We start from the raw sequence: 144179 nt of genomic DNA, 5'->3' as shown, positions 1-144179 counted from the left end.
CTTGAGTGCACAGAAAAAAAAAACCATAGCCACTTCCTTCTGCTCAAGTTTCTTTTGTTCTTTTGCTTTTTTTCTCTTTTCTTCTATAGGGCTTCTATGGAGCTAACTGTCATTTTTGGTTCTTGGTTCTTTGCAAATTTCGGAGACATCTGGCACACAGTTTACTGCATTTGCCAGCTCTGGTGTTTGTAGACATGTACACAGTCTCTGCTGCATGTGCATGTGGACACACCACGTGCATAACTTACGCGTGCATAACTTGGAGCTTGAGTGCCTTGGTGTATTTTGAGGTGTAAGGGTGAACCGCAATACTGATCATAAGTAATTGCTCAGTAAATATTTATTAAATGAATGAATGAATGCACCAAGAAGGCAAATGCCATTCATTCATTCATCAGATATTTGAACGCCTCGTATGTGCCAGGCTCTGGGCAAGATGCTGGGTGTTCAGTGATGCATACTCAGTCCCTGCCCTCAGGGAGCTCACAGTTGAAGGGTGGGAGGCAGGCACATAAACAGGCAATTATAAGACATCTAAGAGACACAGGGATACAGGCTTGTGTAGGGTAGCGCAGAACTCCAAGGAGGGAGACGTGAGTCCATCTAGGGGAGGGGCTGAGGCCAAGGGGTCTCCTGAAGTTGGTGAGGCTTACACTGGGACCATAAAGGGCTCTGGACAAAGAAGACAGCACAATCCATGCCAAGACACGAGAAACAACAGGGTCTGAGCAGAGAACTGGAAGCCAGAAGATGCTGTGGGAAAGCATGGAGGCAGGGAGTTGGCAGCAATGAAGAGGGGGCTCAGGCAGGGACTGGATCTGGGGGAATGGTTCTGGGAAGAGTCAAGGAAAGTAGCTTCAACTATCTCAGTTAGGGACCGGATTTTTCTGGATTCTGCCAGAATGTATATATACACACACACCTGAAAGCAGAATTTGGACCGGCTTTGGAAGCTTTGCTGGGGTGCAGTAAGGAGATCTGGTGGCGCTCTGAGCCCGACATTGACGAGCTGTGTGAACCTGAGAAAGGGCCGGCCCCTGGATCGGTAAACTGAGGGGGTGGACTTCGTGGGCTCTGAGATTCCTCCCAGCTTTTATCCTCTGAGTTGCCTAGATTCTCTGATGTTTACAGAGAGATCACACCTGGGCCTGTTCCATGTACACACTGTGGAGCTCTAAAGGAATGAGTCTACTTCCAAGCAGCACGCAGTATCACAAAATCACTGTCTTACGGTATGGAGCCAGTCAGGCACATTGAGTGCAATTTCATAGAAATCCCTATAAGAAGCATTCACAGGAATGTACTGCATGATGGAGATATCCTACTGTCCCCAGCCTGGGTCATGGTCTCATTATCTCAATTCTGAAGACCCCCAATTAAATTCATAGTGTGGATCTCTGTTTGATTTAATTTCTGTAAAGCATTACTTAGCTCACATCCTTTCTGCTCCAAAATTCTCAATGATTCCACTTTACTTCTAGAATCAAGCCCCACAATCTTAGAGTGGCATTCAAGGCCACCCCCAATCTAGCCCCTACCTTAGCTGCTACAACCTTCACCTCAGCCGGTGGGACCCCTAGCAATGGCATCCAGGAATGTTCCTACCACTTTGCCCTTTCTCACTGCAGTCCCCCACTAAAGGTCCAAGTCAAATTCAAGTCCATCTCCTCTAGGAACACCATCTGGTTACCACTGTCCTCTTCTCAATCCTGTGTAGCACTTACTGACCATGTAGTTCATTAGTAACTATTAATTTCACTTTGTGGTTTCTGTCTTACTGCCCCAGCTAATTTGTAAGCCCCAGGGGATAGGAACCTTGCCTCGCTCCTCTTTGCAGTGTACGGACCTAGCACAGTATCCAGCTCATGGAAAAGATTTGCTGCTGCTGCTGAGTTTCCTACCTTGTAGCCTCTAGGAGGCTACTGAGTAACATCCATGGGAAGTGTGATTGCTATTACTGTTATCTTAGTGCTATGCGTTGAAGTTTTTTTCCTTCTTGGAAAATAAGGAGCCTCGGAGAGAGTGGTTTGGAGCAACCGTGTTGGAGTGATGAGGATGTGAAACATTTCTCCCACGATTCATAAGACAGTATTTTACATGCATCATTTGGGAGCTTAAAGTTTATCCGGGAATGAATTATTTCACAGATCAAAAGGAGCATATGTGCAATCCACCAGGAGGAATAATCTCTCTGCTAAATTTAAAGGGGAAAACAATTGAACACCCTAGCCTGAAAGTAGAAATGGTTTAACATCACCTCACCAGAGAGGAACATGAGAGACTTAATTTCTGGCCCCCAGTGTTCGGGTTTTCTTGTACGTGTTCCACTGAACAGCACACGGGAATTTTCACAAAAGAGGAACTGGCGTGAAATCAATAAGGAAAATCACCATTTCCTTCCTGATCCAACAGATTTAAGGAAGCTGAGCTCTGCCAATGTGTACAACTGTGCAGAATTTGTAACTGGGCAGTTAAAACCACCATCTAAGCTGGCAGCTGTGATTTTCCCAGAAGTAGAGCTTCAGGAAGAAAAATAGCTTTTAAACGTCAGTTCCATTTTTGCAAATTGGATCTGCTCATGAAAAATTGTTTTAAGTCCAGGTTTTTTTTCTTTTCTTTCCTCATTAGTAAAGGATATGATGATTTCTTTTCACCCGTATGGAAATTCATTCATTTACTCAACAAATATTTATTGAACAACTACGGTGAGGCAAACACTGTTTTAGGGGCTGGGGATGCAGATGTGAACAAAAGAGGCAAAGTCCTTGACCTCATGGAGCTTGTCTTACTTAATAAATAAGTAAACAGATAAGTAGATATCTTAGTGGTTATCAGGCACAGACAACTGAAATAATGCTAACATCTCACTGTATCTGGAAAATTAATTTCCAGAAAGTTAAAAATTAACTTAATTTTTAATTAACTCCTAAATGAATATTATCTTAGCTCATGTAAGCCACATATATTAAGGGGTCTTTCAAAAAGAATAACTAGTAGGGAATATATATACTGCCCTCTGCATACAACATTGACATTCCCTACTGACCTTCAACAAGACTTATGTCTTTGAGGAGCATTTCTAGGAGAAGGATTTGTGCCAACTTGTATTCGCTCCATTGTGGTGCAATATGGCACCGAGGCTCTCACAGGGGTCCACAATGGAAACCTCGAACTCCTTCTGGACTCTTCCTTCTCTTTTCCTCCTATTTCTCAACTCTGGCACCCCTCTCTGCTGGGTCTTTAAACCCTGTCTTTTAAATATGCCTAAAACAACTCCCTTCTTTCCTTCACCCTCCCCTTAGTGAGGCTTTACAGTCTCTCTCCATGACCCCAGCATCCTGCTTTTCCTCTCTGACTCCAGACTCAAATGCCTCCAGTCTCCCCTCTTCACTGCTTCCAGAGTGATTTGTGTAAAACACACCCTCCCCACTCTCCCTGGACCTGCAGGATGGAGCTCAAGCTTCTTGGGCTGGTCACTGTGGGCCCAGCCCCAGCCAACCTGGGCAGCTTTGTGTTTCTGCATCCTCCTTAGATCCTGGCCCCAGATATACCAGCACCACGGAAGCTAATGCTTTCTTCTTCCTTGAATACTCTCCTCCTTTTCTCCCCTGCCTCTTGTTTTTTTTTTTTTTTTTTTTTTGGCTGCACCGGGTCTCAGTTGTGGAATGAAGGATCTTCGTTGCGGCATGCGGGATCTAGTTCCCTGACCAGATATCGAACCCGGGCCGCCTGCATCAGGAGCTCGGAGTCTTAACCACTGGACCACCAGGGAAGTCCCTCCCTGCCATTTTTTAATATGGCTCAAAAGTCACCTTCTCTGTGTAGCCTTCCTAGACCCACCAAGCAGGGCTGAATTCTCCCTCCCTTCTGCCCCAAGGTTATCCTGCCACCTTCTCACTTCAAGTACAGCATCTAATGAAAGACTATGACAATGCTTTGTTTACTTCCATGTCTTCCCTCCCAAGCTCTAAGCTCCTCTAAGCAGGGCATGTCTCATTTGTAATCTTAGAGGCTAGCACAGTGCCTGGCACATCATAGGCCCTCAACAAATATTTGGTAAATGAATGAATGACTTCTGGTCTTGTCTGGTTTGGCTTGTGCTGAATTATGCATTTGAGAATTAGTTGACTATGGCAATATGACAGAATAAAACCAACTGACAAATATGGTAAAGAACTTAACTTTGATCTTATGAACAATAGTTTTAAATATTTGAGCTAATGGACTGTAGATGATAAAGGATTCCAAAACCAAATTTTCCTAGACAATGTTTCTGCGTGTAGTAAATCTAGAGATGGTTGAGAAGTTCAAATACATGATTACAGCATGTAAAACAGAACGATTAAGTAACCTGGATCATTTCCGCAGAAAAGAAGCTTGAAGACACTTAATAATGGTTTTTAATGAAAGGAAAGATTGTACTCCAAGGATGACTAAACACCTTCCTTCTGCACATACATAAAAGAAGAAGAAATAAGAAACTAAGTGCTACAAAGATTAAAGTGATGGGAATTCCCTGGCAGTCCAGTGGTTAGGACTCCACGCTTCCACTGCTGGGGGCCCAGTTTTGATCTCCAGTCGGGGAACTAAGATCCTGCACGCTGCGTGGTGCGGCCAAAAAGAAAAAAAAAAAAAGAAAAGAAAGAAGATTAAAGTTAAAAACAAAAGAGAACTCAAGAGTTTCCTGTTGGGATATGTGAGCCCATTTGAAGTTACTGTTCCAAATAACTCCCATATCTTGGGGGCTTGCTCTGAACCAGGCATTGTTCTAAACACTTTACCACGTATTATTTCATCTGCTCTTCATAAAAAACCTACTGGGGTTAGTTTTAGTTATATTATTCCCATTTTACACGTGAGGAAATGGAGGCACAGGATGGATAAGTAACTTACCTGGGTTATACAGCTGGAAGACAGTAGAGCTGAAATTCCAGCCTGGGGTGTCTGGCTCCTGAGCCTTCTTTCTTACCTATTCTGCTTACTGCTCTACTAAGGCTGAAATCTGTGCCAGCCTTCCATCTGAGGATGGAGGCCTAAAGCCAAGCTCACTAAGCTCATGGGACCAGTTTAAATTTGAACAGGAAAATCCTGGAAAACATTAATTTTCATTCACTGCCTGGGCAACTGTCTTGTGGGTTGCATTACACAAATGTGTGGTGTGGTGTGTGTGTGTGTGTGTGTAGAAGTTAGAGTATCCATTTTTCTTTTCTTTATTCTGGTGAGTTGGCCTACCAGCTCTTGTCTTCCTAATGAGACAGTAAGTTGTTTTGTTTTCGGCAGTCAGCGTACATGGTTTAAGCATCCATGCACCAATACGTACGTGGTGCATGTATTTATCAGACCTGACATAAGTTGAATCAAATTTACATATTATGGTTTTACTTTCAGAGTGATGGAATTTACTCTTGGGGCTGAAAAGCCAGAATCTTCCTCCGTCTTATTTTTTTACAAGGCGACCTTGTTGAACTGGCCTCAGGGACATAAGCGGTGGGGTTACCGGCAGCACAGAGCAGGGGCGGCTGGCTGAGCAACCCTACCGTCTGTGCAGCAGGGAGTTAGCACTGATCTGATCTGCAGAGGAGAGCGATCAAGCCCTGAGCTGTACTCGGGCTGCAGGCGCCTGGAGGCCGGTTCAGGAGAAGCCGGGCGGCCCTCAGGAGCCCTGTGAAAAGGGTGTGAATGAGTCACTGGACTTTTCAGGTTGACTGAGATGACTTCTGTTGCTTTTCTTCGAATTTAGATGTGTTATCAGTGCTCACACGTTGGGCATAACGGGAAGACGAGCAAACACTTTCTTGATAGAGACTGACGTTTGGCAGGGTTGTGATAAGATTTGGGGTAAGATGTGACTCTGCAAGAATGCCCCGGTCAGCACGTGTGGCATGTGTCCCCGTGTGCACTGGGGCCTCATGGAGGCATGTCAGTGTGTTCTGAGCTGGGAGGAAACCCAGCGTGACAGGCGCGAGTGTTTTCTGTCATTGTGCACGGGTCGGTCTGGGTTGATATTTACCATTTTAGGGCATCAGAAGGCACTGCTAATTTGTCCCACTTTAACTTCATGGTCTGGGAAAAGCACTTGCTTTCTAACCTCGGGTCCTCCACAATAACCAGAACAATGGTTGGTGCCTTGGTCAGGTGTTTGAGTTCTAGAAGCTCACTTAACCTCTCTGGCCTCAGTTTCCTCATCTTTAAAATGGATATAATCATGGAACCTACCCACCTCGGGTAGGGTTCAATAGACCAACGTGTCAGGTGCAAGAACAGTTCCTGGTACTTAGTTTGCACTAAATTCGTACGTATGTGAATGCATGCATTGTGGCCATATGACTTCGTATTTGACAGAAGCTGTTCCACAGCTTGCACAAAATAGGCGCTTGGTAAATATTTGTTAAATGTTGAAGGGATTAGAGGAATGGATTTAGTGGAATACCTGTGTGGTAACCTGTTCTGACTGCTCAGTAATCTGTAATTCAGGGACAGACCGACAAAATTGGATGTTAAGATTTAATCTTCCATAGAGAAATAGATCAAAAAAGGCAAGAGTGTTTAGCACTCAAATATCTTTACAGAAAAGAAGGGAGACAGGAGAATTTTGCATGAAGATCACAAAGGAAATCGCCTGAAGAACTGAGTTGGGGAATATCACACTTGAAGAAGAGGTAGTAGGGTCCGTGACTCTAAATCAAATCAACAGAAATCTCCAGTATAGTAGAAAACAAAGAAACAAACAAAGAAACAAACAGAGAAACAAAAAAAAACCCTTAAAACTACAAGATATATGCTATTTTTTTGAGTCTACAAAAATAAATAAATATGAAAAACAGGAGTCAAATCCCTGACCTATATTTACCTTCTACTGATTTTCTAATAATGACAGCTTCAACTTGAATCATTTCATTTAAAAAATAGAGGGGCTTCCCTGGTGGCGCAGTGGTTGAGAGTCTGCCTGCCGATGCAGGGGACACGGGTTCGTGCCCTGGCCTGGGAGGGTCCCACATGCCGCGGAGCAACTGGGCCCGTGAGCCAAAATTGCTGAGCCTGCGCGTCTGGAGCCTATGCTCCGCAACAAGAGAGGCCGCGATAGTGAGAGGCCTGCGCACCGCGATGATGAGTGGCCCCCGCTCTCCACAACTGGAGAAAGCCCTTGCACAGAAGCGAAGACCCAACACAGCCAAAAATAAATAAATAAATAAAGCAAACTGTCAACAAGTAAAAATAAAAAACACTATTATAAAAATAAAAAAAAAATTTTTTTCAAAAAAAAAAAATAGAAAACGAACACTATAATATTTTAGGAACTGATACAATATGATAAGAGTGCCTTAATTTTGGGTTGAATCATATGAAATTGCCACTTCTTTTGGTAAAAAATGGTCAGCCATTGTCAATTTCATATGGTTCGATCTAGTATACTTAAACTAATTGACACTGAATTAAAACTCTTAATATTATCTTGCTCTTTTTTGCCTTTTAACTATGACTATAAAACTAAATTGGCCAATTTCGCCCATCTCAGCCTCTTTTGCCTCTTAGAATTTGTGCACAGTAGGTGCTAAACAAATGCCTTGTTAATTGAGTAGTGTTTTCTGTTACCTTCTCTCAAAACTTAGGCCGAAATTTCACTACACAACCTAAGGCTGAGACTGCCCTTAAGATATAATTAACAAAGTGTTAGCTTTATTTCATGTTTCATGGTTTAGATAAATCCTCTCTGTTCCTTGTTGGGACAGCACTGGGAAGCTAATTAATACATTATTCATATGCTGTAGAGGCAAACAAGACTCTGCTTGCACACCCAGCCATGACAAGAATAAATTCAGGTCAGAAATAGTTTTGCAAATAAGGAAAAATGTTATTATAAAAATGAGACATTACTGTTTATATTACACATCTCTCTGCGTTAAGACATATTATGCACTCACAAGTGAAGCAAATGGTAGAATCAGGCAGCCTTCTCCTGAAGGTACCAGTCACTCAAGGCCCGACATGGGCATCCAAATTGCCCTGCGATGAACTGGAAATGACCACCTTTGGGACCCCAGGACGGAAGAGCATCATTATTATTCATATAAGGTTTCATAACCGTTGGGATTGGTCCCAAACTTAGGAGCGTTTACTGAAATAATTGAGCAGCCAGCATGAAATGGTTTTCAATTCAGAAAGTGAAGAGCTCCTTCTATGGCGGAAGAGATGCGGAAGTTCAAGAAGGAGTGTGAATTACCTGTGAATTATTGCACCTCCTTGGGCCTCAGTTTCCCCGTATTTGTTAACTACCTCCTAGAGGACAGTCATTCTTTATAACATCTGTTGTTGCCTGGGATCATACCTTCAAATGCCATGCATTTCTTTGGGGGGAAAAGCTAGAGCTCTAAAATGTATTATTTTCGTTTTGGTGGACCCAGTGCTGTGAGAGCAGGCACATTGCATAAGCAGAGTTCTGAGAAAACAGAGTTGCTTTCATTTTTTCAAACAGTAGAACCACAATCATCTCTATGTTTGGATCCTTATACAAATTAAATATATGGGTAAGAGAAAGCTCACGAAGTCAGCAATTTTAACCTTTCCCTCAATGCTGTGGATTTTTCTTAGAGATTTTTTTTGAGCATGGAGCATGCACAGTTCTGCTCGATTTGTGCTGTCTAATGAGAGCCCAGCCCTAGGTGATGTGCTCCTACAACAATGTCTTCGTGTTAATTACATTTTAGAATGGTGAGGGCAAGAATAGTTCCAAACATACTCGAGGTAATAACTAGTCATTTATCCAGAAGGTCAACAGTTCAATCAAAGAGAGAAAAAAATTAGCATATCTTAAGAACGAGTTCAAGTGGTTTTGTACAAGAACTCTCATTTAAGTCTTCAAGAATACTTAAAATACTGATAAGCTAGGTAATTCTATATTTTCTTTTTTAACTTGTTGAAAGCCCTCGATTTCAAGGTGCAACATCTGAGAAAAAGAAGCATCTGGCGGGCTTCCCTGGTGGCGCAGTGGTTGAGAATCTGCCTGCCAATGCGGGGGACACGGGTTCGAGCCCTGGTCTGGGAAGATCCCACATGCCGCGGAGCAACTAGGTCTGTGAGCCACAACTACTGAGCCTGCATGTCTGGAGCTTGTGCTCCCCCAGCAAGAGAGGCCGCGACAGTGAGAGGCCTGAGCACCGCGATGAAGAGTGGCCCCCGCTCGCCACAACTAGAGAAAACCCTCGCATAGAAACGAAGACCCAACACAGCCAAAAATAAACAAATAAATAAATAAGTAAATAAAAATACAATAAAAAAAATAAAGCGTCTGGCAAGTGAAGGGGAGAAAGTGTGTAGTTAGGGAAATTGGCTGGAGTTTTAGGTTAGGGGTCTGTGCCAGGACTGCATCGCACAGAGTCTGAGAGTGGTGGGTGGGTGGGCAGCTGATGAAAAAACAGAGCTGATGCTAGAGGGTTTGGCATTGGATGAGGGCTCTGGGCCAATCTTTTATTATAGTAACAACGCAGCTTTAATCCACAATAACAATAAATCCCTCAAATAATTGTATATCAAATCACTATAAACAAAATTACAATCTGCTCTCATCAATGCAGTTTCCATAACAGGTCTGATATTTTCCCCAAATTCCCATTTTTCTATGATTTCTAATGAATACAAAAGAGCAGCAAATGGAAGCTATACCCATTGTTGTTTGTTTTAAGTGACTGAAGTTATCTTTCTTTTAGAAAGGCATAGTATTTTAATTTATTTTAAAAATATTTATTGAGCACCTATTATGTACTTGGCAATAGTTATATGGCTAATCATTTTAAAGATGATTCCTAAAAAAGACTTTCTGCTCTGGCAAAGGTAAAGTATTAAAATAATAAAACAGCTCAGGATTTTTTAAACATGTGCTAAAAAGTGGTACTTTTTATTCTCCAAGAGCCCCACCCTTTGCACAAGGAGTTCCTTTCAATATGGATGCAATGCAAGGTGGAATTGTGTGGATCACAGTCTATGGACTACTGATTTCATTGGGTACCATATTCAGTAGATAAAATACAGCTAAGCTGTGGCACGAAGGATGACTTTTCTACTTTAAACTACAGGAAAACTTTGAGACTGAAAATCAAGTTAGAATACAAGTTACTCAACTCACTAACTTTTAAATAGGATGGGGTCTTTTATGTTCATTTAAACATATGAAATAATTGCAAATGAAAAGTACGAAGAAGAATAAGAACGCTCCGTGTACCCACCACTCACAGGGTTTTTATGAGTCTACTTCATAGACCCTGTTCCATTTCATAGGGTACAAAAATTAGCTGTGCAAGTAAGTACATAATCATATCTGAGACCAGCCTCTGGGAATAAAGCCTTTTTGTAGGACATTTTTGGCCCGTGGAATTCTCTCCTTTATCCTCTGGCCACTTTACTTTGACTTCTTATGTCCATTTGTGGCGGGGAAGAGGGCCTGGCAGATGCTAGGATGGCCCTGCCCTTCAGCAGGTTGCAGGGAGATTGATACCCACATAAATAATTCTAAGGCTCATATGAGTGCTGGGGAGAAAAAGATGAATTCTGTCTGGGTAAGAGCTGGGGATAGAGAGTGGGTTTGGGGCTAGCCCTTGAAGATTGGCTGGGATTTCGGAAGGTGACTGTGGGAAATGGGGACACTCAGGTGAGAGTGAAGGCCTAGTTCCAGAATGGTGAGCAGACACAGTCCTTGGACCAGAGTGTATGTTCTCAATGGAATGGGTGTGCTTTGGCTGTAAAAAATGTTGAAGAGTTCTAGCTTATTGATGAAGGGGTCAATGCCCCAAATTCTCTAATTTTCACTTCCAACTGGGTTACCAAGTCTTACTGAACTTTTATATATCATCCAGCTGCTTTCTAAACCCTAAAATCATGTAATACAGTAATAATTTACTTTGAGAGAGTGTGTTACAGTTTACAAATGGCTTTTTCAGTACACATTATTACATTTGATCCATATAACAGCCCTGTGACACCACAGGCTCATCTCCACAAGCTATTTCCTTTGAAAGTAACCACTAGTTATAGAAACTACTAACTGTGGAAATCAGAAATGTTTTTCCACTGGCTGCTTTATTGGGTTAGAAGCACAAACCAGCATAAAGTCAGCAATCTGGGAGAAATGAAAGGAGGGGTCCCAAGATAGACAGAGATTGAGAGTCCTGGGAGAATTGTGAGATTGTGGTTTTGGAAATGGAGAGTGAAGCAGAGGAGACAAGTGCGCAGCAGAAATTAGAGGATGGAGTGAGGGGGTGGTGGTCCAGTACTGGGTGGGCTGTGGTCCTTAGCACAACGCTGAGCACACAGCAAGCGCATGGTCAATACCTGTTCACCCACGTATGGGCTTGTGTATACCTTGAGCAGTACCGTGTGAAACACAATTCAAAGATCTACGACGGCGGCTTTTAGAACATGGATACAGAATGAAATTAATATTTTTATAATATTTTCTCATTTTACATATCTGTGTTCTCTTTCATTCTAAAACATTCCCATCTAATCGTAACTTTGCTAAATTTTTTAATGCACATACTGAAATGGTGCACTTTTGCAACTACTTTATAGAGGCTAAAACAACCAGAGCACTGTGATTGGTGTAATCAAGCTGGAATAAATCTTACTGACGTAGGATGTATCAATATACCCTTTTAGCCTGCTGCAAATCAGTTTACTTTTCTACTTAGAGACATGATGTGAAATGAAATTAATCCAGTTGCAGCAAAGCGAGTGCATTCAGTTGAATAAATCCCTTTACGTGGAAAAGAACTTTGTTTTGCAGCTCATTTGAAAGAAAATCCACATGGCAGTATAATGCCTTCTCTGGAACTGAACAAATGCATTTATCCCACTTTCATTTACAGTTAAATTCACATCAGAGATATTTTATATGACAGCACACTCTGTTGCCCTTAGGTGATGGTCACAGTGAAAGCATTTACAGGACAACTAAAATTTGACAACGGAACTTAGCCTAAGGGCTGTTGTTCCAACTAGACTATGAACTTGGCAAAGATTGACAACTCCTTCGAGAGAAAAGAGACGAATAAAAACCAACAAAACCATGTATATCCTTTTATATTCTTTCTTCTTTGCTTTCCATGGTCAAAAGGGCAATCTACACACACTGTGTATATATATATATATATATATTTTTTTTTTTTTTTTTTTTTTTTTTGCGGTACGCGGGCCTCTCACTGTTGTGGCCTCTCCCGTTGCAGAGCACAGGCTCCGGAGGCGCAGGCTCAGTGGCCATGGCTCACGGACCCAGCCGCTCTGCGGCATGTGGGATCTTCCCAGACCTGGGCATGAACCCGTGTCCCCTGCATCGGCAGGCAGACTCTCAACCACTGCACCACCAGGGAAGCCCCACAGTGTATACTTAATAAATACTTTTTGGTGGTGACTATCGTGAGCAGGCAACACTTGGAGAGGGTCCAGAGACAAACAAAGGGATGAAGAGGTTGGGCAGAGACTCTTAGGGTGACGCGCTAATGGGCCTGAGGTTCTTTAGTCCAGAGAAGAGAAGGCTGGGTTTGGCAGCTGTGAAGGTAGTTGGTGTTATTTATCATTACTGAATGTTAGAAAGCACATCATATGCAGGGTAGGATGAAATAAAGTTGACCTACATCTGGTAAGGTGATTTAGGGTTAGGAATACGGAAGCAGTTTTGACTTAGATGGATTATAAGGCATCAGCACAGGTCCTTAAGAAATCTTACTTTGGAAATTTTACAGTTGAAGAGTAGGTCATCTTTCTGAAATGAGTTAGGTGCCGTGCAGTAGGTAAATGACTCAGAGGACCTCTCAAGTTCTATTCCAGTTCTTATCCTGTGACTTTTCAGCAGTCAGTATCAGGATCTGACTTGCTTCTTGCCCAACTTTCTCCATAGCTGGAAGCCCTTGAGCTCTTCCCGCAAGTCAACCATACGGTACACTCAGCCCTAAGCCTTTCTTGGTTGGGAGGGATTTAAGAAGCTCACTCTAGCTGAACGCTCAGCTAACTGTCATCAGGTCACCCCCTGCTGCTGGCCTGGCTCTGAAGTGTCCCAGTTCTAGCAAGTGGGAGTCTATCTTGCACCTAAGTCCACTTCTTACTGGATCTATCTGAAATCCACGTGTGTCTTCCTGTGCTAACACCCAAAATCCTTTCTTTCTTTCCAGGTTTAACGTGATTTTTTTTTTTTTTTTTTTTTTGTGGTACGCGGGCCTCTCACTGTTGTGGCCTCTCCCATTGCGGAGCACAGGCTCCGGATGCGCAGGTTCAGCGGCCATGGCTCACGGGCCCAGCCACTCCGCGGCATGTGGGATCTTCCCGGACCGGGGCATGAACCTGTGTCCCCTGCATCAGCAGGCAGACTCTCAACCACTGCGCCACCAGGGAAGCCCTCTAACATGATTTTGAGATCACACCTAACTTCCAGTCCAGGACTGAAGCTTTGTCCCTTTCCAGCCCCTCCCTCCCCCTACCCCAGCTCAGACATGGTGTCCAATCTCTGAACGCCAACCCTGTTACCTAAAGCTGGCAGTCTGCGCACAGAGCACTGGTTACAATCTCCCTGAGATCTCTCCTCTCACCTGTGGCTGGATTCTCTACTCGCTGCCCCCCAGGCCCCCACCGTCATGACTCAGGCCACTGCCAATGTGTTTGCTCTTTGCCTGGCCACGTGATGACCTGCCCCATGGCTTCATTCTCCTGCATTCTGCTGTGAACCGTTGCACATCTGAGTCCCTCTCTACAAACCACATACCTCTACAATAGGCCTCCTCAACCTCGTTGCCATTGACACGTGGGGCTGGTTCAATCTTTATTGTGTATTGGGGCAGGAGGTGTCCTGTGTATTATAAGGTCCTTAGCAGCATTGCTGGCTTCCACCCACCAGATGCCAGTGGTAGCCCCTCTCCCCCACCTCCTGATGGAGAGGGGGTTTCAAAATTATCCCCTGTTGAGAATTCTTGCTCTGCAAGAACCCAGAAAGGCAAGAGCATTTTAAAAACCAGTTATAGATACTTTGAGAAATAGCTGGATGTATCTAGAATATTTAAATGCAGATAAAAAATTTAACTAACAAATCTAAACTATTAATAAACACCAAATGGAGTTTTGTAAGTTTTGTATTATGACACAAGGGGTAAAGTGGGTAAAATGGGGTTATGGTGGATAAAGTGGGGTGAAATCCCTTCACCTTAGATCCGTTCTCCTCACATCTTATTGTGCAGAAGAATCACAAGAGGACTTTTTTAAAGTTCAGATTCTGATTCAGCAGGTTTTAGGCAGGGTCTGAGATACTCAGTCCTAACAGGCTCCCAGGTGATACCAATATCATTGGTCCCGGGACCTCACATTGAGTAGCAAGGCCCTAGATCAAAATCACTACTGAGAGGTGGGGGAGGGGCTATTTGAATCTCAATGATTACAAGGTCATAAAAGCAAGATTAAAATTTGCATTCGGAGGACAGACTATAAAAGTGTGACTGTTTCCTGCACTCTTCAATAACGAATAAAACTGTTCTCAGAGATGTGTTTTGAAATGTGACATTTCTATTAGCTTGAAATTATAAATATTATACAAGCTACCTGCAAAAACCTGTGAACTGCTAAATTAGCTTGGCAAGACTTTGCAAGGTTTCCAAAACTCTGATGGACATCTAAACTTCAAGGTCTTTGTAGTCCTTGTTTTAGGGAGGAAGAGACTAGGGGTGAGGATGGGCCTGGGGGAGGGGATGGAGAGAGGAGAATCATTTTAAATGGGGCCTTGCAAAGAAACAGATTCCTAGACCTTCAAATTACAAATAACCGTGTGCTGAAATTACACTGACACCACATGAAGTTACTGCAACCCCAAATCAGATAACTCAATTATAGCTATAAAACAGTTGCAAAAATGAATGCTATTTACTGTAACGTATAGCGATCAGGGTAATCAAATCTTCTGAAAGCTGTCAAAAGCCTGATATAAAAACTTCCTCCTCTCATATAATACTGCCTCTGAGTAACTTTGACTTGGAGTTTTGCAGACATCTGACTCACTGTTGCATACCCTCGGGAAGGAAAGGGCTATTCACATTTGTTCCTAGTTTACAGTTAGAAAGATTGGGGCTCACTAGTTTCTCTAAAGATGTAGATAATAAAGTCCTGACACTTTTGAGGTCTCTTCCAGGCCAGTGATGAGACTAGCTATGCCCTCATGCCAGCAGATAAGAATTCACCTTGGGGAGGGAGAACTAATATCCTAGCTCTGAGATGTATTGATGGATTGTTATCAATTTGATCAAGTGTAATAGAGCTAAATGTCTCTACATTTAAAACTCTGTGTTTTCTTTTCTTTTCTTTCTTTTTTTTTTTTTTAAGAAAATCAATAATGTAAGCACAGAATAAGGATGAACTGGCTTAATAGTAGTGCATGGGAACTCATGGGTATGAGTTGACCACAATTTCAGTATGTTCATAGTCAGCAGTGTGACGTGACATGAGTGCCAAAAAGGCTAATGCAATCTTGGGCCATATTAATAGAAGTATAGGGTATAGATCAAGGGAGGCAACTACCCCATGGGATTCTGCATTTGTCAGACCACTTCTGGAGAGCTCTGTCCCATTCTGAGCACCATGGTTTAGGAGGGGCCTTACACTGGAGTCCATTGGAGGTGAACACTTAAAATGATGCGAGCATGTAAAACCACGTCATAGGAGGAAGAGTTAAAAGAACAAAGGTTATTTATGCTTGAAAAAGAAGACTTAGGGGGACATGATAAGAAGTGAAGGAAAGGGCCTCCCTGGTGGCGCAGTGGTTGAGAGTCCGCCTGCCGATGCAGGGGATACGGGTTCGTGCCCCGGTCTGGGAGGATCCCATATGCCGCGGAGCGGCTGGGCCCGTGAGCCATGGCCGCTGAGCCTGCGCATCCGGAGCCTGTGCTCCGCAACGGGAGAGGCCACAACAGTGAGAGGCCCGCGTACGGAAAAAAAAAAAAAAAAAAGAAGTGAAGGAAGTGAAGGAAAAACAGGTTATCCAGGAAAAGAGCTTGAGGTACAGTTTCCAGTGGCACAAGTTTAATATCTGGATCCCCAAGGAAAAAAAATTCACAAGAGCCTTCTCTACCCTTTGTCACTTGCAAAATAAACAGATCTTCAGCAAAGAAGACTCCATTCCTCCTATGATATCCTTGAAGTACGCAAATTTGTGGATAACTTTATGCCCCTTTGCCAAGCCATCTCCATCTGCCTGCAGACGCACCTCCTTCAGGAAGCCTTCCCTACAAAGCCCGGCCTTGGGCCACTTACCCTATCTCCTGGGTGTTTGCCCTGCGGTAGCGTTTGCTTTCGTTTGTCCTAGTTTCCCTAAGAGCTTGTTAGTTCCTTAGGGAAAAGGACCCTGCTTTCTTTTTGTTTTTATTACCCTAAATGTTCTCAGTACCTCTGGGTCCTGTGAATTAGGGACTGAGGGGATGTCTGCTGACAGTAGCCAAAAGATGAATTAAAGTCACCAGACAGGTAATTTCTTTTTTATAGTGTCTACATGGGGCTTCCCTGGTGGCACAGTGGTTGAGAGTCCGCCTGCTGTTGCAGGGGACACGGGTTCGAGCCCTGGTCTGGGAAGATCCCACATGCCGCGGAGCAACTGGGCCCGTGAGCCACAGCTACTGAGCCTGCGCGTCTGGAGACTGTGCTCGGCAACAAGAGAGGCCGCGACAGTGAGAGGCCCGCGCACCGCAATGAAGAGTGGCCCCCACTTGCCACAACTGGAGAAAGCCCTTGCACAGAGATGAAGACCCAACACAGCAAAAATAAATTAATTAATTAAAATCAGTTGATGATAATCTATAAAAAAAAAATAAAATTATATAGTGTCTACATGACAGAGCATTACAGCATGCTCTCTTGATGGTAAGAGCACCTAATTGACCCTTCACTTTATGGAATAATATGAGCTGACAAAGTTGGCTGTGTAGTAAATCTTACTTTCCCCTACATCTTGCATTTTAAAATCAAAGTTGTGCGTCCATGCCACTATTTAAGAGCCCCATCTTCCTTGTGTCAGGTCTTGGGAATTACTCTCCAGCTAGGAGATTCTTTGACTTCACACATCCTCTTTCTTTGTTTATCTGGATATTTACAGGGTACCTAGTGTCAAGCCACAGCATCACACAGTATCTGGTTTGTAAAATGAATGAGTCGTCTACTGAACAATATTGGTCTAAGAAATAGAAATTCCACAAATGAGTTTAAATGAGAAAGCACCATGTTATGCATTTTAAAACTGAGAGATTGCACATTTATGTTATGTCCAAGATATAATAAACATGCTTTGGGGTAGCAATGCACGACTCTTCTTAAGTCTCCTGTGTAGTGGGTTAAAGAATGGTATCGTTTCCCTCAAGGACAGAGGCATGGATGGGGCGCTCTGAGTCATCCATGAAGCTGAGAATAGAACGCAGAACACAGGAGCTAAGTTCATGCTCTGTCACTCTCATCACTGGACAGTATTACCTCCTAAAATCCAATGACCTGACACGGTACAGAGCAAATTATACACTTCTCTCCAAGGAGTTGATAGAACTCCACTCGCCAGCCTAACGTTCAGTACAGAGTGCAGTGAGCAGAAAGACAGGGCCCCCAATTTTCTATCATCGGCTGTTAATCATAAATAGAGACCGACACCTTCCTTGTTACTGAGGTAGCTAACCTGTCTGTGCTGATAGCGCTTGGCTCGGATGATTCAAAAGGCCAACAGCAGGGTGGTTCCTGTGATGGGTAGAACACCTTCGGTTCTAAGTTTCCACCGTTTGACAGCTGATATTATAAAACCCTGGTTTACTGACATATGGAGCATGAGAATTTTCTGCTTGTTTTATCTGCCTGGAGAGACCCAAAATTAAACTGGGGCTATATCATGGATTTTGTATACTTGGCAACATGCACTGCAGACACTTTTTATAAATCTGAAACAGAGGCTAACATACAAATTTGTCCTAATTATACTGACCCAAAGATTCTACAAATACCCCTAAAGGAAAGGGCTTGGTCATGTCCTTTCTTGTCTCAGGGCGTCTGTGTTCAGTGCTGTCGGTTCTCTCACGACTCTCCGATTTCCAAGCACATTTCAGGGACGTTAAGGGAAATAACTGCTAATGACGAAAAATCGGGTGGAAGATTTGCGTCCTTCAAGAGAAATAACCTTTTTAGAAGGATAAGGTCTATCAGCCCCAAATAAGTCCATCAGCGTTCTTTATTTCCATATTATATTCTGAACTATCCAAGAGGGATCATAAAATATTATGGTACGTCTGTTGGATGCAGAGCACAGAGTTAGAGCAAAATTGCCGTGAGACAGCCAGCCCTGCAGGAAAATGAGGCAACCAGCAGAACGACACACCAGCAGCCCACAAAAGCACTGTCCATGTTGATAGTTTCTAGCAGGATCTGGACATTGAAAAGGACCCCATCTAAACTGGACGCCAGCTCTAATGACCTACAGGGCAGGGTGAAAGTTCTTGCCATCTATCACAGAGAAAAGTCATTTCCCTCTGCTCAGATTGTGGGGGGGATTAGGAAGTTTGCCACAGAGAATGGAAGGGGCTTCAGAGAACATGTGATCTAACCTCTCACTCGACCGAGAAGGAAACTGAGGCCCAGAGAGGCTATGGTGTCATGTTCAAGGTCACGCGGGTAGTTTCCAGTAGAGCCAGAATTCAGATTTCCAGAACCCCCATCAAGGGTTCCTGTGTCTCCAGAATGCTGTGCCCAGACCAGAGTAGCAGAAGGAGCCCTGGGTTACAATTTCACAGCCTAGGTACTAAGTCTTGGCAGACGTTAGCAAAATTACCTTGAGCAAGTCACTTAAACTCGCGAGCTTTGCTTTTCCCACTCTGCAGCATGAGAGGCAAAATATGTGGTCTGTCTGCCTCAAAGATCATAGGCAGATCAAATGAGATAATGTGTGAAAATGCTTTTTAAAGCTTTATAAGGCTTAGGGTAAAAAAAACCCAAAACCCTTCAGATAAAGGATGTTTTTCCTTCTGAGAATATATGGATGGACTCTTGGAGGGGGAGGAGGGAGGTGGTCCACTGGAAATTCTGTGTAAAGGTGTGTGTGGATGAACGCTAGACGTATTTTTTACCCCTGGGGAGAGTTTCTGTAGCTTTCATCAGCTTCCTAAATGTGTCTCTGAAACTCCTATTCACCTCTAGCTTCACCACCACCAGTAAGAACCTCTGTGCTATGGATATCAACACATTTATGATCAACCTAAGAGGTTGATATAATGTATTAAAATATGATTTAATGTATAGCTGAGATCTTCCTGCTGGCTTTACTAATTCACGTTTTTAGAATATAAATCCATTTGGGGGAGGGGAGCTAATCTGACCTCACACTTTGCTCTGTAAACTGCTAAAAATCTATCACTTATAAAATGATGATGAAAATTCAAATTATAAATCAACCAGGTTTTTTTCTACTAGTGTACTTCCTTAGTAATATTTCCTACTTATTTAAAGACTTTCCTTTAAAATCACATTTAACAAGAGAAGTATCTACTTATTATTTACTGAGTTCCTACTGAGTTTCCAGCAGTTCGTTTCCAGTATTTTCCCATAAAGCACTGGACAGTAGACACAAATCGTAAACCATTTGGAGACTGCCACATTAAGCTCGTGGTTCTGGAAGGCTGAGAGGTGTGGAGAAAAACAAATGAAAAAGTATTATTCATGACCAATTGATCAATTAGCCTGCTTTTCATTAAAAAACATAAAAAGGCAGAACCAATTTAGCAATGACTATGTTGGAAATGCATAAAAGCATTATTAATGTTGGACTTTTTTCTCATTTATTTTTAGTTCTCTTTAAAAATTATACTTGAGAGCTTTTTGTAACAGCAATAGAAAGAGTGAATAAGACAGCACTGGAGCCATTTTTTAATGCTAATGAAGGGGTAGGGGCCAATACCTGGTTTGTGAGGTCACTTCTGTATACAGTTATGTGTTTCCAAAGCCATAGACTGACTTATGGAATATCTGAGTGAGTGAGATAACCAACCAGGAAGGTTACCTACTAACAAGACTCATCCATCGTCCCATAAAGAAATCCAGTGTGGTCTTTTATAAATCTGACAATGGCTATACTCTTGTGTTTTAGTGGTAAAATCTTACACAGTACAGTAATGTGAAAAATGAGGGGTTTTTTTTCCCCCTTGACTATATCAAAATATCACCTTCTGCCCCAAGGCTCTGAGATCTCATAACTCCCCTCTGGTATTATTCCTTTCAGTTTTTTTTCCTTCCTCTTCCTTATAGTTTTATATTTTTCAATCCTAGCATTATCTCTGATGTTTAAAGTTTCTTATACATAGCCTTGAGCTACAGAAATGCAATAAGCGTACTCATCTGTGTTTAACAGAGTGTTATTATCAGATGAACAAAACCTAAAATACATTTTGGTAGCAATGCTTCCAGATTTTCAGTAACTTAAAATAACTTAAAACTTGGGTGGTGATAGGATGGGGTGGGGGTGGGAGGCTATAACTTATTTTCTTTCAGTTCCAATTGTGTTCCTTCTCATCCCATGTGCCAGAAATCTTCAAGAGAATGCTCTGGAATCAGACTGCCTGGGTTCAAATCCAGGCTCTACCACATACAAGTTAAGTGACCTTGTGCAAGTTACTTAACCTTTCTGTACCTCAATTTCCTCACTTACAAAAGAAGGGTGATATTAGCCCTCATTTCATTGTGCCGTTAGGAGAAGCAAATGAGTTAATACCTGTAAATACTTGGCAAGTAATAACAGACACTGTTTTAGAAAATTTACATATAACAGAGAAAGGCAAATATCATATGATATCACTCATATGTGGAATCTAATTTTTAAAAATGATGCAAGGGAACTTATTTACAAAACAGAAACAGACTCACAGATTTCAAAAACAAACTTATGGTTACCCAAGGGGAAACATGGCAGGGGGGAGGAATAAATTAGGAGTTTGGGATTAACATACACACACTACTATATATAAAATAGATAACCAACAAGGACCTAATGTACAGCACAGGAAACTCTACTTAATATTCTGTAATAACCTATATGGGAAAAGAATTTGAAAAAAAATGAATATATGTATATGTATAACTGAATCACTTTGCTGTACAACTGAAACCAACACAACATTGTAAATCAACTATACTCCAATAAAATAAAACAAAAACAAAAAACAAACAAACAAAAACCTTTACGTGTATAAATTATTTAATCTTCAACACAATATGATGAGATAGGTACTAATATCACTCTCATTTTATAGCTTAAGAAACTAAGGCACAGAAAGACTAAGTAACTTGTCCCTATTGGCCTAGTTAGTAACAGAAGCATTGGCCTCAAACTTAGACCATCTGGCTCCACAGCAACACTCAGTAAATGTTACTTATTACTATCATCATCATCAACATCATTATCATCATCATCATCACCATCATCATCATCCTTGTTATTACCTGAACTTAGACACTCAATAAATATCTGCTGTTGCTGCTGATAATGATGAATGTCTAATCCCTCTTCAAAGTGTACTAAAATGTATATGACCCCCAATGGAATAGTTGATTTAGGCAAGGATTCTAGAGACTCACTAAAGCTAGTGAGTGAGGTTTGTTAGGAAATAGGATATTACCACAATGCCTAAGTGTGATCCTGTCAGATCACTTGTTAATTGCAAAGGGATCCCTGGAGTGAGAGGACGACCTTGAGCCACAATCAAACTGAGTGTCACAAATAGAGGGACAATCTGGCATTAAGTGTCTCCTGATGAGTTGCAATATGGAGCACCCTGTAAAATATGTTCATTTGAAATCTAATCAGTGCTTTAGTTCTAACTTGGAGTTTACAGGGAAATACAGGGGATAGAAGAACAAATTAAATGACACCATGAGACAACAACAAATCCAGGATGTAGGACATTCTACAAGATAACGCCTCACCTTTTCAAAAAAATCCAATGTTGAATAAAAAGACATAAAATCCTAATGCAAAAATGTATTTTTCTCTTTAAAAATTATATCCTAGTTTTTTTAAGGTATGGACAACATTTGGGGGATAATGGTTAAGGTTAGATATGGTCTAGATATTAGGTGATATTAATGAATTGCTGTTCATCTTCTTAGGTATAATGATTGCACTGTGGTTATGTAGGAGAATGTTCTTATTCTTAGATGTTTATTGAATTATTTAGGGGTGAAGTATCATTTTGTCTGTAACTTACAAGTAGTTCAGAAAGAAATACATATAGATAGAACAAATATGCCAAAAAGTTAGCAATTGTTGAACCTAGGAGGTAAGTATAGAGGTATTCACTGTACAAATATTTCAACTTTTCTTTATGTTTGGACATTTTATTCAATTTCTTCATAAGATGTATGTCTTATATCTTCTTTGGAGGGCATGTAAGACTTTAATCTTCATGTACTTAGTAATAGTTTCTTTCAATTCTCCAAAATGTTTGCTGTGAATGCATATTTTTTTTAAAAACCTGTTTTTTTAATTTAATTTAATTTTTTTTTTTTTGCGGTACGGGGGCCTCTCACTGTTGCGGCCTCTCCCGTTGCAGAGCACAGGCTCTGGACGCGCAGGCTCAGCGGCCATGGCTCATGGGCCCAGCCGCTCCACGGCATGTGGTATCTTCCCGGACCGGGGCACGAACCCGTGTCCCTTGCATCGGCAGGCGGACTCTCAAACACTGAGCCACCAGGGAAGACCAAAAAAAAAAAAAACCTGTTTTAAAAAAATATATATTTACTGAATTCCTATTGGCTCAATCTTATTGAAACCTAATATAATATTAACATTGTTGAAGAGAACTCAGTGCCTAGCACAAGGCCTGACACATAGTAAATGCAAAATAAGTGTTAATAAATGTTCATTTGTTAAATGAGGCTATATTTTCCTAAGAATTGTAAAGAGGCAAAAAAAAAAAAAAAAGACATGCACACACACACAGAGGGCTGTGTTGTTCCTTTATAAATCGAGATATGGTGGGCAAGTACTTGAGATGGACAAATGGGGGTCAATCAACCCCATCTTTTGATTCAAATAGCTTAGACCATAAAGATTCTTGACCAAGTTTTGAGTTTGTTTTATGAAGGCACAAAAATGAAGCCTGTCCCTAGGACTAATCCAGCAGCAACTCTTGCTTGTTTAAGAAATCCTGATGGAATCACACTTAATGACACATTTTTGAACAATTGTAGACTTTTCTTGAGCCAGGAATAGAAGCAGTTTCTGCTAGAGTTCAGGCATGAGCCCTACAAATCACCAATACCCACAGGTGTTATTCTCTGAGAATCAATAACTATGTGGGAACTAGGCTCATTTTCAGCCCCTCCAGAAGGCAAGGGCTCTGAAAGAGACGGCTTTAGGCAGTAAGTGAGATATATTTCATATAAGAGGTGGGAAGAAAATGATCAAGATTCAAAGAGATAACTAATACTGATATCACCCTATATTTTCACAGCGCCTTTTTCCTAAGCCATTTCATACCTATGTTAACTCATTTATTCTTACAATATCCCTACGAGATAGACGTAGAACAATTGAAATTTTTAAAAAAGATAAGGGATTTTCATCAGGGCCCAAGATATAGAAGATATTCAAAAGGATATTATATTAGCAATGGAGATACTTCATTTTGAACAAATCGATCACCTCCTTCTCCTCTGCTTCAGTAAAGTCATTTTAAAAAGATGAAATCTATTACAATGTAGGGAGAATCAGATTACAGTTTACTACATGGGAGACACTCCAGGTTCAGTCTAAAAAGATAGTTTTATTCAATGATATAGGGCTGTCTCCCTTTACCAGAAAAATCCCCAAGTTTCTCCAAAAGGGTGCAAATCAATTTTTAAAACTTGAAATTTAAATACACTTAGATGGTTCTCAATTTACACAGTGCCCTTAATTTAATAATGGATCCTTTTGTAAAGAGGATCACTTTAAAATTATTTTAAAAATGTGCAGTTTTATAAACAATACTGGGTTGTTAAAGCAGGGTACACTTATACTAAATGTTCTTCCTGAAACCAAAAAGAAGGAAAAAAAAGAAAAAAAGAAAGAGGACCCACTAAAGAACAAGTAAGTCTATGATAAATGTAGTTGTAGAGGATGAAAGGTTTTTCACCCTGAGGTTTCCCACCCTCAGATGACAGGACATGAGCACATGTAATCTTTCCTATTGGAGTTTTAGATCCTAAACATTTTCCCTCCTCTTAATTCCTCTGGGGGTGTATATTTTCAGAATGTGCAGATGAAGTTACATATACTTTATTAACAATTCCAGGTATGTAAAAATGATATTTTTAAGTTGGCTCAAACTTTGGTGCGTGTATTCAATCCTTAGGTTCGAGGGCAGGTGGGGCAGAGAGTGTCAGAGAGCTATGTTCAGGCTCAGCGCCTGAACTGGAGACCATCTTAGGGACACAGTGTTAACTGTTAATAAAGAGACAGACAGACAACACTCTCTCAAAACCTATTTCAACGTAGTTTTCTTTTTGTAAAGGAACCCAAACTGGTGTTCTTTGTAAAGGCACCATAAATACTAACAGAAGTAGAAATGCAAGCCCCAAGAGAAATCCTGACCACACAGTACTGGTGTTCATTCATTGCTGCTCCGCCCTTCACCTGCCCCCCCCACCCCAATTTGGAATAAATGCTGACACTGGTGAAGTGGAATTTCACCTCTGTAATCCCAGGGTCCAAAGTCTTTCCCTGAGATGGCTCAGAAGCCAATTAGTGGAGTCTTTTTGTGTAACGGGCTGGGTAAGGAGCAGCCTAGTTCATTCGCTAGAAGTCGAATCCTATCACCACAAACACTGTTACAGAAAAAGATGTAGAGACCTTAAGTGATGCACCAAAAATTAAAACCAATATTTACAGAGCCCATGGGATTCATTTAATTAGATTGACTCCTAGAGAACATTCTGCAAATAATAAAACTATCCAAGTTCTTTAGAGCGTGTGGACGGATGGTGTATAATAACATACCTTTCAGAAGAGAAGAGGTTGAGTCTATGCCTTTGACACCGAGTTATTAGAATCCTTTCTTGCAACAAGGAAGATGAATTCCAACATCAAAATGTCTGCATTTCAGAGTACAGATCCACCTTGTGCTGTCTTCCAAGTACCACACTAACCCAGGGCACAGGCTCGCAGATCCATCGAGTGCCTCGTCCTCCCCGACTTCTTCTTCCCTCCCTCAAACTACCCCCAGTCGGCCCTGCAGTCGGAGTGCAAACCACACAGGAACTAGCAGATACAGGGCTCCAGAGAGTTGGGCGTGAGCCTTAGGGTATGTGGTTTTGTCTTCTTGCTGCTGGAGTAGAACTAAAATGCAGGAGGTTCACTGAAACACTTTTTCTTCCTTATGCTTGGTTTCAGTTTTAACAAGTTCGCCCTGAACGATTATGTTCACATAAGAAAATTTCTAATCCTAGAGATGGTCTGTCAGCGAGCTGCTGCGGGTCTTAAGGAAAATGCATTTTCTGAGTCTATCCAAGCATCCAGAGGAACATTAGGACTTCTTAGTGGAAATTTGTTAATACCACCCTGGATCACTCACAATGTTAAAATCCCAGAAAAAAAAAAAGCTTTCTTAGTGAACTCAGTCCATAATATTACCCTTAGCCCATAATATTACCCTTAAGAAAAGACAGAAGAAAAACTTAAGCCAGGATGAGTTCTAACCCCAGCTTTGCCATAGTCACGTGTGAGCTGGGGCTTGTTACTTAGATTTGGGCGGTTTCATTTTCTCCTGAGTAGGTTGGACTGAAATATTTCTGGGATTTTAAGATTTTTCACAACCTAACGTTTTTGTCACCTTCAACTTCCTTAGCTCTTACCTTCAAATTTATAGCCAGCTCTCTTCTTTAAGCTCCTTCCTCCCATACCAACTGTAACTTGCGAAGGCCTCTTCCTCTGTGTTTGCTCTTGCTAGAAAACGGATTGCCAACGTTGCATCTTTTGCACAAAATTAGAGACATTGCTACTTGTTAAGTGGCACCGTTCAGCGTTGGGTGACCGGACCCAAGATAAAGAGGGAAATACTGGCTGACAAGATGTTCCCAGTGTTAATCCCTTAAAGGCTAAGAAGGAGGGTATCAGATAAGACAACTTGGGAGTCTCCGATTTAAACTTATTCTCCATTGTGAAATGGTATCCTTTTCTATCTCTTTGCCCCTTTATACCTAAACCTTGCTCAAGATTTACTTTTTGGGGGGGGGGAATTTCTCCTTGGTTATGATTGTTCAACATTTTTATTGAAATAGAAAAGAAGAATCTGGTGTGGAGTCATTAGAGTACTTGGTCATAGTGGGTGCTCAGTAAATGATTGGTCAAATGACTTAAAGGAAGGAATTTGCTCCTCTTAAGTCTGTCATAAAGAACTTTCTTTTTATTAATGCAAGTTTGTCAAATGTTCTTAAATCCAAGTTGCATCTGAGTAGGGTCCCCACTACTTCCACATGTTATAAAGACAGACTTTTCAAGATAACAACGATTTTAAAACCACATCTCCATGTTGGCCTCAGTGTTCTTCAGTCTCCAGATTCTAAGGGCCTTCTTGGTGCGATCACCCGACAGCTCCATCGCTAGTTTTCGAACACTGAAATCCTCTGGCCACAGTCCTTATCCCGAGCCAGCTGCTTTGAAGTGGGAAGGAAGGGGACTGTTGACTAGGGCTGTACAGGAAGTGCCATGGTGTTCTGAGCACGGGCCCAGCGAGGAAGCTGCTTTCCCACAGGGCAATGCCCCCAGGGAGCAGAATACAACCCCTTCCCCTCCAAGTATGGCACCGAGGGCAGAACAGGAAGATCTCACAGAGAAGTTATTTTGGTAGTAATGATCTGCAGACATGCTACAGAGCATACTGGGTGGGAAGCAAGGCCCCTTCAGTGGTTAATTTCATAGCAGCTCTGTAACTGAACCGGTGCAAAGGCAGAAACTGAGAATAAAAACCTTCATGTAAGAATGCCAGCAACTCAGTCCTCACCATCACAGGACGCTCATAAAAATATAAGCAAAATCAGGAGGATTAAGACATATATGAAATCTGGACTTATCCACCATGGAGACATTTTCATTTAAAACCGTACTTGTTTAAATTTTTCCAGCAATTCCTTTTGATGGGTCATTGTTACTATCAGAACTTCTTATTTATAATTATGTTTAATTTAACTTCATGGTAAAATGTGTACTTTTCATCCAATAGTATGGATTCAGACATTCTCTTTTTATTCATTCAGTAGATAATGTTTGAACACCTACTCCTCGTTAGGCCTGTTCCAGATACTGGGAATGTATCAGTGAACAAATAAGAGTCCCTGACCTCCTGGATCTCACATTCTGATAGAGGAAGGAATAATATATACGTCAGATGGTTGTACTGCCACGGAGAATTATAAAATGGAGCAAGAGTCATAGACAGTGTGGCTGAAGCGGGGGTTGTGATTTCATTAGGAGATCAAGGATATTTGAGCAAAGTCCAGAACAAAGTGAAGGATCTGGCCTGATGGTTCTTTGGGGAAACAGCTTTTGCAGGTATTGAGACTCGCAGGGGCAAAGCCTGAAGGTGGAAGCAAGCTTGATGCAGTGAGTGAGGTGACGAGGAGTCGAGATGGAGGTCAGAGAGGGAGCAGGGGCCGGAACACGTAGGGCCTCACTGGCTGTTGCAAGGTCTTTGGATTTTATTCTGGAGTGAGATGGGAGCCAATGGAAGATTTTGAACTAGAGAATGATATGATCTGACTTGTGTTTTAAGTTTTTCAAGTCTCATGCTGATCACTGTGTTCATAATAGATTGTACAGTAAGAAAGCAAGAGAAAAAGCAGAGAGAGCAGGTGGGAGGCTACTGCAACCATCCTGGCAAGAGATGACGGTGACTTAGGACAGATGTTGGGGAGTGATTGAATTCTGTATATACAGGGTGACCATAAAGTCTGGAGCCATACATATTATTATTATTTTATGTGTATTAGTAATGTGGCATTGATAAACCATTTATTACCTATGGAGCACACATAACCCAGACTTGGTAGCCACCCTGTGGCACAGGTGCGCTCATGGACATGATGTGCAGTGTGAGAGAAAAAGAGATATGTCAGCGGTGACCCCAAGGTTCGTGGCCCGAGAGACTAGCAGCAAGGATGTGTCATTTCCTGACACAGGAGTGACTGTGGGGTAGCAGGTCTGGAAGACCAGATCAGGAGTTTGCTTTCGGACATATTAAATTTGAGATGTCTATGAGACATGCCAGTGGGGCCGACAAGGGAGTTAGACATATGAGTCTGGAGGTCGAGAGAGGTTAGGGCTGGCGATGAAACCTTGACTGTTGTTGACAGACAGAAGGATGTTGAAAACTATGAGACTGGATAAAAACACCCCGGAAATGAATACAGACAGAGAGCTGACTCCTCCAAAGTTGAGAGGTCAGAGAAATAAGAGGAGAACCGCCAAGGAGATGAGAAGAAGCGATGTCCTGGAAACCAAGTGAAGAAAGCTTTGTTCACTTTTATAAAACTCTGAGTTCAGGAAAAAAACCAAAACAAACCCACACCAAGTTATTGTGGTAAAATGATGTCTGTATTTGGTGGATGCTACAGTATTGCAACTAAATTATGGTGCCCCCAAATGGAGGAAAGCAGACAAGAAGAATCTCTTTACACAATGTTTCTTTAGCGGAGTGAAATTCATAGGTTGGTAGCACGTGAGCCCTTTGCCTGCCTGATCCACACCGTCAGTGTTACTGGCCTCTCCACCTGCACCGGGACCACCGCCTTCGAGTTTGCTCTGTTCTCTGTTTCCCATCTGCCCCTTCAATCACCTCCTATGTGCTGGTTACTCTCAAGTCTGTGAGCCAAGCCCAGAACCCTCTCCTTTATTCCAGTTATTTCTACTCTGCTGTCTCCTGGGCATCTTCCCATGGTCGCCCCCAGACACCTCACATTCAAAATGTCCAAAACAGAATTCATTATCTTTCCTGCCAAATCTGTTCCTCAGACCGTGTACATATCTAGGTGAACTAGCGACAACCATTCACCCAAAACAGAAACTTGAGAGTCACTGTAGACTCCTTCTTCTCCCTCACTCCCACATGTATTTGGAGCCAAGTCCAGTAGCTACTACGCTTTAACATCATATGCAAAAGTCTGCGTGTCAGAGAAGAATGAGCAGAGTGGAGTATGGCACCAGGCCCATGACTTCTGCTTTGGTTACGGCTTTCATCACTTATTGCCAGAACTATTATAAAATTCTATTCTATTTCCAATCCCTCTGTTCCTGCTTCCAATCTATTTTTCTGAATATACCGGGAGATTTGTTCTAAAAGGAGAAAGTGAATGTGTTTAAAAAGAAAAAATTGGGGTCTCTGACCTTCTCAAAATATAACAGGTAGACTTGTGACTGAGAAGGTCAATGAAGCTCAACATCAAGGACAAAAGATTGCTTCTCAGCATAGGGGAAAGAGCATAGGATTGCATGCAGGAAATCTGGGTTCAAGTTCCAGTTAAATCTTTGCTAGTTGAATATTACTGGGGAAGTCATATAACCTATTTGTTCCTGCAAACTCAGCTCAGGTTCACCTCCTCCAGGAAGCCTTCCTTAACTGTGTGGTTTGGACAAATTCCTTTTTGACTCCCATAGCAAGCTATACTTGCCTTTATCATGGTAATTTGTCACATTTACTGACATATTCCTGTTTATTAGACTATTAGATTATAACTTCCTTATATTCTCATGGCTCAGAATAGTGCCTGGCTCTAATGTAGAATGATGGCATGTGCCTCAAACTTAACATTATTATCTGTAAAATGAGATAATAACACCTACATTTCAGACTTCCTTTGAAATTTACGTAAGATATGCATATAGAAAGTCTTCATAAACTATAACTCTATGTAAAAAGTACTTTTGTTTTATTCCTCACTACTTTATCAAGTCCAACACCTTACCATGGCATTCAAGGTTCTGAACCACCCATTTCCAGGCCATCTTTTCAATTTCCCTCTGGCTCCTACCCCCACTACTCTATACTACAGCCAGCTAAGTTGGTTATAATGTACCAACTTCTTTCATATCTCCTATCATTTTTAAATATATTAATTTTATTTATTTATTTTTGGCTGCGCTGGGTCTTCATTGCTGTGCACGGGCTTTCTCTAGTTGTGGCGAGTGGGGGCTACTCTTCATTGTGGTGCGCGGGCTTCTCATTGTCGTGGCTTCTCTTGTTGTGGAGCACTGGCTCTAGGTGTGCAGGCTTCAGTAGTTGCAGCACGCAGGCTCAGTAGTTGTGGCTCACGGGCTCTAGAGCGCAGGCTCAGTAGTTGTGGCGCACGGGCTTAGTTGCTCCACGGCATGTGGGATCTTCCCAGACCAGGGTTCGAACCCATGTCCCCTGCATTGGCAGGCAGACTCCCAACCACTGCACCACCAAGGAAGCCCCATATCTCCTATTATTTTGTATTACACTTACCTATCTACACGTCAGTATCAATAATGCAGGCTGTTATAATAATTATGATTGAAGCAGTAACCAAAAACAAAGGTAACTTTCATTTACTAAGCATTTTCCTATTCTCTAAATCTCTTTCCTTCCATTCCAGTCAGTATTCCACTCAGCCACTACGGTTCTTTAAAACATAGGTTTGATTACATTTTCAATGCCTACTGGATAAAATCACCTGGTTGTACAGACAAGGTTCTTCATGATCTGAATTTCCTCTGGCACTTCATCTCCCTGTGCTGTTTCACTAATAGTCTGCGACAGCCATGGTAACTACAGTGCTTGTAGTTTTACCAAGATAATAGGCTCTCTCAGCTGTCAAGCCTTTATACATGATGTGCCCTTTGCCTTTAATGGCTTCCTCTACTTTGCCTATCCAGAGAACTCCTGTCATTCTTTAAGATTCAATTCAGATGTAAACTGTTCTCTGAAACCGGCCTTCAAACACTCCTTGGTAGAATTAGATGCTCTCTCCTCTCCCATTATGCTATACATATCTTGTCGCAATCTTCTGGGATGCTGCCTGTCATCTCCACTAGCCCCGAAACTCATCTAGCATTGAACTCTGTCCTATCTGAGTCCTTGCTGCTTTCGGGGGTGCCTAACACATAGTAGGTGCCCAGTGAAGGTCAGTCGAATATTTCAAGGACTACCGATCAGTGGTACCCAAGGCCCTCATCGGAGGCACTCCATCACTGTCCATCACACACACTTTTCATCTCTAGTAATCTACTACTAGAGATTACATTCTTTGTCCTTTGAGATGAAAATCAGCTGCGGACGGTGTTTCCAGTCAGTTAAAATTACACTAGTAAGACAAATTGTAAAATTTATTATTTGAATGAAGGATTAGAGCAGTGCCACAGCCCAACAGATCGTGAAATGAAGACATTTGCCTTCAAGCCGCGGGATACCCTCAAGCGGGGCTTATTTTAACCCTCGAGATCCCTCTCCTTTGAAGCCCTGGGAGCGGCGGACTTTGGCTCTGGGAAAGGCCGGAAGTTAGGGGTCAGAAGTGAGGAAGCGGAAGTGGGAACGGGCGTGGACGCTCTGGCCCGGTTGGAGGAGGCGGGGCTTGTGTTTCGGAAGGAAAAGCCCGGAAGCCGGCGGCTGGACGTTCCCCTCAGGTAGGAGCCTCTAGTGTGAGGGTGGGAAGGGAGGGGGCCTGGAGGGGCCTGGAGGGAGTGCTATCCCGCTGCCCATCCCGTGCTGCTCCCTGCTCTGGCTGGAGGCAGGCGGGAGGGCGACGAGGCCCGCAGGTCTGCGTGAGGGAAACTACATTCCTGTGTGACGCCATCACGTCACTCCCTCCTTCTAGAAGCTTCTCCAAGGCCCAGCCTCCCACTCGCAGTAAATTCTCTGAGGGCAGTCGCCGGGCTGAGTCGTCTTTGTGACCCAGTGCCCTCCGCAGGGCCTGCCTGGAACACAGTGGTCATTCTGAAAAGATTGTTGAATGAATGAAGTGAATGCCAAGGAACGACCCTGGCTACAGGCAGTTGATTCTCCCTCTGCCCTTCACGTAGGATTACACTGGTAAATAAGACAGTCATGGTCCCTGCTCTCAAGGAATTTCCAGTTTGGTGGTGAAGAAAGCCAAGAGAAAATAACAAACACATAACTATGCATCCTGATAAGTGTCATGAAGGAAATAAACTGGGTGCTGAAAAGAGCATGATGGGTAGACCTAAGTAGTAAGTGTGGTGGGTGAAGGCCTGTCAGAGGAGGCAACCCAGGTTTATGATATGAAATGTCTTACTTCTCTCCATTTCTAAATATTACAGGGATTTGGGTAGCCAGACAACCAAAATTCAGGTGTGAAAATTTACCCTCTTGGGCACTACTTTTGTCTTAGATGTCACATCACTGTATTTATTGATATAATCTCAAAATTTTGAAGGACCGAGTAAACTGAGCATTTGCATATAGTCAGGTGTCTAAAACACATAGTAAAACAACATATAATTTACAACTAACACCAATTAATTGAACTCCTTGTTAGCTTGAAAAGATTTCATTCGTAGAATGGTGTCTTACATATTCTGTGTTCATGTCACAAAGTATTGTACGTTAGTACGTTAGTAAATGATATTAATTCGCTTATCCAGACATTTTTCCTTGTGGTTTTTTGAATGGTTAGGAATATATTTAATTTTGGTATGATGTTCAGCACATCCATTTTAAACTACTCTATTGGATGGAAGCCTATTATGTAGATAGTTTTCTTGGGCAGAAAGTTCATTTATGAAAACATTTTTAAAAATTTTAAAATGCAGGTTAGAGAATAGAGGAAAACCTAAAAATTATTTTGTCCCTCCAATATATACATAGGTAGTTATCCAGAAAAGAAAAAGAGGGTTTTAAAAACTGTTGTTATTTAAAAACTGCAAGTTATGATTCTAACAGGGTTTTTTTTTTTTTTTAATAGACTTGTGAAGAAACAGATCAGTATTTGTTGCTCTAAGCCAATGTCACCGTGCATCTCTGCATTGAGTGAGCTTGGTAGAGGGGGAGAAAAGGACAATAGAAAAAGAAAACCCTCGTGATTGAAAATTTTAATAGCTTATTGAAACACATTATAAATCGAGTTTTCGCTGCAGGAGTGAGTCAGATAAAAATGTCTGTGTTTGAAGTGCAAACGAGAGAAAATCAGAAAACTGTAAAAACACACAAGTTCTCTTTTTCTTCCTAAGGTTGATGATAGTCTCTTTTGGAGAAATCTTAATTAAACAGATAGATTTTCTATCTTGTTTATTTGAGGATGTGTTGGACTTTTACCAAAAAAGATTACTTATCCCCTTCTCTTATTTTTTTAAAAAGAAGTGATAGTTTATTTAGGATGCTTCTGAAAATTTATGTCTTCCTTAAATACATACACAGAAATTAAACAAGCCTGAGCTAGGAATTGAGAAGGTCAAGGAAGAGAAACAAAACTAAAAATAACAAACACATTTGTTACGGATTTTAACATTTTTCTTTTGTATGTGTGCAGTATCTCTAGTAAAATCTGATTATAGATTGTTGAAGCTTCAGTGGGTCTGGATGCTCATCAGGGCATCTTTTTCTAAAGCTGAGTGAAGAAAGTAATTTAACCTTTTCCTTAAACTTACCAGCCTTACGAGGACTAAAATATTGGTTTAGGGTGCCATGAGTTAGCTGTGGAGTCCACTAAGGACAATCACTTGTCTTAATAGTTGATGACCCTCCCCTCTTTTAGATTAACAAGAAAACAGACCATATTTCGATCTGATTCTAATGACTTGTAAGTTCTAAAAAGGATACAACCATAGGGTCAGTTGATGATTCTAAGACTCAGTTTTCACTTAATTACTCTCAGGACATAACATTTTTATACATGACAACAAATCTTAAGCAAGAGATATCACAGTGCAAGTTCCATTTTCTTATAGTAACTTGTCCACTGTCCATGTAATGCTTTATAATAATTTTATTTCTGGCCAAAGAGGTTCAGTGATACTTTGAATGGAAACTTTTAGGTCTAGAAAGACCACCTATATTTCTTTAAATAACATAGGCCAATCCCTTGTGAGAGATTTTCCCATATCAATCCTAGGAACATGTATATGGTACCCTCAATTCTGGCTGATGTAAGTGAGGCACTGATTTGGAAACTAAAGCTAGCTTTTTCAGACTGAATTGGTCTTCTGAGGACATTTAAAAAATATTTAACTTACGTATTGTTTGTGTCTTCCTTTGCAGGAAATTGATACCTTGTCAAGGTGGAGATTAATCATTTGTATTTGGGAGCAGCAGACCTGGGGATCAACTACCTCTCAAAGGTTTTATAAACCAATCACATAAACTCCTAGTCCATTGCTCTCAACTCCCATTTCACCTTCAAATTTGTCTTACCTATGGCATTCAGGAGGCAAATAAAAAACTTTGTGAAAAATTACTCAGATGCGGAAATAAAAGTCAGGGAAGCAACTTCTAATGACCCTTGGGGTCCTTCTAGTTCTCTGATGTTAGATATCAGTGACCTGACTTACAACACAGTTTCTCTCTCAGAGATTATGCGTATGTTATGGCAGAGACTCAAAGACCATGGGAAGAACTGGCGCCATGTGTATAAATCCCTTACCCTAATGGATTATCTCATCAAGAATGGATCAAAGAAAGTTATTCAGCATTGCAGAGAGGGGTTCCGTAACCTTCAAACACTAAAAGATTTTCAACACATAGATGAAGCTGGAAAAGATCAAGGTACCAGTTGAAGAAGTTTATACATTGTGCCAGTAAAGATTAAGAGTTTGGGAGGGGATCATTTTGAAGCAGGAGCTGGGGGAAAGTTGTTCTTAAATGTACTAGCTGCCTTTCCTCTGGGACAGTTATGGTTTTCAGTTTAATCCTTTGTGTTGACTCTTGAGTGCCTTAGAGAACAATATTTTGTTTTTCAAAAGGATGTGTGAAACTAACACACTTAGGTATCTGATAAAATCATGTCTTATAGACAATGACCATATAAGAGAGATCGTATGGTATTTTGTCTTTCTCTGTCTGACTTATTTCACTTAGCATAATGCCCTGGAGGTCCATCCATGTTGTTGCACAAGGCAAGATTTCATTCTTTCGGACCTCGAGGGCATTATGCAAAGTGAAATAAGTCAGAGAAAGGCAAATACTGTATGATTTCTCTTATATGTGGAGTTAAAAAAAAAAAGCTCATAGAACAGATTAGTGGTTGTCAGAGGTGGAGGTTTGGGCGGGGAGAAATGGGTGAACTGATTTTGTTTTTGTTTTAGTCTAAATAAATTGAATTTAAAAAGTGAAAAAAAATGAATACACCAAAAACGTTAAAAAGTTGGACTTGAGGTCCTGCTTAATTTAAATATGGCAAAATGAATAATTTTCCATGAACAAACTTCATGATTGAAGTCAATATGTCCTTGGAGTTAATATGTTATTTTGGGGAGCTAATCCAACCTTTTACCCCCAGTACCATTTTGTAAAGATCAGTATATCATACTAAGATATATATCTCTTTTATAAGTTAAAAGCTTCGGAGTTTGTCATCAAATAGTGTTGTCATTCAACCTGGGGTTGAATCCTGACTCTGCTACTGCCTAGCTGTGTATCCTCAGGCAATTTACTAGATTACTTGAGGCCTCAGTTTAGCTCTCTGTAAATTGGGATAATAACAGTATCTGTCTCATAGGATGGTTGTGAGGAGTGCAAATATGTTTGTCTATTTTTCCCCAAAAGATGTCAGCTCCATGAGGGCAGGGGCTTTGTCTACCTTGCCCATTGCTGGGTCTTGGCAGGAGAGGAGCCATCGACATTTGTTGAGTGAGAGAATAAATGAAAGAAAGAGAGTGAATATACAAAATGGTCCAATTTCGTTTAAAAAATTATGTTTATGTATATAAGAGTTCACCAAGTGGTACTGGTAGTATTAGAGATGATTTTTATTTCGTTTTATATAAACGTGTATATTTTAAAACACATTTTATAATTAGACCAAATAAAACCAAGGTGGCAATGTGAAAAAAAAAGAACAAAATGAATAAAATAGGAGGCATGGTAATTTGATATAATAATGTCACTGTAATTATAATTAGACTGGAATTTAGTCATAAATGTAAGAAAGTGTTTCCAAAGACTATGGAATCTTCAAAAACTACGAAGGAAGTAGTTTTATGAATACGGAAATTTAGGTCATAAAGTAATTTTGTCGGGAGTGGAAGAGGAGAAGTAGGGAAAGGCTGTACAGGATACTGAACTGAGAAGATTCAGTAGTGCCTGATATTCTGCAATGGTAAAAGAATCAGCACTTCCTCCCCATCTAACGTAAAATTATGTTTGTTAAAGTGAATAGCCTTATGAATCATGAGAAGAGGATAAAATTCAGTGCAATCTCTGTGTTAAGTATACATTTTAAAAAAAGTCTTTTTTAGAGCAGTTTTAGGTTTACAGAAAAATTATGCAGAAAGTACAGAGTTCCTACATACCCTTCCCCACCCACACATGGTTTCTCCTATTAACATCTTGCATTAGTGTGGTACATTTGTTACAATTAAACCAGTATTGATACATTATTATTAACTAAAGTCCTTAGTTTACACAAAGCATTCACGCTTTGTGTTCTGCAGTTCTATGGGTCTTGAAAAATGCAGTGTTGTGTGTCTACCGTTCCAGTATCATGCAGAACAGTTTCACTGCCTTGAAAGTGCCCTGTGCCCCACCTATCCATCCTTTCTCCCCTGCCTTGAACCCTTGGAAACCACTGATCTTTTTATTGTTTTTATAGTTTTGCCTTTTCCAGACCGTTATATAGTTGGAATCATTCTGTACATAGCTTTTTCAGAACGGTTTCTTTCACTTAGCAATATGCATTTAAGATTCTTCCATAAGATTCTTTTTACAGCTCGAGAGCTCATTTCTTCTTTTTTTTCCTTCACTTAAAAAAAAAAAAGCTTTATTGAGATGTAATTCATATATCATACAGTTCACCCATTTAAAGTGCACAATTCTATGGGTTTTTGGTGTATTATTAATTTTAAAAATTATGATAAAATACATATAACATAAAATTTGCCATTTTAAGTGTACAGTTCAGTCACATTCATTACATTCACACTGTGGCACAACCATTACCACTGTTTATTTCCAAAACTTTTTCATCACCCCAAACAGGAGCTCTGTAACCATCAAGCAGTAACTCTGCAGCTTGATCTAATCTACTTCCTGTCTCTATAAATTTGCCTGTTCTGGGTACCGGATATAAGTGGCATCATGTAGTATTTGTCCTTTTGTGTCTGATTTATTTAACTTACCATAAAGTCCTCTAGGTTCAGCCATGTTAGAGGATGTATCAGAACTTCATTCTTTTTATAGCTGAATAACATTCCTTTGTATGTACTTACTACATTTTGTTTATCTATTCTGTTGATGGGTTCTTGGGTTGGTTTCACCTTTTGGCTATTGTGAATAATGCTGCAGTGAACGTTAGTGTACAAGTATCAGTTTGAGTCCCTGCTTTGAATTTCTTTGGGGGTATACTTAGGAGTGGAATTGCTGGGTCATATGTAAGTCAATGTTTAGCTTTTTGAGGAACCACTAAACTGTTTTCCTTAGCAGCTGTACCATTTTACATTCCCACCAGCAGTGTAGGAGGATTGCTGTTTCTCCACATCCTTGCTAATCCTGTTATTGTCCATCTTTTTTTTTTTATTATTATTATAGCCATTTTACTAGATGTGAAGTAGTATCTTATTCTGGTTTTGATTTATGGTTCCCTACAGACTAGTTATGTTGAGCATCTTTTCATGACCTTGTTTGGCCATTTATATGTCTTCTTTGGAGAAATGTCTATTCAAATCCTTTGTCCATTTTTAACTGTTTTGGTTTTTTTTTTAAATTTTAAAGTTCTTTATATATTCTGGATACAAGACCCTTATCAGATAGTTGATTTGCAGATATCTTCTCCCATTCTATATAGGTTGTCTTTTTACTTTCTTGATTAAATTTTGAAGAAGTCCATTTTATCTGTTTTTCCTTTGTTTGCTTGTGCTTTAAGTGTCATATGTAAGAACTCCTTGCCTAGTCTAAAGTCATAAGGATTTACACCTATGTTTTCTTCTAAGAGTTTTGTAGTTTTAGCTATTACATTTATCTTGGGTCCATTTTGAATTAATTTTTTCATATGGTGTAAGGTAGAGGTCCAACCTCATTCTTTTGCATGCAGATATCTAGTTGTTCCACTACTATTTGTTGAAAAATCTGTTCTTTCCCCATTGAATTATATTGGCACCTTTACAGAAATCAACCATAGATATATGGGCTTAATTCTGTACTCTTAATTCATTCCATTGATGTATATGTCTAGTCTTATGCCTGTGCCACACTATTTTTATTATTGTAGCTTTGTAGTAAGTTTTGAAATAAAGGAAAGTGACTTTATTTGCAACTTCAGCTTTGTTCTTTTTCAATATTGTTTTGGCTGTTCTGGGTGCCTTGCATTTCCATATCAAGTTTAGCATCAGCTTATCAATTTCTGCCAAAAAGGCAGCTAGAATTTTTTCGAGATTGCATTGAATCTGTAGATCAATTTCAGGAATATTGCCATCTAAATAATATTATTTCCTCAAATCCGTGAACATAAGAAATCTTTCCTTTCATTTAGGTCATCTTTCATAAGTGTTTTGTAGTATTCATTGTACAAGTTTTATACTTCTTTTGTTAAATTTATTCCTAAGTTTTTTTCTTTTTTTGGTGCTACTATAAACAAAATTGTTTTCTTAATTTCATTTTCATATTTTTCATTGCTGATGTATAGAAATTCAACTGGTCATCTGATTTTTATATATTGATCTTGTATTCTACTACTTTGCTGTAATATTTTCTATAATAATTATTAGCTGTAATAGTTTTGTTTGTTTGTTTAGATTCCTTTGGATTTCCTACATACAAGATTATGTCATCTGCAAATAGAGATACTTTTACTTCTTCCTTTCCAATCTGGATGAATATTATTTCTTTTTCTTGCTTAATTGTCCTGGCCAAAACCTCCTGTACAATGTTGAATAGAAGTGGTTAGAAGAGACATCCTTGTCTTGTTCCTGATCTTAAGAGCTTTCAGTCTTTCACCATTAAGTATGATGTCAGGGATGGGTTTTTCATAGACACCTTTTATCAGGTTGACAGAGTTGTCTCCTATTCCTAGTTTGCTGAGTGTCCTTATCACGATAGTGTGCTGACTTTTTGTCAGATGCCTTTTCTGCATCTGTTGTTGTTATGTGTTTTTCCCCATTTATTCTATTGGTGTATTACATTGATCTTCATAGGTGAACCAACCTTGCATTCTTAGCATAAATTCCACTTGGCCATGGTGTATATCCATCCTCTCTTTTTTTATGTGTTATTTTAGGTCAGGTTTGAGGCTTAATGATGAAATTGGAGAACATCTTCTTGGGTTTTGAGCTTGCTATGCTTCTTAATCCAGAAATTGTAAAGACATCAACTTCTGTTAGGGTTAAATTTATTATTAAAATTAAATACTAATTAAAATTTTCCATGCCCAAGAGTTAGGTTGTAAAAAGGCATAATTTTTTGGATAATAGTGAATGAAATATAATCATTTTTGTACTTTACAGAACAGCTATTTTATCACTGTACTGAGCAGAGCACTATTATAATTTCTTTTTAAGTAGAAAGAAAGGGTCAGCCCCTGCTTTAAAGAGTTTATGAGCTATTTTGAGCATGAAAATAGATGAGCATGCAATTATAAATATACAGAAAAACCTATTTATTCATTTATAACTTTTATATGTACAGGTATGGTATATATGGGTATGTTTGAATACACTGTCATAAAGGTCTTTCAGATCCCCTAATGGTTGAGCTTAGGATTAAAGAAGTACAACTATGCTGTGTTGGACTTTATAAATACTCTTGATAATTTGTTAGCATCAAGAGAGCAAAAAAAAAAAAAATGCAAGTTAGAACTGAATTGTCAGCAGAAGCATAGTACAGTTGACCTTTGAATAATGTCGGGATTAGGGGTACTGACACCGCCCCCTCCCCCACAACGCACAGTGGAAAATCTTCATATAACTTTACAGTCCACAGTTCCACATCCTCAGATTCACCCAGGCACAGATTGTGTAGTACCGTAGTACATATTTATTGAAAAAAATCCACATATAAGTGAACCCGTGCAGTTCAAACCCATGTTGTTCAATGGTCAACTGTATATTCATTTGTTGATTATGGAAGGTATATTAGTTATTGATTGATAACATTGGTGCACACTATTAATTTAATATTAATTAATGAAAAATGATTCCATTGGGGAAAATATTACTCATTTTATTTTTATCTTTTATACACTTCTCTTTTTATGTTTGTTCCCTAATGAGTGTAACATATTAGAATAGTAACTCTTGACATAATTTAATTTATACATAAATAAATGTATATATATATTTGGGGGTGGATGCATGCACAAAAATTTGTTACTGATGGTGTGTGCAGTTGAAATAGTTCAAAACCACCGGTTCTCAGGACTTCCCTGGTGGTGCAGTGGTTAAGAATCCACCTGCCAATGCAGGGGGCACGGGTTCAATCCCTGGTTTGGGAAGATCCCGTATGTCGCGGAGCAGCTAATCCCGTGTGCCACAACTACTGAGCCTGTGCTCTAGAGCCCATGAGCCACAACTACTGAGCCCATGCACCTAGAGCCCTGCTCCACAACAAGAGAATCCACCACTATGAGAAGCCTGCACAGCGCAAAGAAGAGTAGCCCCCGCTCACCACAACTAGAGAAAGCCCACGCACAGCAATGAAGACCCAAAGCCAAAAAATAAATTAATTAAATTAAATTTTTTAAAATTGTATAAAAAAAATCCCATTGGTTCTCGTGATAGGGTCAAGACTCTTAGTGTGTTCCCAATCTACCTTTCTACTCTTATTTCCTTAGTCTTCAATCTAGCACATTGCATCACCAAGCATTCTTAATATATTATTTGCTTATACATCGCTGTGCTTCTATTTAAGATGTTTCTCCTTCCCTGTAATATTCTTTCCTTGCTACCTGCTTTCTGAATCCTATTTAGTCTTCAAATCCTAGCTCAGAGGCCTTTTCCTTTGTACCCCCAACTCTCTTCTTTTCTTCACTGGGCAGAATTAATTGCTGCAACATTTTATTCATAATATAAGAGTGGTATTTTTTACAGTGTATCTTATCTACTATATATATCTCTCCTTAGCTAAATTCTCAGGGTGTATACCATATGTTAATCATCTTTTTACCATCAGGCCTTGGCACATAATAGATAATCAGTAAATTTTTACTAATGGAAGTCATAAAAAAATAAGAGACTTGAAGAAAGGAATGTGATCATTGAAAAACTACTCAGTATGAATGATTTTGTTCAGTCAAAGAAGAAAAAAAGCAGAGAGTGAAGTCTGTAATGGGAAATTAATCGAAGAGAAACTGTAGTGATCCAAGTAATCGACTGCTGGATCCTACCCTAGAAACAGGTTATCAAGAAGAGATACAGAAAAGATAAAAGTAGAAAATATTATAGAAGAAAGTCTTTTTTTTCTCCATTGGTCTTTACACTTGCTGTTCCCTTTGCCTGGAGTCCCCAGATACCTGCAGTGCTTTCTGCATCCTCCGGATCTCTGCTCAAAAAGTCATCTTATTAGTGCGGCCTTCTAGATGTACCTTATTTATAAAAAGGCAGCCCTACCCGTTCTTTGTACTGATATGCCCTAGCCACCTTCTCTGTTTTCTTTCTCTTCATAGTATTTCTTATCTGACGTAGGGTATGATTTATCTTATTATTTGTTTATTGTCTATCTCCTCCTACCAGAAACTAAGTTTCATGAGTGCAGGAACATTTTATGTCTGCTTCGTCCATGCTCCATCTCCAACATTATAACAGTGCCTATCATATAGAACATGATCAATAATTAATAATAGTGCTACTACAGGGGAAAAATTCAGAAAACAAGTCACAGTAGTTGGGAAACAGGAGAAATTTATTTTCAAATAGTACATTAGTTAACATTTTCAAATAATGTTCTCAATATGTTTTTCTTCAACTTCCAGACAGCTTCTCAGGTGAAGTAAATTTAAAGCAATGAATCTAGTTATTAATCTCAAAAAATTTACAATAAATACATGATTTTCCCTATGTTTTCAGACTTTTGGGACACTGTATTATACTTATTGTAGTTTTTTTAAAGGTTAACAGTTGGACACATTACTTTATATTTCGAGATATTTCACCTGAAATACTGGAGGTATATTTTGAGGTAAAGTTCTTTCTTTCCTGTATGGTATCTAGTTGTTTGAGCATTTTTAGATTTTAATAATAGAGCATTTCCATGTATGGTATCTCATTTGATCCTTACAACATCTTATAAGGAAAGTAGGATATGTCTTATCTTTCTTACAGAGATGATGAGTTAACACTCAGATTAAGTTCTTTAGGTAAGGTTGCACAGCTGGTTAATGGCTGAACATGATTAAAACATATATATCCTAATACTGTTTAGTTCTGTTCTATTATTATGCTACACAGCCTCTCCTAATTTTTAAGGAGTTCTTAAAAATATCCTAACAAAGTTTCATTGAACTACCAGAATGAACTTAATTAAAATTGTCTGAAAAATACCTGGTTGAATGTTTCATACTACTAAACAATTTATTTAAACAAATTATAGTATTCTTTTTATAAAACCAATTCAGGGCCTCCCTGGTGGCGCAGTGGTTGAGAGTCCGCCTGCCGATGCAGGGGATGCGGGTTCGTGCCCCGGTCTGGGAGGATCCCATATGCCGCGGAGCGGCTGGGCCCGTGAGCCATGGCCGCTGGGCCTGCGCGTCCGGAGCCTGTGCTCCGCAACGGGAGAGGCCACAACAGTGAGAGGCCCGCATACCGCAAAAAGAAAAAAAAAAAAAAAAAAAAAAAAACCAATTCAGATTCTCAGAAATGCATATTTATAACTTTATGTACTGTTTTATTCTCAATTAGGTAAGTCATGAAATTGAGGTTAATTTCACTTAAATGGGCCATTTTACATTTATATAAAGTAAATATATATTATACACATATATTTAAACTAAAGGTAGATTTTTAAAAGGTACATTTTAAAAAACAAATTTTCAGTGTTGTTAAAAAGTTACGTTAAGCTATTTTACTAGAAGTAGCATGCCTTGATGACATTACTGCCATTTTAGTTTTCTGCTGTCATTATCAGTCATATAGTTTAGGAAATTAGATAGTTCACATTTATGTTGATGGCTGATTTTGTATAGGCTGCTTCTCTGTGTGTCTTCCAAAACTCGAGGATGAACCCTTACCATTCACCTACACATTTGCTCATTGAAGTCGTAATGTCTTGGAGTAAGAACAAAGCCTTTTAAGCCATAGTTAAGAAATTAAAATGTGAAAGGTAAATTTTCTGGAATATGTAATACATTTGTTTATATTTACACTAGCTTATAAATGATTAAGATGAACTTTTTTTGAGAGGAAGTTTGTTTTTTGAGTTCAGGTACTCTTAGAAGGAGAGAAAAACTCAGGTATTTAGGCTTAGAGAAAGAGGAAGCCTGGGCAAGTAGGAGAAAAAAGGAATGATAGGGATTTTCTTTTCAAGGCGACTGGAATAAATTGAATAGAGACAAGATACCTGGAAAGAGAAAGTTCAAGAAAAAGAAAACATTTCAATGTAAAAAAAATTATTTTAGATCTTGGTTAGCTGTGTTAAGGCTCTAAAAGTCAAAAAACTAAAATTTGGAGGTATTACTTCTCTTACGGAAGGGACTGGATGTGGGGAGTGGGAAGCAACAGTTCCTAAGCAGTGTGATGTAGTGACTGAGCACTGTGGAAAAAACTCTAGCTTCAAAGGGCACAGACTTAATTTTAATTTTTTTCTACAGCTGTCAGACAGCAGTAGTCAGAATTCTCTAACCATTGAACTCACCTGCTAGATGTTGGTGGCTTGACTAATTAATGCAATGTAGGTGTGCTGATCTATCGAGAGGCAGGTTACTTAACACAGTGCTGCTGAGTTCATTTATAGCTTCCGTGAGCAAATGTGATTTCCTATAACAAACATTTTTGTAGTCTTGAGGAACAAATGAATTTCCTTTAACAACCATATTATAGACTTTTGGGTCATCATAAGCCTGTTCTGTTATTGTTAAAAGTTATATTACTGTGAGTTTAAACAAAACCTTTATACCTAGTTGAATATTTTGGATCATCTTTCGCTCCTTTTCAACAAATACAGTCATACTGATAATCATAGTAGCAAGAAGCAAATCATGAATTTATATAAAGTTAACTGTTCCCGTCCAGCCAGTCTTCCCACAGTGCTCTTTGTTTATTGTACTCATATGGACAGCAGACAGTAAACACAAAAGGGCCAGTAACCAGGTTAGGACTTCAGTGCTGTGTCAGCAGAATCATTCTCTTCTCAGGTTCTCATCAAATAAAATAGCTTGCATTTGTATACTAAAGTCAGTCAAAGAAAATTAAAGTCTATATTTTGTTATTTTTATAGAGCCAATCTCTATTTTCTAGTTTATCAACTTTATGACTTTGGGAAAGTTTCTTACCCCCCCTAAACTTTCTTTTCTCATCTGTAAAATGGACTTCATAAGCTCTGAGGGTGGTTGTGAGGATTAGAGATAATGTCTGAAAGTCAGGCCCATAGTAAGTCATAAGTCAATGTTAGGTAAAAATATTAGCCATTGACATATTTTTACTTTTATTATTTCCTGCATCGTATATTCACGTTCAAGTAAAGCTTCATGCAAAATGCACCAGAAGTGCTTTCCCACTGCCTGTGGAGTTCACCCATCCGTAGCACTTTGTCCACACGTCTGTGGTAGCACACATGGCTCTGCTGTAATGACTTATTTTACCTCAGTCCCTTCACTGGACTGTGGGCGTTTGGAGGGCTGAGATGGCTTTAGTTGTATCTCTGTTTCTTCACCTGGTTTGTGGAGGTGTCGAATAAATGTTTGCTGACTGAGTGGCCAGTGGGCTTTTGTAGGCCCAAAGAAGGGATTGGTAGCTCTGAGTTTCTCTTTATCTTACATGTTCTTCTGGTTTTCTACAGTGTTTCTAGATATAGTTTTATTTTTATTTTTATTTTTATTTATCCTGCTTGGTGTTTGGAGATCATTTTTGATGTGAGGATTCTATGGCTTTTCTGTAAAATTCCCAGCTCTTTCTGAATATTGCTTTTTTTGTGTGATTACTATATTCTTCTTCTTTTGAAACTTCTTCTGAGTGACTACTGGGGTCTTGCAATCTGTCCCTTATGACTTTTAGTTAATCTTTTTAATCTTGTTGCCTCTCTGTGCTGTATTTTGGAAAAATTCCTTAGTACTATTCTCTGATTACCAATTCTCTCTTCAACTGTTAGATTTTGGAGTTTACCTTGGGTATTGAGGGTTTCTTCTTTTTTTTTTTTTTTTTTTGTGGTACGTGGGCCTCTCACTGTTGTGGCCTCTCCCGTTGCGGAGCACAGGCTCCGGACGCGCAGGCTCAGCGGCCATGGCTCACGGGCCTAGCCGCTCCGCGGCATGTGGGATCTTCCCAGACCAGGGCACGAACCCGTGTCCCCTGCATCGGCAGGCGGACTCTCAACCACTGCGCCACCAGGGAAGCCCGGGTTTCTTCTTTTTAATCCCAGTGACTATAGCTTTCATTTCTAGGATTTTGAGTTGGCTCTTTTCATATCTATCTGTTCTTGTTTCATTTCTGCCTATTTTTGTTTTGTTTCATAATTTCATATTCCTTGTTGTGAATGTGATTCCTGTGTTAATCTTTATTTAGTATTTATTTAAGTTCTGTCTTAATACTTATTTAAAACCTTTGTTATTAGATTTTTAAATCTTACAATAATATAGAATATTGATTTATAGAAGATCCTATAGAATCCTATAGAACATTGATTTCTTTTGGAGTGAATTTATGTTTTAATTGCTGCATTTATTGGCCATCTTAAGATTTTTAAAAATCTATTTTGGAATTTTAGTTTTCAGGCTTATTTTGGGTGAGAGGTTCTTCCCCAGCTAACCATGTTCACTTTTCCATTTATGCTGATTTTTCAGTTTCCACCTCCAGTACAGCATTATAAAGGTAGCTCAGGGGTCATGCCCTGTGGTGATATGAGGGTGCCACAGATTCAGTTGCTGAGCCAGGGGGTGGCTTAGTTGAGTTCCAGGCCTTAGGGCTGCATTGTGTCCTTCTATTCCCACAGCTACAAATATGTTACAGCCCAGGAAGCAATTAGTGGCTGTTTTTTTTTTTTTTTTCTTTTCCTTTTTCTTTTCTTTCCAGCCTTCTCTCACAAGCATGGATACCCCCTAACATCAAAGAGTGAGACCACCTCTGGTTCCCTAACACCTGAGGGGCTGAACTCCTGGCCGCCAGATCAAGAGCCCAGCAGCCCTGTAGCTTGAGCCCTGTTCAGTGCTTTTTCATTTCTCCGATATTTCTGGTTCTTGGAGGTTTTTATCTTGTTTTTCAGAACTAGTGATGTCTATTATTGCTGTGCATTTGGAACAGAGCAGAAGGGTACTTTGAAGCATGAACTTACTGTGCCAACTTGACTGAAGGTTTTTTATAAAAATAACTTGATCAGCTATACTGTTTGGGATACTTCTCCTCTTCCTCCGCACTCCACCCCATCCCCACCCCTGAAGGCACTGTGGAGGGTAGATCGGAAAGGAGACTGCAGATAAATAAATGATTTAGAACATCACAGGCCTGAACTAAGGGAAATGGAGAGGAAAGCATGGAATTAGAAGATGGTTAGTAGGTGCAGTCAACAGACATGGATTACTGAGTCTGGGGAGGTGAATGTTCATATTTCTGGCTTAGAATGGAAGTAAAACTCACTGAGAAAGGAATATAGGAAGAAGAGTAGATCTTGGCAAGTCAGTGGGTCAGGAAAGGAGAGAGGAGTATTATGACATTTTATAACAAGAAGCCCACTATGTGTTTTTTGGTTTTAAGTCTGGTACGTGTCTCTTGCTGATGCATCTCAGTGCCCAATATCTTGGAATTTACCTCATTTCCAAATCTCATTACATGACATTCAGTTGTGAATTTATATCGACTCCTCCCCTGCATTTAGGAAATTTTTCCTCAGCATATTATTTAACAAACATTTCTTAAGTCTCTCTTAAGTGAACAAGTACACTTCTGGCATTCGTGAATGTTACACTCTAATGGAGGAAAAAGACATTTATCACATAGGCAGTTACAAACTGTGGAAGTGCTCTGAAAGACAAGTGTAGGTGCTGTGAGAGTGTGTGAAAGCAGAGCCTGACCATCGAGGCCCTGATGTACATGTAGGGCGAGGCGGAAGAGGGGTTGTTATCTCTCAGTAGAAGGCTTTCCTGAAGAAGTGGAATCTGGGCTGTTCCCTCTGCCAGGTGCTCTCTGCCTGTATGTCTGCACAGCTGGCTTTTTCTTGCTATTTAAGACTCAGCTGATATGTTACTTCCTCAGTAAGACTTTCCTTGACTGCACCCTGAATTGAAGTTAGCACGTCCCTCTGCTTTATTTCCTTTAGAGCATTAATTTTTATCTGAAATTATCTTCATTAGGGACCTTGTCTCTTTTTTCCTCACCTGTGCCCCCACTACTTAGAACATTTCCTGAAACTTAAGTGTTCAGGATATGATTAAATGACTGTAAAAGTTAACATCCTTGGAACTGGTCTCTTGCATAGTTGATCCAGTGATTTCTATGTCCTTGTCCTTTCAGTTTGGGAGGATTGCTCAAATTGGCCTTTTCCTCATTCATTTTTCTATTTTGTTCATCCTCCCCTCACTCCATTGTGTCTTTCTAATGGGGGTTGCCAATGGTAGCGTTCCACCCTCTGGCCACGGTGATGAGTATATGACTTTCAAGCTGGGCCACTCAGTGTCATTCTCCTGGATGTTTCAGATTTGAATAGACGAAGAGGGGGACTTCTCAGGTGGCAGCGTGTGAGATGTGAATCTAGAGCTATCTGTGGTAATATCCACATCCAGATTGAAAAAGTCGACCTGCGAAAGGAGAAAATTAAGGCATTACACAGGGGGAAGCAGAGGTGGGAGGCGGAGGGTCCTGGTAGTTTTCCAGTCTCGGCTTCATTTGTATCTGAGGCCCAATTGCAGCCCCTGGTTTTCCCACGGCCCGTTCAAATTGAGTTTCTGTCACTTACAACCCAAACATTCCCAGTTAAACAGTATATAGCTTTATTTTTATTTTAACCTTCACCTCAACCAACAAGCTTTTCATCTTGATGTGTTTTACATAGTGTCTTTGGATATTGATCTCTTACATAGTTTACTTTCTTATTTCAGAGAATGTTTTCTCCCTCCCTCCCTCTCCTCTCTTTGTCTGTCTCCCTCTCCTTGCCTCCTTTTCTCCCTCTCCCCCTTCCCAGTTCCCTTCCCTAGCCCCCCTTTTTTCAAACACAAAGCCGTTGTTGCCTAAGTTTATTCTATTTTCAGTACTATTCTATTTTAGTACTATGTATTCATTCTTTTTTGAAACGTATTGGTAAGAAGTAAGTAGATGCCATCTTATTGCTATTGTTATTATATATCTCATCCCTGTTATTATTTATCTCAAGCAGGTTTATTGGGCTCTTAGATTTTTTTCACTTTCAAGTTTGACGCTTTAAAACATCCAGGTTCCCGCTCTCCAGCATCTCGAGGGTGGTGGGAGGTAGCTAGGGCAGTGGGCAGCTTTGAATGGGAAGTTCACGTCTGGGTGATTTCTTCTCTGTTTTCTGTAAACTCCTGTGGCCCCACCGTCCTGATGCTGCAGGGAGGAGCCCTCCATCATTGACTGGCATTCTGCTTGACGTACCTGCTCGTCCCTTTGAACTACTGCAGCTGTCCTCAAATTCCACCAATCCATGCAGACTCCAAGTAGAATATTCCACATCTGTCCCATAATTTCTAGTTGTAACCTTTTCTAATTAGGAGTGTTGTAAGAAATTATTTCAGGCCAAGCAACTTTCTCAGGCAGCTAAGTTATAAATTGTCAATTAGTATTTTTCATCTATCTGGCTCCATTTGTATTATGTCAAGGAGAAAACTGAGACTTTTTTGGTCATTTGCTCCTTTATTGATTCATTCACTGAGTAAATGTGGGTTTTTTTTGTTTTGTTTTGTTTTTTTTTCAATACGTGGACCTCTCACTTTCGTGGCCTCTCGCGTTGCGGAGCACAGGCTCCGGATGCGCAGGCCCAGTGGTCATGGCTCATGCGGGCCCAGTCGCTCCGCGGCATGTGGGGTCTTCCCAGACCGGGGCACAAACCGTGTCCCCTGCATCAGCAGGTGGACTCTCAACCACTGTGCTACCAGGGAAGCCCACTCAGTAAATGTTCATTGAGCATTTACTATGTGCCAATCACTCTTCTAGACACTAAAGAGTCTCTGCCCTCATGGAGCTTGTATTCTAGGTGAGAAAACAATAAACAAGTAAACAGATAACTATATAGAACAGTATTAGGTAGTGATCAATGCCAACTTGAAGAGTAAAACAGGGTAAGGGAATAGAGAGTGATGGGGGTGAGGCTATTTTAGAGAGGATGGGCAGAAGGAAAGCTCTGAGGAGGTGACATGTGAGTAGAGACCTGAATGAATCAGGGGTCTAGTCATGCCAAGAGTCCCTGGCAGAAGCAACAGCCAGCACACAGCTCTAAGGAGGTAAAGAGTGTGGTGAGACTGCAGAATGAGGTGGCGAAGGTGGCTGGAGTAGAGGGAGTGAGGGGGAAAGTGGAAGGAGATGAGTTCATGAAGCAAAGAATGGGAAGGTAAGTCCCCCCACCAAATCAAGCTATGTTAATTATCCGGGAGAAGGTAGTATCTGGTGTGTTGTCCCCAAAGACTGATAGTCACAGCAGGCTTCTATCATGCAACATAGTGGTAACCCAAAACACGTGGGATTTTTAGGTTATTGACTGCAAGCCAATCATAGGAAATTAAGAGTGCTGAGAATGATGTGGTTTAAAGCAGTTATCAAAGAAGTTTGGAAGGAAGAAATGGCTAAGAAGTGAGATTAGATAAAATAATCTTGGAATAGATGGCAACTTGAGCAAAGGTTTTTGACATTGTCCATATCAATCTTAATGAAATGACTGGCACTTAGAGAACATTGATGGCCCCTGCCATCTAAATATACCCTGAATTTGACTATTTCTCACTACTTCCACTACTGGTAAATTATAGCTGGAAATATTAACACTTTAATTAATCACACTTGGAGCCCCAAATGAGCATAGTAGTGAATCTTTAGGGACTTTCAGTTTACTTCAGGAAGACATGAGATGTTAATATGAGTTGGTCCCAAGATGTGGAGAGGTGTTTCCTTTATCATTTCTCACGGGAGATGGTTGAGAATAGTACTAGTAATACTATATATTTGAATGAGTATAATCTAATATCTGTGAATTAACCTGAACAGATATGCTTATACAGTTTTCAGATAGGAAACTCAGGCTTAGACAGACCACCTAACTGGCTCAGAGTCACTCCGATGGTTAAGGACAGCATCATTATTAGAATTCTGGTCTTAGACTGTCCTCTGGCACTCTATTAATGGCATCACATTATTTTGATAGGATGTTATGTCAGAGACAAGCCAATTGCCCTCCCTTCTCTTGTCCTACCCTAATTGTATCCCTAAGTTATACACAATGTTGATTGTGTATATACACAATGTTGTGGGTACACCTGCCCATCCATCATCCATCCATCCATCCATCCATCCACCCATCTTTGTATTTCTCTGCTTCTCTCTTCTATCTACATATATAATGGTTTATTTCCCCCTGTGCTTTACAAATTTGGATCATGCTATGCATATTACTTTAAATCTTTAGGCATATGTCATGGTCATACATCTAGGTCAGTACATCTAGATCTGATTCATTCCTCTGTATGCCTGTATTGTTTGATTATTGAAGAGTATATATTGCTTTCAAAAGGAAAATCCAATACCATATTTAAGGTGAAAAATGTAATGCCAGTGTATGATATGATTCCATCATATGTTTATTTACTTCTTAAAGCATAAGAAAAGCAGTACAGTTATTGACAATTCTAATGAAACTTAAATTTCCCTCTACATTTGCTAGAGGATATTTTGCTTTGCTTACATTTTCATTTTTTCCTAATTTTCCTTAGAATAAAACTTAATTGTAGCCTTAATTAATATTTTCTTTTCTAACCCAATTAATGTATTTTTCAGGTTATTATATCCGGGAAAAGTCTAAGAAAGTTATAACGTTGCTGACGGATGAACAGTTGCTGCAGAGAGAGAGGAAAGTAGCATGTCGGACTAGACGGCGTATCTCCTACTCTATGACATTTCCTAAAAGATTACCTGGTACGGGTAACTCACCAACAGCACGTGCTTCTGCTCCAGCACCAGAAATCCCTGCTTCAGAGAAGAAGCATAAGCTTCTTAAGGGTGCAAGGCTACATAATAAAAGTGAGTATAATGGGCATTGGACTAGAGTGCAATAGGTATCATTTAAGAACAGCTAAAACATATAAAACATTAGGTTTTAGTACTGAAGCATTAATACTGTATTAGTACGACTATTACTGTATTAGACATTATACTGTAGAGAACAATGATGAAAGATACTATTCAGTAGAAAATTTTATGACTGTTTTCTGAATGTGTTTATCTGGGATTCAAATAAAATGTTTTTGAGCTTTAAAGGTATTAAACTAGTGACTACCCTATTTGGCATAGTGATTCAGTTTTAAGATGTTAATCATAACTGGAGAGTGAAGAACTGTTTTCTGAGACTAGGGGTCTGGTTGTGTGTGCATTTGCACTATTTGATCCTCCAAATGAAGAAACTGATATTTTAAAAAATGTGCCTCAAAATTTTGAAAGTGCTCTAAAACTCTTCTAGGACAATACCCTGTGTTATATAACCCTTTCCTTTGCCTAAAACTTTAAATCTGGACTACTGAACCTAAAAAAGAAGGCACTTATTTATAATGTTATAATAGAAATCAGCAGGAAAATGCAGTTATCTTTTCTACTGAATTTGCTAAAACATAAAGGAAAGTCATTTTGCTCTAACTTCTCTAGTCCAAACCCTGTTATTAAATTGTGTGTAAAGAATGGACAGTTTGAGGAAGCAAAAACATTAATGAAATGCGACTTACGTAATTGTCCCGTGAAAGGAACTACACTTTGTGCCGTAAGTGAGGGGCATAGTAGGAGTAACGTAGAGTTAAAATCATTTTCAGAGGCCTGCCTCCTAGCTTTATCATGTAATTCTATTAAGCAACATCTTGAAAGAGAGATATTCCAAGTGTCAGTTAAATATTGCAATTTAAAAATGTTAATAGTAATACTAACACAAACCCATCCTGCTAAAAATCATTAAAGTACTACTCTAAGTCAGGAGTTCTCAGATGTTCACTCAATTTGTACTTGTGTGGACTGGGGCAGTCGAAAGATAGTAAAAGAGGTGGGCATTGTAATTACAATAGTAAATACCAACCAAATGCTTCTGAAAGTCGAGGAACCTCTTTCTTTAGGGTACCCAGTACTTTGAAATAAATCTCGAAAGAGACACATTCTGAAATTTTCTCATAGAAGCCTTAAATTCAAACTGATACTAGAAAAAAGTAACAGAGTAAAATAACCAATTATGACTCATCTAGAGTCTTCACCCCTTTTGCTACTTCTCTGTTACCTTTCTTGTTCTTCCTTCCTCCATTTCTTTTCCTCTTCTTTTCTTTCATTATAAACATATTTATTAAATTTATAATTTGAAATTTGGATATCTAGCAGAAATTTGGAGCTATAGCAGTGAGTAAAACAAAGTCCCTTTCATCATGGAGCAAATATTCTAGTGACAGAGATGGATATTAAATACACATAAACAAAATAGATATAAAATATTATGTCAGATAGTGTCAAGTCCTATAAAGAGAAGGAAAGCAGTGACAGGACAGAGAGTGACAGGGATGCTTTATTTTAGGTCAGGTAAGGAGCAAAGGCCTTTTGGAGGAGGCAGATATTTAAAGAGAGACTTGTATGAAGTAAGGGAACAATCCAGGTATATCTGGGGTGTTCTGGCAGAAGAAACAGCAGGTGCAGACGCTCTGAAACGGGAGCAAGCTTGGCTCACTTCACTGTAAGCTTAGGAAATGAGTCCCTAAATTGCTACAGAAGTAGCTCAGCTCTGAGCCATTATTATAATTCATATAAGAAAATCTAGCTTATTGCTTTATAGTCACTGCTTTTAAAAAACCCAAAATGGTATTTCCCAGCTTGATAACAGCTTCTTATTCACTAGGCTGAGCTCTGAATATCTTTTGACTATTTAAAAAAAATAATAAATCTACTTGCAAATGAAGAAGTTTTGCTACAATTAATTTTTTTTCATACCATAAACATGTACTGAGTACCTACTTACTACATGCCAGACACTGTTCTAGGCCTGGTAAGCAAACTGGGTGTATTTCTGCTCTCACAGAGGTTATATCTAGTGATGGGCTTTCAGTCTGTTTCAAAAAACGGCGTTCAACAAGAGTTTTGGTGAGTGACAGCATTGTTGGAGTGCATCTGTAGTAAGATTTAAAGTGAGTAGTGAATGTTCGTATATAAAACTGTAGTAAGTTTGTTCAAAATCTGTTACATTATTTTAAAATTTCATTTATCCATTACTGTGTATAGTACACATACATAGTAGACATCTAGATGTGCGTGTTTGTGTTCAAAACAGAGAAATTAGAGTAAGTAAGCTTGGCAGTACTAACCATATCCATGTAGGCATTTGAATCTGAAACTGTATTTTAAAAGAAAAAAGAGAACTGACAGTTTGGTTGGGTGGGGGGGGAATAAGAAAATTTACTAGGGGGGCATTATTAATGGGTTAGGAGAAGTAACAAATGAAAATTTGGAGGTGGGTAGATCAGTTAAAATTAGGTGCACCCACAAGTGACAGTATTAGGCCACAAAATTGGTAGTGGTGTAAACATAATAGGAATTCCACTCTTCTAAAATAATCCAGAACTAGGTATTCTAGGATTGATATGGCTCTCCATGATGTTAGGGCTCTTTCTGTCTTGTTGCTCCACCAAACTCAGCATGTAACTTCCACTTTATGATCCAAGATGGCTGCTTGACTCCAGCCATCACATCTGCCTTCTAGCCAGTAAGAAGGAGGAGGGGTTGAAAATACGGATGCCCCTTCCCTTTAAGGACATTTATGGAAGTTGCCTGTGACATTTTGGCTCACATGCTACTGTTTAGCACTTAGTTACATGGATGCTCCTAGCTTTAAGAGAGGCTGAGAAATGTAGTCTTTACACAAACCAACATGTGCCCAGATGAAAGAAGATCTATTGTTAAGGAAGAAGGAGAGAATAAATATAGGAGACAACAAATAGTCCCTACCATAGTGGGAAAGAGTACAAGAAATGGGGCTTCCCTGGTGGCACAGTGGTTGAGAGTCTGCGTGCCGATGCAGGGGACACGGGTTCGTGCCCCGGTCCGGGAGGATCCCACATGCCGCGGAGCAGCTGGGCCCGTGAGCCATGGCTGCTGGGCCTGTGCGTCCGGAGCCTGTGCTCCGCAACGGGAGAGGCCACAGCAGTGAGAGGCCCACGTACCGCAAAAAAAAAAAAAAGAATACAAGAAATGAATTAATCGTGGTAATATATGGTTGTCAGATTAAAAGGCATAGAGAATATAAATTTTAATATGTAGAAAAATGGGGGCAGATAGTTGAGAGTACTCAGCACAGTTTATAAAGGACATAATGAACAGTATTTGGAAATTTCAATTTGATATGACTTGCAACTGGGATCCATTGTAGGCCTTGGAGAACAGAAGGGATGTTTAGCTTAGTCACAGAACTTAGCTTTCTTATTACTGAAAACAGCTGTTGGTGGGAGATAATTCTTACCGCTTTGTGTAGACATGAAGGAGATACAAATTGGAGGGAAGCTTTATAAGAGACAGTTATTTCAATCCAGGCATCCAGGACCTGATCTAGGGTTATGGAAATGAGGGAAAGGTAATGTTTAAGGACAGAATTTAGAAAGGAAATGGGTAGGTAGCTGATGTATTGGAGAAGAAAGGGAGAAATGGAAAATGACTCTAACATTTGAGTTAGAGAAAATGGAGGCAAGTGATGGTATCATACAGGTAAATTTCCATCAGAAGGAATTTAAAGACTCCTCTAAATAATTTAGTTAAAATGAAATGTAAAATTGAATGCATTGCTAGAAATCTGATACCCTGGCTTTAGGATCCAGAGCTGAAACAGCTGTGCCTCACTTCTTTGTGGTGAATTAGCAAGGGAAAAAAAGGTACTTTAGAGAAGGTGTTATACACACATCACTACTTCTACTTCTTTTTACCTGTTCCTGGATGTTTCCCCCATGTTAATTAATTCTAGTAGATAGCTTGGGTACTTTTTGTTTAAATGATTTTGTTGTTCGAAGGAAGAGATGAGCTGAAGGATAATTGCAGCTTGATTGGTAAGGCAGAAAGCTATATAAAGCACAGTGGTAACTCAGCTTCTCTGAGCTGTAAGCATCAGACTTAGGTCCTTTCCTTAGAGGTAATAATTATAAAAACTATCACCAGAGACATTGCTTACAACTAGACCAGCAAAGCATGACCTCTGGGGATCATCCAGTCTTCCATAAAGAGCTCTTTACTGGCATTATTCTTTGCAATGGAACTTTACCTGTATTAGAGAAGGATAACTCTGGCGTATGGTAAATGTAATAACATTCTACATCATGGAAATATTTCCCTAAAAATGGTATATGAGTCCTGTTGGACCAAAAGTTAAACTTCAAAGTAGTTGTCATACTTTTTAAAAAACTTTTTCATTGATTTTAATATCATATTAGTTGGAAAGGATACCTCACAGAGAGCAACATACAGAATAAACACATGGGAGAGGTTCAATAATGATATGAGATAGAAACCTGTATTTCAGTTAGTCTCTTTAATATTACTGATTGGAGGACAGGGCTGACCTCTTTTCACATCCTCTTAGCTTTCCCTTGTTTTGAACCCCGTGATGTGGCTGATCAACAGCTTCTACTGTGGCTAGAAGTGTAGACTCTGCCATTTTCTTGTTCATTGGTGTTGCATTTTGGCATTATTTTCAATCTGGCATCATTTCACTATGTGAATCTCTAAACCATTTGTCCATCGGCGAAGATTATTTCAGCTAAAACTAGATCATATAATCCATAATGTCCTTTAATCAAGCACATGTATATGATCCTCCATCTTAAAACAAAACCTTCTCTTGACCCCATTATTCCCTTCCAATTATTACCCCATTTCTCTGTGCCCCTTTACATCTCAACTCTCAAAAAAACCCTGCTATGCTCAATTTCTCTTTTTCTGTTCGTTCTTGAACCCAGTCAGGCTTGAGTTCTTACCATCCTACCAAAATAACATTTGTCAAGATCACCATCTTACTGGAGAATTATCACACAGCTGCTAATCACTTGTCATACTTTTATAAGCAAAACACCAGTGTTGATATTACTTCCCACAGTGAACTTTGTACTTAGAGAGTTGATGTAGAGTCATACTTGGTTGCCTTATCACATACAGTCTCAATGGCAGGGCTTATGGTACAAATGGTGGTTGCTACTAAAATATTTACATTGGTGACTGTTCAAGCAGTGGTTTTTTTTTTTTTTTTTTTTTTTTTTTTTTGCGGTACGCAGGCGTCTCACTGTTGTGGCCTCTCCCGTTGCGGAGCACAGGCTCCGGACGCACAGGCTCAGCGGCCATGGCTCACGGGCCCAGCTGCTCCGCGGCATGTGGGATCTTCCCGGACCGGGGCATGAACCTGCGTCCCCTGCATCGGCAGGCGGACTCTCAACCACTGCGCCACCAGGGAAACCCCTACTTGTTCATTTTTAAAAGTTAATTTTGTTAGGTAAATGACTTAGTTTACTTCTGTTACACCTAAAAGGACACTGTCAATACATAGCAGCAATGTCTATTAGATGCTAAATAATACATAGAACAATTTGGGTATTTATGGAGGGTTTCAACTCCAGAATGTGCTGTCACGTTGTTAATGTCTGATAGTTTGAACGTCAGTTTGATATCTCATCTGAGGAATATCAAAGGGTTCACCAGTTCTGCTTTGTGGTATTATCTAGTGATACAGGCTCAATGAGATCTATAGCTTCTCTCCAGATGGCTTCTGCCAAGTACCTACAGCCGTGGTATCTAAGCACTCATCTTCGAATGACTCAATAGCATCGTTTCCTGCAGCATCTTCGCTTTTTCCTTTGAGGTTTCTCATTCACATACTAGTCCTCCTTGACTGTGACTTCACAGTCTTGATTGATAAATAGCTTGTGATATACAAGGTACTTCATTTCCACTAAGGAACTAAATGTGTGAAGTGTGTTCTCCACCTCCACTTGCTTGTGAAAACCCAGAAAGCAATGTTGTGTAATCACCTAATTTAATTAAGCACACCTCACTTCCAGGGTTGTGCTGATGCTAAAAAAAAATTTCTAAATGAATTTCTGTAGACTCAGTATATTCTAACTGCCTTCCTTCTTGCTCCATAAGATAATTTATTATAGGATTATAACGTTTTAGCTACTCTAGGCTAAAATGCATCTCCAAATATGCAAGATATTTTTTTCTTTCACAATCCTTACTATTCTGCAGTGTTCCTCACACTTTACTTCACAATTGACTTCCTGAAATTTTTATTAATCTACTTCTGTGATGTCTAAAAGTTAAGTCCATATCATTTAAAGGATAATTTGTTGCTGAATGCTCAAAGAGTGATAATAAAGATAGTTCCTCATTAAATCACTTGAAAGTACATAGATGATCTAAGCCTCAAACTACTGCTGTTTGCCGGTATTACTTATAAAATCTCCAAGTCCAAAATAAGCTCATTTTAATTATTCATTTTCATGTGAAGTTGCAAGAAAGTGAAAAGTTAGAGCCATAAATGCAAAGTTCTTATTCTTCAGCATCTTTGTCTTATATCATACTTGCTCCTTTTGCCCATGTAGTTCCTTCTGCTTGGAATACTTTCTCCCTCTGTATTTATCAGGATCCTAGCCATCCTTCAAAGCCTTCTTCACATTTTACTTCCTGTTTGAGGCTCTTTCTGATTACTCTGGTACACATTGATTTTTTTTCCTCCTTAGAATTTCTATTCCTAAAGTTAGTTATTTTAAGAAAGTTTGACCTGTAATTGTTCTCTTCTAATTTTTTCCTATAAGTCTGTATGTTAGACTTATCTCACTAGTCAGGCTATAAACTTTTTGAAGGCAAAGACCAGGCTCTTTTTCTTGTATAATTCCTAAAATGATTTTGAAAAATTATATGCCTCCTGACACATTTTTAACTGACATGTGAAATTTTGTCTTAAGTATAGTAAATGCAAAGGATATAATTCAAAATATTGACATTAAAGACAAAAGAAAAGAAAACAAGCAAAACTGTTTCATGAGTCTTTTAAGAGCATCTAAAGGAATATAAATACTATTGTGATTCATATCTGTAGTCATTCATTTGAAACAATACATGGTCTTCTTTAATTATTGGACATTGTACATCATTCCCTTTTCTCCTTGAAATCATATTTCTATTCCACATCCCTCACAGAATTTTATCCTGAAAGTATGTTTATGCTTGAAAGTTGTCTCTATATAAAATATGTATATAAATGGAAATTATTTTTCTAAATTGTCTGTGACCAGAGGCTTTAAGTGGTAAAGTAGTTCTTCTAGATTGACTTACCATTACAATTATTTTTAGTACACAGTCGATCAAAACCACATAAATGGGGGCTTCCCTTGTGGTGCAGTGGTTAAGAATCCGCCTGCCAATGCAGGGGATATGGGTTCGAGCCCTGGTCCGGGAAGATCCCACATGCCACGGAGCAACTAAGCCCGTGCGCCACAACTACTGGGCCTGAGCTCTAGAGCCTGCGTGCCACAACTACTGAGCCCACGTGCCACAACTATTGAAGCCTGCTCGCCTAGAGCCTGTGCTCCGCAACAAGAGAAGCCACCGCGATGAGATGCCCATGCACCGCAACGAAGAGTAGCCCCGGCTTGACGCAACTAAAGAAAGCCCGTGTGCAGCAACGAAGACCCAATGCAGCCAAAAATAAATAAATTAATTAATTAAAAAAAAAGAAACAACCACATAAATGTGGTTAAGTACTTATTAAACATAAAGAATAAAATTTTATTGGAAAGACATTTTTATGAGCTACATGGAACTGTTCATTTACCCATATGTGAATATTACTTATTGCTTGAAATAAACAGGGTTCAGCATAAATTCTGTTTCTGTTTTACATTTTTAGAGATGTAAATGCTGAGAAGATTTGTTCACCTAAAATTGGGTGGGGAATAGAAGGTGTTTTATTATAGCAATGTCAATCAATTTTATGAATTCTTTCCAAATAATATGCCAAAAATTATATAGTGATTTATTATAAAAATGTTTTTCATCTCTTGTCAACTGTTAACTTGATTAGATCTTTCTTTAATGTTGTTGAAAGCAAAGGATTGGAAACACCCCACTTAGAAAAAGATTTGTTAAACAGTCATTGGGAGCAATTTATGTTCTCGATTTCTGGAAATAATACCAAAAACCTTTTGCTAAAATTTATCAAATGACTATTAATTATTCTGGTTACATTTTAATTTAACCCAATATATTCAGAATGTGTGGGAGAAATAAAAACACTAATTGTAGTGTACCCGTCAATACAAAATCTTTTGAGAAAATGATTTTATTGTGTCATATGCTTTAAATGAATTTTCATCAAGTCTTCAGAACTGCAGATTTGTTTCATTCAATTATTGGAGAATATTCACCATATTTACCTAGTTGTCAAAGTCGGCCCTCGTTGTGAAAACAACCAGTAGAATCAGATTTAAAGTTTCTTTCAGAAAACATCTAACTTTATTTAAATAAACATGTAACCAGACATCACTCTGGTTGTATTCACACTCCTCAGTTTTCTTAAGATAAATAGCTAAGGCATGAAGACTTGCCCTAAGTATGTTGCGTTGGTGAAATAAGGTGCCCCTGCCTCTGATGCTTTCTCTGCTCTTCTGTCATGGGACTCTTCCTCAGGAATGATGCATTCTTCGACAGTACCGAGGGATGGAAAGCACAAGGACATTAGATGAAACTTATCAACTGTCCTGCTCCTCCACACTGTGATATATCTGAGTACCACACATCCTGGTGTGGACCAAAAGAAGTGTTGCTTGTGCCATGCTTTGCGATTAAAAGAAATATATATAAGACAGGCCAAACTTTGAAGCTCTACTTTGGGTTTTTCATGCCTTGATTAAAGGAAGCTTCCCTATACCAGTCTTTTTTACTGTTGTTTGGTGCCTTAGAGACAATTATGCTTGTATCTTAAGGGAAGATGCACCATAATAATATGGGTAAAGAAAATGTCTTTCGGGCCTCCCTGGTGGCGCAGTGGTTGAGAGTCCGCCTGCCGATGCAGGGGATACGGGTTCGTGCCCCGGTCCGGGAGGATCCCATATGCCGTGGAGCGGCTGGGCCCGTGAGCCATGGCCGCTGAGCCTGCGCGTCCGGAGCCTGTGCTCCGCAACGGGAGAGGCCACAACAGTGAGAGGCCCGCGTACCGCAAAAAAAAAAAAAAAAAAGAAAATGTCTTTCTTTGTAAAGTGGGAGAAAATTGATTATGAAAGGGAAAGGGGAAAGAACCAGCCAGATGCTTCTACACAGTTACATTCTCAGGCAGATCAGTTTTTGGTAAGAATATATACAGAACTTGTGCATCTGGAAATTGAGTCCTTTAAAGCTATCTATGCCCATAAAGCTATCTATGTACTTAGACTTGGGAAGTCTTCAAGTACCCCCAGAGGTGTGCATATTACCAGTTTGAAGATAGATTTCTTATGCTTTTTGTGGTCCCCAATAATATGCTGAACTATAGTTGCTGCTAATACTTTTGTTTACATAGTAATTAACATAGGAAGGAAAGTGATATTAAGACTACAAAAACATTAATTCAGCAAAAATATATAAACAGATATATCAGCTTATCTTCATTGGCGTTTCTTTTTTGTTTAAATTTTAAAATTTTGTTTAAAAGTTTCTTTTTATAAAATAATCTATACATTTCTGACTAATTTTGCCTAGAACACATGAAATTCACACTGCAGTAATAAAGTTCTTTTAAATATTATTAGAATAATTATAATTGTCATTCCGGCTTTGCTAAAATTTCATTTGAGTAATTTTCATTTTCAAACTCTATTTTCTACACTATATTATACTTTATTTTTAAAAATGTTTCAAATAATAAAACTTAAAATTGAATCATTGATGGGAGAAAGGGCTAGAATTGAATTTGTATTTTTAAAATCTGTCTGAACTTGTCAATTATGATAAAGGGATATATTAAATGATTAATATTCATAGGTAACCATTGGCACATGATGTATATTTTGTAGACAAAATGGATCTTCAGAAGTGATTAACTTAAAAATTGTGAGCTAATGTGAAAACATTACCATTTTCTGTCAAAGTAAAATCTTAGCTTTATGTTGTTGACAGAAAACACTTCCAAGGCCAGACTGAAACAAGAGCAGTGTCAAGACATTCAGTTGCCTAACAGAACTGTGTTGTCTCAGGAAACACTACCCCTCAAGATTAATGCTTGGAAATCAACAGAGGTAAGTCATTATAGTAGTTTCCTATTGCTGCTCTAACAAATTACCACAAACTTAGTGCCTTAAATCAACACAAATGTAGTATTTTAGAGTTCTGTGTGTTAGAAGTCTGACCCAGGTCTCACTGTCCCGGAATCAAGGTGTCTGCAGGGCTGTATTCCTTTCTGGAGGCCCTATGGGAGAATTTGTTTTCTTGCTTTTTCCAGCTTCGTGTGTTCTAAAAGAAACTGTGCTTGTCTTTTAACTTTGTTTTTGATGTCTTCTGTTATACAGAATTTTAAATAAGAATAAGGTTAAATTAAAGTTTTCCTTTATAGTTCATGCTTTTTAAAATCTTATTTAAGAAATTCTTTTTTTTAATCCTAATATAATAAAGGTGTCATTTTTTCTTCCAATGTTCAAATTTTATGCCCTCTAGAATTTTACTATATAGTGTAAGATAGGGGTCTTATCTTATTTGTCCCCCTGTGGATAAGCAATATTTAATTTTTTGAACAGTCCATCTTTCTCTATGCATTTAAAAAAGGTTTTTACTGCAAAATAATTATAGACTTATAGGATGTTGCAGAAACAGTACAGAGTCCCATGTACCCTTCACCCAGCTTTCCCCTGTGTTGACTTCTATATAGCTGTAGTACAATATCAAAATCAGGAAATAAGCGTTGGCATGTTATGCTAACTAGACTACAGACCTTATTCAGTTTTCAAATTTTCAATTCGTATTCATTTTTTAACCTGCATTGTGTGTGTATGTGTGTGGGTTCTATGTAATTTCATCCTAAGTATAGATTCCTATAAACCAGCACCAAAATCAAGATACAGAACTGTTCTATCACCACAAAAGAAGTTCTTCATGCTATTCACCCCATCCCACTCCTCCCAACCCCATATATGGGCAACCACTAATCTTTTCTCCATCTCTATTGTTTTGTTATTTCTAGAATGTTGTGTAAATGGACTCAGACTATACGTAACTTTTTGAGATAAATTTTTTTTTTTCACTCAGCGTAATGCTCTTGAGATCCACTCAGGTTGTTGCATGAATAGTAATTCATGCCTTTTTATTGTTAAGTAGCATCCCATAGTATAGATGTACCAGAGTTTATTCAACCATTCACCCACTGAAGGATAGTTGAGTGTTTCCAGTTTGGGGCTGTTTATGAATAAAGCTGCTGTGAACATCTGTGTACAGGTTTTTGTATGTGAAGTTTTCATATATCTGGGATAAATGTCCAAGAGTGCGCTTGCTGGATTGCATGGTAAGTGCATACTAAGTTTTTTAAGAAACTGTCAAACGGTTTTCCAGTGTGGCTGTACCATCTTACATCCACCAGCAGTGTATGAGAGATCCAGTTTCTCTGCATCCTCACCCGCTTTTGGTATTACCACTATTTTTATTTTAGTTATTCTACTAGGTTTCTGGTGAGATCTCATTGTGGTTTTAATTTGTGTTTCCCAAATGGCTAATGATATTGAACATCTTTTTATGTGCTTATTTGTGCCATCATAACTTCTCTTTGGTTAAATATATATATTCATATTTTTTGACCATTTTCTAATTAGGTTGTTTTTTACCATTGAGTTTTGAGAATTCTTCATTTATTCTGGATTCAAGTCCTTTGTCAGAGAGGTGACCTGCATATATTTTCTTCCAGTTTGTGGCTTGTCTTTTCTTTTTAACAGTATCTTAACAGAGCAACAATTTTAAATTTTGGTGAAGTCCAGTTTATCAATTTTTAATTTTGTGGATCGTGCTTTTGGTGTCATATCTAAGAACTCTTTGTCTAACCCAAGGTTGTGTAGATTTTCTCCTAAAAGCTTTATAGTTTCATGCTTTACATTTAGGTCTGTGATTTATTTTGATTTAATTTTTGTATAAGATGTGAAGTATAGGTTGAGGTTTAAAAAAAAAAATTTCTTTTCCCTACAGATATCCAATTGTTTCAACACCATTGTTGAAAAGACTTAAATTTTACTGTAATATGCTTAAGTGTGATTTTCCTTCTCTCTCTTCTTTGTCACCCAATGAGACCTTCCAGTGGGAGGTCTTTCATCTTTATTTAATTCTGAGACAGTTATCTCTGGTTCAAATATTTCTTACTTTATTTTTATTTTCTCTCTTTCTTATCTGGGCTCTTCTTACCTGGATATTAGTAATTCTCTTTCTGATCTTCCAGTTTAATAATTTGTTCTCAGCTATCTATGTTCATTCCACTGTTTATCCCATCTGTGTTCTCTATTTCAACATTCTGTTTTTACATTTGATATTTAATATTTCTATTTCATTCTTTTCATTGTGTTTTTTTCCTGTTTCATATTGCTTATCCCTTTCCTTATTTATTTTAGTATGTATATTAAGTTTATTTTAAATTCTTGGTCCATCTTCTCTAATATCTGTGCTTCTGAAAAAACCTGTAATTCAGGTTTTTTTTAATAGTTTTGATCCCCAAATGACTGGTTACCCCTCGGGGTTATGGCTGCTCTGTCTAGGATTGCTAGCGGTCGGACCTTAGTCTGTGTCAGCCCTATCAGCTTAAGTGGAATGTAGGGGAAGTGGACTCTACAGTGGAGAGCACCTCTCTCCCCTCCCCTCTCCCTCCAAGGATACCAGAGTTAATCATTCCTCACTCTGGGGATCAATGCCTCACATTAGATCTTTATCCTTAGCACCCCAAGAAGAAGCAGCTTTAGAGGGAGACACTCCTTAAATTGTAAACCACCTGCCCTTGGGGATTGGAAAAGGAAGTGTGAAGAAACCTCTTCTCAAGCCTACCTAGTCAGTCCCCACTGAGTGTTCTTACCTCCTCAGGGCTTCTGCACTCGCCAGAAGCACCCCCTCCCAAGTTTAGCTCTCTGACTCACAGCAGGTGCGCAGGCAGATTCCAAGGCAGTGAGTGGGCAGTAATTCCACCAACTCCTTCCTTATTTTATTCAACCATTACACAGGCCACCTTCTGCCCCAGGCTAAAGCCAACTAGACACCCTCACCCCCCTCATACACAAACATACCAGTTCAGAATAGCCACGCCATCTCCCCTGCAGCCCCTCATGGTTTTCTTCTCATTAAAAAAAAAAATTTTACTGGGTTATAGTTGATTTACAATGTTGTATTAGTTTCAGGTGTACAGCAAAGTGAATCTGTTATACATGTACATGTATCCAACTCTTTTTTAGATTCTTTTCCCATATAGGCCATTACAGAGTATTGAGTAGAGCTCCCTGTGCTATACAGTAGGTCCTTATTCATTATCTATTTTATATATAGTAGTGTGTGTGTGTGTGTCAATCCCAGTCTTCCGATTTACCCTTCCCCCCTTGCTCCCCAGTTAACCATAAGTTTATTTTCTACATCTGTAACTCTATTTCTGTTTTGTAGATAAGGTCATTTGTAGCCTTTTTTTTAGATTCCACATATAAGCGATATCATATGATATTTGCCTTCCTCTGTCTGACGTCACTTAGTATGACAATCTTTAGTCCATCCATGTTGCTGCAAATGGCATTATTTTGTTCTTTTTTATGGCTGAGTAATATTCCATTGTACTGTATGTATGTACGACATCTTCTTTATCCATTCCGCTGTTGATGGACATTTAGGTTGCTTCCATGTCCTGGCTATTGTAAATAGTGCTGCAGTGAACATTGGGGTACGTGTATCTTTTCAAATTATGGTTTTCTCTGGATAAATGCCCAGGAGTGGGATTTCAGGATCATATGTTTTTAGTTTTAGTTTTCTAAGGACACTCCATACTGTTCTCCCTGGTTACTGTACCAGTGTAGGAGTACACTGTAGCGTAGGAGGGTTCCCTTTTCTCCACACCCTCTCCAGCATTTATTGTTTGTAGATTTTTGATGATTGTCATTCTGACCAGTGTGAGGTGATACCTCATTGTAGTTTTGATTTGCATTTCTCTAATAATTAGTGATGTTGAGCATCTTTTCATGTGCTTTTTAACCATCTGTATGTCTTCTTTGGAGAAATGTCTATTTAGATCTTCCTCCCATATACCTAGGAATAAACCTACCTAAGGAGGCAAAAGACCTATACTCAGAAAACTATAAGATACTGATGAAAGAAATAAAAGATGACACAAACAGATGGAGAGATATACCATGTTCTTGGATTGGAAAAATCAATATTGTGAAAATGACTATACTACCCAAAGCAATCTACAGATTCAGTGCAATCCTTATGAAATTACCAATGGCATTTTTCACAGAATTAGAACAAAAAATTCTTCTCATTTTGATGTCGTCCCTTTATAGTATCTCCAAGCTTGATCCTGAGGGAGGGGGCCACTGAATCAGAACTGGAACCTGCTCTGTTCTTCAGTGTCCTCTGACCTTCCCAGACATGCACCTACTTACTCCTATTTGTACTTTCACATAAGAACACACATCTTTAATTCTGGCATATATAGCTCCTCAAATAATATATTTTTCTCTATTTCCTTGATATTTTTTTTCTGCTTAATTTCTTTTAGGTATATATTGGGGCACTTAATCTCTCATTTTCTATGTCTTTCAACTGCTTTATTTTATTAAAATTTTTATTGAAATATAGTTAATGTGCAATATTATGTTAGTTTCAGCTATACTACATAGTGATTTGACATTTGCATACATTATGAAATAGTCACCGTGTTAAGTCTACTAACCGTCTGTCCCCAACAACTGCTTTTAAAAGTAGATTTTTGTAAAAAAAAGAAAAAAGAAAAATGGTCATGAAGAACCTAGGGGCAGGACAGGAATAAAGATGCAGACCTACTAGAGAATGGACTCGAGAATATGGGGAGGGGGAAGGGTAAGCTGGGGCAAAGTGAGAGAGTGGCATGGACATATATATACTACCAAACGTAAAACTGATAGCTAGTGGGAAGCTGCCACATAGCACAGGGAGATCAGCTCAGTGCTTTGTGACCACCTAGAGGGGTGGGATAGGGAGGGTGGGAGGGAGGGAGACGCAAGAGGGAAGAGATGGGGATACATGTATGTGTATAGCTGATTCACTTTGTTATAAAGCAGAAACTAACACACCATTGTAAAGCAATTATACTCCAATAAGGATGTTAAAAAAAAAACTTAAAAAAAAAAGTAGTTTTTTGTTTCATTATGTCTCCATGCTGTATTTTAGGTAATTAATCAGAACCATCTTCCAGTTCATTTTCTTCTCCTTTCACCTCTGTCCACTCTAGAATTTTCCCTGCCCATTAAGTGTTTTATTTTGATAGCTATTGCGTTGCTTTTTTACAGGATATTCATTTGTACTTATTTCATCTCTGCCTGTTTTGGCTTCTTGTTTTTTTTATTTCTTTAAATTAATGCTATCCTTTCCATTTTCTTTTTGAGAACTAAATATACTTAGTTTTGTATGCTTTTTAGATTTCTTAGTTTCATTTTGTCAGGAGTGGGTTCAGTTTTCTTTCTGTGTTTTGGAAAACTGGTTTGTAAGCTCTCCTTGAGTGGCTCAAGTTTTTTACCTTTCTTTTTCTCTGAGTGTCCTTAACCTTTCCTGCCTAACAGTTTTTCATTTGCCTCCTCCTGACACCTGGGACTACGTAGCACATTTAGAACCTACCCGGGCAGCTTGGGGCTCCTTTCTTTTGCTCATGTCAGAGATATTGCAGATCCGGTCCCCAGACCACAGGATGCTGTGGCTCAGTTGCTAGTGAAGTTTAGTTTGTGTCTTCTCACCTGCTTGTATACTACTTTTAGAAGCCATAGTTCCGCGCTGTGACTGATGCCAGGTTATTTCAGCTTCCTTTGTAAGTAGTGAAGCTCAATGCCTGGCATAGTTTCAAGCAGTGAGCCCATATTCAGCACTCCTATCTTGGATGGTCAGAAACTAACAGAAACTAGCACACCACAGTGGTAAATCTGTGTTTACCACTGTGGAATTGAGCTCCTGGTTTTCTCTACCTTTTTCTGGACCCAAAGTCCCAAAGGTCCACAGCTTCAACCTCCTTACCATCATGTGCTTTGTGTTCGTGCTCTCATCCATGAAGATGTTCATCTTGTCTTTTAACATGACTGTACCTTTAATTCTCACCTTTGTATTTTCTCTTTCATTACTATGTGTTTGGAGAACACACATCCCTGAAATATGAACACATAGAACCATCTTGACTAGAAACCTGTTCCACTCAAGACTGTATGAAATTATCTCATTGATTCATTCTTCTGTTTTATGTGTGTTTCTCCTACTAAAAGGAAAGCTCCTTTTCAGGCGCTTTAGAGACCCTTCTAGTCTTATTCATTATTGAATGTTCAGTTGCCAAATTCTTGTTAAAGCAAAGTGAAATGAATGAATGAGTAGACACTCAGTGTTAGCTCCCTTCCCCTCTTTTCCTGTGATACAGGCTTGTTTGGCCTCCTGCTCAGAATGCTTTGTTTAGTGTTCTGCCACAGTTCCTATGAGGGAGGGTTGAAATTATTTCTTGGCCTTCTGTTCCTGGCCCTTTGCCCCAACCAACTAGGTATTGGATTTACAAGATTTTCTAGCAGCTCAGAAAAGTACATAAAATTAAAATTTCACTGTTTCTTAATTGCATAATAGTCCACAGATTGAAAATATATAGGTTATTTTCAAAGGTATGACATTAAGTCAAAATGATTTTAAAATCTGTAATCAGTTTATTTGCTCCTGATGGCTTTTAAAGAAGAGAATAGACTTGAATAATCTTATATGCTTTAGAGGGTAACAAAGACATAAAATATCACCTAGTGATTTTTTTTTAATCAGTCTTTAAATTCTCATTATTATTGTTTTTTCTTACTTTAGAAGAACCCACCGTAATTGACTTACATCATTTCACATCTTCTATCTGTGAGCAGAAAATGGTACCCTTATCTCAAAAGAAGTTTAAAGCTAGATTTTCCTTTTTCAAAGCATTACTATATCAGGACACTATTCCATCATCCTACTGACAAGCATTACTGTTATTACTGTCATGAACATTTGATGCAATCTAATATGTCCTCTTCAGTAATCTGCTTTTGTAGCAGAAGACAAAACCTACCAAGTTGAATAGTAAATCTAATTGTTGCCAAATGTACTGCACCTACATTAAAATTCTCATGTTTTTAATACAGAATGAGAAAGAAATGATATCGTTGATTGCTTAGGCAAAATGAGGAGTGCTTAAAAAATCTTTTAAAAACTTTAAATGGAAGCTTCTTTAACTATTCTCTTTCTACAAATGTGAACATGATCTAAAAGCAGTAAATAAAATTCTTAACAGAATAAGGCTTTCAAAAGCAGAATAGTACTTGCCTCTGATACAGTCAAAACTAAGGAGAGCCTTTAAATATATGACACTTGGATGAGCTTTCTCTCTGTGTACTGTCCAGAATTTTTATTATTAAATTTGCTAATTAATAAGACTATTTGTAGCTTTTCACCAGCTCAAAAGACCTTCCTCTTTTCTTGCTTGAGGAGATTCAACGATGAGGTTATGATTTTTTTGGTCTCAGTTGTTTCCATAGCAACAGTTAGGGATGCTATAAATTGGTTCACACAAAAGTAAGTCTGACCAAAGCCTTCAGTGTAGTTGTGCGTTACTAAATCGCTAGTGACAGAAGATAACTGTTTACGTCTTACTGCCTCTGTTTATTATTTGTTAGATGAAGAGTAAACAGTTTTTATCCTTGGATCTATTAGCATATCATTTATTATATTTGCAAAAATTTGAACTCATCAAAGCTGTTCGAGAAATGGAAATTATACTTATTCTAATTATGTTAATTCATTATCCTTTTACCTCTTTTCTGCATCATTGCTTTGTGCTTAAAAGTCCTTTATTTTCATGTTTGGGCTTTTATTCTTTTTAAGTTAGAAAGTACTTGTCGAAAAAAGTTTAAACAATATAAAAGGGTGAAGAGTGAAAAACAAAGTTTCTTCTTACTTCTCTATACTCTTTCAGTTCCCTTCCTCAGAGGCAATTATTACAAAATTTTTTATGAATTTTGGGGGGGTGGATTTTCTGTGTCCATACATTTTTTACCTAAATGGATTCATTCAAGATATACTGCTCATTCATTCAAGATATACATGCTTTTAACTAAATAATATATCTTCATCTTTCTCTATAATAAATGCAATCATTCAATGCAAATTGTTCCAAAATACGCTTTTTTCACTAAACTATATATTATGGACATATTTCTATATTAGTACATATAGATGTGCTGTATTCTTTTTTCATTATCACCATTATTATTAATTTTTCAAAAAAGATTTAAACACAAGGAGAGAAAGAACAGGGGACTAACTCACACACTTAATAGAAGTCTCAATAATCAACCTTCTGTTCACAAATATTACAACTTTCCTAAGGTAGCTACTAGACACATGTGACTATTTAAATTTAAATTAATAAGATGAAATGAAAACTTTAGTTTCTCAAGCACACTAGCCACGTTTCAAATGCTCAACAGTCACATGTGGCTGGAGGCTACCATGTTGGATGGTGCAGACTAGAACATTTCTAGTATTGAAGAAAACTCTGTTGGACAGTGAGGGTACTACCCTTGCTGCTTTAAGGCCTGGAGGTAGAGAACTTGCAGAGACAGAGGCCAAGATGTCAAGGGTATGTGGTTTTCCTTTAAAATTGTAAGGGATTTCCAATGCAGCATCAAAAAATGGACATTAAAAAAAATCTCTTTATCAGCAGTAAACATAAAAATTAGTTCTTATCACAACTTCAAATAGAATGCATAGCTGCCAAGAATTTTTTTTTCTTTTCTTTTTTTTTACATTATGAAATGATTACCACAATTAAGTTTAGAAAACATCCATCATTTCACATAGACACAAAATAAAAGAAAAAGAAAAAATTGTTTTTCCTTGTGATAAGAATTCTTAGGATTTACTTTCTTAACAACTTTCATATATAATATACAGCAGTGTTAATTATATTTATCATGTTATACATTACATCCCTAGTACTTATTTATCTTGTGCTGTATTCTTGATGTATAAATGAATCTTAATTTTTTTAACCAATCCCTGTTGGTAATCATCTTGGGATTTTTTATGTTTTTATCTCTTAAAAGCAATGTTGCAATAACAACCTTATACATACGTTTTTATGATGCTGTCTCAGAAGTGGAATTGCTGAAAGGTCATGTTTATCTTTAGTTTTGAAAAGTACTGCCAAATTGTCCTCCCAAAAGTTGTACAATTTATATTCACCAAATGTGTATCCCCTCATCTTTGCAAATACTGAGTATTATCAAAGTTTTACCTCTTTGTCAGTCTGAGGTAGAAAAATTTTGTTTTAATTTGTTTTATCTTTATTATATATAAGATTGAACTACTTTTCATGTGTTTATTGGGCATTTGGGTTTCTTTTTATTTGTTAACTCTATTTGTGTCCTTTGTTCATTTTTCCGTTTGGTTTCTCACCTTTTTCTTTATCAGTTTCTAGAGCTATTTGTTAAATATTTAGCCTATTATCTCATCCTTTATCTATTCATTTTTAGTTTTTCATTTGATTTTTCACTTTATTTATGGGCTTTTTTTTTTTGCCTTTGTAAAGGAAAAACACATTATTCCTCCTGTGTTTCTTCTTTACTGTCATACTGCTACCACATTTCACTTCTAACACCAGAGATACGGGTTTTCCACACCTCAAGCAATTTTCTGACACCAGCTGGGTGTCCTACAATTTAATTTATTTTTGACACTGTCTACCTGGAGACAGTGTCAGATCCCACAGGTTAAGGGCTCAGTCCACAAGACTTCCCTCTCCCCGCCTCTGTTTCAGATACCAATTGCAAGTCCCAGGTTGTCACCTGTACTTCTGGCTGACCACTGTAAATCGGTGTTCCAATGACCCCTTCCTTAGTTTCGATCATTTGCTAGAACAGCTTACAGTGCTCAGGGAAATGTTTACATTTACTGGTTTATTATATAATAAAGGATATGATAAAGGACACAGATGAACAGCCAGATGAAGAAATACATAGGGTGAGATCCAAAAATGCATCTGAAATGGTTTTGAGTTCAGGAACTTCTGTGCCTGTGGAGTTGGGGTGTATCAACCTCCTGGCATGTAGATGTGTTCACCAACCCAGAAGTTCTTTGTACCCTGTAGTCTGGGGATTTTTTATGGATGCTTCATCATGTAGGCATGATTGATCATTAACTCAATCTCCAACCCCTCTCCCTTCTTGGAGGTTGAGGGTTAGGGGCTGAAAGTTTCACGTTTCTAATCATGGCTTGATCTTTCTTGTGACCAGTCCCCGTCTTGAAGCTGTCCAGGAGCCCACCAAGAGTCACCTCATTAGAACAAAAGACACTCCTATCACCCAGGAAATTCCAAGGGACTTAAGAGCTCTGTGTCAGGAACCAGGGTCAAAGACCAAATGTTAGAACAAAAGATGCTCCTAGTACTCTTACCATTTATGAAATTATAAGCATTTTAGGAGTTCTGTGCCAGGAACCACGGACAAAGACCAAATATATATTTCTTACTATGATCACAATATCACAGCCTTATAGAAATCTAATTTTAATGTAGTCAAATGTGCCTTTTTTAAAAACAGCTTCTAGATATTAAGTCGTTTCTAAAAAGAGTTTCTCTAGTGTAAGACTTTATAAAATGTCACCTTGGCTTTTTATTTTAACAGACTATTATTTAGATCAGTTTTAGGTTCAGCAAAATAGAGAGGAAGGTACAGAGATTTCCCTATATACCCCCATCCCCACCCCATACCCCACTATCAGTATCCCTCATCAGAGTGGTACATTTGTTATCATCAGTGAACCTAAATTAACACTTCAATATCACCCAAAGACCATAGTTTACATTAGGGTTCACTCCTGGTGTTGTATAAAGATTTTGACAAATGTATAATGTTATGTATCTGCCATTATAATATAGAGAATAGTTTCATTGCACTAAAAACCCTCTGTGTTCCACCTATTCACTCCTTCCTCCCCACTAGCCCCTGGCAACCAATTATTCTTTTACACTCTCCATAATATTACCTTTTCCAGGAAGTCATATACTTGGAATTATACAGTGTGAAGTCTTTTCAGATTGACTTCTTTTACTTAGTAGTATGCATTTAAGATTCCTCCATGTCTTTTCATGACTTGATAGCTCATTTCTTTTTAGTGCTGAATAATATGCCATTGTTTCGATATACCACAGTTTATTAATCCATTCACCTACTGAAGGACATCTTGCTTGCTTCCAACCTTTGGCAATTACGAGTAAAGCTACTATAAACAATGATGTGTAGGTTTTTGTGTGGACATAAATTTTTAACTCCTTTGGGTATATACCAAGGAGCCCAATTGCTGAGCTGTGTGGTAATAGTATGTTTATTTTTGTAAGAAACTATCCCAGTCTTTTTATGCTTTAATTTTAAAAAATGTATTTAAATGCTATCTATCAAGAATTTGTTTTGATAGATGGAGAGTGTTAGAGATCCACTTTAAAAAAAATTATTCATTTGGTTGCTCCGGGTCTTAGTTGCAGCACGTGGGCTCCTTAGGTGTGGCATGTGAACTCTTAGTTGTGGCATGGCTGTGGGATCTAGTTCCCTGACCAGGGATCAAACCCAGGCCCCCTGCATTGGGAGCATGTAGCCTTATCCACTGTGCCACCAGGGAAGTCCCTAGAGATCCACTTTTAAAATTTTATTTTTACAAATGATAATCAGTTGTCTCAACATCATTTGTTGAATAATCTGTCTTTTCCCCATTGATTTGAACTGTGGCTTCAATCACATAATAAATTCCCATTTATATTTGGCCCCATTCCTGGATTTTCCATTTGTTTATATTAAAGAAGTAACATGTAAAGATAAACCATAACATTAAAAAAGAAGGAAATACAGAAAAAGAAAGAAAAAAGACAAGAAGGAAGGAAGGTAGGTTGCTCATAAGGGGACAGAAGGAATAAGGTGGAGAGGGGAAATAGAAGCTATATTTCTTTGATTATACCTTGTTTTTAGATTTGTCATTGGAACCCTGGAAATATTTTGCACAATTATAAGACAAAAGTGAACTAAAGAAAATAATCCCTAAAAATGTAAAATAAAATTTACCTTTCATTCAGTTGGTATTTTTATTCTGAGATGTTGGTACTTTTTATCTGAGATTATGTGAGTATAACGTGGCGTGAATCAAATAATAATCATGGGGTACTTTATTTGCTTCATCTTTGGTGTCCTTGACACCTGGGATTCTGAATATCAGAGAAAGAAGATAGGGATGTAAGCGAGAAGAGATTGCCAGAACCCAGTAGATCGGAATTGAATTGGGTGAATTTTACCTTAAAATTTTTTGGTAATTGAAAAACTTCTAAATTATCCAAAGGTCAAAGAGGAAGCTCAGAGGAAATTTTAAAATACATAGAGATAAATGAGAAGACAACACAACATATCAAAATATATGAGACACTGCTAAAGTAGAGGTGAGAAGGAAGTTTATAGCCCTAAATGCTTAAATTAGAAAAGAGGAATATAATTTTAAAAAAAGAGAGAAAAGGTCTAAAATCAATAATCTAAGTTCCTTCTTCAGAAAATCTAAGAAAAGCAAAATAAATCTATAGGAAACAGAAGAGAGGAAATAATAAAGAGCAGAAATCAATGAAATTGAGAACAGGTAAGCTGTTAACAGAGAAAATGAATGATACAGAAAGCCAGTTCTCTGAAAAATATGTAATTGTTGAACCTGTAGTAACACTGACAAAGATAAAGAGAAAAGATCCAAATCACCAATATCAGGATGGAATGGGATATCACTGCAGTTCTTGTAGCCATAAAAGGACAATAAAGTATTACTACCAATCTTATGCTCATAAAATTGACAACTTAGAAGAAATAGAACAATTTCTAAGAAAGTACAAACTACTAAAACTCAAACAAGATGAACCACAACCTGCAGCTGTTACAAAAATTGAATTTATAAGTGTCCTGAAAAAAAAATCTCTGGACCCAGATGGTTTTACTGGAGAATTATACCAAACTTTTTTTTTTTTTTTGGTCACACTGTGAGGCTTGTGGGATCTTAGTTCCCTGACCAGGGATTGAACCCATGCCCCCTGCAGTGGAAGCTCAGAGTCCTAACGACTGGACTGCCAGGGAATTCCCTACCAAACCGTCAAAGAAGGATTAGCATGAGTTTTACACAGTGTCTTCCAGAAAATAGGAGGGAACCCTTCCTAATTCATTTTATGAGGCGAATATTACCCTGATACCAACACCAGACAAAAACAATATGAGGGGCTTCCCTGGTGACGTAGTGATTGAGAATCTGCCTGCCAATGCAGGGGACACAGGTTCGAGCCCTGGTCTGGGAAGATCCCACATGCCGCAGAGCAGCTAGGCCCGTGAGCCACAACTACTGAGCCTGCACGTCTGGAGCTTGTGCTCTGCAACAAGAGAGGCAGCGATAGTGAGAGGCCCGCGCACCGCGATGAAGAGTGGCCTCCGCTTGCCAGAACTAGAGAAAGCCCTCGCACAGAAACGAAGACCCAACACAGCCATAAATAAATAAAAATTTAAAAAAAACAACAATATGAAAAAAGAAAATACATACTATTATCTCTCATGAAATTATACAGAAATCCTCAAAAAGACTTATCCAGTTGAATCCAACAATGTATAAAAAGAATTATATACCATGACCAAGTGGGATTTGATCTAGGTATGGAAGGCTGGTTCAACATTTGAAAATCAGTCAATGTAGTTCATCATATCTACAGATTAAACAAGAAAAAATCATAGGATTATGTCAAATGATGCAGAAAAGCGTTTGACATAATTCAACACCCATTTAAGATAAAAACTCCTGGCAAATTATAAATAGAAGGGAATTTCCTTAAGTTGATAAAGATCATCTATACAAAACCTACAGCTAGTATAATGGAACAGGACCCTATGGTCTGTGCCCCCCATGTCCTCAGCCTGCCTTTTGTCTGTGGAAAAGTTTTAGCCAAAGAATAAGTTCAATCAGAGAAGTGAGAAAATGCAGAAACAAAGGAAAACAGTCAAAGAAGACCAAATAATAATAGTTTAGTCATCGAGCATAGTCAAGGACCTTTAGCTCCTTCTCAAGGGCTAGAGAGAATATTCTGAGCCATATCCTGTGAGGTGTCTTATAGGTAGTGAAACCCCCACCAGGTGGAAGAGGTTAACTACATGATGACCAGACTGTAGCCATGACATAAGCTGGTACAACTCCGAGAATTGGCCCCAAGGAAATGGGAACAAACTGATCCTAGAACTGAAGATAAACTGTACTTAAAACAACCAAGATGACGCTGATCAGACCACCAATGACCAATTTCAAGATGACTGTCAGAGTTGACTGTGCTGTTTCTGCATGTACCCCCCTCCCTAAGCCTATAAAAGCTCGTGCTCACTGATTGTCAGTGGGGGGCAGTCGGCCTTTGGACAGACATCCGCCCTCCCCTCCCCAGTTTTTGACATCTGAAATAAAGCAAACTTTCCTTTCCACCAGTATGGCCTCTTTATTGGCTTTTGAGCAGCAGCCGGACCCCACTTTTGGTTACACTGGCATCATAAATAAGGGTGAATGCTTTCCCTCTAAGATAAGGAACAAGGCAAGGACTCTTATTCAACATAGTATAGGAAGTTCTAACCACTGTAATAAGGGAAGAAAAAGAAAGGAAAAGCATGCAAAATTTAAAGGAAGAAATAAAACTGTCCTTATTTACAGGTGACATGATTGTTTGCATAGAAAATCTCAAGGAAATGATACAACAAACCTCATAGAACCAGTAGTGAATTCAACAAGGTTGTAGGATATAAGATCAACATACATAAATCAATTGCATTTTTATATACGAACAGTGAACATGTGGTAACTGAAATTAAGACATATGCCATTTATAATCACTTCCCTGGAATGAAATCCTTAGGTATAATTATAACAAAACCTGTACAGGATCAGTATACTGAAAATTATAAAATACTGATGAAAGAAATTAAAACCACCCAATTAAACACCTACCATGTTCATGGATTGGAAGACTCCACATAGTAAAGATATCATAGTAAAACTGCCCCTAATTACTCTATAGGTTTGATGCACTTCCTATTAAAATTTCAGCAAAGTTTTTGAAGACATAGATAATAAGCTTAATCGAAAATTTATATGGAGGGACTTCCCTGGTGGTCCAGTGGTTAAGACTCTGTGCTTCCAATGCAGGGGGCATGGGTTTGATCCCTGGTTGGGAACAAAGATCCCACATGCTGCACAGCATGGCCAAAAGATTTTTATAAATAAATAAAATTTATATGTAAAGGCACAGGCCCTAGAGTAGCTTAAACCATCTTGAAAAAAAAAAAAGAATAAAGTGAGAGTAATCACTCTGCCTGATATTAAAGCCTACTGCATAGCTACTGTAATCAAGGGAGTGTGGTACTGATAGACACTTAGGTCAGTGGAACAGAATGGAGAACCAAGAAATAGACCCACACAAATATAGCCAACTGATTTTTGACAAAGTGCAAAAGAAATTCAAAGGAGAAGGATAACTTTTTCATCAAATGATATTGGAGCAGCTGGACATTCATAGGCAAAACCGTGAACCTTAACTTAAACCTTATACAGAAATTCACTCCAAATGGATCACAGATTTAAATGGAAAATGAAAAGCTATAAAACTTTAAGAAAAATATTTGAGAAAAGTCTTGGGGTCTAGGGCTGGCCAAAAGCACGATCCATAAAAGAAAACAAAAATGATGTCAGACCTCATCACAATTTGAAAACTTTTGCTCTGTGAAAGACCCTGTTAAGAGGATGTAAAGGCAAACCACAAACTGGGAGAAAACATTTGCAAACCACATAACCAGCAAAGAACTAATATCTGGAGTATATAAAGAAGTCTCAAGACCCAACAGTTAAAAACCAAACAATCCAATTAGGAAATGGGCAAATGACATAAACAGTCATTTCAGCAAATACAGGTAACAGATAAACAGATGGAAAGGTCAACATCATTAGCCTTTAGGAATATATAATTTTGAAATATGAAATATCAAAATAGCTAAAATAAAAAACAGTGACAACACCAAATGCTGGTGATCATGCAGAGATACTGGATCACTCATATATCACTGGTGGGAATGTAAAATTGTACAGCTACTCTGGAAAACAGTTTGACAGTTTCTTATAAAACTAAATATGTAGCTACCATAAGACCCAGCAGTTTCACTGTTAGGCATTTATCTCAGAGATATGAAAACTTACTTTCATACACTGTACACTGTGTTCACAGCAGCTTTATTATAGCACAATTCTGGAAACAATCTAGATGGCCTATAACAGGTTAAACAAACTGTGATACATCTATACCATGGATACTACTTGACAATAAAAAGGAACAAGCTCGGTGCTTTGTGACCACCTAGAGGGGTGGGATAGGGAGGGTGGGAGGGAGGGAGACGCAAGAGGGAAGAGATATGGGAACATATGTATATGTATAACTGATTCACTTTGTTATAAAGCAGAAACTAACACACCATTGTAAAGCAATTATACTCCAATAAAGATGTAAAAAAAAAAAAAAAAAGAATCATCCAAAAAAAAGGAACAAGGTACTGATACATGCAACAACTTGGATAAATCTCCGGGAATTATGCCAGGTGAAAAAAGCCAATCCCAAAAGGTTACATCCTGAATGATTCCATTTATGTAACGTTCTTCAAATGTCAAAATTACAGAAATGAAGAATAAATTAGTAGTTGTGGGGAGCAGAGCATGGTAATAAAAAGGCATCAGGAAGGAGCCTTATGGTGATAGAAATGTTCTGTATTTTGATCATATCAATGTCAATATCCTAGATATGATATTATACTATAATTTTGCAAGATGTTGCCTTTAAGGGAGACTGGATAAAGGATACACAGGATCTCTCTGTATTATTTCTTACAACTGGATATGAATCTACAATGACTTCAGAATAAAAGCTGAATTATGAAAAGTGGCAAATCACTTGGAAGGTGGTTTGACAGTTTCTAATTAAGTTAAAAATAAACGTATCCTATGACCTAGCCATCCTACTCCTGTGTAAATATCCAGGAGTAATGAGTGCATTTGTCCACAAAAAGATTGGTGCAAGAATATTCATAGTAGCTTTATTCACAATAGCTGAAATATGGAAACACCCCAAATGTCCATATGCAGGAGAATGGATAAACAAATTGAGATATTTTCATGCAATGGAATACTTCTTACAGAAAAACAAACTACCGATACACACAAAATATGGATGAATCTCACAAATATTATGTTAAGCAGTGGGAATCAGATACAAAAGAATAAATAGGGTATGATTACATTTATATGAAGTTCAAAAACAGGCAGACTTATTGATGGTGATAGAAGGTAGAATACTGTTTACTGGTGGCGGGGGTATGGTATCAACTGGAAAGGAGCTTGAGGGAACTTTCTGGAGTCAAGGAAATGTGGTTATGTAAATATATACATAGTGCTAAAAGTTACTGAGCTTTACACTTAAGGTTTTGCATTTTACTATATGTTAATTATACCTCAATAAAATACGGCAAAAAAAATTATCCCCCATTCATGGGGGAAGAAAGACAGGTCAGCCAATCCCACTGTGTAGACTTTGTTTGGATCCTTTTCCAGACTAGCTGTAGAAAAACCTATTTATGATACTTATGTTAAATTGAAAATCTGAACAGTTTATAATTGATGACATTAAGGAATTATTGTAAAGTTTACAGGTGTAAAATAATTATTATTGTTAAAGAGTTCTTATTGTTTAGAGATACATGTTGAAATAAGTGATATATCTAAAATTTGCTTCAAAATAAAACACATGAGTGGTAAAGATACACATAAAACAAGACTGGCTGTGAGTTGATTGTTGTTTAACCTACATGATTGGATTATTGTCTACTTTTTACTCCATGATAAAAAGTTGAAAATTTCAACTATGGATAAAAGATACACACAGGTAGCTTTGTTATTACCAATAAAACAGAATAATTGGCCTCTGAGATAGTATGTTCTAAGGATGCTCAAGGAGTGGTAGGGAAAGTTAATGCCCCAAACAGAATCATTGCTTGTCTGCACTAGGTGTCTTTAGCAAGGAGTGAGAATCTTTTTTTATACTTGGAAGGTATAGTTTTTAATTATTTATTTATTTTAATTGAAGTATAGTTGATTTACAACATTATGTTAATTTCAGGTGTTCAGCATAGTGATTCAGTATTTTTACAGATACACTCCATTAAAAGTTATTACAAGATAATGACTATAATTCCCTGTCCGATACAATATATCCTTGTTGTTTATCTATTTTATACATGGTAGTTTGTATCTCTTAATCCCATACCCCTAATTTGCCCCTCCCCCTTGCCTCTCCCCTTTGGTAACCACTAGTTTGTTTTCTATATATATGTCTGTTTCTGTTTTGAATATACGTTCATTTGCGTTATTTTTTAGATTCCATATATAAGTGATTTCACTAAGCATAATATTCTCTAGGTCCATCCACGTTGCTGCAAAGGGAGTGGGGATTCTTTTTTTGGGGGGGAGTGGGGATTCTTAAGGGCAGAATACCACCCAACACTAAGTGGACACCCACGTGTAGATAACTTACGTGCAAGTCCTTTCAGTCAAAATGTATTTATGATGATGTTAGCACATAGAGGCACATTGTATCTCCATAAATTGTCCATTCGTTGTAGCATATTGAAGCAGTGGGATTAAATTTTTTTCTACTTTCATGTGCTCTCTTGTTTTCCAGAAGGACCTGATGTTATTTAATGAGGATGATCCAAAGCCAGTTTTGCCAACAGTTCCTACTTCCATTATCTCGTCAACTACATGGTCGTCAGAAGGGCAAACAGATGTCTATAACCTCTGGGATGCAGGTAAGTTAAGTAAAGAATAAAATTTTTACTCAGAAACATGAATAAGAAACACTGGACAGGAATTGTTTTTCATCAGATTTTATTTTGTTAAATATAGCCACAGTGGGGCTTCCCTGGTGGCGCAGTGGTTGAGAGTCCGCCTGCCAATGCAGGCGACACGGGTTCGTGCCCCGGTCTGGGAGGATCCCACATGCTGCGGAGCGGCTGGGCCTGTGAGCCATGGCCGCTGAGCCTGCGTGTCTGGAGCCTGTGCTCCGCAGCGGGAGAGGCCACAACAGTGAGAGGCCCGCGTAACGCAAAAAAAAAAAAAAAAAAAAAAAAAATATATATATATATATATATATATATATATATATATAGCCACAGTGGCTTTAATTTAACTTTAGTCATGAGGGACAGGGTTAGCATGGATAAATTCAACCCACACAGGATCCTGTAACCTTATTTTACCATTTGTTTCAATGTTTTTTTCTCTTTCATTGTTTTATTTCAAAAATTATTAACTACAAGCCTTAAATCTTTTATAAATTTTTTTAAAGCAGAAAAATGCATTTTACTTCCTTCTCTTGTATTAATCTTCTCTTTGATGAAGAGTTTAAATTATGATATTTTTCAGAAGCAAGCATTAGATGAAAATATGAAAAAGCATGATGCATGGTATACCACGAGTTGGTTAATCATCTCTTGAGTAATTAACATTAGAGAATGGCACAGTATAAATTTATCCAAAACTGGCCTCCAGTAAATTACACTATCAAATTCCAACTGGGCTCTACTGCTGCTCAAGATCTGACTGATCCACTGTCGAGCCACTCCATCCCGTCTATCCTCCATGAACTCTCAGTTTTCAATACATTCTTCCTCTTGATTTTCTCAGAAAATAGGATGAAAGATCTGCCAAGATGAGAACAAAACGTTCTCAGTAGCTTTTATTCCCTTGTATATCTTTGCTTTTATATCCAGCCAGGCATCCTTTTCCTTTTCACAGAGTTGGCTCCTTAAGTTCTGAGTTACATCTTCTCCCTCATCTTTGGACCATGCACCTCAATTTTCCCCTTATATAGCAACCTGATATCCAAAATATTAAAACTGAAGTTTATTAGTATAGGTTTATATTACAAGTTCATATGTATATAGTTTTCTTATAAAGCCAGTTGTGAGAATGATGAGGATATTTTAATAGACCCAAAAACAAGAAATTGTGGGTTATGGTGATATCTGTAGTACAAGGTTGGCATTATTCACATGAATAATTGGCTGTAAGTGGTTACAATTTTTTAGACAGCTTACTTTGTATTCTTAGAATACACTTTATGTAAACTGATCCAGATCCAGAAGTTTGAAAGAAGAACAGTAAGGAAAATGTTTTTGTATTTTGATATCTCCTAACATTTCCACCCCCTAATATTTTTGAACAGACTATATTTTTTACAGCAGTTTTAGGTTCACAGCAAAATTGAAGGAAGGTACCAAGATTTCCCCATATAACCCTTGTCCCCAAACGAGCACAGCTTCCCCACTATCAGCATCCTGCACCAGAGTGGTACGTTTGCTGCAATCAGTGAACCTACTTTAACACTTTTTTTAATCACCCAAAGACCATACTTTTCATTGGGGTTCATTCTCAGTGGTGTACATTTTATGGGTTTTAACAAATATATAAGACATGTATCTACCATTATAGTATTGTACAGAGTATTTCTCTGCCCTAAAAATCCTCTGTGTTCTGCCTATTCATTCCTCCCTCCCCTCTAACCCCTGGAAACCACTGATATTTTAACTGTCTTCATAGTTTTGCCTTTTCCAGAAAGTCATATAGTTAGAATCATGCAGTATGTAACCTTTTCAGATTGGCTTCTTTCACTTAGTACTGTGCATTTAAGGTACCTCCTTGTCTTTTCATGGCTTAATAGCTCATTTCTTTTTAGTGCTGAATAAGATATACTAGAGTATTTATCTATTCACCTACTGAAGAGCATCTTGGTTGTGTCCAAGTTTTGGCAATTATAAATAAAGCTGCTGTACATATCCTTGTGCAGGTTTTTGTGTTACATGTTTCTCTCTGCCACCATTTTTTTTTTTTTTTTTTTTTTGCGGTACGTGGGCCTCTCACTGTTGTGGCCTCTCCCGTTGCGGAGCACAGGCTCCGGACGCGCAGGCTCAGCGGCCATGGCTCACGGGCCCAGCCGCTCTGCGGCATGTGGGATCTTCCCGGACCGGGGCACGAACCCGTGTCTCCTGCATCAGCAGGCAGACTCTCAACCACTGCGCCACCAGGGAAGCCCTCTGCCAGCATTTTAATACAGGTGAATTTGAGTATAAATGAGCATCAGAGGCAACCCTTAAGAGGAAGAAAGTCACAAAACATGTCACTTGAGGGATGATTCCACCATTTTACTTGTTTAGGACTCATCTTAATTGGAGGAGGTTTTCCTATTTTTGAGTCTTTCTCTTTTCCAGTCTTTCCTTCACACTGATCTCAGAGATATCTTGCAAATGTAGATCTTAGCATTTCATTTTCCAGCTTAAAAACTTTCAACAATTCTCCACTGCCCATAAGTCTAATTTTTTTTATTGTCATATAAGACTTTTCATAGTCTGGTCCCAGCCTGCCTTTTTTGGCCTCATTACCCAATACTGCCAGTATTCACAATACTTTATGACATTCTATTACTTTCTCTTTAGAATGTCTTTGTTCCAGTTACTTCAGCTGTGTAACACATTGCTCTAAAACTTTTATGGCACAAAATAACCATTTATTCCGCTCATGGATCCTCTGGGTCAAGAATTAGGACAGGGCACAGTGGGGATGACTTGTCTCTGTTGTGTGACGTTATGTCTGGGCTTCAGCCCGAGAACACATATGCTGGGGACAGGAATCATCTGAAGCCTCATTCACTTAGGTGTCTGGTCGTTGATGCTTTGCTACGTCCGCTGGGCCCTCAGTTTCTCTCCACATGAACCTCTTTATGTAGTCTCTCCACGTGGGTTAGTTTGGGCTTCCTCATAGCATGGTGGCTGGGTTCCAAGGTTGACCCTCCTGTGAAAGAAAGGACCAGGCAGGAGCTGAATAATCTCAAAGTCATGCTGTGAACTTCCTCCCCATTCAGTTTATCAAGGCAATAGGAAAGACTTGACAAAGTTCAAAGGGAGGGTACATAGATGCCTACCCCTCCATGGACAACTGTCAATGGCATATTGAAAGAAAAGCATATGGGATGGGATGTGTATTAGCACGGTCATCTTTGGACTATACAGTCTGCCACAATTCTCCATCAAATAATGAATGTTTAACAAAATCCTATTTAAACAGCAAGGCCCAGCTCAAATGTCACTATTGCTATAAAATCTTTCTGCACACTAAACTAGTTTCTCCTTTCAATGTGTTTCTACAGGACTTTGCCCATACCCCAAAAATAGAATTTATAGTTTTGTATCATAATGATTTAATAAGTTTTATTTATTTTAAAATTATGTAAATAAGTGAATATATTCTGACTTTTAAAATCCAAACTCTGTAGATAGAACTAAAATCCCTCTTGACTGTCCCTTAACCCAACACACTCCCCTGTCCAGAGTTAACTGTTGTTTTCACTTGGTTGGTTACTCTCTAGACCTTTCTTTGTGTGTTTACATACATACATGTACCTTTAGAAGTATGTAGGATTGACTTTATTTTGTTTTAGAACATTGCTCTGTATTTTTTGGAAACTTTTTCTAAGCAGTATCACTTGTCAATCCTTCAGTGTATGTCAGTATTTAGAGATTTACTATGTGTTTCTTAAACTCTTGCATTGCCTGGATTTTATAGTTTATTTCCATGCTGATAGATATTTTCGTGTTTTATATTTTTCACTATTACAAATAATGTTTCAGTCAATAGCTTCCTGCACATATGTGAGTGTTTCTTGAGGGCAAATTCCTGGAATGGAATGGAATCCCTGGGTCATAATGTATTCCCATTTTCATTTTAGTTAATAGTGCCAATTAGCCCTCAAAATATCAATACCAATTTACACTGGCTTGCAGTATGTAAGAGTACCTAGTCACTCACACCCTCACCAGCACTTGATATTTTTCAAGTCTTACATTTTTATCACTTGGATAAAGGTTGCATTGCATAGTAGGTATAATCTGCACATTTCCACATATTAGTTATATATTTCTATTTCCTCTTCTATTGGATAAGCAGGATTACCTGCTTATATCCTTAACCTATTTTTCTTTTGGATTGTGTGTTGTTGTTAATATAAATTGATTTTGTAGGGACTTCCCTGGCAGTCCAGTGGTTGAGACTTCGCCTTCCAATGCAGAGGGTGCAGGTTCAATCTCTGGTCGGGGAGCTGGGATCCCACATGCCTCGCGGCCAAAAAACCAAAACATAAAACAGAAGCAATATTGTAACAAATTCAATAAAGACTTTAAAAATGGTCCACATCAAAAAAAAATCTTTAAAAAAATAGATTTTGTAGCATTTTTACATATATGTTACTAATCCTTTCTATTACATATGTTGCAAATATCACCTTCCAGGCTGTGAATTGTCTCTAAACTTTCTTTATAGTTTTTTGTTTTGTTGGTGTCTTTATGGAAGTTCTGTATTTCGTGTAGTCATTTATTACTCTTTTCCTTCAGAGCTTTTGTTTCTTGTGTTTTTAAGAAGACTTTTCCTACACCAAGTTCATAATATGTATTTACCCATATTTTATTTTAATTGTTTTGGTTCTTTAATCCTTTGGGATTTAAAGTCTTTCTGAATGGTTTTAGATAGTGTCAGTGGGCAGCCAGTCGTCTCAGTTCATTTTTCTGTACTGTTTTGAAATGACCCTTTAACCTGTACTTAACAGTACCTGTTTTACGACTCTATTCTGTTTCATTGATCCATTTTAAATTTTCCTTTTTTTTGTAACTATTATAATAATTTGCCATAGTGTGAATGTATCTTATTTAACCAGTATTATGTTAATGGTCACTTAAGTTATTTCCATATTTTTATTGTTAAAAATAACGATGAGGGGCTTCTCTGGTGGCGCAGTGGTTGAGAGTCCGCCTGCCGATGCAGGGGACGTGGGTTCCTGCCCCGGTTCGGGAAGATCCCACATGCCGCGGAGTGGCTGGGCCCGTGAGCCATGGCCACTGAGCCTGCGTGTCCGGAGCCTGTGCTCCGCAACGGGAGAGGCCACAACAGTGAGAGGCCCGCGTACCGGAAAAAAAAAAAAATGATGAAATGACATTATTCTCCTCTCTCAAAAAAGTAGACTTCTTATTGATATTTTTCCTCAATTTGAAGCAGATTCTAAAGTGCATTATTCTGAATTTCTGTTGGTAAATTCTGTCCAGTTCACAAACTTATCCCATCAACAGATGGTTCTAATTTCCATGTTATGATTTTGGCACCTTCAGCCCAAGGCAAAAGTGAAGTGGGAGAGTGATTCTGGTACAGCATCCTCAGTTCTTTTCTTCCTTGCCCTTCCTCTCCCGAGGCGCACAGTGATGGGCTGTTTACACTCTGGCCTGCAGTGGATGGGAGCACTCACCACACCCTCACCAACACTCCGTCTCTGCCTCACTGGCCTCATCCCTTTCCTTCACTCTCAGAGGGACCACTCTTGAATTTTGTGCTCATCATTTCTTGCTTTTCTTTTTAGTTTTACTACATATGTTTATACTCTAAACAATATATTATTTAGTTTTCACAGGCTTTTAAGCTTTGTCTAAATGGAGTCATTCAGAATTTATTTTTCTGTGACTTCCTCTGTCACTCAATAATATGTTCTTAGGATTCATCTATGTGTGTATATTGTTGTCATTTATTTTCACTTCTGTATAGTATTCCACTGTATGCATATATTAGGATGTATTTATTCCGTTCTAGAATACTATCATCAGTACTGTGTGTCAGGTTTTTTGTATTGCAAACAATGCTGTTTATGAACATACTTTTACAAGATTCCTGGTTCTCATGGACAAGTTTCTCTAGGGCATATATTTGGGAGTGCAGTTGCTGATGGTTCAATATGAGCGTCTTCAAATTTACTAGATAAAACCAAACTGTATTCCAAAGTTCACATTGCTCTGTGTCCTCACCAACACTTGACATTGTCATTTTTGAAAACAATTGCCAGTCAGTTGGGCGAGAATTGGTATCTCATTGTTCTAAAGTGTATTTTCTTTAGTAATGAAACTGAGCCTATTTTCATATGTGTATGGCTCATTCATATTTCCTCAACTGTGAAATGTCCATTCATGCTTCTGCAAATGGCATTATTTCACTCTTTTTTTATGGCTGAGTAATATTCCATTATCTATCTATCTACATATATATATATATATATTACCACATCTTCTTTATCCATTTTTCTGTCGGTGGACGTTTAGGTCGCTTGCATGTCGTGACTATTGTAAATAGTGCTGCTATGAACATTGGGCTGCATGTATCTTTTCGAATTATAGTTTTCTCTGAATGTATGCGCAGGAGTGGGATTGCAGGATCATATGGTAAAACTGTTTTTCGTTTTTTAAGGAATCTCCATACTGTTCTCCATAGTGGCTGCAGCAATTTACATTCCCACCAACAGTGCAGGAGGGTTCCCTTTTCTCCACACCTTCTCCAGCATTTATTATTTGTAGACTTTTTAATGGTGGCCAGTCTGACTGGTGTGAGGTGATATTCAGTGACTAAGGAAAGAGGATGGTTGACATCTATTAAACAGAGCATCTTGCCCATCTGATTTTTGAGAACCTCTTCTGCAGTGAAATGTCTTCTGGCAAGCATTTATATGGGACATGAACATCTTCACACAGTGTGTACATACATCCTGAAGGTTCATCCACATATTTCTTTGTCACCAGTGTTCCAATCTTACTCTTTCCAAGTTAGCACCCATCAGCCGTGAATTGCATCTTGACTTCCATGTGAAGTGTGCGTCTGTTTGCAATTCTGTCTACTAGGAAGATTTTCCTACTGTCTTTTAGGGCACTTCTGAGTGAGGCTCTGATTTAGCAGTTAACCACTTCTGACTAGTGCCACCATTCCTTGCAGATATATCTGTAAACCAGTCCTATACTTTTCTCTCTTAACTGGCAGTTCTCCATGGAGCTATAGGTGTAAGTTGAAGGGGAAGCAGTAAAAGAATGCGAGCAGGTTCCACGGAGTCTGAGACATCTGCTTGAATAGTTTACATGGGCCTTCTGGCTTGGTCTGGTCTCATCTATTCCATTTGATTTTACAATAGAATGCTGCTGTGTGTTCTGTGGACCAGATAACACCCATTACATGATGGGCACATAGTCATTTGGTGTCCTGTGGTGTAGGCAAAAGAAGACATGGCTTTACTCCAAAGCCCTAGAGGTCAGCTTTGTGATTTTCCTATTGGGGCTCATGAGAGACTCTGCTTAACGTCTTTCTCTGCCTTGGGCACTAGCACTGGTTCTAGGTTATAAGGTCCGCCTGGCAGGGCAGCTTATACAGTGGCCTGGGCCTGTTGCAGAACCTTTTCTTGCTTTGATCCCCACTAAAAAATGGCAGGAAATGGTCAGAGCATCACACCCAAATGTGGTATATGTTGCCTCCAAAATTCCAAGACACCCATGTTACTGTGTTTTTTTTTCTTTGTGTTGGACAGTTCGAGGGGCAACAGCTTGTCTCTCACTTCCAAGGGGGTATCCTGACACACTCCAGACCATTGAATACTCTAAAAACTCCACAGATGTGGCAGCCCTAGAACTTTCCTAGGGTTTATCTCCCACCTTCTGCATGCATGTAGCACCAAGAGGGTTTGTTACTTCCTGCTTAATAAGTCCAGTTAGCATTGTATCATCAGTGTAATGGACCAGTGTGATGTTCTATGGGATATCAAGAAAATCCAGGTCTGTCTGGTCTCTGTTAAAAGACACTGTGAGGCAAGACAGTAAAGATTTACTGCGTCCCTGCCACGCGAAGCCTGATTCTAATTATCTTTATTAATAGAGATTTTTTAAAGGAACATATCTAGACCAATAACTGGACATTAGATGCTAGGGGCTGTGTTGATTTGCTCTAGTAAAGATACCACAGCTGGAATTGCAGCTGTTATTGGCATCACCACCTGATTATATTTGCAATAATCTCTGGTTGTTCTCCACAAACCATCTGGCTTTTCAGAAAAACAAGAATCACCACCCCTACAACTTTCAAGTCTTTGATGGTAGCGCTAATGTCTGCAGTTTCCCCAAAAATATTTTTTGGAGTGACGAGGTGTAATTAATTCTAGGGGTTTCTACCTAGTCCTTTTAAATGTAATAGCCTGAACTCCATGGGTTGTGGAACTAATGTGGGGATTCTGCCAGTTACTAAGTGTATCTATTCCCATTATACATTCTGAGACCATGGAAATAACTAGAGGTAGGTCTGTGGTTTTACTGGACTCATTGTGAATTGGAGCCTAGGCAGAGACTTCATGTGCCACCTGATTTCCATAAATCCCCACTTAGTAGAGGATAATGGCATTGTTGGATCTCCAGAGATTAGTGTCAATTAAGAGCCAGTATCTAACAAGACCAGAAAATTCTGTGTATTTCCCTTTCCAAGGAAAGTCATTGTTGTAAATGGCTTCAGGTCCTCTAGGGAAGGCTTAGGGGAAGATTTACCATATATACCTGTGGTGGGCATTTCAGGATTCTTTCTCAAAGGGATCTGACCTTCCCCTCAATCAGGAGGTTCTGGCTCTGTGAACTGGCTTCAATTTAGGAATTGAGTAAGGGGTCATGACTCCTCCCATGATGACACTAATTAGGGTTTCCACCTATATATATCAAGCAGCACTTAGTAGGCTGCCCACCTATTTTCTATCCATCTTGTGATTCGTTAACCATTACTATACATCCCTGAAAGTAAAAAAAAAGCAAACAAACAAACAAACAAAAAACTGATGTCATTGCATCCCTGTGTCTACTGTGGTTGTTGTGCCTAGCTTGTCTCTACGAGTTAAGCGGTAGCATCTGGCTATTACCACTCCAGGATGCCATTATTCCCACTGAGATCAGAGAACCCAATCCCACTGCATCATCCCTATGGTCATCTCTAGCCCACAGATGACAAGCACTACAGGCTCTTCAATAATGCTTGTGCCCCATCACAATACATTTTTTAGCGCGTTGGTGAAGAGTGTATATTCCAAGGCAATTAGAAGGTATCTGAGCATGTTGTACATAATAATAGATCGTTCCAATGGTCCCATCTCCTGGAGCCTTTAAGCTTCCTCTTACAGCATGCCAAGGAAGTGCCTTTTTTCTGAAGGCCACTCCTGAGTCCCACACACATGGTGTTCTCTCACTCACTCTCTGGCTCTCACTGTCACTCTTTTCAGGTCCTGCTGAAATGTTACAGCCTAGGGAGGTTTTCCTGAACACAGTATTAAAAATTGGCACTTCATCACCTCCACTGGCGCTCCCTCTCTCTCTTCCCTGCTTTATTTTCCCTGTAACACTTATCATCTGATGTGCTATATTACTTATGTGTCTATTTGATTTAGTAAGAGGATCGTTGGATCCAGGGGTTCTGCAGACCACCCACAGTTATCATAGTGACTCTGCCATTACCTTAGCTCTGACTTTGAGCTCTGCTTTTTGCCACTTCTAGGTGTGTATGATGCTGTTCAAGCAGTTGCTCGTGAGTTGGGTGCATTACATTAATGGCTTCCATTTTGAGGGGAGTTGCTATATGCTTTCACATTTCCCTGAAAGTATCTTTCTATCGATCATCAGAGCATTGCAAAGCATGTTTTTAATTAGAGAACTGACTACAGAAATTTGAGAGGTTATCAACATAGTAACTGTGTAGTATATGGTTGGTGAAGAAATCCAATTAAAACCTTTTTTTAAATTTAATTGTTCCCACTTTTTTACTTCAAAAATATGGAAAACATGATTTGTGTGTGAAAAACAGACATAAATGAAACTACTAAATGGGTTTTTCTTGAAATAAATAGGGCAAAGCCACAATCATTTGCAGAAGTCAATTAAATAATTAAAAGACTAAAAGGATGGTAATTACATTTAAAGATGCCACCTTTTATTTGCCATGCAGTAGCCAACTTTTTTCATCATTTTGATGATTAAAAGAGACACTGACTTTTGAATTATTTATGCATTTTAGGTCAAGAAGCCATCCCACCTAAATCTTTTTCTATGTTACTAATGAGTGTGTGTATTATAAAAAATATGGTATAACCCTTAGACATTTCAAATTAGGAGAATCAAGCTTAATGTAAACTAAGGTGACAAGTTCTTCATCAAATGACTGTGACATCTGAGGTGTATAAGTCCCAATTTGACTTTATTTGAGTGAAACAAATGGCTATATATCTATTTCCAAGAGTGAGTAAATTATGCATCCTACAGCTATTTACTGAATACCTACTATGTGCCAGGCACTGTGCTAACTGCTGGATATCCAATGATGACAAGATCCCTGCCTTTATGTAAGATGGGGTAAGAGGAAGCTGGGCAGGTTTAAAGAACTGAAATAAATTTAGTAGGGCCTTAGGATTAAGTGGATGATAGGAGAGGTACCAGATGAAACCAGAGAGATAAGCAGAGTCTTATCAGTAAAGGTGACCATATAATTTTTTTGTCCAAACCAGGATACTTTTGAGAGTGAAAGGAGGCACAACTAATAATTATGCCAGAATAACAGATGTAAATCCAGAGCTTCCTGGGCAAGGTGGTATTGCTATGGTCTGAATGTTTGTGTCCATCCCCAGTTCATATGTTGAAAACCTAATGTCCAAGTTGATGGTATTAGGAGTGTTAACCTAAAGCAGTAAAACAGCTGGTTATTTTATGGGCAAAGCAAGTTTATTCAAGAGAGCAAAGAATTGCAGTTCGGACATGCAACCATATGCAAGTCTAGTAAAACAAAGCAAAGGAAACTCTTTTATAGAGGAGAAGGGGAAGTTGGGAGGGACTGTTATAAACAAAACGTCCATTGGAGGAAACTGGAAGCTCAAAGTGTAGTGGCTTTTCATTGGCTGAGTTGTGACAGTCTCTCACTGGCTGAGCTGCTGCCAGGCGAGGAGAAATTCTTTCTTCCTCCTGCTGGCTCTAGTAAAGTAGTGTCACTTCCTGTGGAAGAGTCAAGGTTCGCTTCTTCCTGTTGGGATCTGTGTTGATGTTGAGTGGTATGTGCCTGAGAGCTCTTCTGGTCTCCAGACTTTATTTTAGTCGTTTCCTCTAAAACGACTTTGGCCTTTGGAAGGTGGTTATGTCATGAGGATGGAGCCCTCGTGAATGGAATTGGTGATCTTATACAATACAAGAGACCTCACAGAGCTCCCTAGCCCCTTCCACCAGCTGAGTACAGAGTGAGAAGTCAGCAGCCTGTTCCCAGGAAGAGCGCCTTCACCAGAACCTGACTATGCTGGCACCTTGATCTCAGACTTCAGCCTCCAGAACTGTGAGAAAGAAATTTCTGTTGTTTATAATCTCCCCAGTCTGTGGCACTTTGTTACAGCAGACCTAACAGACTAAGACAGGCATGTGTGCCCGGTCTCCTTATAAGCCATGCTGAGGAGTTTCAGTTGTGTCTGGAGAACGATGGGGAGCCTTTGAAGTGTTTTAAGCAAGGACGTGATATAACCAGATCCTTGCTTTAGGAAGACGACTGCGGATGCGGTGTAAAGAAAGGATTGAAGGAGGGCAAGTTAGGAAGAGCAGTCAGGGGTCAAAACAGAACTAGAGACTAAGAACATTTCTAAAATGCAACTCTGATCTGGTCAGAATGCTGAGGAGCTCCCCTTAGGATGAAGTCTAACACCTTAGCCTGGCAGATAAGCTCCTTCTGGCATTGGCCTCTGCTTTCCTCTCCAGTCTACCTTTCACCTCCTTCCTCCTCCATCACACGCAGTGGTCTAGCTGTGGATGCTGAACCACTTGCCATAACGGCCGTGTTCTCTCACACTTCGCATATGCTCATTCCTCTGTCCTCCATTCCTATTCATTTGGATCCTTAGGGTTCCGCTAAGATGTGGCTTCTCCCAGGAAGCCTTTCCTGACGTGCTGGAGGCAGGGTCATCGCTCCTCCTCCGGGATCTCATGGCACTCTGTGTGTGCTCCAGATCCGCGCTGATTCTGCTGTATTGTCATTACCCATTACTTCCTCTGTCATCAAGCCAACTAGACTATGATTTTTTTTTTTGAGAGAAGGCCTGTGTCTTGTTCATCATTGTGTTCTCTGCCTCTAATCCAGTGCTTAGTCCATAGTAAGTGCTCCACTAAATAACTGTTGGCTAAAAAAGTATCATTTGAAATGCCCCTAAATTGAGTATAGTCTTCCTCTTGCTCTTTCTGTATTTTTTGCATATACTTTTAAAAGTGTCTTCAGAGAAGATTCATCACAGTTTTTTTTTTAACATCTTTATTGGAGTATAATTGCTTTGCAATAGTGTGTTAGTTTATGCTTTATAACAAAGTGAATCAGCTATACATATACTTATATCCCCATATCTCTTCCCTCTTGCGTCTCCCTCCCACCCTCCCTATCCCACCCCTCTCGGTGGTCCCAAAGCACCGAGCTGATCTCCCTGCATCACAGTTTTTTAAAAGAAGAGCAGCAAAGCAGGTGTGCCCCAAGTTCACCGGTGAGGTTCGCTACCAGTAGAGATACCTTCCGAAATTTTGTGGGATTTCCCTCATCCCTAATTGACACTTGATTGTTATATTAGCTTTAAAAAAGTCTATTTAAAAGGAGGAAACACATACAATTTAAAATAATGTTCACGGATTTAGAGAGGGAATGCATGTGGGCATTGGTGTTGGTCCAGATATTATTTATGTAGCTTTTCCTTTCATATCATTTCAAATCTGTTCTGAAACCAGGATCTGTCTCTGGTGTGGCAGGAACCCAGAGACACAGCATGGATGATCCTCCTCCCCCGGTTTCTAGATGTTGTTACTCAAGTTAGTGAGTTTTAGAGGGAGGAAGGTCTGGAGGGCAGAGAGAGAGCTGAGGGGCTATCTTAGTGGTGAAGAAAGACAAGGGGCTGTCAGAGAGATGGAAGAGCCCTCAAAGGCAGAGGTGGTGTCTTAACTCGTGCTTGAGTCGCCGGCATATTTTCAAGCCATGACGTCAAGTGTGCCAAAAGGAGTAGCTGTATTTTTTTAATTTTTTTTTTTTTGTAATTCAAGATAATCTTAAATTTCCCGATGGCAGAGCATATAACCTCTTTCACGTAGTGGGAGGTTCTGAGTGGCTGACTCAGATGCCCTCTTCCCAGACTCCCTACTTGCATTTCTCTTCTTCTGCTTCCATCCTCTTCTGCTGGTGTGAGGTGAAGAGGGGTGGCAACATTCCAAAATGTTGCTTGCTTTTCCAGGCTCCACCTGGGAAACAAGCAGAAATCCTCTTCACCCTCAGAGTGAAAGCAGCACGAGGGAAAGAATTTTCCTCTGTTTTGTTCATTGCTGAATGCTCAGTTCCAAAAAGAGCTAGCTAATGGTAGGCGCTTGTTGGATAGATGGATGACTGGCCCTTCCTTGGTTTCCCCAACTCCCAAGACTCGGCCCTGGACAGGCTCAGGATGCAAGAGCTCCCTCTCCAGTCCCTAACTCTTGCTTCCTCTGTTTATCTCCCCTCTCAGAAGATCTTTAGTCTCAGGTAGATGCTTGGGGGGAGGGGGGGAAACCAGCTAAACCAATATTCTCCCCAGATTCCCTCTGTTACAAATTAATCTGGCTTTTGTTTGTTTTCAGTTCAAGTCTTTCATCTCCAGACCCACCATGAAACTTCCTGCTGGGCAATGGCAGCTTCATATTTAGGTGACTGTGCTTGGGGAAAGGGCCTTGGGGACTCAGTATGTGTGGGACTTGTGGGGAGGAAGACTATGTCTGTTAACACTTCACTCATCATCCTTTCACCCTTGTAACCCCAGTTTCTAGCACAATGCCCAGCACATAGTAGGCTCTCAATTAATCTTTATTGAATTCAATAATGGATGAGTCAGAATTGGTAAGATATTGAAGAGAAAAGAGCAGAAGCTTGGGGATGTGCTCAGGGTAAATGTGGAATGAAATAGATATAGAGGGAGGAATACTCAGTATTGTTGATTCTTTATTGAAACAGAATTCTATTCAATAGAGCCACATATTTTGTTAATTTTGATACTACTAAGGAGTGTTGCTGTTATTTTTATTGTTTGTAATGGTATGTGCTCTCTAGAGCACATTTCAACTTAGTAAACTAATTCTCTAAATTAGAGTCAAAACTCAGAGACTGTCCAACTTTTCATAAGCATAAACTGAAATAACTATTCATGAGTAGACAATAATTGCTAAGTCATAGTAAAATTCTAGAAGGGAGGCTTAAGAAATTTGGTTTAAATCCAGCAGATACTTACTGGGTTTCCACTGTGTGTCAGGCGCTGTGGTAGGCATGGAGATTTGGCAGTGAGCCAGGCAGGCCCTGTCTGCCCTCAGAGAGCTTCTTTTCTGGTGAAGGTGATCGGCAATGAACAAATAAGATAATTATAGAGTGTAAAATGTGCTGCGAAGGAAATAAACAGGCAGCTTCAGTAAAGTGAATGAGAGTCTTAACTTTAGTTAGGGTCATCAGAGAAAGCCTCTGAAGAGATGATAGGATGTAAGATGAGGATGAAAAAGCCTAGAAAGGAACATTCCAAGCAGAGGGAATAGCAATTTCAAAGGCCCAGTGTCGGGAAAAACTGGTTAGCTTGCTCCTAGAATTGTGAGGAGGCCAGTGAGGCTAGGAGGAGCAAATGAGGGGAGGGTGGTATGAAAGGAAGTCAGAGGAAGGTGGGCAGGAGCCACGTCACGCAGGACTGCTTAAGTCACGGGGAGTTTTGGATTGAATTCTGAGTACAAAGGGAACATTTGAAGCAGAACAATGGTATCGTCTGATTTATAGTTACTTAAATATAAACTGGGGAAAATGCATTATGGGAGGAAGCAGAAGCAGAAAGACCAGTGATGAGGCTTTGTAGACTGTCCAGGTGACCATGGCTGAGGGTGGAGGTAGTGGCTATGGAGAAAAGTGGGCAGATTTGGCACATATTTTAGAGTTCAGCCCTCAGGATCTCCTGATGGTTGGGTGTCAGCATGAGGAAAAGGATGGAAACAAAGATGATTCCTAGTTTTCTGCCTTTGGGAAGTGAATATGTGATGGTGCCATTTACTGAGAAGGGCAGGACGGGAGAGAACAGGTTTGAGGATATATTAAGAGTTACATTTTGGATATGTTACACTTGAGGTGCCTATGAGACATACATTGAAAGTTCTGTATTTGTTCTGGAAATATTGAATACCAGTACACTAAAATAACTGAACTCGAACTTAGACGATTGTTTTTCCTGTTTCTTTAATCAGTCTCTCTTTCCTTGAGACACCTAATTAAAGATTCTAACTGTGCTTTCTGGATGGTGGTTATGTCTGCTGTGCATTTCAGAGATCTGAGAATTTTATTACTGTTTCAAAAAAGCACAACAGACCTTGAATGTAGGTCATCGTCAGACACACCTGATCCCTTAATAAAACTCAGAGAGAAATCTAGTAGTTACTCTTTTTGCCATTCTTGTTGATCACAGTCCAGCATGTCTAACATGTTCAAGCTACAGTTTCGTTTCCCTGAAGTTAGCAGTTTTAACAAAATGGAAATAGTGGTGCTTGATTTTCCCTCTTCATGTTACTACCTTCTGTAAACAGGGTATGGGCACTTTAGAAGACTGGATGAAGTAGATAGTAAATGACCTCCTGTGTAATATGATAGCACTATTGTACTGCAGAGGTACTCTGAAAGTGCCTTAGAGTTCTGTAGCAGGTGTTTCTTTTGGACCAGCATGCAGTGTGGCCTTGAGACAAGATAAGCAAAGGGCTACAGCAGTTACAAATCTTGGTAGCTCAGTTATGGCTCATGGCAAGGTCAAGTGTTTTGAATAAATACATTAGAATAAATTTGGATTTAAAAAGGTGTTTTGCTTCCTGGAGGTATTTGACGCAATTAATTTAGAAAAGAAAAACCCAGAAAGGAGCACTTAATACTTTGATACTAATAGTTACCAATCCTTTGCTACCCATAAACTTGGGAAAAGACTGATTATTCAGAAATATTCAATCACTAAATTGCATCAGTTCTATGATAATCTTAGGAAAACTTGGGAAAAGATTGATTATTCAGAAATATTAAATCACTAAATTGTGACAGTTCTATGATAATCGTATTTTAACTGTTTTCTCTGCCCCTACTGTGTGGGCTCTTGTCATCTGTTACCTGCACTGTTAGAACACCTTTGTCAGTGATCTCTTTGCCTAAATCTCACTCCTGTCTATCTTCCACATAGTCTCCACAGCCATCTGTATAACACACAAATCCTCAAAACGGCCTTTAATGGCTTTTCATTATCTACAAGGTAAAAACTGTACTCCTGACTTACTTCATTTTCAGCAATGTGGTGGACTAGACACTCTGAAGGTCCTCTTGCAACAAACAAACAAACAAAACCTCTAGATTCTGGAATAAAAGATACTTTTTAATGCACTGTTGGGTTCATGGGAGCTAAAGGAAATCTCTAAGGGCAAAACAGAATAAAAATGCAAAAACCAAATGAACCCGAGAACTGAAACCTGATTAGAGTGGGGAGCTGAGAGTTTAAAGGAATCAAAGATAGTTTTCCCTGAAGACAAATGCTGCTATCAACATCCACAATCAGAAAACTAAGGCTTGAATGAGTCTGTGGCAAGGGAGGGAGTGGAGCGGAACCTCAGACTTCTGCATTAGCTGGGGGGCTAAAGTGCTTGTGGTCTGTTGTCCCGGCTCCTGACAAAAACGCAGATCCTTTCTGGAGGAAAGCAGGCCCAGTTTAGACCCCACTCTTACAGATTAACCTTGGCCAAACGTGATGTCATCATCAGTGACCACCAAAACACAAGGAATAAGCCTGCATGACTCAGAGTCAACAAAGTCACGAACAGCAGATTTAGCTTCCAAAGATTTCAGACATGAGCTGAGTGTGAAATGTTTAAGAAAAAAAAAAAGAAGTCAATAAGGGACAGATGACTAGACAGATCTGGGAAATAACCAAATAAAACTTTCAGAAAGGAAAAATAAAATTATTTCAGAGTAAAAACCCAGTGGATGTGGATGGATTAAACAATAAATCAGATAAAACTGACATGAGAATTACTGAATTGGAGTGTGTATTAGAAGATATTCCCTAGAATGCAGCAAGGAGGCAAAGAAGATGGAAAATATTAAAGAAAACTTGAGACACAAATGATAAATGAAATTTAATATAGCCAATTATAGTCCCAGAGGGAGAGAATATATATGTAGAAAGAGAGACAAAGTTTGATAAGATCATGGGAGATAATTTTTCCAGAACTGATGAAAGACATGAGTCCAAAGATACAGGAAGCATAATATATACCAAATAGGATAAATAATTTAAAAAATTTTCAAACTCTCATAGTGAACCTGTGGAACACCAAAGAAAGAAAGAAAGACAAATTATTTATGAAAGAATAACAAAGCAGACTTTTCAACAGCAACGTTAGAAGCCAGAAGACAGGGAATAATACTGTCTCTATTCTCTGAGAAAATATCTGTCAACCTAAAGTGTGTAATCATTTAAGAACAAGAGTGAAATAAAGTCCTTTTCAAAAAAAAAAAAAGACACTTCAAATAAACAAAAACTGAGTTTACCACCACAGACCCTCAGTAAAGGAACTTATAAACATATATTTCAGGAAGAAGGAAATGATTCCAAAAGGAAAGTCTGAGGTTTAAGAAGGAATGGTGAGCAAAGACATTGGTTAACACATAGGTCAATCTAAACAAATACAGTTTTTGAAAAATAATTGTAACATTTAATTTGTGGTGTTAGAAGAAGAACTGAAATGCTAGTTGTAACAACAGCATATAACTGAGGAGAGGGGCAAGTTAGAGTTACAGGGTTCTAAAGTCTCTGAATAATGATTCAGAAGGTGGGTTAATATATTAACTTTGGACTCTGCCAGGCTACGTATGTGTATTCGGATGTTAAAATGGACTCTTTCTGACTCTCTTTTGCCTTAGGAGCTAATAATAAAATAGATATCATATACCAAATCCATATGTGGAAGTATTTATTTATTTATTTATTTATTTATTTAACTTATTTTTGGCTGCGTTGGGTCTTCGTTGCTGTGCGTGGGCTTTCTCTAGTTGCAGCAAGCGGGGGCTACTTTTTGTTGCAGTGCACAGGCTTCTCATTGCAGTGGCTTCTCTTGTTGCAGAGCATGGGCTCTAGGCACACGGGCTTCAGTAGTTGTGGCACATGGGCTCAGTAGTTGTGGTTCGCGGGCTCTAGAGCGCAGGCTCAGTAGCTGTGGCACAGGGGCTTAGTTGCTCCACGGCATGTGGGATCTTCCTGGACCAGGGCTCGAACCCGTGTCCCCTTCATTGGCAGGCAGATTCTTAACCACTGCACCACCAGGGAAGTCCATATGTGGAAATTTTTAAAAGGAAATGGAGGAAAACCTACTCTGTGACTCTTGAGCCCCACCCTCGTCACACACACACACACACACACACACAGTTTGGAATGTTATAAGGGGACAGTGTGGTGGAAGAGTTTGGTGAAGAAATGTCTTGGGAGGGAGCTATTGCCATATGCCATGAGTCTCCATGCAACCCCCTTTTGGGGGAGCAGTGAAGAGACTGCTACTTGCTAACCCCAACCCCATTGAGAGAGGCTCTGAAATACGTTCTCTGGAATTGGAGAACCAGTGCCTGGCTCATACCTGGAATTATAGTCAGGATCTGACTCTGGCCTGGAGAGAGAGTCGCTGACCAGTAGCGTTGGTAGTAAAGCCACTGAGGCCTGGTGAATTGGTTTTGGCCTGTGCCCCATAGCTGATCAGAACAAGGGCTTCCCAGATGTGGGTTTTGCAGGACAGAGAGCCTTTGTGGTCATCTTGGGCCCTGTCCAGTAGTGGTGCCTGGAGGGCAGAAGGACCTCAGCAGAAAGAGGCTGGAAGTCTGTGAGGAGCCTCCCAAACAGCAGCTGGAATAGAGATGCGTCCAACCCAGACCTTAGAGTCATCCCTGGCTTATTTCTTTCTCTCATATCCGCTCTACCTTCAAAATATATCCAGAATCAGGTCACCTCTGTGGCTTGTCCTGGTCCTGCCCGTTGCTGCTAACGTGATTCATTGCAGGAGTCTCCTAATTTGTGGCCCTGCTCCTCTCCTTGGCCCCATAGCCTTTCTCCACAAAAAAAAGCCAAAGTGATTTTATAAAAAAGAAGTCATAGCCTATCATTCCTTTGCTTCAGAACCCTCCAGGGACTTCTCATCTCCTCCAAGGACACCTCTGATTGCCTTCCTCTCCCGCCCTTTCCCCGTTGCTCGCTCTGCAACGCCGCCTGAGATCCCTTGGTGTTCCTGGGGCCTGTCAAGCACCCTCCTGCCTCTGGGTCTGTACAGGGATGCTTCCCTCCGACTGGAACACTCTGCCCTCCACTAGTCCACATGCTTTTCTCTCTCACCTCCTTCAGTTTTCTGCTCAAATATCACCTTAACAGTGAGGCCTGTCCCCCTCCCTCTCCCCACTGGCCTGCTCATTCCTGGCTTTCCCTGTACCCCTAACTGCTTCATTGTCTGCCGCAGAACTTACCACCATCTGACTTACTATATATAAGTACTTAATTGTTCATTTCTTCTTGCCTCACTATAATGTGAGCTCCAAGAGGACAAAGACTTGTGTTTTTGTTCACCGTTGTATTTTTAGTACCTAGAACAGCATGTGACACATTGCCTAATAAATATCTTCAGAATGAATGAAGGTGTGAAATGAAGGACGTGGAGGGAGGAGAGACTAATCAATCTTAAACGCCACAGAGAAGTCGTGTGATGTAAGGACTGAAAAATGTCCACTGGATTCAGCAATTAAGAGGCCACCGCTAGCCTCTCAGAGGTCCACTTCGGGGTGAGAGAGGGGTAGGAATGGAAGCCAGAGTATAGCGTTTTGAGGAACGAAGTGAACAGGAAAGAAGGAAGTGAATTCACTGGGGGGAAAAAGAATCAATTTTCAGTGTGTTTGGGCGAGGGGAGCAGGAGAAAGATTCAACAACAACCAGAGGAGCTCAGAGAAGAAGTATGTACAGTAGAAGAGACTGGGCTCCTCTGCGCTGAGAGGAGAAAGCTAATAAAAAAGAAGTTGCAACAAGAAAGAGAGGAAGTGACTTGTGTGGGGGTCTCGGGCACGGCTGGCAGAACAGGCCCAGTGGGCATGGCGGGGAAGGGCTGAGGGAAGGTGTAGGACTGGTTGTGGACGCAGTTCAGCAGGTGAGAGGCTGAGCGGATCAGCTTCAAGTCTCTCTTTTGTTGATGAATAAGGGAGAAGCTCATCTTCTAAAGTGAGAGAGAGAAGTTCAGGTTGACAGGAGTGCTTGAGGAGAGCAGTGACGGTTTGGAATTGTCTTTGAGGGAAACAGGAGCGCTGAGGACAAGCAGAAGGGTCTGTGGGCACTCCTGAGGACCCAGGCGGCTTGAAAAGCATAGGTTTACAGTGTGACTTTTCTCTCAGTCGCCTGGGAGAGGAGAGGAGGAGAGGATTCTAATGCATGTCAGACCTGAGGTGCTAGACTGAGAGTCTGTGGGGTTGCAGGGGGCGGGCAGCAGGGGCGTGGGTGGAAGGAGCCGAACCAGACCTGGATGGCCCACGTTCGGGAGTGGGGGCTCCCCAGGGCACACTCGAGCTCACCCCACAGGAGAGCCAGCGTGGGGTGCCTGCCGTACAGGGGGCCTGGATGGCCATCCTAGCCAGAGAAGCGACAGCCACCAACAGATACGTGACCACGACAGGGGCCAGGTGAGGAAGAGACAGACACTTGTCCCTTACCCCCTGCCTCTGTTCCAACACCTGTGAGAAGCTGAGCTCAGAGGCGGGAGCTGTGTTCCTCCAGTCGACCTCCAGAAGACGGAAGGGAAAGAAAAGTAAAAAAGCAGCCAGAGCAAAAGCGCAGAGGTGGGACAGCACCTGGTGTGCTGGGGAATCTTTCACGCACTTAAGAATGACTGGCACGTCATGGGGCAGGTGACTGGAGACTGGAAGGAGAGTTGAAATTCTGGTCAGATGGAATGTAGCCCCCCTCACTCCTCACATCCATATTGTCTTTCTCTCTGATCTCTGTGCTGTATTTTTTAATGATTTCTTTGTACCTGTCTTCCAGTTCCCAATTTTCTCTTCAACTGGAGTTAATTTGCTGCTTAAATCAACCAGTTATTTTTTAATTTTCAGTTATTTTATTTTTCATTTTGAGAAGTCTACTTGGATCTTTGTCAGATCTACTTGGTTTTATTTTTATAATCTCTCATTTCTTATCTTTTCAAGCTTTTATTTCTTTAAACAAATTACATATATCTGTGGTTATTTTGTCTTCTGTGTTTTGTAATTCCGATGAATTAACAATGTCTAAAGGCTTTGCTGGTCTAATTCTGCTGGCTTTTGTATTTTCAGGCACAGTGCATAGTACATGATCCATCCTCAATATATTTGTTGCATAAATGAATGAATGATAATATATGGAAGGTGCTGGAATAAAAAGAGCAAATGAAACATTAATAGATAAATTCCAATATGGTGCTGTAAGTCATATTATTAAAATATAAGCTACGGGCAAAATAGGTGAAGGGGATTAAGAGGTACAAACCTCTAGTTATAAAATAAATAAGGTATGGAGAGGTAATATACAGCATAAGGAATATGTCAATAATATTGTAATAACTTTATATGGAGACAGATGGTTACTAGACTTGTCATGGTGATCATTTCATAATGTATGCAAATGTCAGATCACTATGTAGTACACTTGAAACTCACATAATGTTGTACATCAATTATAGTTCAATTATATATATATATATATATATACACAGAGAGCTATAAGAACAAGGACCATCCCCCTTTGCTGGGGGAAGAGAAAAGGTACCTGTCATCAGGTATTCAGTAAGGTGTTTTCCAAAGGGACATAGATTATATAATACTTGAAGTTTTAATAGGTCAGGGTTTTGTGTGTATGCTTATCTTGAGTAATAGAGCACTCATGCTTTATGAGAAATAGCACTTCATTTGAATTCACAATTTAAATGATATTTAAAGGTTTGTTGCGGTATTGCAGACTTAGACATGATTTTTACTCAGTACTGAGGTAAAAAAGTTTATTATTGGTCTGTACATCTAATGGGGAAAATGTTTGAGAACTGTAGTTCCTCACCTCATCGTCATCTTTCCACGGCACACCAGGTCTCTTGGTCTCAAATACCAAGAACCAGTGAATACAAAGAGCATGCATCGTGCTTGTGGTCTGTGAATACAGAAATTTCTGGGGAGAAGGGAGAGTACTGGTGTGTTCAGGTTCCAGTCTGCTTCCAGGCAGGGCCGTGGTGGGGACTCCCTCGTAATGCCACCTCTTTAGACTGTCCCAAAATACAGTGCCTGTTGATTTGTTTACTGTGGGCCAGGTACCATTTCAAACATCTCGTATATTTAATTCATGTCAGAATTAAACCTCTGATCCAATTTAGCTTAATATTTTACTCTCCTGGAGTCACCTGTAGGGTTTTATTGTCATTACAAGATTTGGTTGGATGGTCACAAACACTTCAGGCACCTGCCCATCTCGGTCAGCCTAGAGTATGCCCTGTAGCACGTGGAGACCTTAGCATGCCAGAGACCAGATCCACTTAAGCTCTAGTCTAAAAAACAGAAAAATGGACATAGGTAATGATCACCAGCTTCCCGAAGACATTTCCAGCTTCAGTTGTTGGGTTTTTTTTTTTTGCAGTATGCGGGCCTCTCACTGTTGTGGCCTCTCCCGTTGCAGAGCACAGGCTCTGGACGCACAGGCTCAGCGGCCATGGCTCACGGGCCCAGCCGCTCCGCGGCATGTGGGATCTTCCTGGACCGGGGCACGAACCCGCATCCCCTGCATCGGCAGGCGGACTCTCAACCACTGCGCCACCAGGGAAGCTCCCAGCCTCAGTTTTGATAACGATAATCTATTGAGGGAAATTATAGTTTTTATTATTGTTGGAACCATAACTATGATGTAAAATTTAATAATGAGCATCCTGTGTCTACCTAGTTTATAATCCATTCATTGTGATCCATTTTCATGGCCTGAAAGTCTTCAGCCGTCCCGCTTGAAGATTTTTAAAGAAAAGCACCTTAATTTTAAATGTGTCCATATCTCTATTTTTCTGTGAGACGCTAAACCATTATCTCAAATTTATATTGAAAGAAGTAGTAAATATACTTGGCATATTTCATAGCTGTATTTTCCAAATATGTTTTCTTATGTTAATACTTGGATATAATATATACTACAGTTAAATATAATGATATATGATAAAAAATTCTCAGAACCTACAACTGTGTGTATATACACCCACACATACACATATGCGTACACACACTTATCATAGATCATATGGAGAGTATAGCTATTCTAACTTATTATGATTATTTGGGGCTTTATGTATATATTGTAAGGTACATATATTAAGATTTTCATGTCAAACATGTTATTTAACTTTCACATTAAATATCCATTTTAAATTAATGGCCTGTCTACTTTAAACCAATATATTAATAAGCAATTCAAATCACCCCTCCATGTTAATAATTTATAACTCTGGCCGCTTAGCAAAATGGCCTTATTATCTTTTTTTTTTAACATCTTTATTGGAGTATAATTGCTTGACAATGGTGTGTTAGTTTCTGCTTTATAACAAAGTGAGTCAGCTATACATATACATATATCCTCATATCTCCTCCCTCTTGCGTCTCCCTCCCACCCTCCCTATCCCACCCCTCTAGGTGGTCACAAAGCACCAGTTGATCTCCCTGTGCTATGCGGCTGCTTCCCACTAGTTATCTGTTTTACATTTGGTAGTGTATATATGTCCATGCCACTCTCTCACTTTGTCCCAGTTTACCCTTCCCCCTCCCCGTGTCCTCAAGTCCGTTCTCTACATCTGCGTCTTTATTCCTGTCTTGCCCCCAGGTTCTTCAGAACCTTTTTTTTTTTTTTTTAGATTCCATATATATGTGTTAGCATATGGTATTTGTTTTTCTCTTTCTTACTTCACTCTGTATGACAGACTCTAGGTCCATCCACCTCACTACAAATAACTCAATTTTTCTTTTTATGGCTGAGTAATATTCCATTGTATATATGCCTTATTATCTTCAGGTCCTATTTCCTTTGATTAACATAATTACTAAAGTAGAAGCTCCTTCAGTTACACAGTTTTAAACTACAGAAAGACATATTTTGGCATCCATCTTTTGTCATGCATGCCAGCTCTCTGTTTTGTAGCTGTAATTGGATACTATGTATCATACTTAACAAGAGAACTGATCACAGCAATAGCTCTGCTTTGTAGCTGTAATTGGATACTATGTATGAGACTAACAGGAGAACTGATCACAGCAATAGCTCTGTTGGAATATAACACCCATTATTAGATTCACAATATAATAGAATATAAAATAATTTGCAGTGATTATAGTACCTGAAACAAGGTAGTGGAATTATTGAAAAATGAAAAAGTGTTACCAGTATGGGAATGTTCCTATCTGTAGGCAAAGTCTCTCAACTCAGAATTAAATCTGATGTTCTCTTTTAAAAATGATTTCATCATCGTTTCCGAACTAGCAAAAACATTTTCAGTACCTTCGACAGCATAGCTATTTCCCTTTTGTCCTTAGGCTCAAAGCGTGGAGGTGTGTTGTTGGTGGGTTTTTTTTTTTTCCCTTGCTTCAGGCATTTTGGTGATAGTCTGCATTTAAATATGCTGTCTGATGTCTTACATAGGGAATAAGCTTCTTCCTAAAGATAACTGTCAAGAATATCCAAACCAGCTTTAATATGACTGACATTTCAAGGTCCTATTTTGCATTAATCAAGTATATTAGCAGGTGTAAATCACTGTGCAGTAAAGAGACTGGGTACAGTCTCATAATTAATACTGGGCTTCCATCCAGGAGTCTGCTGGATATATACATGAGAATAAAGCTTTTTGACATTCAGGTTTAAATTGAAAGAAAATGAGAAACCAGATAAAGCAAGCCAACCAAATTAATTCACTCTGTACTCCTCTCTGCCTTTTCAGTGGAATTCAGAGAAATTCTCTCCCAGAGAAAGTTGGGAAGCCCTCACGAAACAAACCCTTTAGTGTTTACAGAGTATCCATTTATGTGCTTTGTGTTCAAACATAAAAAGACAAATATTTTGCTGTTCTCCATCAAATCCCCACAGGTTCTCCTGGGCTTCAGAAAATTTTCCATAAATGCCGTTCATTCTTTATATGAATCCAAGAAAAAATCTACCCCACATCCCTTCCTGGGAGACTACAAACAGGCACAGATACACAGGCCAACTTAACTCTGTCCCCCTCTACAAGGCCCCGCATCCCTAAAGGCAGCCCCAGGGACAAATGGCCTGAACCCAGTCACTTCACAGTTATGCACCATTACAACGACTGTGGGAAAGAAGTACTTGGTGCAGCTGCTTCTTCCACACTCTTTAGTCCTTCTTCTACTCCCCTAAAAAGGGCATTGGTTTAGAATCAGGAATCTGCAGTTCTAGTCCTACTTCTGCCCTTTAATCATTATGTGATCCTGGCAAGTCACCTAATCTCTGGAAGTCTCAGGTTCTCCTGTATATCACAAAGGGACTGAATTAGAATGTCCTCTAAGACTTCTCCTGTCCTATAATCAAGTTCCTTTTAATGACTAGATCATCCAGATAATGATTCCTTGAACAAACATTTATCAAGTGACTGTTTAGGTACTCCACCGGTCAGTTACAGGTTGAACAAGTTGAACAGGATGTGCGCCCTGAGCGGGTGTTGAACCTCCAGGGGTGCCAGAGGTGTCAACAAGCTCTAACAGGTCGTCAACCACAAATTTGTTTATTGCTGATACCAGAGCTTAGTGGCTGCCACATACTAATACGTAATAAATATTTGTCAAATGAATGAATAATATTTGAAATAATAAGTGAAAATAAGAATATTCACATTGTATTATGCAAAAGCAAAGAAAAGAGGGATTCATTTTAACTCTGAGTATATAGAAAAGACTTTACAAAGGAGGTAGTATTTGAATTGAGCTTAGAAGAGTGAAATAGTTTTTGATAGAGAAGGGTAAGGGTGAGGATATTCTGGACTGAGGGAAGAGCATGAGCAGAACCAGAGAGACATGAAAGTGTATGTCTGCCTAATGGCCATCACCCTGGAAGCTGGAATCAGGTATAAAGAGGGAGAAGAGCATTTCAGGCAGGAGGAACAGTGTGGGTGAAGACTTGGTGCCTGGAAGGAGCATGGTAAATGTGAAGAACCGGGAGAAGTTAAGCATAGCAGAATCATACGGTTTTAGGAAAAGTAGTACAAAACGAGATGAGAGGTAAATGGGGACTGATTTTTGAAGAGCCTTGTAAACCATATTAAGTAGTTTGAAGAAGTATTGGAAAGAAAATGATCAGATTTTCATGTTTGGAAATGTCACTCTGGCTGTGCTATGCAGATTGAACTGGGGACAGGGCGGGGAGACCTTTTAGAGGCTGTGGGAGCAGCTATGCTCCAAAATAACCCGCGTGACTGGGAGGTTCATGGTCATATTAATAGAGGTAGAACAAACACCCAAGGATGAGGAGGCTGGAGGGTAGTGAGACTGCCCTGTGCAGAGGGATGACTATGTATTTAGGGCTGAAACTCAGCAGAAGTCAGAGCTGAGAATTAAAATGTGTGAATTACTTGCTTACAGGTGATATATCTCATCCTCCTTTAAGTATGGTAATAGGTGACGCCCTGGGGTATTGCAGAGGCAGAAAAGAAAGGGGCCAAAGATAACTGTCTACATTTTAGAGGAAACAGAGCCAGGGAAGAACATTGAAAAGATTGCTTAGTGAGATGGAGGAGCACCAGCAGAGTTCAGCTGAAGCAACCACAGAGGAATGAGTTTCAAGGAGTGTCTTGAGATTCCAATTTCCTTCTTCCTCATCGCTCCTGCCTGTCAGTCATGAGGTCCCCTGGCCCTGGCTCCTTCCTTTCTCTCCAGATTTCACTCCTCCCCTCTGCCACACACTTTGCTCTAGTACCACCGAATGGTTTGTATCTGCCCTGCTTTCCCCCACCTCACGCTGTCTGTAACCTTCATGGCTTTGCTGAGGTTGTCTCATCTACTTGGACACCCTTCCCATCTTTCTCATCTTGGTTGACTTCTCCTCCTTTCAGTCTGGCTCAAACACTACCTCTTTTAGAAGACTTCCTTGAACCTCTTTGACATCTTTGTACCTCTAAACCCTCACACAGTGCCTGAATGTGTAGTTTCGTGGTACTTGTTTTGGTATTAAATTAACCTTAGAATCTGAATTTCTCTGGTCTCCTGGTTGCTTTTCCTTATTTCTATTCTCTCCCAGCCCTAGAGCATTTAATTTAAAGATATAGCAATAATTTACCTAAAGTACTGTATCAGCCAGAATCCAGTAAAGAGACAAAACGGTGTACCAGTTATGATTCTGGCAGCTTTATTGAGGTATAATTATCATACAGTCAATGTAAATATTTAAAGTGTATAATCTGATAAGTTTTGACATATGTACATACCCATGAAATGACAACCACAATCAAGATAATACTCATCACCCCCAAAGTTTCCTTGTGCCCTTGGTAATCCTTACACCTGCCCTTCCCTGCCTTGCCCCTTCCCTGTTCCTATGTAACCACTAATCTACTCCCTGTCATTATAGATTTTATGGATTTTCTAGAATTTATATAAATGGATTCATACAGTAGGTGCTCTTTTGTCTGGCTTATTTCACTGTCTGGCCTAATTATTTTGAAGTTGTGTGCATCAGTAGTTCACTCATTTTTATTGTTGAGTGATATTTCATTGTATGGGTATACCATAATTTGTTTATCCGCTCACCTATTGAGGGACATTTGGGTTGTTTTCAGATTTTGTCTGTCAGAAGTCTTGGGAATTCCCTGGCGGTCCAGTGGTTAAGAATCCACGCTTCCAGTGCAGAGGGTGCGGGTTTGATCCCTGGTCGGGGAACTAAGATCCCATGTGCCATGCGGCTCAGCCAAAAAATTAAAAAACAAACAAACAAAAAAAACCAAACAAAAAAACATTCATGAAGAAGTCTTTGTGAGGACTTAAATTTTGTTTTCTATTGGCAAATACCTAGGAATGGAATGCTGGGTCAGCCAAACTGTTTCCCAAAGTAATTGCACCCTCTTACATTCCCACCAGCAATGTGTGTTACTCTAACCAGTGTCCTGTGAATGATGAGGTCTCCCACTGGCTAGTGGATGCATGAACTCCCCACCTGTGTGAGCTCTGAAGATCACACCTACTGTTCCTTTCGGGAGGTGCATGCCCCAGCTTCAGGTAGCTTCCTTACCTGCCTGCACTGGTCAGCAGATCTCCAGAGGTTTCTCTGGTACTCTGCCCTACACACTCCTATCATCTGGGCCTCCGCAGATGCCCAGCACCATCTCAATTCGGATACTACTGCACTCCCCCTGGGTTCCCACTTGCTTCTCTGTGGCCTGAAAACTCTCTCCAGGCAGTACACTGGGAAAATCCTTAGGGCTCACCTTCTTTATTTCCTTCTTTCAGAATTCCCTGTCCGGTATTGCCTGAAGTTCACAGTCTGGCAACACTGTTTCATTAATTTTGTCCAGTTTCTCAGTTGTTTTAAGCAGTAGGTTAAATCCAGTCTCTGTTCCATCTTAGCCAGAAGAGGAAGTCTCAGCACCAGTTATTTTAACAGAGTTTCTTCTTTGACCTATGGGCATTTGAAGTGTGTTTTTATTTATTTATTTTTTTGGCTGTGCCGCACGGCTTGTGGGATCTTAGTTCCTTGACCAGGGATTGAACTCGCACCCTAGGCAGTGAAAGCACGGAGTCCTAACCACTGGGCCACCAGGGAATTCCCTGAAATGTGTTTTTAAATCTCCAAATATCAGGGAGTTTTTTCTGGATATATTATTATTTATTTCTAATTCAATTCCACTGGCCAGAGAAGTTAATATAAGATTTCAAGCTTTTAAAGTCTATTGAGATTTGTTTCATGGCTCAGCATATAGTTTATCTTGGTAAACATACCATGTATACTTGCAAATTTACCAAAAAGTGTATTCCGCAGTGGTTAGGTGTGGTGCTTTATAGATGTTGATTAAGTCAAGATAGTTGATAGTGTTGTTTATGTCTTCTGTATCCTGATATTTTGTGTATTCTGTCACTTGCTGAGAGAGGGGTATCAAAATTGCCAACTGTGATTTGGTTGGATTTGTCTAATTCTCTCTTTAACTTTATCAGTTTTTGCTTCATTTAGTTTGAAACTCTGTTATACATCTACATACACATATTATGTTTATATCTTCCAGATGATTGACTCTTGTCATTATGAACTGTCCCTTTTATTCTCTAATAATACCCTTTGTCTTGAAGCCTATCTTATCTGATCTTAATATAGCCACTCAGCTTTTTAATGCTTATTGTTACATGGTATGTCTTTTAAAATCCTTTTACTTTCAATTTACTTGTGACTTTGTTTTTAAACTGTGTCTCTTGTATACGGCATATAATTGGATCTTGTTTTTTATCCAGTCTGGAAAATATGACTGAAAAAAACACTGATATGGTTGGATTTAGGTCTACTATTTTATTTTCTGCTTGTCCCATCTGTGTTTTGTTCCTCTGTTCTTTCCTTACTGACTTCTTTTGGGCTAATTCAATACTTTTTAGAATTCCATTTTAATTTATCAATTGGATTTTTAGTTATACCTCTTTGTATTAATTTTAGTGGTTTCTCTAGGGATTAATTTATATATCCAGAACCTTGTGCAGTCCCACTGCATCACCACTTCGCATAAAATGTAAGAATCTTGCAACAATATAGGTCTAATTTACTACCCCATCATTTATGCCGTAATTGTAGTATAAATTATATTTACGTTTGTTGTAATACTTCACACACGGTGTTATAATTTTTTAAATAGTCACATATATTTTAAAGAAATTAAGAGAAAAAATAATATCCTATATTTACCTTAATATTTCCCATTTCTAGCACTCCTTATCCTTCCCAAAGATCCAACTTCCCATCTGGTATAATAATCTTTCTTCAACCTGAAGTACTTCCTTTAACATTTCTTGTTATAAAGGCCTGCTAGCCATTAATTCTCTTAGTTTTTGTTCATCTGAATATGTTTTTATTTTGCCTTCAATTTTAAAGGATATTATTGCTGAATATTGAATTCTGCATTGACAGTTTTCATTTCCTTTCAGCACAATATATGTGTGTGTGTGTGTATATATATATATATAATAATCTGGTAATTAATACAGTTTATTGGCTTTTGCCCCTTTTTTGTTTTACCTTTCCTACTCCCTCACTTGTGCTCTTGGGATCACCAGCCAAATCAACTACCTGCATCTAAGTCTTTTTTTCAGAGTCTGCCTTTGGGGGAACCCAAACTGAAACATGTTTAATTTACGTTATATAAATCTGTATACGAATATACAAATACTTTCTTTTTTTCCCATGAAAAAGACCATTTGCTAAACAAATGTATTCTTTATATTCACTCATTTATTGAGAAGCTGCAGTCTCCTATACATTGTGAAATTGAACTGGTAACTTGTATTATTAGTTATTTTTATGTCTTTGGCACTTTGTGTGTATATGCATGCAAGTATGTATATATATTCTTTCCTTCTACCTATCTACTTATCTATCTCAATAAAATACACACTTGCTCTTAAGTTCACTGACAGTTAGAACTATGACTTCCTCTTAAGTATGTCTCTAAAATCTAATACACTTCAGTGCAAACAGTAGGTGCTCAACAAGCGTTTCTTGATTGATCATTGATTGATCATTCTTATTTTTAGGCTCCACATACACTATGCATTGTTATACACAAAGTCAACATATAAAATTAACATTAGATAATTTACAAATTAAGGAATTATTAAATTTAACAAATATTTGCACACCTCCTATAGGCAAAAGCATGGTGGAGGCTATGAAGTCAGAATGCAGGAACATAATATGGTGTGTGATAGGCTCTATACAGGAAATAATTCAGTGAAAAAATGAGTTTACAGAAATAAATACTATTTCATAGAAGGGAAGGATTAGGATTGAGCGATAGACATGACTGGAAATAGCTTCCAGAAGTAGTAATTATTTGAGAAGGGCCTTGAGGAATAGGTAGGATTTAAATAGACAGAGAACGGGGAGGGTGTTCCAGTGTTGGAGTGCAGGGTGAGAAATCAATGGTAATAAAGCTAAAGAAAGATGAAATAACACGGAGAATGAGGATAAAGGGACCTGAATGAACATGGGGTGTGTGAGCAACCAAGAGAATGGCCTGACTGAGAGTTAATTTCCTATTGAGTAACGATAGAAAATAAGCAATGAAGGGCCTTTAAACCCAAGGCATGTAGACTTTGTCACTGAAACAAGAGGGAATTTTTGCAGGATTTTTTTAACGTGAACTCTAAATAACTAAAGTAGAGATTAAATTGAAGAGGATCAGTTTGGCACGTTGCACAGAAAGAGCAGGGATGAAACACAGCTGATGGCAGAGAAACCCAGTACAACTTGCTGTCTAGAATCTTCAGGCCTCCGTAGCTTTCCGGTTAAGTGAAGATTTTTTTCTTTTAAGTAATCTGTGCATTTAAAATCATTATTTTTGATTTGTCATTGTGCTTTCTCTTTTAGATCATAGTATTTTATTCATTTTAAAAGGTTATCAGTTTTTTAAAAAGTCTAAGCAACCAGAAGATTGCATTCTGTTCTTTCTGGACTATTGAGAAAGGGGGCTGATAGAAACATAATGACTCCAGTCTGGTTTTTTTTTTTTTTTTTTTTTTTTTTTTTTTTCCCGTACGCGGGCCTCTCACTGCTGTGGCCTCTCCCGTTGCGGAGCACAGGCTCCGGACGCACAGGCCCAGCGGCCATGGCTCACGGGCCCAGCCGCTCCGCGGCATATGGGATCCTCCCAGACCGGGGCACGAACCCGCATCCCCTGCATCGGCAGGCGGACTCTCAACCACTGCGCCACCAGGGAGGCCCTCCAGTCTGGTTTTTTTCATTGAATTTTAAGATTTTCTTTTTTGTTCTTTTGTAATTTTAAATTTGTGTACTAAACTTTAAAATTGTGGTTATACAGATGACTTTATACATCCCAATTCTGAGATTTTGATGGAGTGTTACTACGAATATTGTCACCAGAAAGTCAATGTCACTCTGAATTATCTTAGTTTACATATTGCTAAATTTCAAGATGATTTCATTACTTATAGAAAGAGTTTCCTCCTAAGAAAAATGAAAGTCAATGGAAAAATATTTAACTAAAATTCACTTTTTAGGAATGCTTTTATGTCAATCTGGTGATGTACACATGCACTTTGGGATACCATTGATCTCGTATTCTACTAAGAATATATTAATTTTTTAAAGAACGTTTATCAACTAGGTATAATGATCATATGCACATCAGGAATATTTTAGAAGTTATTAAGTAGTTAAACTATATTCAATTAAAAAAACAAAGGCATTACCTTTTTTTATTCTTGTGCTTCAGTTTGGCTTTTCACTCAACAAGCACTTATCAAACACATCCTATGGGAATGGCACTGTTGTGTGCTGCGGTATAAAGAAAACTAGTAAGGTCTCCTGAAGGAGTCTGTTTTCAGGTAGGCAGCCAGACTTGTAGTTAACAAGATGAAGTGTTACCACTGCTCACAGGGCTCCAAACAGGATATGGTAAGATAAACAATAATAGGATAAGGCGAGGAAAAAAAATCAGGGCAAGCTTTATAGAGAAGGTGAGAGTTGAATTGAGTTTTAAAAGATGAAAAAGTTTGGAGATGAGAGGGCTGGGAAAAATGGAATTCCTGGTAGAGGTAATGATTTAGGTTTCTTGAACTGTCTGATTCTGTGGTAAACCAGCAGCACTTTTGCCCAGGTTAGCCTCCAACTGTGGATGAAAATGGAAAGGAAGGTTAGAGTCAAAGAAAAATTTGTTTTTCTTTATAATAACTCAGAGCCTGCAAGTGATGATAATAAGCATCTCACTGCACACTATGAGGCATGTTGTGATGCACATTGTGATATGTAAACACTTGATAGCAACTTACTTAATTCCTGTTGCCTCCTCTCTTCTGGGAGCTCAAATGAGACAGTCTTCCTCTTGCCCTCTCTCAGTTTTCTTTCTTTCCATATCCAACTTCAGATGAAACTATTTGAGAGCAAGTCTGTAGCACTGACAGTGTTGATAACAATTTGCATCTAGAAACTTGGACCAGGCTCATAATTCATATTCAGTAATATTTCCATATCAGACCCACCCTAAATTTCAGATCCTCTCCATTCTTTCAATTCCTTCAATTTGTAATAAATATTATTTGTCTGTTGTATTCCAGGTACTTTGTCTGTTATATTCTAGGTACTTTGGTAATATTAATGAATAAAAGGGACAAAGATCCCTGACCTGATGGAACTTACATTTTAGTAATCATCACAACTGCTCTGGAAAATTGCTTTTTTTCTCCCACAGAGATTTATTATTAAAATTAGGTTGCTATCTAAGAGACTGATTTTCTTTTACAGGCTTTGTATAGACACTGGGGTGGGAAAACATTTTTTATTTCTGGGGAAAAAGGCTTTTTTGTAGCTGGGGGTTCTGTAAGGCTAGACCAGTATGATGTGGCATAATTTCTCTAGTTTATCTTGTAAGAGATGAAGGTTTGAAGGCACTAAAAATATAGTGGTTTCAGAGACAGATAAGTGGGTGAAGGGAGAAATATTTAAAGACAAGTTATTTGAAGCTTTCCTTGACTTGGCTTCAGTGAGGAGAGAGAGAGAGAAGACAGCCACCAAATGACTAGTGCATCAATTATAGCTTGGGTATACTTTATATAGACAGAATAGAAACATAGTAAGAAAGTAGAAACGACTAAATAGGAGAGAATTCTGTTATGGCATAAAAAAAATCCAATTATTAAAAATGCAGTAAATTTGAAATAGAGTATTTTCAGTTTTATTTTTTGTTTACAGCTCTTATTTGTTACTTCACAGATGCTGTGCCTGTTCCCTCAGAAAAAAGCCCATCTCTGCAGACAAGTGTGAGTTTCGACAGGAAATCAGACAGTACCATTACAAATATTGTAATAGAAAACCCTTTGCAAACGTCTCTAGAAAAGCAGCCAGCTGCAAAAAGTTTTGAAACATTGACAACTTTACCAGCATTTTGGCCATCTAGTAAAGAAGAGTTCATCAACCCTGATTTAAGGATATCAAAGTCGGAGTCTGCTTTCTATAACCAGGGCTCTGTGGAGACACTCTCTGTCTCTCCCTCATTCAAAACATTTGACCCAGTGAAAGAGACTGTAATCAGTAAGGACCATCAGAAACGAACAGAATCCGGCCTGGTTCAGAAGGAGGATGAAAACCTCAAGAGCTTAACCACATGGGGTGAGTCTACAAAAAACAAGCAAAAAACCTCTTTTGAAGTACTCTTCTTTTACTTTTCTCTGCTTTCTGTCTCCTGTTTTTGTTCCCTCTTTTTACTCTCCATCCATTGGTATTAAGAGAGGTACTTGAGCTGGGAAAGTCCCTTTTTATTAAAGGGCTAATAGCAGTTCATCTTTGTGGGTTACACGTGCTTGATTGAAGCACACATTCTGAACAGTTTTGATGCAGAACAAATTAGAACTAGCATTAAAGAAGAGCTTCCTGTTAAACATTTAGGCTAATTATTAAAAAACTATATGAAAAAAATTGTTTAGTATGTATATCGGTATGTATACACACACACACACACACACACACACATATGGGAACACATGCATATGTGTGTGTGTTTTCCCTTTTTGAAAAGAGTTGTATACTGATTCCAAAAACAGGTGGAGAATCTCTTCCCTTTTCTGTCTTACAAAACATTAAGAGGGTTTCAGTATTCTTTAGACTGGATGATAAAGGATAAAGCCAGCTGAGATTCCAGGTCGTTGGCCATCAGATATTAAATCCTACATTTTTATAATTACACTTTCTTCTGTAAAGTTAATTAGTAAAAGAATAACTTGTTTGCTGGTGCATTTTTCAAAGACTAAGTAGTTTATTGATTCTTATATATGATAATGCTAATTAACTCATATAAATATAAAGTTTTTAATATAAATCTTTTAAACTGCCTCAAATTCAGGTCAGAAGTACAATATAAATACAAACAATGGAAGACAAAATGTTGAAGTTAAAGAAATTTATCTTGGTGCTAGTAAGGCCAGTGAATAACAAAAGACTCTTCTTACTGCTCTTTCCAGAACTTTTTTGAATTGAATAGCCTAAAAATAAGACTAATTCTTAGTTTTGTCACCAGATCAACTTTTCTGCTGAGACTGCTGATGGAGAACCCAGTTAGTACTGGTTATGATGGCCATGTTAGTTTATGTGCATGGCTGTCCCCTGGGAAGTTGTTATTTTGATTCATTTCTTTCACAAATACCGCAAAAAGAAAATTGAAAATAAATTTTGGTCACTGCTTGTGCACCAAGTACATTTAATTATAAAAATTAGCAAGAAGTTCCTCTAAAACCAGTTAACAAGGAAGACTTCTCCTACTTAAAATGAAGTAGATAGCATTAGTCTAATCCTCCACCAAAAATACTGGTTAAAGCTGGAAAACTATTAGAAGTCATCGTAAAACAACCAAGGTAGAAAACACATGATGGGTCAGGATCCTAGGAGAAAGGATTGTGATATTGTGATATAATAAAAAATATATATTTGGTCTTCATCACTGATTCCTGGCACAGACCTCCTGAAACCCTTGTAATTTCCTGAGTGATAGGAGAGAGAGGAGCATCTTTTGTTATTCATAATAAGCCCTTTCAAGCTCACCCCTGACTTGTGGGGAGAGGAGAGTGGGTGGATGCTGAGTTAATCATCAGGGGCCAGTGATTTGGTCAATCATACCTACGTATTGGAACTTCTATAAAAACCCTAAACAACGGGGTTTAGAGTGCTTCCTGGTTGGGGAACACATAAAGGTTCTGGGAGGATGGCACATCTGGAGAAGTCATGGCAGCTCTGTGCCCCTATCCCATACCTTGCCCTATGCATTTCTTCCATTTGGCTGTTCCTTTATAAACCAGTAATAGTAAGTAAAGCATGTTCCTGAGTTTTGCGAGCCATTCTAGCAAATTATCAAACCCAAGGAGGGGACCATGGGATCCTTCAATTTATAGTCAACAGATCAGAAATAGAGGAGGCCTGAACTTGCAATTGGCGTCTGAAATGGGGGGCAGTCTTGAGTGTTTAAGCCCTTAATCTCTGGGGTCTGCAATAACTCTGGGTAGTTAGTGTCAGAATTGAATTAAATTGTAGGACACACAATTGGGTGTCCACAGAGCACAGGAGAAATCCTTCGTGTGGAAAACCCACACGTTTGGTGTCAGAAGTGATGTGAGAAGAGTAGGAAACTAGTTCACATTTAGTTGGTCCCACATTCACCTCAGTTTTCCCCGCTTGCATTGTTTGCTTATTAGCAGAGCAGGATGATAGAAGCTGAGGGAAAATTAGAGGCCTGGGCTTTCCACAGTCTCACTGAGCTTGGGAGGTAGGGTTGGAGTTTGGGACTTCCAAGGTGTCAGGGACTCAAGGGGCCAATATTCCAGAGGGGAGGGAATCACAGAGAAAAAGTTGGTAAGTCTTTGTGTAATTTCTTACTGTTACATTTGCCTGCTGCTAAACTGCTAATGTTCTGGATAAGATGCCGAGAAACGAAATGGGAAGCATCCAACCCGTTTAGCCAGCCTAAATGGGAAGAGGCTGACGAGCTAATCAGAGATTCTCATAATCTTGTGGCACTAAGAGACAGAGGTTGGAGTTCAGGATATGCCAAATTGTAGGGGCTCTGGTAAATACTCTGTGCTTTCAGCTGGGCTCTCTAACAGGCTACACCCTAAGCATCAGAAGTACACTCTAGGAGTAAGGACAAGCCAGAAATAGAACAGCCCTCCCAAATGCTGAAACCAAACTTCAACTAGAGCAAAGTGTCTGGAAGACAATGAAATCCTTTCTTGAGAGCTGCTACAGTTTTTCATGCATAATGTTTGACATTCAACAAAAAATTACCAGGCATACCAGGAAATGAACAAATGACCAGAAATACAGGAGAAAACAGACAACAGAAAGAGACTCACAAATAATCGAGGTACTGAAGTTATAAGATAGGTACTTTAAAATAATTATGATTAATATAATCAAGAAAACAGAAGAAAAGATGGGGAATTTCATCAGAATAGAATACTACTATCTATAAAAAAAGAATCAAGTGAATTCATGAATCCCAAAGCTGAAAAATATAGTAACTGAAATTAATACCTTGAAGGTACTGTTCAGTTCACATGGCCTGAGATGTCCAAAGAGAGAGTTCAGCACTGGCAGAGAAGCTGAAAATTTATGAGGGAAACCCTGAAAGGGAGGGAGACTCAGATGGAGTCTCAGATTCCATTTATAAACTCTGCCCAAATCCTTGACTGACCGCTAAACTGTATGTGTAAGGGAAGACCCCAGTGACTCATGGAAAAAAAAAAGAACACTGGAAATTATAAATATGTGGGTAAATATAAAATACTATATATTTTATTTTTAATTCTAATTTGAAAAGTAACATACAACTGTTTTCTTCCATTCTTTCTAGAGAATGGAAGAGGGAGCTGATAAGACACTGAGAAGACGAAGGAGTAGTAATTTGTAGTCCAGATTTGCATCCACCTGTGCTTTTCTCCTGTAGTGCTGAGCATCCCAGGGATAGGAATGAAAAGGGTAGATATTTAAATTGAAATAGGATTAGGACAGGGATTGGGGAACTGCAGCCTCTTGGTCCACAGCCTGTTTTTGTAAATAAAGTTTTATTGGAAAACAGCCACACTACTCAGCTCGCATATTGTCTTTGGCTGCTTTTATGCTACATCAGCAGAGCTGAGTAGTTCAAACAGAGACTGTATGTACCACAAAGCCTAAAAGATTTACTCTCCGGTCCTTTATATAAAAGGTTTGCTGACTCCTGAATTAGGAATTAGTAGCAGGTAAGGCAGAAGACGTTTTGGCAAGTGGGTAGGTAGAAAGTGGCTGAAGTGATGGATCCTTGGATTCTAGACTGGACAAGAAAGGAACCAGAACCAGGAGGCACTGATAGAAAATAGAAGGATCATTGCATCTATTGTCTCAATGAGGCCAAAGTGTAGATGTATTAAAAGGAATGTAAAAGGAATCTAAAAGGCTGGAAGTAATTGAGAAGAAAAGTAATCTTGGAAAACAAGATTTCAGAGTAGGGCAGTTGTGAGTGATGACATATTCTAGGGAATACTCAGAGGAAAGGCTGAAGGTCATTGTGGTTGAGGAATTCAAGAAATGATGAGGCTAGGATGGATGGCTAGTCTCAGATGATGGAGGATAGAGAAGATAGTACCTATTTCCTGGTTTTCTTTTAAGAAATATTTGTTTACATGAAGGCTCCAGGTCTGATGTTATAAACTCTTTGGAGATAATGAGCTGGGCAAATTAAAAAATACTTGCACACTCATGTTTCAGCAGTTCGCAAATATCAGGGAGGCTGTCTGAGGCAGCCACCTAATACACTTTACTGAATGAGAGGGATGGATTTGCTGCATCGACCTCCTTTGACCCTTTGATGATAAATGACTGTTCCTAGAACAGCCCATTCCTTCTGCTCCTCTGTTTATTTGGAGCTCAAACTGTTGTTTTAGGTCGTTAGTTTATCATGCACGCTAAAAAGGAAGCAGGAGCTAGTAAGTACTTAGAAGCCAGATCTGGTGGCAGGCAGCTTTCATTATAGTCTCATAAGCCACAGTTAGGGTAAGTGTGTTAGACGCACTGGATTTTACTTTCTAATTTGGGGGAGGAAAAAAAAATCTATACATTCTCATGTTGGGATAGTTGTGAGCATTCTCACTGGCTTCGTCCTTTCTTTCTGTCTCATCGGTTCCATTTTCTTACTCTGAATTTCAGCAGTAGTTGTTCTTTGTAGCTGTTTTTCAGTTTACCTTTGCTGGGGAAAGAAACCAAACATGACACACACACAAAAGACTCATTAACCATACCTTTTCTTTTGGGCTATAAAAGCCTTCAAAGCTAGAACAATTAACAATTTCCCTAAGAAATGGGGAAAATGATAGAAAACAGTTCTGCAGACCATCTCAGCTAAGTCTGAGCTACTGGTCAGGCTGATTCAGAAGCACCACGCAGAGCAGAGCATTGAAGGGAGAGGGGAGTCTTATCACCTGCCGGGGAAGTCACAGCGCAGGTGCTCCCTGTCCCCCAGACACAGCCCCGACAACTCTTCCAGCTGTGCGGCCCCTGCCTGCTTTTGTACAGACAAGAAGACACACTGATTTGATTTTTTTAATTTAGTGAACCAAACTTATACTTCATAGGTAAGTGAGTAAACTCACCTTTAATCCAGTAATCCAATTTTCCTAATACAAATGTAGCATAAGTGATTTATAATCACTTATAATGAGGCAGACTTATTAGCATTTCTCTGTGTTACTCCTAAATCTGGTTCTTTTGGTAGCTTATTTATAATAATGGAATTAAAAATAAAATTTCAAATATTACATTAAAAAAATTGAGATCTAATTCATATACCATAAAATGCACCATTTTATAATGGACAATTTAGTGGTTTTCAGTATATTCTTAGAGTTGTACAGCCATCACTACTGATTCCAGAACGTTTCCGTGACCCTCAAAAGTCCTGTACAGGGACTTCCCTGGTGACGCAGTGGTTAAGAATCACCTGCCAAGGCAGGGCACATGGGTTTGAACCCTGGTCCAGGAAGATCCCACATGCCACGGAGCAATTAAGCCCGTGCGCTACAACTCCTGAGCCTGTGCTCTAGAGCCTGCGAGCCTCATCTACTGAGCCCTCATGCCACAACTACTGAAGCCCGCGTGCCTAGAGCCCATGCTACGCAACAAGAGAGGCCACCGTGATGAGAAGCCTGCACACCACAACAAAGAGTAGCCCCCACTCGCCGCAACTAGAGAAAGCCTGCGAACAGCAACGAAGACCCAACACGGCCAAAAAATCAATCAATCAATTAATTATTATTATTTTTTTATGGCGGTACGTGGGCCTCTCACTGTTGTGGCCTCTCCCGTTGCGGAGCACAAGCTCCGGACGTGCAGGCTCAACGGCCATGGCTCACGGGCCCAGCCGCTCCGCGGCATGTGGGATCCCCCCGGACCGGGGCATGAACCCGTGTCCCCTACATTAGCAGGCAGACTCTCAACCACTGCGCCACCGGGGAAGCCCCAATTAATTAATTTTTTAAAAGTCCTGTACACATGAGGGGTCACTCCCAGTCCCCCTCACCCCAGCCCCTGGCAACCACTATCTACTTTCTATCTCTCTGGATTTGTCTATTCTGGACATTTCATATGATGGAGTCATGCAATGTGTGGCCTTCTGTGACTGATTACTTTCACTGAGCATCATGTTTTCAAGGTTTATCCATGTTGTAACATAAATCAGTACTTCCTTCCTTTTCATGTCTGAATAATATTCCAATGTGTAGATAAACACATTTTATTTATCCCTCCATCAGTTGATGGACATTAGAGTTGTTTCCACTTTTTGGCTGTTATGAATAATTCTGTTACGAAGATTTTTGTAAATGTCTCATTTTTTTAACCATAGAACAAAATCAGAATAGTTTAATTCATGTGTGTAGGTAACTTGACAGCCATTATATATCAGTGAGGAAGACTGAAAGAGATGAATTGGAGGATGAAAAAAAAAATCCCTCTGTTGTACAGCGAACTGTTTAGTTGACCAAAGACCTGCTGCTAGCAGAAAAATTTCCATTTACTGCTAAAGAGAGTTTTTAAATATTTCCAGAAGTGTATTTGTCATCTTATTTTTGCAGTCCAGTACTTCCAAATGCTTTTTAAGTTTAAAATTGTAATATGATAATTAACAGACCCAATGTTATTCGTGAGTATAAAAAGTTAGAGATAACACATCAGCATTTGGAATAATTTTGTCAGTGCTATATTCAAGTGAGTGCAACATTCATTAGCATGCATGTATCACACAGTGAGATTTTTACAACCAGTCATTTACTGCAGTTTATTTGCAATATTCTCTGCATTTCAGCTCTGGGGGGTGGACTGTATGAAGAGGATGCTTGTTAACAAATAACCTCCTTAGTGAGCCAGAGAAGGGTCACTAAACAGGCAGGGAGATGCACCCTGAAGTGCAGTGTGCAGTGTCTGGTACAGCTGCAGCGTGTTTGGAAACAAAAGTAAATTGGCCTGCAGCAATTAGAGGTGAAGTGGCTTTTTATGAGCAAAAGCATCCTGTAGCCTATGAATCAAAGCTGCAGAACTGTAAACAGTGAGAAGCTATTTACTCAGCAGTTGTAGCTACAAAGCAGAAGAAAGGTGGGCATACAGTAAAAAGCAGTGATTCTCAAACCTGAGCATGCAACAGAAACGGAGGTTTGTTAAAACTCTGTTTCCTGAGCCCAGCCCGTCCCCCAAAGTGTCTGATTCAGTTAGTCCGGGGCGGGGCCCAAGAAGTTCATCTCGAACAAATAACCAGGTGATGCTGCTGCTGCTCCTGGTTCAGGAACCACACTCTGAGAAACACTACACGTAAAGTGGAATACCAGATACTCATCACGTCATACATGTGTGACTGTCATAACTGTGTTCTCTTTACATATATAACAATATTTGACTCAAATATTATTTTCTTCCTGGCCTTCTTAAATGTTCCTTATGAAATCATTCTTCCTGACCAGAGTGAATTATTTCTAGAATAGTTTCTTAGTACTCTTAACATATGTGTTTTGGGTCCTAGAATCTTAGAATCTCACCAAGGATATATAGTTCTGTCACATGATGCGTTGATCTTGCCTGAAACATTCCTGCCACACGGTCATTCAGGCTGTGCATGAGCTCCATGAGTATCAAGAAACTCACCACTTTCCAAGGCAGCTCATTTCATGTGTGGAAAACCATGACTATTAAAAAGTTTTCTTTTTTAAATTGGGCTGAAATCTCTTTTCCTATTACTTTCACCTGTTAACCCCAGTTCCAACTTGTGCACAATATGAGAAAAGGGAGATAAATATTACTAAGATTTTTGTGACTGTTGTCCAATAACCAAATATAGCCTCTTACCCTTTGTCCTCCTATCCACTTTTTTTTTTTTTTTTTTTTTTTTTGCGGTACGCGGGCCTCTCACTGTTGTGGCCTCTCGCGTTGCAGAGCACAGGCTCCGGACGCGCAGGCTCAGCGGCCATGGCTCACGGGCCCAGCCGCTCTGTGGCATGTGGGATGTTCCCATACTGGGGCACAAACCCGTGTCGCCTGCATCGGCAGGCGGACCCCCAACCACTGCTCCACCAGGGAAGCCCCCTCCTATCCCTTTTTGAATAAAGATTTGCATATCCATCAACCATTCCTTATATATCTTTATATAAGGAATGGTTGTCATATTCCCTCACCATCCTGGCTGCCTGCCTTCTCAATTTTATATCCAGAATTTAACATAATTCTCTAATACTGTAAAAATAATTATAATATAGTAGAATAGTGTGGACTTAGAGCTTAGTGGGTTAGATTATATGGTTTAACATCAGAGACTAGAATTTGAGTCTCATCTCTGCCCCTTTTTAGTCCTGTGATCTTGGGAAAGTTTCTTTGCCTCTTTGAGATTCCTTTGCCCATGTTTTAAATGGGGTTATAGGGACTTCGCTGGTGGTGCAGTGGTTAAGCATCCGCCTGCCAATCCAGGGGACACAGGTTCGAGCCCTGGTCCGGGAAGATCCCACGTGCCACAGAGCAGCTGAGCCCGTGTGCCACAACTGCCAAGCCTACACTCTGGAGTCCGAGAGCCACTACTACTGAGCCCACGTGCCACAACTCCTGAAGCCTGCATGCCTGGAGCCCATGCTCTGCAACAAGAGAAGCCACCGCAATGAGAAGCTTGTGCACTGCAGCAAGGAGTGGCCCCCGCTCACCGCAACTAGAGAAAGCCTGCGTGCAGCATGCAGCAACGAAGACCCAACATGCCAAAAATAAATTAAAAATAAATTTATTAAAAAATAAAATAAAATAAATGGGGTTATAAAACCTACTCCACATGTTGTTATTGGAGTGTGGTGCTAAATAAAGAGAATTAGAAAATAGCTATTTGAAAAGCAATTTAAATCCTTAGACTTTTCCTCCTTGCCAAACAGATGAACAATTGCCCTGAATATTCACCCACTCTCACAACCTCTGGCAGAAGTCTGGAGATTTGTTTTCTGGAGAAGGTAGGTGGAGGGTCTCTGAAATGAGAGATGCTAGGTAGAGTTGAGTGTGCAGGTCCTATAACAAACACTACAGGATTAAGTGACCATATGCAAACCAAATGCTGAATGCTGAGAACCCTGTCTCCTTTCCCTGCTAGACTCCCAGCACACTGGGAGCCAGATCTTTACCTTCTAGGCAGGAGAGAGAAACTGTTCTCACAAGAACCTATAACCCTCAGAGGAAAGAACCAAAGACACTGACATTAGTGGTTCCCGAACAGATGACCCACTCAAATGACTATACACTGAAGCTCAGTGTTGACAAGTCTCACACTCAGAGCTTCCAATCAACTCTGTAATTTTTCACTCTTAATCATAAGCAGACAGCAAGGTGTTCCAGACATCTGAAAGAAACTTCTAACATGGAACATTGAAACAAGGGATAAGAGAATATGTTGCACCCATGAAACAAAAACAGGGTGTTACAAAAAGAATTTCTGAGAACCCCCCAAAAATAGCTCTTGGAAGTTAAAAATATAATAGCAGAAATTAACAACTCAGTGGTAGGATTGAAAGCTAAAGTTGACAAAACTCTCTGAGGAAGTAGAGCACAAAGACAAAGGTAGGGAAGATGGGAGAGAAAATTAAGATTAGAGGACTAGTACAGGAGATCTAATACCTGGACCAGGTGGAGGTTCGGAAAAAGAATACAGAGAAGACAGAGAGGAGAAAATAAATTGTTAAAGCAGTAAAGAAAATTTTCTAAAGCTGAAGGAAATGGGTTCCTGATTAAAAGTCAGTTGACTTTCAGTTGACCTCAATGAAGTCACCCTTGGGGCACACAGAGAAGCCTCCAAACACGGCGGACAAAGAGGAAATTCTATGAAACTTCAGAGATAAAACCGTTACATACAGTTATACACAATGAATGGAATGACTCCCACTCCAGAGCAGAAACACTGGAAGCAAGAAGACAGTGGAATTTTGCCTTCACAATTCTGAAAGAAAGGATTTCTGGCCCAGAATTTTTTACCTAACCAAATATCATTAAGCCTAAAAGTAGAACGTGGACATTTTCAGACATGCGAGTTCTCAAAATTTTACTTCTCATGCATCCTTTTTCAGTGAACTACTGGAGAACGTGCTACTCCAGCATGAGAGTAGACCAAGAAAGAGAAAGATCTGGGATATAGAAAACAGGAGGATGGCGAAGGGACATGTCAGACGACAGCTGTGAGTGGACCTCAGAGTGTTGCTGTCTGACTCAGAACACAAATACGCTGAGGCTTTCGTCATTGGCATGCCCATTACCACATACCCTCTTTTTTTTTTGCATTACGTGGACCTCTCACTGTCGTGGCCTCTCCCGTTGCGGAGCATGGGCTCTGGACGCGCAGGCTCAGCGGCCATGGCTCACGGGCTCAGCCACTCCGCGGCATGTGGGATCTTCCCGGACCAGGGCACGAACCCGTGTACCCCGCATCGGCAGGCGGACTCGCAACCACTGCGCCACCAGGGAAGCCCACCACATACCCTCTTCTTAATCCAAGGATAGAATGTCTGGATAGGCCTGACCTAGATTCCTAAGTGTGCTTGTCCTATCTTGACCGTGTGTTAATGAAGTTCCTACTTTCCTTTTTGTGTCCTGCTGCTCAGGATCAGCATCAGCTGAGAATACAGCTGAGAATTTTGTGTCTCAGCATCATCTGAGAATACTCATTTCACCCCCCAAAAGTTTTGTGAATTCTTTCCTGAGAACTGGAGATAGGCCTCAGAGAGCTTTGAAGCAGAAAGTAGAAGCGGCCTGCCCTGGCCACATTTTTTACAGGAGGTCCAATTTAGTTTAGAAGGACATGAATATGTAAAATAAATAAAATTAATATAGAAAGATAAGTGCTAAACGGTAAGCATTAATTCCCCTCTTCTATGACTTACAGTGAATAAGTTTGTTTTGTTTTGTTTTTTAAGTAACAAGCCCAGAGTTAGTTACAAAGACTTTAGCACTGGAATTTGCCAATTTTTACCACCTAAGACATAAGTGAATGTAAATAGACATTCCAAGGAGACAAGAAAAAGTTCTGTGCCCAAGAAAGTTTGGAAAAACACTTGAATAAATTACAGGTGGCCCTTGAACAACATGGGTTTGAACTGCATGGGTCTACTTATACATGATTTTTTTCAATAAATGCCTAGTACAGTACTACAGGATCTGAGGTTGATTGAATCTGCTGATTCAGAACCTCGGATATGGAGGGCCAACTGTAAAGTTATACAGGGATTTTCAAATGTGCAGAGGACCAGCGCCCCTAACCCCCATGTTGTTCAAGGGTCAGCTGTACTGTCGATTTCTCAGAACCTTAAATATGCTAATGGATATTGTTAATCTCCTAATGGGAGGCACAGTATGCAATTGGCTAGTCTTGACTTTGAAGCCCTGTTCTCACAAAACATCTTTTTACATCTTAAGGAACACAGTGTTCCCCAGAACAGTTTGGGAAATAATGATTTAGAATGAAGTGTGAAAGAAGAGATTTAATATGATTTTGCCTGAAGGGAAGTTTAAAACGTTATCAAATTTTTAATTTTATGGAAAATAGGCTTAGAATGCTTTTTATTTTACTTACAGTTTCTTGGTGGAAAAAAAAATTATATACATATGCTGAAGTGTCCTGGATCTCAGATGGGTTGGACTCAGTCTTGACTATATTTGACCATTAAGAGAAAAAGACTAGTTTTATAACTGTGGGGTACTTGTAGTTGGTTGTTCATTTTGCCATAATATTTTCTGTCAAAAAAAAAATGAAGTAATCTTAAGTTACAGGTTTCTCACATTTTCTACTTTAAATGTCAACTTAAAATGCTGGCAGTGAGTAGAATACTGTGTAATACTTTACTTTTCTGTTCTCTCTGATAAGTGTAGTGTAAAAATATATTGGGCAAGGTTTGAGAATCAAGATGAATATTGATATTTCTATTTTAGTTTCATTTCCATGGAATTATTGATATATAACACATCTTTAGATTTTCTCTGTTTCCTGCTTTGGGTTTATTTGGGCTTATTATGAGTATTTAACATATAAAATTCTAAGTGATTTATTTAAGTTGAGACCAGATAGGATTTTACACTGTAAAATTATTTTAGCTCTTACTGTCATTTGTATGTTGCCTAATCTTTGTCTGTCATTTATACATTTTAGTTTCAACTGCCTCGGAGGGAGCATCCTCCTTTTCTCCTTTATCCATGTCACCTCCTGATTCAGCCTCTCCAGAGAAGTCTGTTCATCTCTCACCCCCAATTTTGGCCAGACCTTCCTTCTGGACTTTGTCCCATCAACAACCTTCTTCTGCCTCTGTTGAAGATAAAGATAAGACAGCCAGGGTTCATAACCCTTTTGCTCCTAGGGGCCCACTGTCCTCTGATGAAGAGGAAAATGACCACCTCAACCTACTGGAAATTCTTCCAGACAACTCTGATTCTGCCAAAAAGAAGACAAGTCCTATTTGTAGCAGTAATTGGGTAGCATTTTCCACCCAAAATGTAGACCATTTCACCTCTATGTCCTGTTCTAGTTTTCAGGCAACCAAAGACCTGCCTAGGGAGCCTGAAACAAACGATTCCACTAACGTTCTTCTAGGGGAGGTGAAAAATGCAGTAGTTAAATTACATGAAGATCTGAGCATGGTGATACGAGAACTTAATGTCATCAGTAGCCATCTGGTAAGCATGAGTGGGAATAGTCCACAAATAAACAAGTCTCTGCAGTTTCCCCAGTATTCTGAGGGGGGTTCACATCGAGTCTAACAATCTCAATAGCCATTTTTTTATAGAACTCATGTGGTGTCACTTCCCAAGGACTAAGAAATTAACCTTTTATAGATTCTCATTACTATGGCAAAAATAAGGTGGTTGGTTTGATTTTTCCTCGTCAGGTTTATTAAACAAGTATATTTCAAACCAATAAATTCATTTGGGTGGTTTATTTTTTACAGAGACAAAGAATCACCTTTGATAATATTTTCAGGTTTAGATATTAGTTCATTTGAAACTGAAGAGAATTTCATTCTTCCACGCTCTGTACTTAACCTCAAAATACATTGAGCACTAGTGAAAGTTGTGGTCAGACTTCAAACTGCAAATGACTATTCTAGAGCTTTTGGATAAATTGGTAGTAAGAAGCCCTTCATTTTCCATCTGTATGGAGATTCATTGTTAACAAACCTTTGCCTTGATTTAGGAGAACTGAGTCTGGAGTATACATTTCACATGTTCTCATGTCAAGTTTCAGGTTCTGCAAACCAAGGGCCAGATATCTTTCCCTTCTTACGAATGCCACTGTTGGTTGAGAGTTAAGTTGAGACAAGTAGGACATGGAACAGGTGGTTTGTTGTTAATGTATATTGCAAAGTGAATTTAAATGTGTACTCTTTTTCTTGTATTTTGGAAAATAAATTTGGTATTTTTCGTCTTACATGTATCTTTTTAATTCTTTAAGACTGCCTTTCATGTAGAAATGTCTCAATTATTTATAGGGAAAATGCTCTGGTTTTGGGATTACAGACCATTGTTTCTCAATCCTGCTGCAGATTAGAGTCACCAGAGGACTTCCCTGGCAGTCCAGTGGTTAAGACTGCGTGCTTCCACTGCAGGGGGAGTGGCCAGGGAACTAAGATTCCTCATGCCAAGCAGTGCAGCCAAAAAAAAAAAAAAGTGGTAGAGTCACCAGAGAAGTTTTTGTTTTATTTCATATTTATTTGAAAGAATAATGTAAAGGGCTCCATGTACCTGTCACTCAGTTTCAACAATTACTAACCAAAGGGTAAAATAATATCTGATAATTTTGAAGAAGTATGAGACATTTAAAAAGTATTCTAATGCCCTGGGTGCCACTCCCAAATCAAAACTGATTTTCATCATGCAAACTTGGTTAAGAACTAGAGGGGACTCTTAGTGCAGGGACATGGGATGAGACAGGTAAGCCAATCAGAAGGCTGTTGAAGTTAGCCAGGTAAGAGCTGATGTGGCTCAAACCAGGGTGAGCATAGTAAAGGAAAGTGAGAAGTAATTCGTTTAGGGATTTGCTGATGGGTTGGATAAAATATATCAGAGAAAGAGAGGAGTCAAAGATGAACACAAGGTATTGGACTAAGCAACTAAAATTCAGGATGAAGTTGCCATCAACTGAGATGAGGAAAGTTGAAGACAGAAAAAAAATTGAGGCATCCATTTTGTTAAATATCAGATGTCTATTAGATAACCAATTAAAGATATCAAGTAAACAGTTGGATATGAGAGTGAGTTTGAGAGGTCTAGATTGGAATGGAGGCTGAGAGTTAGTACTTGATTTTTATTTAGAGCTATGGGACTGGATGAAATCACCAAAGGAGTCAGTGTGATAGTGGAAAAGAGTCGAAGGCCTGAGCCCTGGGGCATTCTAACATGAGATCAGGAAGAAGTTGGGGAACCAATGAAGGAGCTGAGAGCCACCACTGAGGTAGGAACAAAAAAAATAGAGTGTGTAGTGTTTGGAATCCAAGAGGATTTTTCTATTCTTGGCCCTTTTGTCTTCCATATGCATTACAGAATCATCTTGTCAAGTTCTTTCCAAAGCCCTATTAATAGAGTTTGAACCAAGTTGCATTAAGTCTATTAATCAATTTGGGGGAATTTTTAAAAATTAATCTTCTAATCCATGAACATGGTATATCTCTATCTATGTCCATATAAATGTTCTCCTAATGTTTTTCGATAAGCTCATTATTTCCCCCACAGAGGGCTTCTATTTCTTTTTTAAAGACCTAATTCTTTGTTCTTGATATTTTTATGCTATTGTAAGTGCTACCATTTTGCTAATTTACCATTTTTAAATTTTAGAATAGTTTATAAAAATGTTCAGTGTACAGTTGTACATTGCACATCCATATAGCCTTTATTCAGATTCACCAATTTTTAACATGTTGCCATGTTTGCTTTATCTCCCTCTGTTGCTAAACACATGTATGTCTGTATACACATTATGTAGGTAGACACACACAAAAACATGTTTTGCTGAGCCCTTTGAAAGTAAGTTTCAGATATCATGACACTTCACAACAGAATACTTCAGCATACCTGTTGCATGAATCAGGGTAATTATTTCCCAACCTACCTTCCAGTTAACCAATTCTCTCTTCAGCTATGTCTAATCTGTTGTTAAATCTTCCCATTGGGTTTTTAATTGAGTTGTTCTATTTTTCATTTCTAGAATTCTACTTGGTTCTTTTAAAATCTGCTTTATGACTTTTCATAGGTCTGTGTTTCTTGCAGATATTTTCAAGCATATCTTTGTTACTAGGAATGGCATGCAAACTAGTATAGAATTCTTACTAGTAAGAATAGTAAGTAAACTAGAAAGTATTCTTGATAGGAACTATTAAGAATAGCTTAATACATGCATTTAAGGCTATAAATTTTCCTTTACACAGCTGCAATCCACAATTTTAAAAAATTGAGATATAATTCACATACCATAAAATTTACCCCTTTAAAGTGTACAATTTAATGGTTTTAGTTTATTCACAAGGTTCCATTATCCTATTCTAGAACATTTTTATTACCACAAAAAAGACATCCATACCTGTTAGTAACCACTCCTCATTTCCCCCTCCTCCAAGCCCCTGGCAACTACTAATCTACTTTTGTCTCCATGAATTTGCCTATTCTGAATATCCCATATAAATGGAATTATATAATACTTGGCTTTTTGTGTCTGGCTTCTTTCATTTAGCATAATGTTTTTTAGGTTCATCCATGTTGTAACATATATCAGTACTTCATTCCTTTTTATGGCTGAATACTGCTTTATATGGATATATACCACATTTTTTTTATCCATTCATCATGGACATTTGGGTTGTTTGCACTTTTTGTCTGTTATGAATTTGTGTGAACATGTGTTTTCATTTCTCTTGGTCATATACCTAGGAGTTGAATTGTTGGGTCATATAGTAATTCTTATGTTTAACTTTTTGAGGAATTGACAGACTATTTTCTGAAGTGGCTTCAGCATTGAACCACAAGTTTTGGTAGGTATTGATAATATTTTCATTGTCTTTTGGCTCAAAATATATTCTAATTCCTATCATGAAGAAATGTAGAAGTGTATTTCTTAATTTCCCAGCATATTGTACTCTCTGGTAATTCTAGCACCTAAGGTTTTTGCAGGTCTGTTTTTATTATCTATTGCCCTGCTGAGTTTTGCTCATGATGTTATGTTTCTCGTGTACCTGATTTTTTTAAAAAATAAATTTATTTATTTATTTATTTTTGGTGGCGTTGGGCCTTCGTTGCCACACACAGGCTTTCTCTAGTTGCAGAGAGAGGGGGCTACTCTTCATTGTGGTGTGCAGGCTTCTCATTGTGGTGGCTTCTCTTGTTGTGGAGCGCGGACTCTAGGCACGCAGGCTCAGTAGTTGCGGTTCGTGGGCTCTAGAGCGCACGCTCGGTAGTTGTGGCGCAAGGGCTTAGTTGCTCCGCGGCATGTGGGATCTTCCCAGACCAGGGCTCGAACCCATGTCCCCTGCATTGGCAGGTGGATTCTTAACCACTGTGCCACCAGGGAAGTCCCAACGTACCTGATTATTTTTGACTATGTGCTGGTCATGACACTTGAAAATTTATTTGTACAGTTAACACAAGAATTTGTTTTTTGCTTCTGCCAAGTGCCAGGTGCTATTGCACCGCCATACTGGTTAGGTAAATCAAGGTCATGGCTTGAAGTTTTCTAGAATACCCAGGTTAATCTCAGACTTAAATTCCTCATAAGAGATGATTCATTTCTAATTCATTCTCAATGCATAGCCATTGGGTTCCACTTCGCTGTAAGGAGTATCTCTTGTTAGATACCCCACCTTGTGTGCAGTAATTTCTGTTCCTATCACCTTTCAAGGCCATCAAAATGAAAGTTGGCATTTGTTGAACTCAACAAGTGCTCTTAGGGAAAAGTGGCTTATGTGCTCATTTGCCTGTTAGGTCTCTGTCTTTTTCAGTGCCTATTATTTATAAGACTCTGTACCAGGCCCTGGGGTTACAGTGCTGAGCAAAATCAGATATAGTTCCTGTCCTCACACAGCTTGAGTTCTAGAATTCTGGAGAAATTTGATAGATTAATCAAATTGTTTTTTAAAATGTGAGAGGCTAACAGTTCTGGGAATTTAGGATTTGACCTGGTGAAAGAATTCTTTAAGGAAATAACTTTTGAGCTGAAATATGAATTCCAGTGTTATTGAAATAAATGCCACTAATGACATGTTGGGCAAATAAACTTCTTTATGAAATAAAGCAGAGCATAAAGTAAGTATGAAATCTTAAGACATCTTCTCTTGGCTTTCTTCATGCATCTGGGAAATCCACCAATGGATTCTTAAGGGGTAGTAGGATACAATACCTCTTTTTTGTAGTGGCTATAGAATTTCTTAGTTGTACATTGCCAACAGTTGAGAAGAAGAAGTTTCCAGAGATAAAGCATTCTTCACTTCCCACCCCCATCACCAAAAAGTACTACGTCAGACATCTTGAAATTTACTCGTTTAGAGACCCCGCGAATAATTGAGGCAACAAAAACTATCCCTTTGAGAAACTACTTTACTTACTATGTGCTTGTTGCATGCACATAGTAACTTCAGAATTTTTTTTTTTTTTCGTGGTACGCAGGCCTCTCACCGCTGTGCCCTCTCCCGCTGCGGAGCACAAGCTCCGGACGCGCAGGCTCAGCAGCCATGGCTCACGGGCCCAGCCGCTCCGTGGCATGTGGGATCCTCCCGGACCAGGGCACGAACCCGCATCCCCTGCATCGGCAGGCGGACTCTCAACCACTGCGCCACCAGGGAAGCCCATAACTTCAGATTTTAACTAGGTTTTACATAGCTCATATATTTTAATTCAACCATTTGTTAATCAGCATAATTAACAAGCACTTATCTGAGTTTCTATTTAGCCAACTCCATTAAACAAATAGAACAAACTTGGCTTAAATTAGCAGTGGGTATATTCTGATTGACTTTGTAATTATCTCAGATTAAAAATACTTCATTAGATGTTATTCTCTTAAGCATTTTACTTGGAACTTGAGGATCTTATTATAAGGCAGTTATAAAAATATTTTACAGTTTACTTGCTGTCAAATTACTCATGTGTTCATTGTTTAAACATTTATTAATCACCCTTTATGAGTAGGCAGTTTGCTAGACATTGGGGATACAATGGTGAACAAGATAGATGCAGTCCTGTCTTCAGAGGGACGGTTTAATGGAGACAGACAGATAAGTGGGCAATTAAAGTGTAATGTGTAAGTCCTGTGAATTTGGGAAGCACAGGATGTTGTGGAAGAGCCTGGTAGAAAGCCACAACCAGCTCTGATCTGGGGGTCAGGGACTGCCTCCTGGGGGAAATGAAGTCCAAACGGAATTCTGAAGGATAAGAAGGATTTAGTAAAGCAAAGAGGGTTAGGGTAGAGAGGGAATTTTCTAGGCAGAGAGAACAGCATGTACAAAAGCTGGGAGCCAGAACTAGGAGAATTTGAGGATAGGACTGTGAACTGGTGGGTCAGAAATGTGAGCACTTTAGTTTCCCTTTAAGCGTCGACACAGTAGGTGATGGGTAGGTAGCACTTATAGACTAAATAACAGAAAAGGACCAAGTGACAAGGAAATGGATCGTATTGAAAATATAGTGTCATAGAAATGTGGGGGTCGAAGGGTTTCCAAAATCCATTCACAAACGGGTAAAAATAGCCTTTAAAAGGGGGTTTGGGAGACCTTGGTGACTCATCTCCTCACCAAATGAGTTTGTGGTGACAGTGGTTTGCTCCTGGCTGCCCAAGGAGCCCCTTCTTTCGTGTGCCTTCATTTCACAGAGAAAGGGAGCAGAAGACAACTTGGCACATCAGTTACACACTCAGTATCCTGGGGACTGTTGTTCTAGGTTTCACTGTAATAGAGTGGATTCTGAGATGTGATAAAAAAGGGTTGAGGCATGTGGAACTGAGGTATTTTAATTTCTTGCAGAACACCAAGTAATTTGGGGAGGCCAGCCATATTATCGTTATGCCAGAATACATGTGCCACCTTTTATCAGCAGGCAGGCTTAGAAAAGAGTCAATTGGCTCAGAAGAAACTAGGTGTTTGGTAATTTCAAATTGTCTTCTCACTGATGGTACAGAAAGTTCTCAAAGATATGGTAATTATTGCAGAATTATGGCTTTGGCCATTCATAGCTATTCAAACAGTAAAATTCCATTATAAAAGATGACAGTCTGTGTGTTCAGTTGTGCTGCAGTTGAGAACTTGTCCCCTATAGTGTTACTGCATCGTTCTTACGCCATAGAACAACGAAGCAAAATGCAAAAAGCAGTAGTTCTAGGACTTGGAGATTGATTAAAACTGGAGGATGCGAAATAGGAATGAATCAAGGATGAGCTCCAGAATTCTGGGGTGTGTGTGTGTGTATGTGTGTGTGTGTGTGTGTGTGCGCGCTTCAACAACAAGAATGGTTGACATTCATTGACTGCTAACAATGTTCTAAGCACTTTTTTTTTTTTTTTTTTTGTGGTACGCGGGCCTCTCACTGTTGTGGCCTCTCCCGTTGTGGAGCACAGCCTCTGGACGCGCAGGCTCAGCGGCCATGGCTCACGGGCCCAGCCGCTCCGTGGCATGTGGGATCCTCCCGGACCGGGGCACGAACCCGTGTCCCCTGCATCGGCAGGTGGACTCTCAACCACTGCGCCACCAGGGAAGCCCCCCATCACTTTTTTTTTTTTTCTTTTTCTTTTTTCGGCGGTATGTGGGCCTCTCACTGTTGTGGCCTCTCCCGTTGCGGAGCACAGGCTCCGGACGCGCAGGCTCAGCGGCCATGGCTCACGGGCCCAGCCACTCCGCGGCATGTGGGATCTTCCCGGACTGGGGAACGAACCCGTGTCCCCTGGATCGGCAGGCGGACTCTCAACCACTGCGCCACCAGGGAAGCCCTGGCCTTGTGCTTCCTAACGTTTGTGGGACACCTTACAGTTGGCAAAGCACTTGAATACATCTCTCTTTAGTCTCATGGCTCTTTGGAGAGCGAGGCAGAAGAGGGATTGGAGCCTCAGAGAGGCTGAGTCAATGGCTCAAGGTCACACAGCTCTGAGCAGTGGGCGGGACCCCTCCCCTGAGGTTTCTGATGCAGGAGGCAGCCTGTCCTGATACTAGCTGTGCCGCCTCCACTCCCTCTCCTGGCACAGGGAAGCATCAATTCTAATCAGTTGCCAAAAACTCAGTATGGAGTCTCTGCCCTTAAAATTGTCTTTTACATTCTTAATCTTGTAGATTAGCTTTGTTTAGCTTTGTTTAAGCCATTAACATATTTCATCATCTCTAATATATGGAAATTAGTATTTTCACGTGGCTCATTAATCTCCGCTCCTTCCCCTAAAAGCCAGAGCTGTTGATAACAATATTACACAAAGACCAGAATACCTCACATTCTTGAGATGAACTGGAAGGGGGCAGTGGTGATTATCCACCCTGAGTCTGCCTCGCCTAGATGACAATCTTTAAAAGGGTGAATTTCAATGACTAATCTGCTGAGGTTTGCAGCCACGCTCTGCTGTTTAACATGAGAAAATAAGCAGTATTCGACAGCTGCTCAGCCCATCACCATCACGGCATGGAAAAATACAGTAAATAGAGATGCTTTATATTCACAATCAATTGATTATTAAAATTCTGAATTTTAAAGAATTTTAAAATAATCTAGGGGGCAGGACAGGGTTGGGAGTGAGCGTGTGCCTTTCTGTGTTTTCTCTCTTCTGTGTCTGCAGCTGGCCCCTGCAGATCCGTCACCCGTCTGACTCCCTAGTCTACATGGGAAACGTGACAGGGTGAGAGCCGAGTCTTCACTGCAGCTCCCTTGGGATGGGGGTGGGAACTTCCAACGGGCATACAGGTGTCACCAGAGCCATCCAACAGGGGTCGAGCTGGTTTCACTGAGGCAGTGGCCTGTCCAACCTGAGGTCCAGAGCTGAGGGCTCCCACAAGAGAGGGGAAGCTGAGCCACCACCATCATCCCTGTATTAGGGTCCTAGGCCTCCTTGGCCACAAGCTTGGTGGCTTAAAATAACAGTAATATATCATCTCACCATTCTGGAAGCCAGGAGTCTGAGATAAAGGTGTGATCTGAGGGCAGCGAGGGGAAAATCTGTTCCAGGCCTCCCTCCCTCCCACCTACTGGTGGCGGCTGGCAAGCGTCGTGGTCGTCGGGGTTCCTTCGCTTGGAGACACCTCCCTCCAGCCCCTTTACATGGCGAACTCCCTGTGTCTCTTCACGTGTCTGCCCTGTGCGCATGTGTCTGTGTCCAAATTTCCCCTTTTTGTCAGGACACCATCATGTTGGATTAGAGCGCATCCTAATGACCTCATTTCAATCTGATGACCTCTGTAAAAAAAGACATTCTGAGGTACTGGGGGTTAAAACCCCAACATGTAATTTTTTAGGGGACACAATTCAGCCCGTCACAGTCCCCCTTTCCCACACACAGCCTCTCTTCTACTCACATGTGAACAAACATTTCAATAAAAGCAACCCCTTCCCCAGGCTCCCACCTAGCTCAATCCAGCCTCGCTCCCAAGAGAGTGCAGTGTGGCCGAGGCCAGCCCTCCTCAGGTTCCCTTTCAACCATTCGGAGGCTGTGCAGGCTCACAGGAGGCGGCAGGGTGAGAATCGCACTCGGGGATCGGACGGTGGGGATCTGAGTCCAGGCTCTGCCGTTCTGGTCTCTGCAGCCCTGGGCCTACTACTCAGCCTTCCCAAGCCTCTGTTCCTTCACCTGCATCATGAGTTAATAGCACCCACCTTGCCTGGTTATTGTGAGAATTACGCAAAAACATGTCTACAAGGTGCCTTGCACGTAGGAGATGCTCAGTAAATGTTAGCTCTCTCTTCCCATCTCCATGTTTCCCACACACCTCACACAGTCCTGGGATTTGGGGCTGACCTGACATTATTGTATAGTCAGTTCTGCAACAAATATGTGCTTTTCGAGCTGCATTTGTGGCTCAATTAGTTGGCAAGGAGAAGCATTTTTCAGTGCCTGGGTTTTCAGAATCCACCAAGGGGTACCAAGCCAACTGGTAGGCTGCCTTCTTTGAAAAAGACACAGGGCCAACGCCGTGCCTGGCAAAGATTGACTGTCGCAGTGTCTCTCCAAGTCCCATGTTGCGTGGGCCTTTGTGTCTGCCGTACATAAATCAATTGCCCTGTTACTGGGAGCCTGCATCCTGAGGAGGAGTATTCAGAAGAGAGCAGCTGCCCCGGAGCACGCGTCTCTCTGCTCAGGGGCCCCGGCTGACACTGGCTCCTCCGTCCTTGCCTCAGGCAGGTGAGGCTGTAACTGCTGCAAAATGACACTCATGGGAGTGCTGCCCCTTGCCGAGGTCACTGCCGTCTCGATTTTGCAGGTTCAGAAATGCTTGCTTTATTAGCTTTTCCAGAAGTGCTCAAGCCAGAGGAGACTGATTTGTAATAACCCAAATCAAAAGAGACTCTTTTATAAGCCGGATCATTCTTTGGTACCAGACTTCAAGTGTTTATTCATTCGTTTGTTTACTCATTCACTCATTCAACAAACACCGAAGGAAGGGCAGGCACTTTCCCATGTTGACTCATTTAATTCTTAAAATAATCCCAAGAGGTCTCATTATCCTTCCCTTTACAGACGGGGAAACTGAGGTTTGGAAAGATGAAGTCATTTCCCCAGATGCCTGCTCTTGTGGTGAACTCAGGATAGAGACATGAAAGAATATAGGGGGACCAAAGAGAAAAGCAGTGAGGAGACGAGGCTGGAGAGGCAGGTTGGGGCCTGATCATAAACCTGGGGGAGGGGGTGTCCATTGAAGAAACAATACACCAGCATCCTGGTGACCGTCAACCCAGAGAGGAGAAATCGTGTGTGGCCAGAATGCTTGCATGGATGCATGTGGGTTGCCCAGCATCCTCCCATCTCTTCATTAGGGTGTCTCCAGCTAACCACAGCTGTGCCCTCCCGCAGAAAGCGTTCCCTGATCAACATTCTTATAGCCAGTGTACTAATCAGGTCTCTAAGTTATGCTGTGGTCACAAACACCCCAGATTCTCGGTGGCTTATGACCACCACAGCTTATTTCTCTCTCAGGTTAAACCTCAGCTGCTGGTCAGCCGAGGCTCTGATCCACAGCATCTTCTTTTTGAGATCCAGGCTGAAGGAGCAGCCCCTCCCTGGGATGTGCTCTCACGGCAGAAGGGAAAGAACAATGGTGAAACCACACGATGATTTTAAAACTTCTGGCAAAAGTTACTAAGTAAGCCACCTGGCCAAGCCTGCTGTCCCTGGCAGGGGAGTAGGAACGCTTTCAAGTTAAGGCAGCAAATAATTGGCAACAGTAATATAATCTACTCGAACAGTTTATTTACATTTATGGTCTATTTTACAATATGGAAATCATAGCAGTTCCCTCTTAACAAGGCACTTACATAGATTAAATGAAATGCAATGTGTCTGGCAGCACAGTAAATTGTCAATTTACTTATAACTTTTTAGTGCCCAGCACAGTGCCTGGCACACAGTGGGTGCTCAAGAGTTACTTGTGGAACGTTATTCATCAATGAATAGTTACCAAGCACCTACTCTGTGCCAGGCACTATTGTAGGAAAGTTCTTGGGATCTAGTGGAGAACGAGACAGGCAAGGTTCCTGTTGTCATGGACCTTACAGCCCAGTTAGTGGGCACAGGCAATTATCAACTAAATCAGAATTCCAGAGAGTGGTAAGAGCTGTAAAGAAAATAAAACAGATTGACTGAAAACAGGCCAGAGAGTGAATGGCACTAATTAACACAGACCCCACCAAAGAGGTAACTTTGAGCTGAGACCTATATGATGAGAAGGAGCCAGCCATGAAAAGATACAAGGAACCAGCATCCTGAGCAGACGGAGGATAGCACAGACAAAGGCCCTGAGGCAGAGAGGAGCTTGACTGTTTAAGGAACAAGTAGAAGGTCAATCAGGCCAGGGTGTCCTGAGCCCAGGGGGCACCCACACAGAAGGCAGCTGGGGAAGAGGCAGGGGCCTCTGCCCCTTTCCTAGTGTCTTGCTTCCAGGATCGCCACAACCTAGCACAGTGCCTGGAGCACAGCCAGAGTCTCGGAAGGATCTATTTGAGAAAGAGAAACCATCAAGATGGGACAACAGCCACACTAGAGGCAGAACTCCTCCCCTGGAGGGGCTGTGGATGCTCTGCCTGTTCTTTCTTTCTGATTCTCCTTCTTGGTTCCTCATTGGCCCCTAGAAACTTCTCTCAGAGCAGCATCACCCCATGACACGTTACAATATCCAAAATTACAGCTTTCTGACGATGTAGAGATGGACTTCATTCTTATAAAAAACTCTCCCCAAATCACCGTGTGGGATGGGCCAAAGCGAATCCCATCCACTGCGATTTCTGCTGGCTCTGCCTCCAAACCGAGGCAGCCACTGACCTTGGCCTGGATTTCAGGGTGACTTTCATTTTGGGGGCCTGGGTCTCGCTACCCACAAACAGTGGAGTCACATAGTGTGCACGTCTAACTCCACCTCCATGCTTCATACTACGCCGGCTTGCAGAAGAGAAGGAGCCAGTAATTTAGGTTAACGCAGTGGACCCAGACCTCAGAATGAGCCGAAATAGGACACGAGACTCAACGGTTCCCTTGGTGCCCTGGTGCCTCTTGCTGTGAGAGCATCTTTCCTTCCGTGGTCCACAAGGTCCTAGTGTTTAAAGATCTGGGAGGTCTGAAGACACCTGACTCCTGTAAAGTGATGGTGTTTAGTGCCAGCATGGAGGATGCCTGGGCCAGGCCGGCCCGGTGCAAGCCAGGACGTCAGTCTCACAGGGAGGCCTTACCAGGGGTTCCAGTTGGGAGCGGGGTAAGGAGCCACCACATGGGCAATCCCACTGTCTGGGCTCATTTTAGAGCAAAGTCCTGAGCTGCTTGTGCAGGGATGGCACTGGAGGAGGCCTGTGTGCTTGGCTGGGAGTCAGAGGACCAGATTCTGGTCCTGGCTGGTCTCTGAGTCAGGTGACCTGGGCCCCAGCTCCCCATCTGTAAGATAAGGACCTTGGGGTGGATGGTCTCAGTGCCACCCCCCATCTCTGACATTCTCTGATCTTGCAGGGGGTGCTGCTGTGGGAATATGGAGCATTAAAGTGAATCCTTCTGGGGAGGGATAGTGGGCAGAGGCCACCTCTGGGTCCAAGAAGCCATGGAGGGGACGCCCATTGGACCCTCCCAAGTCAGACTGGAGGATCAGCTCCCACCAGGAAGGAATCGGCCTGTCCAGGAACCCCTTCAAGAGGGGCCATGCCCCTGGAACCAGGCTGATTCGGGCAGTCAGTCGACCTCCTGGTCCAGGGTGGCTCCTTGGCCAGCGGCCTCTTTAACATTGGATGTCCCAGAGACAACAAAGTGATGCCCCGTCAAGGTGAGCCGTCGTGGTGGAGCAGGGCCAGACCCCGGCCCAATTAGAAAGAGTCTCGAATCTCTGGTGGGGCTGTGGCACGGCCCCTCCTGCCAGAGGTCTCAAGGGGAGGTGGGTATTGGAGGCAGATGGGGGTGATGAGGGAGAGGCAGACCCACGAAGGCAGAAACGGCAACCTGAGGAGGCTGCAAGTCAGCTGAAGCACCCCAAGTCCAGGTTACCTAATGATGCAAAGAAGGCTGCAAGGGGGCAGAGCATGACTGAGCAGGCGGCCCAGGAGGGTGAGCCAAGGAAGATGGAAGCCCCAATGGGAAGCTGTGCCCAGGGCACCCCTGAGTGGACGCCATGCGGAGCTGTGACCGAGAACCTGGCAGAAGGGGTCCTGGGCGGGAACCAAGTTTTCCTGAGTGCCTGGCACAGGCGGGGCCGTGGACGAACCCATGCCAGGGACGGAGCTGTGACACGGACTAAATATCAACGTGAAGGTGACTCTTGGAGTCGTGGACCCACGTGGACCAGCCTCTGAATGGAGTCACAGGCCAGAAGCGCAATCCAAAGAGCCAAAAGCAATAATAAGGAATTCCTCTTTTTGCCTTTACATCTCTTAAAGCTGATGCAGCTTGTGTCCTGAGCGGGACGTTTTGGATCTTCTTTTTCCCTCTTACCCCACTCCTCTCCTGGGCTGCTCCTTTGCCACAGCCCCAGCACCCCAACTCTCCAAGCTCTGCCTGACCCACGAGCTCCAGAAGGTGGATAGAGGCCCTCCCAGCACAGGGCGAACCAGGGCCACCCACATGGGACTGGGGGACACACATGGGGGCTGGGAAGCCCAGAGGAGGGCACTGTGGGCCTAGGGCCAGGGCTGTGGTGGGAGAGGGAGATGGAGAGGGAGGAAGGAAAAGAGGAAATTAATCACCGTCACACACCAAGCTCTGCAAACTAGGCGTTGCCTTCCCCTGGCTGTGGTGAGGACATTAGGCTCAGAGAGGTTAAGGAACTGCCCAAGAGCACACAGCCAGTACAAGTCGGAGGCTGGATTTGAACATGGATCTGCTTGAGACCAAAGAAGTATTCTTGCAAATACATGACACTACACTTCCTATCAGAGAAGTGCAAAGAGAAAGTACTCAGAGCTAACTCTGTGTGTGTGTGTGTGTGTGCGCGCGCGCGCGCGCTCACCCAGGTTGGGTGAGGGGTGGGTGATGAGGGAGAACAGTGATAAGAAGATACCATTAGCTAGAAAAGAGAAGCAAAAAGAAAGAGCTGCAGAGGGAGAGAATAAAGAAGTACAGTTGCAGGCATGAACCTCAAGGACAGACATCTGGGAAATTTTAGAGGTTGTCAAATCTTTCTTTTTTTCTTTTTTTTTTTTTGCGGTATGCGGCCCTCTCACTGTTGTGGCCTCTCCCGTCGCGGAGCACAGGCTCTGGACGCGCAGGCTCAGCGGCCATGGCTCATGGGCCCAGCCACTCCGCGGCATGTGGGCTCCTCCCGGACCAGGGCACGAACCCGTGTCCCCTGCATCGGCAGGCGGACTCTCAACAACTGCGCCACCAGGGAAGCCCTGTCAAATCTTTCTTGATGTGTTTTTTCTAAAGCCCTGGTAAAAAACTGATGGCATAACTTTGGGACGGAAAAACGGAGCCAATTAAATGACACTCCATCACGAAATGTTTTCCCAGAAACCTCTCCATTGCCCTTGCAGGGCCCCGGGGCCCCACTGAACGGTTTAAAAGGCACAGTGTTCAGTCACAATGTAAAGACCCAGCACTTTGCATCCGTAGCTGTGCATCATAATGTTTTTGCTCTCAGGCTCTGGGTCCCAAGTCTATTAAAATTCTGATGCTTCTGTGGCTTTGGGATTGGATAATGATAGAAACTTCAGCAGAGGAAGAAAAAGCTCTAATGGCAGTTAGTACAGCAGAAGTCAAATGCAGAGAGGACAGTCACAGTGCCAGGGTCGGCACTTCCTGACAGGAAGAGAACACCCACAACAACTTTGGGTTCATGGTCACAGCTGATTCTTGGATGTTGTGAAAGACAGGAAGGCGTATTAATAACAGTAATAACAATGATAATACATTAGTAGCTTACATTTATATTTCACATGTGGAATTTACACCTGCAGAGGACTTGATGTTTAACAAAGTGCACGTCATACAATTCCCTCTCTCCATCCTGACAACAACCTAGCGAAGCAAGCAGGAAAAACACTGTGGAACCAAATATACCTGGTCCCCCCCACACCCCACGCAGAGCAAAACTGCACGACCACTCACTGGGAGGTTATGTGTGGCCATGTCACTTAAAACCTCGCTGAAGCCTTTACGTTAAAAGTCATGTGTTCCCTGCCACGGAACAGCCTGGGTCCCAGAGCAGGGGGACACCAGCAGAGTCCCCAGGCAGCATGCGTGTGTGTCGGTTGGTACGCAAAGACATCACCACAGCAGCACCTCACCATACTGATGCCGAAAACTCGGCCTCTGTGCACCAATGTCGAATCGAATCTCGAGGACAGAGTTTTGGGTGAAGTAGAAAAGAATAGCTTTATTGCTTTGCGAGGCAAAGGGGTGCACACAGCGGGCTAATGCCCTCAAAACTGTGTGTCCCAACCTGGGATGAATTGATGAGGAGTTTTATAACAATGGTTCAAGGGCAGGGTTGCTGATAAGGATTAGGGTGTGTGCAGGGACTGCACTCCTTTAATCTGGCCTCGGGTGATCTGATAAGCTTTTCTGGTTCCTTTAATCTGGCCTCAGGTGGTCTTCTCTGGAAGGAAGAATGCTAACATCTTCCATCTGTTGAGGGTTTTAGTTCCGTAAAGACCTCAAAGATACCCTGCCCCAAGGCTGCACTATTGTTTCTTGACTGTTCCTCCCTTGTCTCTGCATCCCCCCACCCCCCTGCCCTTCCCTGATTAGCAATTGTTCTAATCTGCCCTTTGGGACTCAGGGAAGATCATGGAGGCTGGAGTCTATTCCCTGCAAACAATAAACCGCGGGACAGAAAGGCTTCGTACCCAGGAGGCCCACAGGGTCCCACTTGGTTTCAATACTGACTGGTGCAGAAATTAACCCCATTTCCAAAATGAGCAAATGAAGACACACTTCCCTAAGGCCTCCTGGATATCAGTTTGCAATGGATCCTCCGTCTTCTGCTCCTTCCTTGCCATCAGGGAGAGCAAGGATTGAATCCAGCTCAGCTTGAGTGTTAGAACGGGTGACCCTGGGCAAGCTTAGCCTCTGTGAGTGCTGCATTGCTCATCTGGGAAACAAGATGAACACAGGGTGGTTGGGAGAGCTTAATCGGATGCTGTATGGAGAGCGCTTGGCTGTAACGGGCGCTTGGCAGCCCTGCGACCCCGGCCCTGCGCCCTCCCCACTCCACCGGCGCCATATGTCACAGGTGCTCCTGCAACTCAGGGAGCTTGAAGATGACTCAGGGCTCCCCAGACACACTCCTAGAATTGCTCTTCCTCTTGCCCTCAGCTGAGTAGAATTTTTATTCCTGTCTGGGCTCAGAATCCGGAAGGTATCTCCTCTGTGTCCAATTAGAATAGTTTTCATTTCAAAATGTCCTGTTGGGGCTTCCCTGGTGGCGCAGTGGTTGAGAGTCCGCCTGCCGATGCAGGGGACACGGGTTCGTGCCCCGGTCCGGGAAAATC

The 144179-nt window shown here is 40.1% G+C and overlaps 1 protein-coding gene across 1 annotated transcript; it reads left to right on the top strand.

The window, feature by feature from the left end:
* Positions 1-34393: 34393 nt before the first annotated feature.
* ENTHD1 (ENTH domain containing 1) lies at positions 34394-127817 on the top strand (the record flags this gene model as incomplete). Its single annotated transcript, XM_082636313.1, is given in 8 exon segments — positions 34394-34742; positions 51260-51502; positions 53482-53537; positions 53539-53581; positions 61622-61740; positions 80502-80625; positions 114762-115157; positions 127213-127817. Coding segments are annotated over 8 exon segments (1935 nt in total).
* Between the last annotated feature and the right edge of the window lie 16362 nt (positions 127818-144179).

This window comes from Mesoplodon mirus (genome assembly GCF_964341445.2).
Source record: "Mesoplodon mirus genome assembly, chromosome: 11".
NCBI lineage: Eukaryota > Metazoa > Chordata > Mammalia > Artiodactyla > Ziphiidae > Mesoplodon > Mesoplodon mirus.
The sequence above is the reverse complement of the archived record's forward strand: the minus strand, read 5'-3'. Positions and strand labels throughout refer to the sequence as shown.